Raw genomic sequence first — 114,380 nt, forward strand, 5'->3', positions numbered from 1 at the left:
AATTTGCATTCAATCCAGCATACTCTGTCTGTCTGGAGTGAATTTTTCATATTTCATCAGCCAGAAACTACAATGTCATGTCGTCTGATTAGAGTCACATAAGTTGGAGAATAATTGTGATGTGGAAGAAAACATGCAAAATACGGTTTGCATATTTTGCATGCAGCCTTTTTTACCTCTTCACTGTGATTAAGTGCAACCATTTATTCTCAGAACTCATTAAATATGGAAGTGGCCTTTGCTGTATGTTTTTATTTCTTGTGAACCACAAAAGCCATCGATTAGACTGACTTACTCTTGTAAATAATGTTATTAATACAGTAGTAGTGAAAATCCCTCAGCTGTTTCCAAACAATGCAGTGACGGCTGGCCACCTGATCACGTGACCTTCGCGTTCCATTCTTTCTACGGAAGCCTGTAGGAGCCGGATTGGCCCTGCAGACAAAGGACCGCAAACCGTTCTGTCTTGTCTTGAAATGTAACTAATTTATAAACGTGTGCTTCGCCTGCGCATGTCCACAAAATAAGGAAAATGGTAAGAATATTTATTTTTTCTCAGAAGATGAATGGAAACAGACTGGACCGGAAGTGACCTTCAGATGCGCCATGTTGATAATAAACGCCGTTATTCGGCACTGACGGGGCTTTCATTGGTTTTTGTTGCTTTTTGCATTATTGCGCATCTTATGTAAGTAGTAAATGGACCGTTTGTTTTTTCCCAGAGCCATTTAATGACGAACAGGATGCGATCAGCCAATTATCCCTCTGTGTTGTTGTGTTTTAAATAAATAAAAAAGTAGATTCGTGTCTCAAAAGGCTCTTTCTGTTGCGCAGATTGTAAGTGTTCAAAAGAATCATTAATAAGAAGATGCACTGAAATGTGTGGCTTGCTTTTCTGCTCCTTGCTTTCGTTTGTCTGCTTAAATTTGCATCTAGAATGCAAATGTCAGCAAGTACTATTTATTCAAATTTTGCAATTATTATGTTTCTTGGTGTAAAATGATTTAATGTTTATTTTGGGAATCCGTGAAGTTCCTTCTCTTTTTTAGCACAGAGCTTCTTTTTCAAAATATAAAACTATTCAGCAAATGTTTCACATCAGATTTTACTGGGTTGGGGTCGATTCCTACTTGCTATATGTCCTTTTCTATACTCCCTCAGTTGGCGATTTAATGGTTTAGTTTCCCACTTTGATCCGAAATGACATGTTTTTCTGGTATCCAGATTGATGGTGGCCGCTGGGAGCAGGATTGCCTGGAAGACAGCATCCAGTCGGACGGATCGACGCCTGGAGACAAAACCTCTGGAAGACGGAATAAGTCCTCCAACATCTTCTTCATGGAGACCGGTCCTGGAAATCACGTCCCTCAGGCCGGCTGCATGATCCTGGAGCCCACCATCATTGGTAAATCTCACCACCATAGGGAGTGATGCAGAAAGACATTGCTTGTCTTTCTGTTGGTACTGATTGTAACTAATCATGATCAATCACTATGCCTAACTTTGTGAACTTGAAATATAACTCAATGTCTACACACTTGCCTTGACTTGTGCATTTGATTTGATTCTCAATGTGCTTATCAGATGACAGTCCAGCCAGGAGCTGAAACTTTGAAAACTGTATCAACCACTGCAGAAAATTCATTACTCGATGGTCAGGGTTTTTTGCACCCATTTACGCAATTACAGGTTCTACTATAACTGTTCTGTATCAGTCCAAGTCATTCACCCAACTCATGACTCCATGTTGTTCCTTCTGATCACATTAAAGTACAAACTAGTTGCTAAATAAAGACTGTAAAGCAATGCTACATTGACATGCACACATGGGCTAGCGATGCAACACACATGAACTATGTAACCCTCCACAGGAGAGAGGCTTTTAGGGTAAAATAGGTAATTCAATTAATTTGCATTGCTGTGATAATGCATTAAAATGTTCTAACCACATACATTGACAATAACAGCCCTACTTTCTATGCACATTTAACATTTTCTTAAATATTTATTCTCTCTGTTAGATCAAGTTTTGTTGTTTTTTGTTGTCTCCTAACATCTGGTGTGAATTTAATGTCAAGACCCCTATAAGAAGTGTTGAAGCTGAGAAACAGCCTAGATACTTTTTTTAAATACATAATGTGTTTCTATGTTTCCAGCAGATGTAAAACAGATACCGGTGTTTAAAGAAGAAGCCCCAGAAGATGAAAAAGCTAATGCAGACCTGTGTGACCTTAAGCTCTACCACATAAAGGAGGAAGAGGAGAGAGTCTGTATCAGTCTGGGGGTAGAGCTGAGAAATGTAAAGGAGGAGAGAGAAAGTGCCATAAAAAGTGATGATGAACAGTCCCCTCTGTTCTCACAGCTTCATCAAGACCAAATTAAAGACAGAGAACCTCCAGAAGAAAACGATGGACGAGAATCCATCAAGACAGAAGATTATGGAGATGATTCCAACTTCTTAGCGTCTGAAGACATCAAGAAGGATGAAGAGGATGATGATGCAAAGCATCCCGTCTCTGAGATGAAACACTTGGACTATGGACTGAAAACTGAGGATATGGATAATAACTGGAAGGAAAGCAGAACCTCTGAGTCAGATGGAAACCAAGCAAACAAACCAGATTCAGAAGTAGAGTCTCCATGCTCGTTGGATATAAAGAAATGTGCTACAGAGCACAAAAATGTTGACTCACGAAGGAAGGTCCCAACTGGAGAGAAGTTTAACTGTGAAGACTGTGGAAAAACATTTATTAGAAAACAGAATTTAAGCAGGCACATGAGAAGCCACACAGGCCAGAAACCTTTCTGTTGTGATCTCTGTGGACACAGATTTAGCGAAAAATCATATTTAACCGCACACATGAGAATCCACACAGGTCAGAAACCTTTCTGTTGTGATATCTGTGGACACAGATTTAACCAAAGAGCACATTTAATTATGCACATGAGAATCCACACAGGACATAAACCTTTCTGTTGTGATATCTGTGGACATAGATTTAGCCAAAAAGCAAATTTAATTATGCACATGAGAATCCACACGGGAGAGAAACCTTTCTGTTGTGATATCTGTGGACATAGATTTAGCCAAAAATCATATTTAACCAGACACTTGATAATCCACACAGGACAGAAACCTTTTTGTTGTGATATTTGTGGACATAGATTTACCAAAAAAGCACAATTAATCTCACACATGGAGATCCACACACGACAGAAGCCTTTCTGTTGTGATGTATGTGGACACAGATTTAGCTATAAATCGTACTTAAAGACACACATGAGAATCCATACAGGACAAAAACCGTTCTGTTGTGATATTTGTGGACACAGATTCTTCCAAAAAGCCAATTTAAACAGACACACGGTGATCCACACGGGACAGAAACCTTTCTGTTGTGACCTCTGTGGACATAGATTTTTCCATAAATCACAGTTAAACACACACATGAGAATCCACACAGGACAGAAACCGTTCTGTTGTAATATCTGTGGACATAGATGTAACCGAAAAACACTTTTAAACAGACACATGAAAATCCACACAGGAGAGAAACCTTTCTGTTGTGAGATCTGTGAGCACAGATGTAGCCGAAAATCGCATTTAGTCATTCATATGAGAATCCACACAGGAGAGAAACCATTCTGTTGTGAGATCTGTGGATACAAATTTAGACATAAATCAACTTTAAGCACACACATGATAATCCACACAGGAGAGAAAATATCTCTATTATGACGACTCAAACTGCACAGCTGCTGTTGGCTGTGAAATATTTATGCGTCGTCATTCAAGGCTACATCATTCACTTTCTTTTGAAGATTCTATTTATTGAACATTTTCAAAGTTATAACAGTCCTGTACAGTGCACATGCAACTTATTTAAGACATGTAGTAAATCCTGAGTGCATCCACAGCGATGTCCTTATAAGTATGTCGTTTCAGACGGTGGTCCTGCGAGTTCTCAGGAACTCCCAACACCCCACCAAGTTTTACTGTAAAAATGGTTTCCTGATATTAAATCTTAGACTTTCCTGAGAAATATAGTGTGATATCTAGGATTTCCACAAATGTATTGGGCAATTTAGAGAGACTCCAGTTGTGTCTTTACTATACATGTACACAAATATAGAGACATGTTGTTAGATATTACACTAAATTTATCTGAATCCAAATACTTATGGATAATTTTGAAAGTAAAAGTAAAATTTGCTCCCATATTTCTGTGTTTATTGATATCTTTAGCTGAATCTCCCATCATTTTATTAGAATTGGTGGTTTGTATTCATCTGTTGTAGCTTGGAGAAAAAAAGGAAAGGATAGAAAGTGAACTTGTTTGAGACTGTCTAGAAGAGTTTTTTCTTATCAGTTCAATCCATAAATCACAGTTAAATCCAGAAACGTGTGTTTCTGGAATTCCTCTCAATTTCACCTGGGATATAGAGAGGAATCGTTGTAGTATGTAAATAGTGACTGATCTAAAAGTATTTATGACATTCCTTCATTTGTAGTTTGTGTGGTCTGTAGGGACTAGCATGTTTTGAATTTTTCTCTGTCCCACTTGTGCATTAATCAGGTAAATTGATAAGAAAATGCAGTTTGGGAAGGTTGCGTCAGTCTCCAACCATGGTGCTTTGGGTTCAGCAGTTTCCAAAATAAATTAAGTCTGGATTGTATTGAGATTTCATCTATTGTTCAGATTGAGCAGTTCTGGGTGCATTCCCACCAGCCCTGCTTAGTCTGCTATAATCAAACTGTAGTTTATTTGTCTATCAGGTCCAGTTTGTTTGGGGTGGTGTGGATGTGTAACTGAGAAAGCTCTAAACCTTAACCCTAAAAACCTGTCTTGGTTTGGCTCAAGTCGAGTCTGGCGCAGTTTGAACGCTTATGTGGATGAAAAGGAGAAGAGTATTCTGGGTAAATGGAGCAAAAATAAGTCTAGTACTACAGGGAGAAATGGTTTGTGGTCTTTAGCCAGAGACAAAAAAAAATTCTACAACCACTAAAATCAAACAGTCTTTCTTCTTTGTTTACATTTTGTGAAGAAGGAAGTTGTGCTGATCTTCTTCCGAGGTTTTCCTCAGGAGAAGACCAGCTGTCGTTGTTGGCGCTGCTCCCAAACCGACAAGGGGGAAACAGGTTTCTCAAAAGGTTTGGATCGTTTGACACACTGTGAAAGCGAACAGAATCAGGTGAAAATGTAACAAATATTGTTTGGTCTCCAGTCGAACCGGTTTATCAAGTGTAAAAACACCCAAAGTTCATGTGTGTCTACACAAGGCGGATTGTTTCTGTGATGCCACCAGATGTCGACGCTACCATTACCATCAAAACCATCCAGTTTGTGGAGCCACTGGTTTCAAGGTGGCATCAACAAGCAGCTTCCCACTGTGGCTGCTGGTGGGAACATGGCCAAGATCCAGAGGGATGTGTGAAGGCTGTTGCAAAGGCCAATGAACCAAGGAAGGGTTCCTTGGTTCATTGGAGTGATGCATGGAGGACGGAGAGTTCTCCGAGGCCAGGACGGACATGGCTGCCCTGAAGAAGGATTATGAGGAGGTTGGAATTGGTTTCATTGAGGAGGAGGAAGAAGGAGCAGAATATTAAAATGACCTCAAAGTTACCTGAAGAAAGTTCTGTGTAAAGTTATAACACAGAAGTTTCTTAACATGGCGTTTCAATTTAGAGGAATTTTTAAATGTTTGCATCACAACCAAATTTTGGATGAATGTTTATGGTTTGAAAATAATTATTTATGTTTGAACTTTACATTCCATTGTGTGGTAAGAAAACTATTTTGTCTTTGGTTATCCAATACATGTCTGTGAATCTATAGAAAATTACTTAAAATCTGTTCAGCTATGATGTGAATACTCTATTCCTGTTTGTGTGATTACATTGACTCTGGAAAAAATTGAAAATGTGATCTTGTGCCCGTTAACAGGCGTCTGTAATGTTCTGCAGTGCTTATGTGTTGATTAGGTAATGTTTATGCATTTTATTCCCCAATAAAAACTAAAGTATTGGAATTGGTTTCCCGCATTTGCCATTTCATGAGCAGATTCAATATAAATATGAAATATTCATGCAGAGAAAATGTTTTCCATTTACTTTAATGTTTTTCATGCAAAATGAACAGTGAAAAGAAAACGATGGGACCTGATTGATTTGTCAACTGTTTCTAATGTGAACAAAACAGACTCACTTGTTAAAGAATTTAATATTTTTTATGTTTTAGACTTTAAATTCAGGTCAAACTGTACATATGATTCTTTCCACAGAGTTGAGTCTAAATCCTGTGGATCCAGGAGGCCTGAGGGCTGCAGGCTGTTCTGCTTTACTTGGATGAGATGTTGGAGGTCTTTGCTTTCTTGATGAGAACTGGGTCGAGCCTTTAGATGTAAGAAAGAGGATGGTGACATAGAAAAGATTCACACATAATAAGTTACAAATTCATCAATCTCTTAACACACTTTTTAGCAACAAAATCATAGATTGGCCACAAAATATTAGTTTGTTGTTTCTTATATTATTGGTTTTTTTTTATAAATGTTTTTGTGAAAACATGAATGTCAGAAACAATATTTCGAATTACTTTTTCAAAATGAGATGATGAAAATCTACCCTTGTTAAAATCGATGACTGTTATATCAACGTGACTTTTATGTAACACCAGGAAATGCTATCATAGATTCACAACATCAAAAATAAATAACAAAATCATACAAAACTATTTTTAATGTATGTACATAAATACATAAATATTTATTTAGTAAATTATTTTAAAAGTTATGCATGGAAAAATGACTTTAGGTGAAACTATTGACAAATTACATCTGAATGCAGCTGGTTGCACAAGATTTTATACAAACGGAAAAGACACTAAATATTTTGAAATGTAATTTAATTATGTACTATAATTTGACAATTTGTAAAAAGGGTAAATTTGTTTTTGTTTCTGCATTTTTCAAGCAGCTTTGTGTAGAATAATTATAACTTTTCAGGATGATTTGTTGTTTTTTAAAATTTGACACTTTAGCCAAGCATGTCGACTTCATTGTTCCTTTCTGATTGTCGTACCTTTGCTCTTAAGGGTTCGATATTAAGCTCTGCAGACTTCAGTGCAGAAAGTCCAGCTCCTCCCCTGCAATGACACCAAATTCTGGTTTTGAAAGACTTAGCGCAGCGAAACGGGACTTGCTGTACTTTTCGGTTCTTCTCTTGTGAAACAGATTAACAAGTTCTCAGAGTGAATAAATTCACCGTTCAGTCACATGTCTCAGAGGGTTGATTATGAAAGAAGATATGTGACGTTTCATAGCAAACAGAGGGCCTCTTGTCTAAAAATGTCACTTTGCGTCTTAATAAGCTTGGACTGAATCACACTAATCTATAAAGACCTGCTCTGCCTGAAATACCTCACATCTGAAGGCAATGTGAGGTACTAGGGATCGTTTAGATTAGTTCTCCAGAGTTTCTAATAATTTATTTTTGTTCAACATAAGCTTTAAAAATGCCTTCCACCCTGAGGGCAGCGTTCCACATCTCAGCGTTCGTCTGGTACAGTTTCATTGTAAAATATCTGGCAGCAAAGGAGGGAGAGAAGCTGCCTCCAGGGATCTTCATCTATGGAGGACCATGGAAGTACCTCACCTTTCTCAACTTGGTGAGCGCGATAAGCAGTGATGCCTGTGGTGAATATGTTGTACAGATCAAACTGAATAATTTTGCTGGTGTTTTCTCAGATATTACAATTGACATTCTTTGGCCTGGCAGCATTGAACGATCTCCAACCAGGGAAGAAGGCAGAGAGCGCGCTGAACAGATGGAAAGACCTCCTCTTCTCTGTCTTTGCCTTCCCTGTAGGGACGGTGAGAAAATCCTGCCACTAAATTCAGCTTTTTTATTAATTCACAAAACTATTTTATCATCTAAAAAAGGCAGTTCTTTATTAATATTTGCATCTAAAGTCTAATCTCGTGTTTTGATCTCTGGAAAACAAAGGGATTGTATTTAAACTATAAAATAGTCCTGTTTTACTCATAAACAGAGTGAAAAAGTTACCATGTCCCATCCTCTAATGATAGCATTGTGTACAAACTTGCCAAGTTGAAAGTAAGAAAAAATCAATTTTTTTATTTAAAAAGTGAAAATTGTTCTGTATAATATTGTATGCATTGTGAAATTCCTTGAATGGTTGTTATTATGTTTTAGCTTCTAAATTTCAATATTTTTAGGGTTGATTGAAGTAAAAGTACTTCAATATTTGTGGTTCTATTTACTCAAAAATTAAAATTAATGGAAAAACTTTATTAATAAGGAAATAGTTTTGTGTCTATTTTTTTATTTTAAGATTTTGTTAATCTGTGATAAAGTTAAAAATAAAAAAAATGTCCATCTGCATCAGATTTGAGACCAGATTTGCTCCAAATTTGGAGCAAATCCTAACAGTATATTTCACGCAATAATTTAATGTTTTTGGGTCTAGTTGTGGTTCAGCTTTGTATATTTTCTAACAGATAATCTCAAATAGTGCTGAAACAGTCTGATACAGCTTCACTGTTGGTGTGAGAGGATTTTTCTGCACGTTTTCAGGTTCTGGTGTCCAATTGATTCAGTTTTAGATTTATCTAATCAAGGAACATTTCCTCCAGAAGTCTGGACATTTGTCTGTTTCTCTGACAGTATTGAGTCAGGCCTTTAAGTTTCCTCTTTCCACTACTCGTTAAAACATTGAAACTCCAATCAGCAGTATAAGTAGCCTGCTGCTGATGTTTTATGGTTTGGGGGAAATTTCCCGAGCATCTTGCAGTCTGTCTTCAGGATAAACTTTCGCAAGCCAACCAGATCTGTGCATGTTGTCCTTTATAGGTTCATTTTAAGCTCTTTAAATCCCAGCAGACTCTTAAACTGCTGCAATCTTCTTACTGAAGGTTTCATTCAGCTGCTTGGATCTCAGCACAAAGTTCTGTTTCATTTCAGAATCACAGAAAGCTAAACGGGTTTAAACAGAGAAACTCTTATTCCAAATGTTACCAAATGTGTTTTACGCCTCTTGTCATCTTGATTTGGATTAAATATAAGGGTGTCCTAATTTAATATTCACCTGAAATAGTTTTAAGAAGTATTTTGATTAGCAAATTGAATAAACTGATTAACCTGTCATGTTTTTGGACTGTGGGAGAAAATGCAAACTCCATAAGTTAAAATCATATCAAGAAAAAGTTTTTTAATGTTTTCTACTACTATAAAATAATAAAACGTGTTAAAAAGTGCACTAACTGTGACCTCTGAATTCTTGTAGTTTGTGGTTGTGCTCTTCTGGTTGGTCTTTGCCTATGACAGAGAGTTAATCTACCCGGCAACCTTGGATGACTTCTTCCCTCCCTGGTCAAACCACGCCATGGTATCTGCTCTGCTTTACTTCCCTTCGATCTGGTTTTCCTAACCTCGACTCACTGTGCCTCTGCTCCGGTGTTTTCACAGCACACGTTGGTCCTTCCTGTTTTGCTTGGAGAAGTGCTGGTGCAGCCTCACGCGTACCCACAGATGAGGCATGCACTGGCAGCGCTGTCCGTCGCGGCCGTGGCTTATTTAGCCTGGTGAGTGCTGAGTCAGCTGTTACTGTGAACATCCAGAGCGCCGGAGTGAAACCGGTTTGGCTGCGTGTGAAACTGGAGTCAAATCAATAAATGTTATTCATTAATATCTGAAAACTATAACTGAGCAAAATAGCTGGGACTGAAACGATTGATCAGACTAATCATAATGAATTAATTATTGAAATAATTGTCAGCTAAATTACTAATCTACTAAGGAGTATAAAGACTCATAAAAGGTCAATTTGCTGAAAGAAGAGCATCATAAAAGCTGCAATTAAAAGAAAACTATACAAAAATCCATACATTTTACAATAAGAAGTAAAAACCTTTCTGTCTGTAAAAATGTTCCTCAAGTGGACGTTTAGCTTCACCAAATTCTGGAGAAAAAAATCATTAAGCATCTTTTTCCTATTTAATCATTAATCATTTAATCCCAAAAAATAATCACCAGCTCAGCCGAACACTGTGCTGATGCCAAGTCCAGCAGAAAGAGCTGAGCGTTTCACATGTTGATGTTATAATCCTGTTACAAATAATAACGTTTTCACTGAAGGAATGCTGTCAGTGCATTTCAAAAAGAAATTGAATGATTTGCTTATTTGCATCTGTTGATGTTTTTCTAATATTGTACGGAAAAGGCTTAAATAGTTAAACAAAAAATCAGCATAATGTTACCATTTTTTATCTGATTAATTGAATAATTAAATACTAAAATAATTGTTGGTTAACTAATATAAAGGAAAACCAGAAACAGCAACAAATTTATATTTATAAACTGATCAATTTCAGTTTTTATCCGAACTGAAATTTGTGCATCAAAAGACAAAAGAAAAACAGTTTTAGCTGCAAATTCTGAAAGCAAACCGGGAGATAAAAGCAGATTCCAGAAGCACTCATTATCCATTAGCCTTCGGCACCAGAATCGCAGAAACGAAATGAAATAAAGTTCTTTTCTTGGGCTCTGTTCACACGGACAAAGGGAGAGTTTATTTCAAACCAGCGCGTTACAATCGGTGTGAGATCCAGGGAGAATCAGAAGGTCAAATTGCAAAAACAATCATCAGTAACTTATGAAACATCATTCTTTTTCTGGGCATACAGCTCATGCCATGTATTAGCACAGTCTGCTCTGTGGACACACATCTTGTGTGATTTGGCAGCCTCCAGTCTGTAGCTTGGTCTCTCTGGAGGCTCTGGTTGACATTCATCCTTTGCCTTTTTCTCTTGCACTCAGCTTAAGCCACAGATCCAACTTACCATAAAATGTCTCAGCTAAACCAGAATGCTAATAGGAAGGGAAATATGTTTGAAGTAAATTAATGAGTGACTCTGATCGCTATGCAAAAAAACTGGATTTTGGTGCCGTTTTGCAGCCTGATAATCTGCCGAGCCGAACCTGTTCCGGTTCTGAACCTGTTCCGGTTCTGAATCCGTTTTACTTTGATTCAACTCAATGATGACAAACAAAAGTCAAACCTGAACGATCAGAAAAATCAAAAGGAAAACTAACCTTCAGGTTGTTCAGTAAAATGCTGCACTATCTGTACTGTAACCTCCCAGAGGTTTTCACATTCAGTTGTATTATAATCACATTGCATGTTGCAGAGAAACACAAAGCACTTCATCGCTAAGATTTTTATTACAGATGGAAATCGTGTGGTGTGCATTTGCAAGTAAATTGAGTTTGCTTGTAATTTAATCTGGTGATTCACCACAACTTAACAGCTTCCCACACTGCAAATCTGAGCTTTCTAAGAAGCAAATACCTGCCAAGCAGGATGCTACTGATAAACTATATGGAGCAGCAAACACTTTCATTTCATTTGCATTTTCTGTTTCTGTCTTATTGTAGTTTGCTAAGTTCTACGTATCCTGTTTATGCAGCAGATTTAATACATGCAAAAAGGTGTTTATTTTCCTTTAATTAACCAGGAAAAATCCTCAATGAGATTAAAAATCTAATTTACAAGAGCATCCAGCTCTTGTTATGTTTGTTTTAAAAGTAACTAACAGACATAACAACGTTTACTTTCAAACTGACAGATTTCTGAAATTCATCCCTGAAAGTCAAGCCAAACATGTCTGAGTCCAACTCATCCAACATTTCATTAAAAACCTCCAGTGGGACATTTTGAATAAAAAAAACATTTTTAGAGTAGATGAAGAACAGCAACATGCCAGTGTTTGGTTTGACACTGGCAACTTATAAATCCAGTCATTTTGACCCCTCAAAGCGCTTTTTCACTAGAGTCACATTCACCCATTCACACTCACGATCAGTAGGCAATTTGGGGTTAAGTGCCTTGCCCAGAGGAATCGAACCTACAACCTTCTGAGTGCAGGACGACAACTCTCACCCAGCATCACTCAGGATAACTTAGGATCACTCAGGATCACCCAGGATCACCCAAGATCACTCAGGATCACCCAGGATCACCCAGGATCACTCAGGATCAACCAGGATCACTCAGGATTACCCAGGATCACTCAGGATCACCCAGGATCACTCAAGATCACTCAAGATCAGCCAGGATCACTCAGGATCACCCAGAATCGATCACTCAGGATCACCCAGGATCACCCAGGATCACTCAGGATCACCCAGGATCACTTAGGATCACCCAGGATCACTCAGGATCACCCAGGATCGATCAGCCAGGATCACCAAGGATCACTCAGGATCACCCAGGATCACTCAGGATCATCCAGGATCACTCAGGATCACCCATGATCATCCAGGATCACTCAGGATCAACCAGGATCACCCAGGATCACTCAAGATCACCCAGGATCACCCAGGATCACTCAGGATCACCCAGGATCATTCAGGATTATCCAGGATCACCCAGGATCACTCAGGATAACCCAGGATCACTCAGGATCAACCAGGATCACCCAGGGTCACTCAGGATCACTCAGGATCAACCAGGATCAACCAGGATCACTCAGGATCAACCAGGATCACCCAGGATTACTCAGGATCACCTGGGATCACTCAGGATCACCCAGGATCGATCACCCAGGATCACTCAGGATCACTCAGGATCACTCAGGAACACTAAGGATCACTCATGATCACCCAGGATCACTCAAGATCAACCAGGATCCCCCAGGATCACTCAGGATCCCTCAGGATCACCCAGGATCACTCAGGATCACTCAGGATCACCCAGGATGACCCAGGATCACTCAGGATCACCCAGGCCCAGGACAGACAGAAAGCACCAACCAACCGGTTTTTAGTTGGATAAAAAAGTCGTCTTTCGTGCTGATCTCCTGGGTGACAGGTGGGATGCACTCAATCACAAACAGCTAAAAATAAAATAGCAGTCGTGTTTTTTTTTTTTTTTTGGTTGTTGGAGGAGGAAAGAGGAGAACCAGGATAAAACCTGAGCTTGACCAGAAGAACATGAGAACGAGATGCAGAGAGCGAGAAAACATCGAATCCTCTCTTAAACTCTGAAATCTTTCAACTTGTGATCAGAAGACTCTGGTTTTAAGTCACAGAAATGATGCTGAACTGTTTTAAAAGCCATTTTGTTTTGGCTGCAACAAATAGTTATTTTAATAATCAGTTATTTTGATGATTAATTGATTAATTGGGGAAAAATTCAACACATTCTTCAGGTTTTTCATTTAAACGCTTCAGCCTTTTTCATACAATTTTAGAAGAACATTAGAAGATGCAAATATGCAAATAATTTAACAGCTTTTCTTTTTACTTTTTAAAGTAAGAAAATAAACATTTTACTGCCTAAAAGCTCCTTTTAGTGTTAATCCTTCTGATATCAACATGTGAACATCTCAGCCCTTCTACTTGGCGCAGCATCAGTACAGCATATGACTGATCTGGTGATTTTATTCTAGATTAACTGATTAATAATTGGAGAGCAAACGGTGTTTATGAGGAGCAGGAGAAGCTAAAACTGAACAGGATTTCTGAGTAGAAAAGGTTTACAGAAAAAGGTTTTTCTGTAAACCTTTTTTACAGGAAAAAAAGATTTCAGAAAACATATTTTTTTAAGAAAAAAAACTTTTTTTGATAGGTTGAAAAGACCTGTCAAAAGATCTTTTCAACCTTTTGCTAGGAAGCAACACGTCTTCCTCAGTGTTTCAGTGGACCACACAGCTTGATGCAAGTCATTTTTTTATTAAGCTGCAGTTTTTCTCTGAATATTTACATACAATTGTGCAAATACCATAAATGAACCTTAATAAAACCTTCCCCCCCCACCCTCTGCTTGCCGATTCTTCAGGGTCGTGTGGGTTTATCAGATGGTGGGATTCTGGGTGTATCCCTTCCTCGGACGCTTCAGCGCCGCTGGTCTGCTGGCCTTCTTCATCTTCAACATGGGGCTGGTGACCCTGCTCTACCTGCTTGGCGACCGGCTCAACAGTCTAATCTGGAGTAAGACGTGTTACTATTATTCATGATGTTTAGCCTCTTTGTGTCGGGTTCTCCTTTATATTGCTCCTCTTTTGTTTTCTTCATTCCAGGAAAGAACAAAGTGGGGTGATTAAGCACTTCTGCACTTCTGAGACAGCTGTATCCCCCGGGTCGAAACAAAAATACATAAATATTGCATGACAAGAAACCAAGCAGCATAATAAATCAGCTTCCACACGCTGCAGTCCGGCTGTTTGTTGTGTTTAATTTGATCCAGACTTTCTGTCCACCTCTAACCAGAGGGAGAACAGCGTCCGGATCCGGTTTAACCTGAATTAGATGCCTATTATTCTGCTGATTGTGGAGCGTCTTGTGAGAAAACAAGTCCAGTCTATAATGCTGAACAGCACTGCAGTGATCTTATCATAAATCTCCAGACGTTCCCAGAAACATGGTTGGTTTCCTCTTTCTTCACCCTCCTCTCAGATCTCTGAAGCCTTTGAGGTGCTGCAGGTAGTTTGGATCGGCGTCCACCAGTCCCATAGAAAGGATCTTTGCCAGTAAATGCACGTCGTCCTCTCGCAGGTCATTCTGTTAAAGAGACATGCATCAAATGTTTGATCGCTTGAGATTTAATGAAACGACTGCAGCTGGACAAACTACTCACCAGTGAGCTGTTGGAAGAGGATTCAGGAATCTGAGGTTTTTTTCCCTGTAAACAGCAATAACCATATCAGATAACAGGGTTTTATGTTCCTTTACAGGTAACTTGCTTTTGTTAAATTTTAAAAGATATCAAAGGTTACTCACATCTTTCAGGCCTTTGGAAAAGCAAATTACAACAAAGAGTAATCCGGCAACCACCTGAACGAAAGAAACACAGCCGTCAATACCAGAACTATCACTCCTCTCCGAAAACTGAAACATTTTGAACCTTTACTTACTCCAACCAGCTCCAACATGTTTGCTTCTCAAGCTTCTGTTCCGCTTCTATAGTCAGTCGTGTCTCGGTTTGATCTTTATAAACCTGGCTGCTGCCACCCATCAGGCCACTCTGCGTAACCAGCAGGTGAAAAACTCCCCGGCAGAACCTGCAGAACGGGACGAGCCGCATCGCCAGGAAGGCACCTGATGCTGAGTCTTAACAATAAACAGCTGAAATTGTTCGTTACGTAAAGTGTTTGCGTAGACAGGGCTGATGGAGTGGGAAGAAAGCTGTTATTGACTGCAGGTCAGTCACTGCAGCCTGTAATCACAGACGCACTTGGAAAACATTACAATCACCTCCACCCTTATCTGTGCATCACAAAATACTTGAAATATTTGTCAATATGACTTTCTGGAGTCTATAACCTTCATAATATTTTAAAAAGCTTCATTTATTGTTTGCACTGTGAAAGTATAAAGGTTTGCTCTACTTCTCTTTTTTCCTGGGACTCACCCAGCTGCAGCTATGAGGAAGCAACTCGTCGTGACAAGGAAACAATTTCATCCTTAAAATCAAATTGACACTTTTAAAATTAAAAACAAAAATTATTTCCTGGATCTTTTTTTACCTGCTGAGCAATTAAATGTGTAAATAGTAGTTGAATTAAATGACAGAGTCAGATTTTTGAAGAAAAGAGGACTTTTTTTGTAGAGCAAAGTGTTCAAGAAAAGTGTCTAATTTTTGGAATCACTCGTTTTCTGTTTTATTTTCTACAACAAGAATGATAAATAGGTTGGAATTTATCTAACCTATTTATGATAAAGGGTTAAAATTTACTTTTGATAGTTTCAGGATGTCTATGCACCCAATTTTAATGAAAATAAAAATTAACTAAAATGCAGCTACAAAAAAGACAAAAACTTACATTTTATTTCTATGGAAATATTGACCAAAAAATTACAAAAGTGTTCAAAACTTTAAATTCGGTTGGGTTTGTATAAATCCTGAAAGATGCACTCATGCACCTACAGGTGAAAACTAAAGCAACAGAAGAATCAGACAAACTGAACGCCGATGTTTCTTACTTTGTTCACAACCCAGAAATTCGTCCACATTTTTTCAGGTGACAATATGTGAATTGTATTACCCTTTTCTTTTCAAATTTTATATAACAGAACAGAGTGGAGCATAATGGTGAAGTGGAAGAATAATGATTGACATTTCAATCTTTCACCACAGCTTGATGTTTTCAGAGATTATGTCTCCTGCGAGATAATCTCTACCAGCTTTTAAAGGTTGAAGCTTTTGTTCATTTTTCATCTCAAACTATGCCTGATTCGATCCATTTTCCAATCTTTTATGATTGCATTCAAGTCTATACTTTGACTAGGCCACTCTAACACATGAATATTCTTTGTTGCCCTGCTGGAAGCTGAACTTCCAGCCCAGTTTGTTCTTGTAACCCAATGAAAACCTTGTGGAAATTTCCTCCATCATGTTTGATCTGATTTTTATTCATGATCTGAAGTAAATTCTCCACACTGGATCCTCAGGGTGAGACCTTTAATAACCCGGCTGCTTGTCAGTCTGTAAATTAAATTGTGTTCAATTAACTCACACAAAGACCCTTTTGACCCTAAACAAAGTCCAACAAGCCCGAGAGGAAAAGTGTTTTGTAACAAAGGAAACTTAGTGGAAAAATATTCACAAAACACTCCACAGAAATGCAGAGTCTGTGCTTTCATTCCGCTGCAGGCTGAATGTGGTCACACAGGGTTAGTCGGTCAGCAGGTCTTGGGTAACACAAAAGAAAGAAAAATGCAGTGCAACAAAAATCAGAATTTCCCAAACAAACTGCATTTACAAACATCAATCCAGCTCAAACCGCACACATAAAAACATGCAAAGACCCCAAAATGTTCAGGGAAACAAGAAAAGCCAAATTTAAGAAGAAACAGCTAGATGAAGATGAAGATGTAAAAACACAGTAAGTGCAGATCTGGTTGTTGTTTTTGTTCTTTTCTGGTGGACATTATTGAGCTGGTTTTGCTTTCCATTTTATTTAGCTTAATGTTTTTGTTCACTTTAATTTTGCCCTTCAGGGTCTTTTTGATGTTATTATTTGAGGTATTTAGTCTAATTAGAAGGTCTTGTTGCTTTCCTTATTGTCAGTTCTTTATAGTGTTTCAAGTTTGGATTTTTTGTTGGTTAATTTTCTCCATTAAAACATTCATTTATTTCTATGTTTACTGCCTGCTGAGTTTGGGACTCCCACCACACCTCATCATGACAGATTTAGCTTAAAATGTTTGTTTTTGATCAACTTCATGGTATTGTCATAATCTTTAACTATTTGGAGCTTTCAGTTTCATTAATGTTTCTGTTTTGATCATTTCTTTGTTTATTTGCTTAGATTTTGCCATTTTAGTTCATGTCTTCTTGTTTGGCATTTTTTCTTAAGTGTTGTTGTTGGACATATATTCTGTTTTTTTTTCCTCCTATTCATCTTTCTCCTTCCCCAGCTGCAGCTACTCCCTGGTGATTAGCTCTCCTGGTTCTCATATAATTCTCCACTCCATCATCAGTATACAAACTTCATTTCTGCATTGTTCTCATCTGGTTCCTTCATCTTATATTTTGCCACTGGAATATGATGTCTTTGTTTGTTTATTGTGCTACAAACATCAGATCCTGTAAGGCAGATACCAGCTTGCTTTGCTCCATGAGTGCTAATCGGCCTTTTGCTTCCTCGTTCCTGCATTTCCAAGAAACCAGATTTCAGTACAGAAAAAAGAAATGAATGCCAACAAGCACCATCCACCATCACATGCTGACTTCAGCCGCTGCGCTCACCTCCTCCTATGAAACTCCACCACCATATTCCATATTCATATCATAACTCCTTAAATAGCCACTCACTTTTCCCTGACTTCTGTCTATATCTCCAGTTTTAGTGAGTCTTTCCGCTGCTTTTGCTCTGATTCCTAGGCACCAACCAGGAGGCATGAAGCCTCTGACGGCGTTTAGGATCTCTGGGACACACAAACCCTTCCACCGTGATAAGGTGGCAGCCCACAGAGGGGGAAAAAACCCAGAAACAGTCGTTATGCTGCCATCACCTAACTCTTCTCACTCTGCTGCTGATAAAGTTTTACTTCCATGAACATGGAAAGTTCTCCTGTTGTTGTGTCTCTGCTCCGTCTTCTCTCTCCTCCAGTCGGTCATGGCACATGGCTGCTGGTACTGGGCCCGGTTCTGGTTCTGCTGCAGGTTTCTTCCTGTGAGAGGCATTTTCAAAGCTTAATACTAAACTGTTGCTCCAGTCCATTCTTTCAACAGGAGTGAAGAGGGCCAAATGACAACAAATGACTTATGAATTTTTTTTTAACATGTCAGTAATTTATTACAACTCTTCACTCTCCACAGATTCTGGATCTTTTTATACATTTTTAAATAGTATAAGTTTATTCCTAAATTGTTATTTTAAAATATACAATAAAGCTTCCAGAAATACAATTTTCTTTTTTTGTCAACAAAGATCATGTATTTTGTACGACTAGAACTTTCTAAGTATTTTATACTCATCGAAAGTCATTTTGTTTTCTTTTTACTTTTTTTTTTTACTGAAATACATTTCAAAACTTGTACTTTTTTACTTTTACTTTAGTAAAACAATACAGCAGGGAATGTGCTGAAATGTGTCATACAAATAACTTAATTAATTGATTACACAGTTCAACCTGGACTTTTACTTTTACTAGAATATTTTTTCATTCCCTGCCCTTCTACTGAAGGAGAAGATATGAATCCTGTGGAAACGTTCAAACTAGTATGAACGGTTTGTTCACTACCGCCAGAGGGCGCCACATGATCCACAGCAGTAAATGAGTCATTCGGTCTGAAAAACAGAAACAAGATCCAACAGATCATTTCCAGATTCTTCCATAAGACGCGCTGCACCATAACATCATTGGCTGAAAAAAACTACATATTTTATCTGTTTAAATAAACCCAGGAAAACATAGATTTTGAGTGTTTTATTTCTCATATTAACATATTTTTAATATATTACTTTTATATTGTACTATATATCACGACAATAACTTTCAAATATTCATATTAAATGCATGTTGTTTTTTGAAAACTGAACTTTACCTTATTATGTGAGCTCAATTGCGCACTAAAAATAAACAACATCGCTTTTGGTTTCAGATTGTTGCTTTTATTTAATTAATTATTTTATTGTCAGTATCAAACTTTAACAACTTAAACATATTTTTGCGACCTGGGCGACATAAAGTGAACCCCTCTGTTAGTGGTGTACTTGTAGAAACAATTCAAGAAATATGAGCGAGTTTTATTGATTTCAATGTAATGTATAAAAACGTTCTCAACCGCAGGGATCACGCATGCGCAAGATGCGCTCTAGAACATTTCTGATGCTTCCCGACATTTCTTTACTACTCGGGAGAAAATGTGGTACGTTTTCCGGTTTAATTGTCAAACTTTCCAAATTAAATCTCAACACGTGTTTACAAAACTATTATTTTTGGCACATAGTAATCCCATTTTGACACATATTTATATAGTAATAGTAATTATGTAAATCAAAGTGCTTTTTAACACCGATTTGAACGGTTGGTGCTGCTAACATTGCTAAAAAGACTTTTATTTTTTAAAGTTCTACCGGAAATGTTGGTTGTATTTCCGTGTGATTGACACACTGCATTAATAGCGCCGTACAGCGGTTGTTGACAGATCTTTTGTAGTTGAGTGAAAGATTCCGTCACATCCAGTTGATTGTTGGATTTCCACGTTAATCTCTGGAAAATGTCCGGTGTATAATCTGTGAAAGCAGACGCAGAGTGAAGCGCGAGGAGGCGGGAGGCTGTTTGTGGAGCCGCTTCAGGTGAGATTCACTGCTGGGCTTTAGCGGCTCGCTGAAACAGGCTCTCAAAGTTGTTTAAGGGGAGATTTTAGCGAATCAAAAACACAATAAAAATACATGGTGGGTGTTTATGTTAATGATGGCTTTGAGTCCCTGAATGAACTCCGTGCTGCATGATAACACTTTAGCTTGCTAGCTGCCTCTCTTATAGTGGAATATAACCTGTTAAAGTATCGATGACACCACGTGTTGAACGCGTTGACTGAATTTATATGTTATATGTTATCAGTAAAGAAAAGCGACCTGTCAACCGCTTCATAAACACCAAATTGTGCAGGTTGCACCATTCATTGCTTACCTGGCTAGCTTGTAATCTCTATGCTAACTATGGTAACAGGAAACATCATCCCAGATTATTAGAATGTTGTCAATACTGGCTGTTAATGTGAAGTGCGTTAATTATGATATTTTTATGTACATAATGTCAGAAATGTGTTCAGATTAAGAAGTCCAAAGCTTCAGGAGGAAAATTAATTATTAGCTTGGCTAATTGGTTTAAAGCCTGTATGTAGGTGCATGTCTATAGATTAGAATATCACCAAAAAGTTAATTTATTGACTAATTAATACCAGTAATTAATTCAGGAATGTTAGGCTTTACTCATCCATGAAACAGCGGCTTTGACAGATATACAGTAGACTGTCATTATCATCTCCCAGCTGCCTTCTCACATGTTGTATCAAAGCATATTGCAGGAAAGTTTGGTGGAAGAAAAATGTACACAAGCAGCATTGAGTTTGGAGATGTACACGGCGTACCAGAGCCTCCACATCAACCATACACACATGTTTACAGAACTAGTAGAGTGTTTCATTGAAAATGAAAATAAATTTATAATTTCATTCAGAAATCAAGACTATGAAGGCAGCGAATCCAAACTGCTTGAAGTCCAGGTCCAATTAGTTGAAAGTTTCCATCAAACTGTGTCCTCTGCTGGTGCTGGTCCACTGGATTTTATCACGTTTGACTATATAAGTTCATGCAAAAGTACTGTACTCACATACAGTGTAAAAGAAAGATGAAAGTATTCAGATTTTTTAAAAATTGGCAAATTCTGCTGATCTTTGATTTAATCACCTTTTTTATACATTAAAAATGAAAAGTGTATCAAAATACATTTTTTTATTATTTTTGAATTACAGTTCATTTTAATCCGCTACTACATCAAAATATGTAAATAAAATAGTTTATTTTCTTTTTAAATAAGAAAATATTGCCTAAAATTCTTCTAGTGGATGCCTGATTGTTTGTAGTAAATGATGCACCTGCAGCTAAACCATACGAAAGGATCAACTCTTTCTGCTCAGCTTAACACCAACATGGCGTGTGGCTAATCTGGTGATTATATTTTGGATCAACAGATTAATAATTGGATAGCAAAACATGTTTACTATTATTGAGGAGATTTTGGCAGAACATCTTCACAGACAAAGGTTTGTTATCTTTTTAATGGAAAATGTATATATTTTTGTACAGTTTTGGCTTAATTCGTGCTCTGAAGATGTTGTTCTTTAAGCAAATGATCTTTTGGTGACTTTGTGTATGCCAGTTAATGAATATTTACAAAATTACATGATGATTATTTCAATAATTGATTCATCATGATTAATTGTCTACTTCCATTGCATATAAATCATAATAACTGGCCAGTGATTCTTGCTTTTCTTTGTGGTTCCAGTGATCCTCCATGTCTGTGCTTTATGAAGCTATAATGGATGTTACGTTTGCAGGGTGAACTTTATCCTGCAGAGCCACCATGCTGTGTTGGGGAAACGCCTCCTACGGACAGCTGGGTCTGGGCGGGATCGACGAGGAGATTGTAGTTGAGCCGCGGAGGTGTGAGTTTTTTCACGGGAAGCGAGTGAGCGACGTTGGCTGCGGCCGCAGACACACGGCCTTCCTGCTGGACGATGGGACCGTCTACACCTGCGGCTGCAACGACCTGGGCCAGCTGGGTCACGACAAGACCAGGAAGAAACCAGGTTGGTGACGTTCATTGTTTCTGTCTGGTTTCGTCGGCCTCTGCTGATAAAAACCTGAACCGTGTCATCTATCAGAGCAGGTCGTGGCCTTGGACGCACAGATTATCGTGGCGTTGTCCTGCGGAGAGTCGCACACGCTGGCCTTAAACGACAAAGGCCAGGTTTTCTCCTGGGGGCTCGGCTCAGACGGACAACTGGGTCTAAATAACTTTGAAGAATGTATTCGAGTTCCGAGGTAGATCTAGTGACCTACTGTTAAAATGAGTTTTTTCACTGCAGTCCTCATTTCCAAGTCCAAGTTAGATAAATGATCAGCTGTTCCTGAAACGTTACAAAGCCGAATGTCTAGAATAAAACAATGATCCAATCTGATGGTTACATAATAAAAATTTTCTTCTTGAGCTTATATGTATTTATTCAATAATTTAGCAGAAAAAAGTTATTGAATTAAAAATATTGCTTACCTGTCAATTAGTTTTTGATTAAAAATGTGATAAATTTATTACATTCAAGTAACTTGAATAAGATTTTTGAGTCACACCACTTAGACAAATGTCGCACTTATCAAATTTCTCCATTTAGCCTTTTCATGTTGTTTGTTTCAAAAGGGAAAATGCATATTACAAAATATGGCAGTCCCTCACAGTACAGCCAGTATAAATACAAAACATTAGACCACTTAACCAGCGAAGAGAATAATAAATAAAAAGCACTTTTTTATCTAGTAAACTTTAAAAGATATATATAATATTTTATAATAATTTATTTGAGTTATACACTACCACTTTGTGTTGCCCCGTCACATCAATTTCCAATAAAGAACATAAAAATTTGTGGGAAAAAAAGATCAGAAGGGAACAAACACAATATTTGCTTCTGCTTTTATTATATCAAGTCTGATAAAATGTGTTTTCATTCTGCTTCTCATGTTCTTATTTTCTATGTTTTATCAGGAATATCAAGAGTTTATCAGATGTACAGGTCGCCCACGTTGCTTGTGGGTTCTGGCACTCCCTCGCTCTCTCCAGAGGTGAGGACGTTTTGTTTGGTTTATTTCTTCTTCCCCTCGTCTCTGTTCCGGTCCATCACAGCGCGTTTGTTTCCAGGCGGACAGATCTTCTCCTGGGGTCAGAACCGATACGGCCAGCTGGGGCTGGGCCTGACGGGTCAGGGCGTCTCCACGCCTCAGGCCGTCCAGTCGCTCCAGGCCATTCCCTTCGCTCAGCTGGCAGCAGGTGGCGCTCACAGCTTCGCCCTCACTCTCTCTGGTGCTGTGTTCGGCTGGGGCCGCAACAAGTTCGGCCAGCTGGGGGTCAACGACACCAACGGTGGGCGCTTTACAAAGCCTTACGATGCCTGGGAGAGTTTCAGTCTAATTCTCCTCTGGCCTTCAACAGATCGCTGCTTCCCAACTCTCCTCAAGTCTCTGAGATCCCAGAGAGTGATCTACGTCTGCTGTGGAGAAGATCACACGGCCGTGCTCACAAAGGTCGGCTCGATCCGTTCAGCTTTTCAGAACGTTTTCATTTGAATATGCAAACAGCCAGGCGTCTGACTGGTTCCTGCTTTATTTTAAGGGTTGTGAACACAAACTGAATGAATTCATGTCCGTACTTAAGAATGACAAAAAATCAACTTTTTTTTTTTTTTAAAGAAAAAGAGGTGTCAAATTTCTTTTATGCCATATTAGACATATGTAGTAACAACTGAAGATGACATAATTTCATATGCTGTAAAATGGCACTAAGTGCCTGTAAAATACATAACACTCCCCCTTGACAGAATTTGACCTAAATTCAGTTGAATGGTTTTTGTTCATTTATCAGTTTTTAATGAAGTGCAAATATTCATTGTGGCATCAAGTTTTAATGAGAATTTTAGAGTATAATTAGCTTATATATCACAGTTTAATTCTCTCCTTTTCTTTTTCTTTGGTCCCATAAAGTGTATTTTAATTTAGCTGATTTATCAATAAGTGGCTCTTTCACTGCTGTTCTTCTTCTCTGCCAGCAGCAGGTTCCTGCACAAGAGCAGCACAAACATGGAGAACAAAAAAACATGGCAAAATTTCTATGACTTGATGATTAAAGCAAGATGAGAGGCACCTGCAGTGCTGACACACACAGCAGTCACTTCGTTCTCACCTTTGAGGGGAAATGTTGCATTAAGATGGAAGTTTGTAGCTCAAGTTGTAAAAGAAAGTGAATCATTAAGCTGTGCTGAATCCTGCCAGGCTTGTTGTAAGAACATAGATTATTTCTAACTACAAATGATGGATGATGGTCTTGTTGAAGAGATTTGGGTCAAAGAAAACAAGTTTGATGACGTTAACGATTGCTCTGTTGTATTTGCATGTTTATTATTATTTTCAGCTTCATGCTTCTGTGTGTTTCCACAGGAAGGGGGTGTGTTTACGTTTGGCGCAGGAGGGTACGGACAGCTCGGCCATAACTCCACCAACCATGAAATCAACCCCAGGAAGGTGTTTGAGCTCATGGGAAATGTAGTCACTCAGATTTCATGTGGCAGGTAAACGATAAAACGATCAAATGAAATGTGGACGCTGCATCTGTTTAGACATTCATAACATTCTGAACATCAGGCAGCACACGCTGGCCTTCACACCCGCTTGTGGGAAGATCTACTCGTTTGGACTGGGAGGGAACGGCCAGCTGGGCACGCGCGCTACCTGCAACAGGAAGAGCCCCTCACCTGTCAAAGGACCCTGGGCCACTTCCGGTCCCTCGCAGGAGAACGGTGAGACTTCCTGACGAAAGCTGGAGAAAATCTAAAGATCCAGTTTTAAAATGTTGCTATTTAAAGCATATGAGATGAAAATCCAACGTTACATGAATAATATGTCTATTATTGTACTAATGTCCAGACTCGGAGCAGAGCTGCTTGATCAAAAGGATTTACGCTGGAGGAGATCAGAGCTTTGCTCATTATTGCAGCACTTATGTAAGTAAACTGTGCTCTTTAATTGTTTTAGTTTGTCTTTAAAAAATGATTTGGTCAGTAATATTGCCCCCTGTTGCTCTCTCTACATTAATAATTCAAATCTCTATATTTTGGAAGGAAAATAAAATCGTTTTTATGTTTTTTCCTCCTGGTACAAAAGTAAATGTAATCATATGCTCTGAAATTAAACCTGAGTTATTAAAGTTTCTGAATCCAAAATGCCAGTGGCATTCAGGGTCTGTGTACTGGAATATGATGCATTCAAGTACAATACGTCACACGCAGTAGCCTTTAGCTGCAGTTAGCACCTGATCACTTGCACTAAGTGGACCGTAACCATGAATCCACTGTTGAAGTCGTCAATATTTTACTAAAAACTTAAAGTGTCTTAAAAAAGTGTTGCCAGCCTTTGTTACTACATGCTTGTAGCTAAAGACGACGATTCAATGCAGTCAGCTTCCCACATTTTGTCGCCTTGCAGCTATAAACCTCAGTGTATTTGAAAGTGTGAATGAACAAAAGAGATTTTGTTCATTCAAAATCTCTTTTCTTATTGTTGTGGCGGATAATGTGTTGGGCAGAATAGATCTCCAGTAGCAGTCAGTCTTACAACACATCTAAAGAGGCCTCTGACTGAAGACTGTATGGCAGGCTCATAACATTCTAACAGCTTAATATCTGAGCATCAGATAAACATGCACAGTTTACAGCAGATTTATGAATCAGAAATGCAGAAAAATGTTCTACTCTTCAAACTTCAAATCTATCAAGCTCGTTTTTCAAACCTGATGGGTTACATCAACGTAAGCTGATGTCTCTTTATTGTAGGAACCTCAGGACATGTACAATTTGACAGTACAAAATCCTCAAAGAAGGATTTGCACCCTGAATGAGGAGATTATACAGAAATGGCTGAACAACTCACCAGGAAGACTCCCAGTCGACGTGTCCAAGTAAATCTGTCACTCAGGTTTCTCCTGCCCTGATATTCATATGAATGAAATCTTTTCAGCTCAGTTTGGAGGTCTTGTTGCACCGTGTTAATAATGATTCCTTCTGCTTCCTGCAGTGAGATCGACCTGCTGTTCTCCTCTGCCAGCTGCCTGAACGGCTCGTTTCTGTCCACCAGGTAATCAGCAGAACCAAACCTTCTCCACCTTTTAGTCTCATCCCTCGCTTTAAAGCTGGTTTTTCCTTCTGCTCAGTCATCCGGGTCACTTCAGTACCAGCAGTAAATATTCTGGCGTGGACATGAACATGGCTCGGCTGCTTCTCCACAGACTGATCCAGCAGGACCACCCAAAGATTTCTCAGCAGGTCAGTCAAGAATAGAACCGAACTTCAGGCAAATGCATCGACGTCACAGAACAGATAGGAAGTCAAATATTTCATTTGTGACCAAAGGATAAAGTAAAAAAAAAAAGCAATTAGTTATTTTGAAAGAATAATAAGTTATTTATTCTCAATTTAAAAAACAAACATGGATCCGGTCCATCCGCAGTAACGGGAACCGGCCCGTCGCTGGTGTTTTGTGCCTCAGGTTGCTGCCAGTCTGGAGAAGGAGCTGATTCCCAAACTGAGCAGCTCTCCTCCAGACATCGAGGCGTTGAGGCTCTACCTGTCGCTGCCTGAAAGCCCCCTGTTCAGCGACCGCAGCAACTACATCACCATCACCATCCCCTTTGCCAAATGCGTCGTCGGCCTGAAGGAGGCGCCGCTGAAGGTTTTAGGTTGGTTCCGTCAAACTCGCTGAAACTCATTCCTCACCCGGAAAGAAAGAGTCAAAACCCAACAGGAAGTCACAATTTGTAGTTAATTTGAAAATTTAAAGTCATAATGCCAAGTTTAACGTCATCATTTTGAGAAAAATAGTCCTAATAATGTTGTTTTCATTATGACTTTAAAATTCATAGTTATGACTTCCTGTTGGACTTTCTTCCAGTGGAAATGAGCTTCTATATGGAACAGCAAGTCATGGATTCATGATAAAAAATGTTCAGGCACTCTGATCAGCCTTCTAAAAGTAAAACATAAATTAAAAATGTTATTTACGTGATGCCATACCAGCACTGGAGCAACACTGATTCATTCAGGTTCATGAATGAATACATTTCTGTTTTGTACCTGAAAACATGCAGAACTTTTCTTCTTGCCGACTGAAGCTTATGTTGCTGAGTGGAGCCATCTTGGTCTCAGATTGTTGTTTGTTTTATGGCTTCAGGGAACTGGTGGTCCACATTCGAGCCGCTGTTCTTCCAGCGGCTGGTCGACCTCTACAAGGACGTCGTCGTGTTTCTGCTGCAGATGCATAAAATGGGCATTCCTCCGGCGGAGCAGCGGATCTTCACCTGCTTCATGGACACTTCGCTCCGGTTCCTGGAGATTCTGCACAAGGTGAGAGAAGGTTTGCTGACTGGTTCTGCTGCTGCTGCTGGGTGTTCTCTGCTTTCACTTTGCTGCTCTCTAAAGGTGAACGAGAAATCAGGAAGCATCATCCAGTACGACAAGTTCTACATCCACGAGCTGGACGACCTGATCGACATCAGGAACGACTACGTCACCTGGATTCAGCGGCAGATGTACCCCATGGTGAGTCAGAGTGAAGATATTCTCACCCTGGAGGTTTCCACACCTTGTGATTAAATCTATAATTTTTTTTCTCCTTTCTTTTCTAAAAAAGACATCTCTACTTCCTGTTAAACGCCTTCAGTGTTGATGTGTGTTTGCGTCCTCAGGGCCGCGACGGTGTGGTGACTCTCTGCAAGTATCCCTTCGTCTTCGACGCTCAGGCGAAGACGGCGTTACTTCAGACAGATGCCGTCATACAGATGCAGGTATCTACTGCAGTTCTGCTGGATCTCTGCACTGTCCCAACCCGACTGAGCCCGTTTTACCTCCACCTGTGTGTGAACACCAGATGGCGGTGGATCAGGCGCAGCTGCAGAACTTCAGCTCCATGTTCCTGCCCGCTGTGGAGTCGGTCAACCCCTGCCTCATCCTCATCGTTCGCAGGGAGAACATCGTGGGCGACACCATGGAGGTCCTCAGGAAGTCCAAGAACGTCGACTACAAGAAACCACTGAAGGTAAACATCACTCACATCAACGTTTATAGAAGAAACCCAGCAAAGGTTGATGACTTAAGAGCAAAATTTGTATGAATTTAATATTAATGCAGCTTTTTGTTCCTCGTGTCTTAAGAATCTGCACTGATTGGATTAGAATCAATAGAAAACAGAAAATTTTTGTGTAACTTTTCAGTCTTAAAAAATGAAAAATAGGAAAGTATGTTAAAATATCTGAATAAAACAATAGTAATTCCTGCATATAATCCAACAAAGTCCACCTAGTAGAAATAACTTTTTAACTTCATTAATTAATCCACTGTAAGTTCACACATAATGTGTTTTTCTTCCTGCCTCCATTGCAGGTGGTGTTTGTGGGAGAAGATGCGGTTGATGCTGGAGGTGTCAGGAAAGAGTTCTTCCTCCTGATCATGAAGGAGCTGCTGGATCCCAAATATGGGATGTTTCGCTACTACGAGGAATCCAGACTCATCTGGTTTTCACACAAGGTGTGAGCGCTCTGTGATGATGATGATGATGATAAACTTCAACACAAAGTAGCCATGTAAATTAGCCCTTTAAAATTTATCTGTAAACATTCATTCAGGGGAAGATAAGTGCACTAAATCTTTTCAAAGTTTACAAAACCATTAAAGCTCCAAGTTAAAAATTAGCATCGCTATTCGCAGCTGTGTGAACCATGTTGACTTTGTGGTGTCTGAAGAGCATCTGTGTTAAACCTTCTCCCATCTCTGCTTACCGCTGCAGACGTTCGAGGACTTTGACCTGTTTAACCTCATTGGGGTCATCTGTGGTCTGGCCATCTACAACTTCACCATCGTAGAGCTCAACTTCCCTCTGGGGCTTTACAAAAAGCTCCTGAAGAGGAAACCAACGTTGGAAGACCTGAAGGAGCTCATGCCAGACGTGGGAAGGTTTGTGTTCGTCTACCGTCCATCAAAATATTTCAGTAATTTAAATTCTGCCTGTTTTGACCGTTTTGTGATCCGATCTTAAACCAGGAGCCTGCAGGAACTACTGGACTACACTGAAGATGACATTGAAGACACTTTCTGCTTGAATTTCACTGTAAGTTGATATTTGTTGAAATGAATAAATAAATAATTCTGTCTTTGAAAGAAAACATTTTAAAACACCTGCTTGTTTTCCAGATCACAGAGGATAACTACGGAGCCACTGAAGTCCTGGAGTTGGTACCAAACGGTGGAAACATTAATGTCAATAAGTCAAACCGGTAAAAATGTCTTTGCTGTCTTATTATTCATTAGCTGATGTGGGAGTCCTCAGGGTTTCATTTTACCATGACGATGTTTGTTCCAGGCAGGAGTTTGTGGACGCCTACATTGATTACGTCTTTAACAAGTCGGTGGCTCCGCTGTTTGAGGGATTCTTCTCAGGTTTCCACAAAGTGTGCGGTGGGAGGGTTTTAGATCTGTTCCAGCCGAGCGAACTGCAAGCTATGATCATTGGCAACACCAGCTACGACTGGACAGAACTGGAGAAGGTGACGTTTCACAGCCTCCTACTGTTCTTTGTAAAAGTATTCATAGCTTTTCACATTCTGTCACACTGCAAACTTCAGAGTTTTATTTATGGGGATTTCTTTGTGATGGATTAACAAAACCTTTCAGTGGAGCCACATTCAGAAAAAATAATGAATTACACCTCTTCTGAGTTACAAAACACTAGAAATGGTAGAAACGGTAAATGGGCCTAGTCAAAGGATGTGATAAGTCTGAGCTTTAGCTGTGTAGCAAAGAGGAATGGGCACAGATTTTAGTGTTTAGCTCTTCATTAGTGTTCGAAACAGAACTAAAAAACCTTTCACTTCAGTTCTGACAGAAATGCTTCACATCTGTCTGGAGATTCAACTGAACACAAATGTTGGTCAATCAGGAAATCCCAATAGAATCATTTGCTGTGTTATTTTTTGTAATGTGACAAAATGTTTTCAAAGTGCTGTGTGTGCAACAGCATGAATAATTCTGGCTGTGGTTCTGCAGAGCACTGAATATAAAGGAGAATACTGGGCCGAACATCCAACCATAAAGCTCTTCTGGGAGGTCTTCCACGAACTTCCGTTGGAGAAGAAGAAACAGTTTCTATGTAAGTGAAGAATCGTCTGAGCTTTAATCCCAATAAAGACGGTTCCCCTCAGCCAGCTGAATTCACGCCGTCTGTCCTCGTTTCTGCAGTGTTCCTCACAGGAAGCGACCGCATCCCCATCCTGGGCATGAAAAGCCTGAAGCTGGTGATCCAGCCGACCAGCGGAGGCGAGCAATACCTGCCTGTTGCCCACACCTGCTTCAACCTGTTGGACCTTCCCAAGTACTCCAGTATAGAAACGCTGAGAGAGAAGCTTTTACATGCGATAGATCACAATCAAGGCTTCAACCTGGCCTGATGCAAGAAGAGGACTGGAGCTCCGACTGTTGATGGCGAACACATTCCCACATCGCTCACTGGCTGGAGAGAGAGTCCCATTTTCCAAACTTAGTTCTTGCCATCACAGTATTTCAATATTAGGATTAATATCAGCTGTGATATACGGCTATGTAGATATGCTTTTATTCATGTTTGGATGACGCAGGTATGATGAGGCAGACTACTGCCGTGTACCATAAAAAGCTCTGAAACAAAACTCCTGTAAGAAGCAGTGAAACAGCAGCAAAAAGCTTAAAACATTCGATCCGGTGTCTCTAACTGACGTCAAAACAGGAAGTGATCTCGCCCATAAATCCAAAGATAAACGAAGATGTGCTCTAATCCCAGACGTGGCACCGTGTTGGGAGTCAGTCGCTGTATTTTACAGGAGTTGTGTTCAGCAAATGTTTGAATCTGCACAAGCTGAGAGCTTTTGAACCCGGACTTCATTTTATTGGCTGTATGCCTTAAACAATCCACAGATTAAAAATAAAGTACAGCCACTAATAAAAATCCCTCTTGGAGGTTTGAGTGGTTAAACTTGGCGGTCAACAGGAGTTCTGTCATTGATTTCTTTCTTTAATACTATAAAATTGTAAGTTGAGTATTTTAATTGTTGCAAAGGAAAACAGTTCAGTATTTTCACAAACCAAATTTTTCTGGACTTTAAATAGTTTTGATAATTTTGCACTGTTTGATAAAAATCACACAAAATCAGTTTAATTTACAAAAAAAAGTTAGAAATTAGTATTTGTTCCAAAAATGTGTAGGCCTGTTCAGTTTATTAGTGAACTCCAAATTACTGGCAGAAATGGACATTTCTGGGGATGCATTGATATGAATATTTGAGTTGATTATATTAATGTTGCATCAACTAATTTGTCAGTTAATTAACCTTGGATTCTGTACAGGGTTACACTTTTTTCTTTTTAAAAACATCAATGGACATCTACGTTGATACCAATGAATCGTGTCATCGGTCATTTAGCAAACTTTTTTTTCCAAAAGTTTATCCAAGGCAAGAAATGCAACACAAATCTATTTTTCTTTTTTGCTCATATGCATCATTTTCTTATGCATAAGCATTAGAAAGACCAATTATGATCTTTTCCCTCAAAAACTTGATTTATTCCTCTTTCATGTGGTAATAATTCTGTCCTGTTTCATAGCATTAAATCCAACTTTTACATCATCATTACCACCAGATGCCGTCAATCCAAACATAAACAATGGTTGAAAATTACAATCATAAAATTTCTCAGAATAAACTTTTCAGAAGCAGCTGCAGTTGTACTTTTAATACGATTTTCCTTAATCTTATGATCTTATTAGAGTACGATCGGCTCTTGATCATTTAAATCGATCTATAGACTGCAGCATCCATTACACCAGTAAACAATGCGCTGCTGTGTGACGCCAACGCTTTTCTGCACATGCAGTATGAAAGCCAAGCTTTCTTGGATGCGATTCTGTTTCTTTGATCTGATTCAGTTTTTATATTTTTTCTCCTCAAACAAACAGGAACTCGATTCTTTTTCTTTTTAATGATAAACTGTACATGTTAATCAACTGAAGGACAACATGGCCGTCCGGTGTTGACGTTGCGGCACGCGGCCGTCCTAATGGGGCAGTTCATGATGGACCAGCTTGTAGTGAGACCCACATTCAGGACACCGCTGGGGTTCTCCCTCATGGAGCCAGAACCACACGATAGCAGTGTTGTCTTCCTCACCTGCAACAAGAAAAAACTGAAAAATCACTCAAATTTAGCGTAGTTATGCAACTTTGACTAACTTTTTATAGAAGTTTCTTACAGAGACAGCCGACCAGCCTCTTGTTTCCGATACTGGGGACGATGTGAGGGTCTGTCTTGGAGCCGGTGTACTGTTTGGGCTTCAGCATGCTGTAGGGATCCTGTGGAAATCAGACGATCAAGCCAAATACACCACAGTTTACCAAAACAGCTCAGAGAGGGAGCCTCAGAAAAGTGGAGGGAAGATGAGAAAAAAAAGCAAAAATAAGAAAATTTAACTTCACAACTTTTTAAATCTTGACTGTATATGTTATTCAATAATTATTTAGTAAAATATAAGATAAAAAATATTTTTAAATTATTTCTAATGCTATTTTTCTGATTGGCTGCTATTCAAATTCATCAAGCTGTTTTACTCAATCGAAAGCAAAAAATGTAAATTTTCTGATAAGAAAAAAAGGAACTGCAAAAGGCAAAAAAAGAACTGGGAATAAAATAAAGTGTCATGTGATTAATATAAAATATTACATATTTTGTTAGAAATAAGAGGATTGTGTTGAAAATTTGAATTATCTAGTAATAAAGTCATAAAATGTGATAAATGTTTCCTCTGCAGAACTCATGAATATCTAAAATCAGAAGGTATGAGACAATATAAATGCTGAGAAAATAATTAATGCATAGTAATGAATGAATTGTTATTAAAGTAATAGTTAATGAGTAGTGAATAAAAGCATTCTGAACATTGTTGTTGTGGTAAAGGGGCCCAGTTCAGAGGTTAATGGTGAGCCATGGCAAGATGTTGGGAACTCCTGCAGCAGAAAACATGGATCAGAAACAGAAACTCACTTTTCCCTGTTTGAGGGCCTGCAGGGTGCGTCGCTCCAGGCCAGTCGCCTGCTCCTCATCTGTTGGGATTCCTGGGAAAAAGCGGTGCGTCAATAAGCTGAAAAAGAGCATGTGGTTAAATAGTTTGGTGGCAATAAATGCGAACTTTGTCACTGGACACCTTCCCTCCAATCAGCAGGGAAGCTGGCTGCGGCCCAGGGAAAGTAGCCAATGAGGAGGCTCCATCAAAGGCCGCAATACAAAGTCCAAATGACCTTCATTACTGTCCCAACTGTTGCCACGTTCATTTAAACACATGAAATACAACATAATGACAACGAAGCGGTTTAGGGTCTTCCGCACAGCAGAGGAAATGCGCAGTTTATTATTAAAAAACTGAAAATGACGCAGTTTCTAGCATTCACCCAGACTGAGTCCGAGTCACAGCTGAGTTTTCCCCGCAGTGGAGCGGAGTGACTCCCCGGCTATAAATACATTTCTCACCCCCAGCAGAGGCCATGGTTCGCTGCAACGGCCTCGCCGCGGCGCCCCGCCTCAGCTGGAGGACTCTCAGCGGGCAGGTGCGGAGAAGAAGGCGGGCCGCCATGTTGGTTCTGCTTCTGGTTCTGCTGCTGGTTCGGTTCCACTCAGGTAAAGACAATGACCTGACTGTGACACGGCAGAGAGCTGGACTTAAATGACCCCGATGCGGCCGACCAATGGGAGCGAACGTTATGGCTGCGGCAGCCAATGGGATTTTAGGGAGGGCGGTCCCAGGTGCGAAAACTCAAACCTGACCACAAATAAACAAATATAGATAGAAAAAATAAAATGACGTTGAGAAATGTGTTGGAATATCCAAAGCATTTATTCCTTGTCATTAGTATCGAATGCACAGACATGAACATATTTCTTCAGAAGCCTTACATGTTTGTTTACAATATCCGTTTCAACAATTGATCTTGATATGAGTGATAAAAAGTATTTTTCACAGTAGTTATTTTTTAAGGCACCATTTTAAAATTTTCACTCTTCTTTAAGCAAAACGTGTGAACTTCACACTATTTTTTTATATTTGCTTTCCCAGATAACAGTGGAAGTGGAATAATTGAACCTTTTTTATTAGGTATTTTGTTTCTGTAGATATTCTTGTATTTTGCACAGATTAAGAATGTTCACTGTCTTTTCATGACCTTTGAGAGTAGAAAAAATATATGTTTAATCCCGGTTAAACTTTGACCCGCATAAAAAGGACATAAATCCTGAAGGAGAATCAGAAAGAGAAAAAGCAAAGCACTGAAAGTTGCTGTTTGCGTTGCTGTCCAGTTGGAGGCGCTGTGGAACCAAGACGCTGTCGTGGTTTTGGGTGGAAAACGTGTAGTTCTTGTTGCTCCTGGAGGCTTTACTGCTGAGGTTGGGTAGTAGATAGTGGGGCGGTGTAAAAAAGATGAGGCGTGGATGCATTAAAAAGACTGAGTCTCGCTGTATTACTCAGGCTGCGCTACAGCGTCTATTCACAGGCGCGATCCCACTACTGAGCGGCACGGGGGCTTTGACCTGCTCCGTTCCCGACCTGGGCCGATGCACCCCTCCTTAGACGACCTGGTGGTCCCGGGCTCCCCCAGGAGCACCATATCGATACCGAACTTAGTGCGGACACCCGATCGGCATAGTCCACTGCAGCTCAGAACTCCTGAGCTCAAACGATCCGCCAGCCTCAGCCTCCCGGTAGCTTGGATTACAGGCGCGCGCCACCGCACCCGGCGGGGATCTGCGCCGCTTTTACCGGATTTATTGTTCATCACCTGCTGAGGTCCAAACACCCAATGACGGTAAACCAAACTGAAAAAGGTCAACATTTTTGCTTTACATAACAGAAAGTGAAAATATTTATCACTGAAATATTCTAAGCCACATTCCCAGACATTTCCCTTATGGGAGATAAATACATTGCATTATCTTGTCTTGTTATTTGAATCGTCACGACTTACAGCTAATGAATAAACCCAGGAACCCAAATACAAATTACAGTAGGCTATATGAATAGATGTTCTTATACATCAGCATGTATGATGATGTATAATGGAGCATGGAAGGTCAATACATCCCCTGAACAATGGCGCAACCTTTATCACTGGATCCACGTTGGTTGGTCCCACAAAGGAGCAAATGAAGGTGTCATCAAAGCCAAGCCTTTGCTTTGGTTCATATAAATGTTGAATAATCAGAATGAAGAGGAATTTTATATCAGTTTAATAAAATAAAATGAAATCGATCAGTGTTTTTACTGCGGCTGCTGCTCCTGACTGACCCATAAACACTCTGCCTCATCACCGGAGCGGCTCCAAGAAACACATTCACTGCAAATCAACAACTGAACCGACAACACAGCGCCTCCACCTGGACAACAACACAAACAGCAACTTTCAGTGCTTTGCTTTTCTCTTCCTGATTCTCCTTCAGGATTTATGTCCTTTTTATGTGGGTAAAAGTTTAACTAGGATTAAAATACATTTTTCTTGTCAAAGCATATTTTATATTTATAGAATTAAAGAATATCTAAAGAAACAAAAGAACTACAATTATCAGAATTCAAGTCATTGGTCCAAGTCAAAGGTCATTTCAAATTCACTGAGTACCATCTCCAAACTTTTTCGTGAAAAGTTAAGTGGAAGGAAAAACTGTATTAGGGAAAAGATAGACACCCCAAAGGCTCCAGAGAATTGTGAAGAAAAGTTCCTCCAAGACTTTAAGGGAGTTTGACAAGGAGCAATATGTAATTAATATGTGGCTTTTGTACTTTTCATTACTGAAATAAATAAAATCCCAAATATGCCAATGGTTGGTTCTCTTTTTGGACCAGAAATTGAGCTTTTCTCCCAGTCTCCAAATTAAAACTGATGTTTCTTCGCCTGGATTCCTCTGAGTCTGTATCATAAAATATATATATATATATATATTTTAAAACACCGATACAAATATTTCACATTTCTGCCCGATTATCTGAATGATCAAAATAAATCACAGAGAAAAGAATTAGAGAGAAATGTTGGATTTTATTCTAACACTGTTCATCATGAAGACAGATGTTCATGCAAGCTTTAAAACTAAATGTTACATCAGGGGAAAAAAAGAAACAGAACCAGAATGTTCACTTTTTCTTTCATTCTGCCAAACAAACAAGAGTTCATCTTTGGTAAAAATTAGAGAAATACTTTAAAAAACAGTAGAATAAAAATATGCTCAAACAATGTAAAGAAACTGACATCATGATTTTGAAAAGTTTACTTCAATGCAAAGTAATAAAGGTGCTTTTCAATGTTTTCCTTTTTCATCCCGCTAAAGGCAGCCTTCTCTCTCAGACACTTCCTGCTCCCATCATATTCCATTTCTGGGATTTTCCCAGTCATTATGGATATTAAAAACACAGTGAGTACAAAAGGCAAATATCACCTGATTCAGAGCCAGACACCCAAGAAAGAAACTAAAAGACTAAATGAATCAAATCCTGCCTTCATTTTATTGGTTTTCAAAGTGAATGAGCCACATTTAATGTTTCTTTGAGGTGAAGAATCTTTTTCTTTCCTTTGTGTTTGAGCTAAGTGAATGTAGTTCACTGGGATTTTATTTCTCTAAACTATTGCTTGGAGATGCCTTTCCCACAGTCCAATAAAACTCCACAACAACCTTCATTTTTTCCACATCCTTCTGGGGTGGCCATTTTGTTCTAACTTCCTCATTTGCAACGTCAACTACTTTCTCCTTCCTTAATGTCCTTCATTTTATTTTTTTACAATTTTTTGCAAAATTTCAGACATTGAAATTAATTAAACTACGAGCTCAGTGGAAAACTAGAAGTTATGAGTCGTGACAAATGCCCTTTACAGAAACAGTTTCCCTTTGTATCTGAAGGAAACAGGACATCTTTGACCGACGCTAACTTCAGAAAAATCAGACTAAACATGCAAAATTACTCATTTTGAGCTGAAATTAAATTTAACAAAAAAATCCACAAACATCTGACTACCGATCACAGACATTTAGCTAAAATAAAGATGCTGACCTCAGCTAACCCAATTTCAGAGGGTCATTAAATGTTTTAAATAATAATTGACATTCTCCACTAACTACTCTATTTCACGTCCAAATGCTTAAAAACAAAACCAACACGTTGCTTTCATGATGATGCGACATCTAACTGGACCAGAAACATGAAAACACAAAACAAAAAAAACAGTTTCTGTCTGGAGCTGAATGCTACATGCTTTTCTACAAACATGCTCTCTTTAAAAACAAAACAAAAAAATCATGAAATATTTTTGTTTACAACACTTTCATACTAGACTCTTCTCCTTCATGTTGTGTTCCTCTCCTTTCATAATCCACTAAGAAGGCTGGAATACAAAAGGTCTTTCAGGGTTGCAGACATGGATCTTGATTCTGTTGAAATGGGCCGCCACCCAGGGCACCAATTTACTAGGGATGTCAAGAATGTTCATATGAAAAAAACAAAAAAAAACACAAAAAGGCAGTCATTCATAATTTTATGTCCAGATATCACCCCAGAGCATCACTCTAATATTGTAAACTCCCAGGATTTGAGGTCACAGCCTCATGAGTAGCTAAAATCTGCGTCTAAAAACACTCAGAGCTGCTCATTTTAATAGTTCAAACCCCAAATATATCTTGAAATACGTTCATTAGCACAGTGAAGCTGTGTTAGGACTGGCTAACACCTATAGTGTTCCTTATCTGGAGGCACAGCCAATCAGGGCTAAGAAAAGTAAATGGTGACCCTGGATTGGCTGCCTCAAGTAGAATTGCATCTAGACATTCCAACTTCCCAATCTGCAAGAATCTGGGTGAGCAACATGTTTCTCTATGGGAGCCAGTAGGTGTTGGTCTCAGAAATGGTATCTCAGGGAATTTTCAACATTATTTCTATATTAAAAACCATGATTGGCGTCACTCATGGGAGAACCACCAGAGTAATGAACTGAAAAATGAGAAAACATCATGTTTGTAGTCTGTTTTTCCTCCCAGCTGCTCCTCAACATAAACATGTAGTGTCTCATCACTCATGTTGTTCATAAATGCTACACTTCAAGAAGATCTTAAACCATAATTATGAGTAGAACCGGTCTTTTGCATGTTAAAAAGAGACAACTAGAATGACACATCACATAATCTGGTCATTGGTCTGGGCATTGGTCATGTGTAGCAACAGAGAAGGTGGCTTCTAGAACGAGTATGAGCCAATCAAAAAGCCACGTCTGTTTCAGGGAGAGTGGCTGCAAATGTAAGGCACGGTAAGACTCATCTGGAACATCTCAACTTCCTAACTTCCTTCCTATGTTCCTTCCTTCCTTTCTAACTTCCTACCTTCCTTCTTTCCTAACTTCTTTCCATCCATCCATCCATCCACTCAAAGAACAATGGAGGAAAAAAGGGTCAGAAACCCTCACAGTGTTCAGTGCGCTGCAAAAACAAAATCTTTCCAACTCGACCATTTTGGTGCAGGTATCATGAAATACTTTAAATAAGACAAAACTAACTTGAAAGTAACTTTTCAGCAAAATATAGGCGCTTCCTTCATATTGATGGAATCAATAGCTCCACTGGCAGATTATTTCTCCAGTTGCAAGAAATGTTTCTTGTGTTATTAGTGAAATAATATGCCAGAAGAAGTTTTTCGTCAATATTAAGGGTTTACTGACTCAAAACAAGCTCATAGATCTTGCTGAAAAGTTACTTCTAAGTTTTTGTCTTATATTTGTACTAAGACATTTGGACTAGAAACTAGACCACAAGTCCTTGGTAAGATTTTGTGTTTTTGCAGTGTGACCATCTGCCACCATCTTCTTCATCATTTAACCGACTATAGAAGCAAAGTGTCTCCACATGTGCTTCTCTTGCTGGGTGAGGTTTGGACGGAGGCCCCTAGAGGCGGGTGAAAGGGCCCACGTGCAGAGGACCCCTCAGCTTCGGAGAGGAGCAGGAGTTGGAGGTGAAGAGAGAAGACGGGGAGGAGGAGTAAGGCGACGACGAAGCGGACGATGAGTCGCTGTTGAGCGTGAAGACGCTGGAGATCGCCACGTCAATGATGCCTTGACATAATTCTGGGTAGAGTTTCCTGCACCAGGGAGGTGGACAACCATTAAAATATGATCTGAAACAAAGAAAAGTGATTTGTGAACAGCGTTACTGACTGAGCGCAGGCTGGAGCGCCGTTGATCTCGATGAGCCACACTTTGAAGTTTTCGTCGACCATGAAGTCAAAGCCAAAGAGCTGGAAGCTCTGGTAGGACAGGTGCTTGGTGCTGATGGCCGCCTCAATGCACGACAGGCAGCTCCTGAAACGACACCAAAGTCTTCTCAGCGTCCAATAATAACCGCGTTAAGACATGCCATCCATTTTCTGTTGGACAGACAAACTCTGGCGTTCTGAGTTCGCTACTTACCTCAAGCTAGAAGGATGTGTGAAGTTTAAAACTTTAAAACACAAGGTATGTGCTTCCAACGGCAGGTTTTATTCAGCAAGCATTAGTTATTGTTCAGTTGTTCAGATAAAGGACTTGATGTTGGTGCCTCGCTACGTTTTTTCAAACTAACTAGTACTAATAATCAATCATCTGTAAAACTTAAATTGTTAATAATTTATTGTAAATCTTCCAGTGAGATGCACTGAAATAGCATTTTAACCACCATGTGGTGGTTCAATGTAACGTCCACCAGAACAGGAAGGTCCTGGACAGAACCAGAACTTGCTGCAGGAACCAGGTCGTAGTTTTAGACAGAGAACACATTGGGATTAGCTGGATGATGTCAGAGTTTCCCTCCTGAACGGGAGTCAGAGAGAATCAGAGGGCATTCACACCAGCCCTGCTTAGTTTGCTTTAATCAGATTCCAGATGGTTTGCCTAGAACGGATCGGTTCATTTGGGAAGGTGTGAATGCGACTCTTGTTTGCCTGCGAACCTCGTTCTCAGTTCAGTTGAAGTGAACTCTGGCGGAGTTTGAATGCATACACGAACGTCAAGCAGATAGGAGACGGTTCCAAAAACAGGAAGTGGACTAAAGCACAGGGCACTTTGGGTAAATACAACCAGAACAAACATGCTGGTCCAGCACAAGTGGGAGAAATGACTCGGTATTTTACCAAAAACAAAATAGAAATCCAATAACTGGTAACATCTGACGCTACTCCATTTTTGTTTTCATTTTGTGAATAAGAAAGTTGCGCTCAGTGTCTTCTTCAGAGGTATTTGTGTTGTTTCCTTCACTGGTTCTTGGTGCAGCGCCACCATAGGCAGAGAGAGGAACAGATTTTTCAAAAGGTTTAGATTGTTTGACACAGTACAGTCAGAAAGAGAACCAGCTGAAAATGTAGCAAATGTTGCAACTTTGGTCCCAATCAGTCTGAAACTACTCTCAGGTTTCCTTAAGACCACCTAAACTAACTCCCCTCCACTCTACATCTGCTCCACAGTTTCCAGCAGACTGAACTGTTGTTGAAACAGGAATCAACTCACTTGATGACGTGTTTGATCTGAGGTAATATGGTCGTCTCCAGGGTGACGTTGTGAGTGTTGAGCAGGTACAGCCTGAACTCGTCGAAGAACATCTCGTTGCCCTCCTCATAGCGGCCGTAGTTCTGGGAGTGCTCCTTCTGAATGCAGTGATTGGTCAGGTGGCTGGTCATGTCCTGCAGGTCTGCACTGTTGTAGGGCTCCGACGAGGTCCGCAGCACGCCCTCCCGGTACAGGTAGATGTTATACTGATGGTCCACCAGAACCCAGCTCCTGTCAATGGCAGAGCAGGTGAGAGTCAGGCATCTGAGGCAGATTCTCCAGAGGCGCAGTGTGGCTGAAACACCTGCCTGATGTCAAACTTCCGATGACCCGGCTCCAGCAGTAGGGGTTTCTCTAGGTACTTCTGGATAACATGAACCTGTCCCTGATTGTCAATGTAGTCCAGCAGCTGATTGGCATCATGTGAGATCAGAATACCTGCACCTGGTGCAACAGGAAAGGTTAGCTTATTATGAGATCAATACATGCAGGCAAAGTTTAGGTTCTATCGGCTCAATGGTGGCTATAAATGCTGAAGATCCACTAAAACTGCACCATTGATGGATGGTGGATAGATGGATGGATGAAAAGATGAAAGATTGAATGAAAAGATAAATAGATGGACGGATAAAAACTCTAACACATAAACACATAAATCAACTCAAAAGCTGTGCATAAAGATAAACCAGCAGCTGAGTCAGAAACCAGTCTGTACCTTTAGCTCCAGCAGAAGACTTGGCGATCCACACCGTTCCCTCTCCGCTCTCCTTCTTAGCATGGTAGGAAGCCAGGAAGACTTCCCGCTCATCTGTCTTCGGGTTGCTCTTCAGGTGGCTGATGCCATTGGTAGCCGGTGCGACGGGGGTGTTGAGGTTGGTGGGGTAGATGATGTAGGACTCTGGGAACCAGTTGCTGGAGTCTGACAGCTCTGGGCTGGTCTTTATTAGCCTAATGGCCCAGAAGGAGAGCCGTCAGCTGATTTTATTCTCTCTGGCTGATCAGCTTTCAGGCGAGACAACAGAAACAAATGGGTCTGAGAAAAAGACAGAGACTCACTTGACCAGCGACGCCTTCCTGCACAGCTTGTCTGCTCCTCTGTAGTAATTCACCAGCTGCACCAGTCCTGGTTCATGGCCTGAAACATCAACATGACGACATTTCAACATGTTCCACTGACACTCGAGTCATTCTGAAGTTGAAGTCATAAACAGGAAAATGTTTCACAAAAACCTTAAAATTCAGCATGGCTGTCCTGTGTTTAAAATCAAATGTTAGCTGCAGAAATGAACAGCTTGTTTTCACGTCACAGCAGGCTGCATTTCCGGCACACTGTCATGTGAATTATAATCAAACTCTTGAAATGTTATACAAAAGTAAAATGCAAATTAGGTTTTTTATTATTATTTTTTAAACAGATTTTGATGTTAGATAATACTGTAATAAACAGGACCCATTTCAGAAGTTGGTGGTTTGGACTGAAATTTTTCTGAGTTTTGTGCCTCTGGTGGATGGAAATTTTAGCTACATCAGAACTTATTCAGCAAATATGTTACGATCTCTGCATTAGCACATTCACTCTTCTTCAGAAAAGTCAAAAACTACTGCAAGCAAGCAAAAGGTTTTTCTGAAACTGAGGAAATTATTTTGATTTGCAGTTTCCATCAACTATTTCTAATGTATATGGAAATACAGCCACTGCTTGATTCAGTTCTAAAAGTGAAACTCATAATATTTAGTTTATTACACACAGAAAGGTAAACTTTAAGCAATCTGATTCATGTTTTCCACTCATCCTCCAGTAATCTGGGAATTTTTATTTCCAAATTTCCAGTCAAATATAAAATTAAAACTTGCTTGTTTTCTGGTTCATAAGTGACAATCTGTGTGGGATTTCTCTTGAATCAAGCCACACTTTTTTTCCTTCCACTCAACTTTCCATTGACCCTTCTGGAACTGCCAAGTTATGACTCTTCCAAATTACTGTACTGGGAAATACATTTCTGAATTTTAAATAATACATTGGTAATCATTTGTGGAAAACTGACACAAACTTTAATTATCATAATTAACATTAATAAATGCTTGGAATCAATAATTATGTGTTTAATGAATATAATTGAGTTACATCATTTGAATTTGAGAACTTTTGAGTTAAATTACAGATCAGAACGGGTTTTTTTCTACACAATGAAGACATGGAGTCTCATAGCAGCCTTACTGGGTAGGTTGACACCAAATACACGTCACTCACCAAGGCGTCCAAATGGCAGCCGGTTCCGCTCACCGAGCATGAGGTTGAATCTGGGATTGTCTCTTTTCAGTCTCTTCCAGTGTCCGGTGGACAGCAGGATTTTAGACACTTCTGCATAAATAGTGCTGTTATCGTCGCGGCTAACAAAGGTGTACATGGGAGAGCTCATCATTCCACGCTGACCACAAACACGTCAAGTCGGCTACAAAGTCTGGGTTGGTGTGTGCGGGTCAGCCGTGGGTGGAGGCTGGATCTGCAGCAGACAGCCTGCTGGGGATTATCACCTCTGTCCGAGCCATGATGGTGCTGATGAGTCGGTCATATTAAGTCCACACTTTTAACTGGGCTCAAACTGGTTTCCAATTGGATGAATCCAGCAGCAAGAGGCTAACACATGTTGGCATGAGATATGAAGGGTAGTTTCTGCACGTTGCAGAGCTGATACGGTTCCGTTCCTCTTCCCAGACAAGGGTGTGTCAGTCTGACTGGCTCGGTGCTGCTCCGGTTCCTGGGGCTGGTCCCGTCCGGATTCATTCACATCCTGTCTCCACTTTAGCTAAGCGGCTAACGGGCTCCTACCGCTTCAGATGCTAACAGTAAACTCTTCCTCTGCGCGTCGCCAAAAGCTACAAAAGTAAATACGAGCCTCTCAAAACACAAACTGGATACTAACTTTTCGCTTCCATTTCAACAATACACCACATCCCCCTCTACAGCGTGCGCTTTTTTCTTCGGAATCTCAGGCATCAGCTATCAACAGTATAAACACAGCAGTCTAGCATTCTGGGTAATGTAGTTTCAGACATCAGCAACACCCAGCATCGTTTACAGGAAACGATTTTAATGTAGCACAAAAGAAACTGTGGGTGAATTTTAAAAATAGCTATGAAGAAATGAAACATTTTGTAAATCCAGTCAAAGCAAAGCTCGAGGGGTGTAGCCTTTTCACAAAATGTACTACATTTCCCAGAACACAACGCACTCAAGCGATAAACTAACGCAGGTGTTAGGTATGCCCTGTCGCTCTAAACTTTCACACATTGACGAGAAAATGGACTAACTTTTTATTTACTCCAAGTTGGCAGGGAGAAGCATTCTGTGGCAAAGTAAATTATTAGCCTGACAATATTTGCATGCATCTATTTTTCCCAAATATTATCCTATTCATATAAAACTGTTACCAGCAGTTAGGAGAAAAAGTTAAGAGATTTCTATATTTACTGAAAAATCCTTATTTAATATATAAAATATATTTTTATTCCATTTTAGGTCTTTTTTATATTTTATAGATATTTTTCTTCAGTAGCTTTCAGGTCATGTGACTCATTGACGCGTAATCTACGAGTCTGAACAGATGAGGCACACTCGTGTTTTTTCTTTTGTAACCATCTTTATCTATTTTTCTAGCAATTTTTTAGTAAAGATTTATTATTTTTATGTAATAGCTTTATTTTTATTTTATATCTTTTTCTGTAAATTCAATAAATAATGATAGAAAAATTATAATATTTAAAAGTTGTAACAATGTTCTTTGGAATTGATAAGAGAAATATAGAAAAGCAGTCTTAATCATTCATTCGTTTATTCTGTAATCCTCACTAAACTAAATGAAGTGCGCAGATTTCAATAAAATACAATGCAACAGTTTAAACAAAGTATGTGTAAAAATAACTAAAGATCTTACTTCAGGTATGTGCTAATCATTTTTCTTGGTTTTAATATTTTGTCTAGGTATTCATTTCGTATCTGATGCCTTTCAAAAGAGCGTTGTGCCACTAATGATTCACAATAAAGCAACAGCTTAATAAAACAGTACAATATTGCACAGCTTCTGTTGGGCTCCTCAACGTTGCCACTCACAACATGGCGGCGAGTCATCTGCGGTTATCGCGTTCAGGCCACATGATGGCGACGTAAACCTTTGTTCAAACTGAAAGATAGTCATTCACAACTTGAAAGGATATTACAAAGTCTTAAAATGAATAATATTCTTTATACTAAACAATAAACATAATTTAGAGAATATTTGTTGAATTATAACTTATATGAACGACTAAGTGTAACAAGTTTTGGGTCTCGTTCTATTCTTGTTGAGAAAACTTTTTAAATTGAGTTACCTTTACTTTTTATCCAAACAAAAAAAATGCTGTTTGAAAAAAAACGTATTATATTTAGCTCTGATTTTCCTAAATTCATTAAAATTCATTGTGGGTCTCAGAGAGAACTGGGACGGGAAGTGACGTCACGGAAAAGGAAGCCGAGTGGCGGGAATCCAGAGTACAATGATGGCGTTTTAAAGTGGAGCAGTGGTCGTAACAGTTAGCGTGGTAAAGTTGGCTGCTCCTTTAGCATCTTTCACCTGGTGAGAGCTAACAGGAAGGCTGTCCCGACTGTAAGTGATTCCGGTTTTTCTGAGCAGTGACGTGTTTTTAACTGTAAACAGGCCACGTCTGGAGGACATGAACTTATGGAAGTTAGTAAATATCTGTTTAGCATAAACTTCCCCATTTTGTCTCTTCACAACAGCAAACCGTGGTATATTATTGGGACTCCATGAAAGTCCACAAAGTTCTTCATGTAAGCTTGGAAACATGCCAAACAACATGTTTATGTTTGAATAAGATCATTAATATTCCCAGAATTGATTACTATGGGAAGTTTCCGACATGGAATATTTTCTTGAATCCCCAGGCTGAACTTCCCTTGAAAAGTTTTCAGAGGTTTTCCTGGAAATAAAATGTCTCCATTGTGTTGCTTTCTTTCAACATTGACTTTCTCCTTCCTAGTCCTATTGGTTGACCTTCTCTAACAAACATCTGGAGATTTCACAGAGCTGGATTTATATGGAGATTGATAACTTTACACATATCTGGACTCTACTAATGTATGAAGATTCCTGTTGCAACAGGTTTTATTTAAGGACGTCAGAGTATAGGAGGTTAAATACAAACATAAGTGACATCACATGTAATAACATGTGCTGCTTTGTGTCAGTTTGCTAGTTAAAATAGCAACAAAGTTTGTAAAGTGACAGAATGTGTCAAAGCTCAAGAGGTATGAATACTTTTGGGAGTTGCTGTAAATGTATGTGAAATTGTGATTTTGCTCTTGCTGATTATTGCTGTTCCAACTGCTTAGAATGAGAAATAACATTTTTTAAAATGTACAGTTATATGCAAATAATAGAATGAAGATACATTGAATAGTTTCAGCAGCTGAAATCAGATATTTACACTCTACAAACATTTCCTCCCTGTCTGATAAGTAAGATTTAAGTTTCCCTGTTTTAGATCACTTAGGTTGTTAAATACTAAAATTATTTGGAAATAATTTTACTGGCCCTAAAAGTGTCCTCACTAAGAAATGTGATTTACAGTGATTGCTATCGACACCCAGTAACTGGGACTATAAACATCAGGTAGCCCATTTAGCAGCAAGTGCATAAGTTTGATAGACAGTGCTAAGACCCTCCTCCTGTCTCTGATTGGTTGTTTTTGGTCAGATAATCTTTTCACTGATCATCTGTCTCATAACAAACCGTTTTAACTATTATGTTAAACATTTTTTATGAACGTTACATAATGCAGTCCAGTCTGTCTGTCAGTTGTATTTTTGCTCGTTTTGTTCTTCTATAGTTTGGAAGGGAAAAAATAAACAAATTCCTTGTGAGCATTTTCAAAGTAGCACCACAAAATCAGTGATTTTTCACAGTGTGAAATCCTGGAGAGACTAAAATGTCTATTTTCCTCTGAATCCTGTTTGTGTTTTTTTTCTTTTCATCACAAACTATGAAGAAGAGCATTTTTCTCCGTCTGCGTCAGATGTGGAGCGTTTGGCGTTGACAGAGGTCATGTATTTTTCATAACGTTTGTCCCCTCTCCTCCATCAGGCCGGAGCAGACCAGGCATGAGCGGCGCACACCTGGAGGAATGGCAGCACAGGTCCTTAGACATTTCATCTGGCAGCTGCACACCTGAACAGAAGGCCGACGCCTACCGGGCCCACATCCTCTCCATTCAGTATGCATGGGCAAGCTCCCAGCTTTCTCAGGCCGGCGCGGCCGGTCTGCTCAGGACCTACTCGGAGCGCTACGCCGCCGTGCTGGACTCGGATGACCCCCAAACGGGGCTCAACAACTATGCAGAAAGCGCGCTCCATCTGGCCCGCAGTCAGAGGAACCTCAGCGACAAATGGGTGTCGTCGCTAACGGCAGAGAGCATGCTGCAGATTCCCTCGGTGCAGAGGATGATTCAGGCGAGTTCAGGAAGATCAAGCTTCCTGGTGGCCCCAGCAGATGTTGACATACCTGTGGGATACGAGAGCAGAGGGGACCCCGCCGCAGCTCAGGTTCAGTTTTCTACAGCCAGTCGAGCACCGACCAGCTCGGAGGTTAACAACGTTACCAGGAATCTAACAGAGAGAACGAGAACTTCAGATGGAATCGTAGTTAATTCAAGCGTTGTCCCTCGACCCGCATTACGACCTCAGTCAGCGTTTGGTCATTCTTCTTCATCTGGTCCTTCAGGAGCTGCACAAACTCATCAGTCCACCTTCTTCCCCTCCTCAAACCCATCCAAACGGAAGAACTTTTACAGTTCGGACAGAAGTGAGGGCGTTAGCGGCCAACATGGAGGTCCAGGGGCAACCGAACCCCGCGCCTTGAGCAACTTCAAAACCGCCCGGGAGCAGTTCATCGTCGATCAGCAGAAGAAACACTCCTACCAGCCCCAGAGAGGCCACCCGCCTGGGATGGCGGCGGCCGTGAAAAAGTCTCTGGGGGCCAACAGATCTCGAGGGGCGTTCTCCAAGTTTGTGTCACCGATGCCCCGGCCGGACGAGGAAGACGGCAGTAAAAACTCCAACCCAGAACTTCAAATCCTGGACGAGCGACTGAAGAACTTTGAGCCAAAAATAGTGGAGCTGATCATGAGTGAGATCATGGATCATGGCCCGCCGGTGTCCTGGGACGACATCGCTGGCCTGGAGTTTGCTAAGACGACCATAAAGGAGATTGTGGTGTGGCCCATGCTGCGTCCCGACATCTTCACCGGGCTCCGCGGGCCACCTAGAGGCATCCTGCTGTTCGGGCCCCCGGGAACGGGGAAAACGCTCATTGGAAAATGCATCGCCTGCCAGTCCGGTGCCACCTTCTTCAGCATCAGCGCCTCGTCGCTAACATCCAAGTGGGTGGGCGAAGGAGAGAAAATGGTCCGGGCGCTGTTCGCCATCGCCCGCTGCCACCAACCTGCGGTGATTTTCATCGATGAGATCGACTCCCTGCTGTCCCAGCGGACAGACGGGGAGCACGACTCGTCCCGCAGGATAAAGACGGAGTTCCTGGTTCAGCTGGACGGCGCCGCCACTGCAGCCGATGATCGCATCCTGGTGGTCGGCGCCACCAACCGGCCCCAGGAGATTGACGAGGCCGCTCGGCGCCGCCTGGCGAAGCGGTTGTACGTCCCCTTGCCCGAAGCGGGCGCCCGGCGACAGATCGTGACCAACCTCATGGCGCAGGAGAGAAACCACCTGAGAGGACAGGAGCTGGAGAGTGTGGTGGCGGCCACAGAGGGTTTCTCCGGCGCCGACATGACCCAGCTGTGCCGGGAAGCCGCCTTGGGCCCCATACGCAGCATCCAGCTCAACGACATTGCCACCATCAGCGCAGATCAGGTGAGGCCGATTCTCTACGCCGACTTCCAGGAGGCCTTGAAGACGGTTCGACCCAGCGTGTCGGCGAAGGACCTGGAGCTGTACGAGGACTGGAACAAAACCTTCGGATGCGGACGGTGAACTCATCTGCTTCCGCTTGAGACCAGGAGATCAAATCTATGAGTGCTGGAAGGCATGACCTTTGAGTTCATGTTAATAACACAAAACAGAAAAGAAAATGTATTTATTTTGAATTTGATACACATTGCAAAAAAAAAAGATTAAAACTTGATATATTCAGTAATCAAAAAGAAATTCTTGCACAGAAAATTTCAAATTTATTCTTCCCACAGAAAGAACTTTCTCTCCTTCTGTCAACAAGTGGGGGAGGGGCTGAATGCTAAATGCAGTCAGGATATTTATTTTCCTGGAATCTCCTCATTTTATGTTCAGTTCAGCAGTTTTTATACCATAGTAATAATAAAAACTCTTCTTAGGCAGACCGTGGTACCAGTAACTGGACGGTTACCAGTTAGCGCCTTTATGGTGGGTTAATGACTCCAGTGTTTGTTTCCAGCAGGGCAGCGCTTGGAGGTATCTGAACTTGATCGGTGGTAAAAATCTTAAAGCTGTGGTTGAGAAATGCAACAAATCCACCTGAAAAGCTTTGGATATGAAACTTTAGCTAAAGGATTTATTCTAGAAATGGCTCCTCACATTGAATCCGGTTTGCTGCTCAGGTGTTTGTTTTTTCCTCATCTGTGTTTGGATGAACTTTCCTGAAGGTTTTTGGTCTTTCAACTCTTATTTCTGTTTTCTATTGCATCGTGATTTGAAGTTCATGTTCTTGGCTTCACCAAGCATGTTCCACCTTTTATTTTTGTACTTTTTGAAAAGCACAAATTCTGTTAGGAAGATTTTCTCAAAATGTCACAAAATTATAAATTTTATATCTGTAAAGTTTATAACCCTGAATAAAAACTGAAAACCTTTCTGTGCTCAGCGACTCGGTTCTCCTTGCTGGTCTGATCCACAGAGGGCAGTGTCATCCCTTCAAGTCTCCCTGTCCTGAAATCTTCCTGACTCTGGATGTATTAATAATATCTACGGAAGTTGAGCAACACTGAGAGAATCCTAAGTTTCATGAATAATAAAAAAAGTTTTCATGTGCTTTTCCTCCCTTCCTGTTAGAGTCAGCCGTGGAGTCAACAGAAAAAAACTGCTTCTGCAGCTCGACTGCTAATAAACATCCATGTTCCTGTTTCAGCTCAGATTCTCATCCAGATTCTTGATGATTAGTTAAAACATCTTAATTTGGAATAATTGCCAATTGTTTTGTGGTAGTTTTTCTCTACAGGATAATTTTTTAACTCACTGGACATTTTCACATTGTCACATCCACAAATTGCATCTGACAGACATCAACAGAAGTGTTGATTTTAAAGTCTTTCCACAATTTCTCATTTCGATTTAGTTCTGGACTTTGACTAGACCACTCTAACACATATTTAATTTGGTCTAAACCACTGCATATCTTTGGTTGTATGTTTAGGGTGGTTGTCCTGCTGGAAGCTGAAGCTCCACCCCAGTCTTCCTCATGCAGCCTGACTCAACTCTGACCAGCTTCCCCGTCTCTGATAAAGAAAGGTGATTCCACACAGTGAACGACCTGGTAGGTTTATAGTTGTACCAGGATGTTATTTTATACCCTAATCCTGTCCTAAACTTCTCCCTGAATGCTCTGATGTGTGCAATACTTAATGCAATTAATTACCTTTTAAAAGAAAAAACTACAAATGTTCTGGTTGCATTTCTGACGTAAATCTGATGCATAAGCTACAGCCACTAACAACAGATGGACAACAAAGCTACTTCTCTTGGTCCATTGGAGATTCATTTTTGATTACAAATGATCGAGTAGCGCGCTGAAAAAGACTTGTCATAAAAAGAATTACTGTTACTGAAGCTATGTAAGCCTAAAATAGCACAGACAGCGTCCACATTTTAATTTGTTTTGAAAACAAAACAAAAACAATGTTCAGCTCATATGTTTTATTTGTTTAATAATTTAGCAGCAAAAATATGTTTTGAATTGAAAATGTTGATTATTTTGTCTATGTACTTTTGGATAAAAAATGTGATTAAATAATTAGAGCCTGCAATTAACTCAATTAAAAAAATATTGAGCCTCTTTCCACGACTCAGAGTTTCTTAATTTAATTATTTGTGCTCTGGCAACATATATCAATTTTATTTACAAAGCTTAAAGCAAAAAGTATTAAATTATGAAGGGAACTGTTCATTTTCATAAGACCGTTAGTTGCACTGGATTGCTTTAGGGGTGTCAGAGTGAAGGGGCTGAATAGAAAGACAAATCAGTCCTATTAGAATTTTCACCTTTCGCTTTTTATGTTGCTGTTTTTTATTTCAGTGTGATAAAAGTGGAGAAGTTCTCAGGGTGTGGATACTTTGGTGCTCAGCTGTAAGCAGACTTTTACAGCCTGTGCACAAATTAAATGAAATTTTCATGCAGAATTAATGAGCAAATCTTTGAAAATCTGGAGGACCATGAAAAAGGACTTTCATTTATTTTTCATCTTTTTGTCAAGTCCCTGATAAATATTTCAGACTTGTGTGCTTGGCCACTCTATTGAAACTTTGTTGAATTAGCCAACAGTGAAATCAGTTGCTCGCACACACACACACACACACACACACACACACACACACACACACACACACACACACACACACACACACACACACACACACACACACACACCCTACACACACACACACACACACACACACCCCGGGGTCTTTCTCCGAACACGGGGACTCCTCACAGCTGGACCGGGACAGATGCACAGAATTCCTCTGGTGCTGACGGGATCCATCGGGTCCGGTGAGTATCAGCTGAAAAGTGTGCCATATGGTGAGAGCCTGTAGTGGTGCTCACATCTGGGCCGGGGCGTTCACGACTTACACAGCACCTCTCCAGAAAGAATCTTAAGTGTGTGTGTGTGTGTGTGTGTGTGTGTGTGTGTGTGTGTGTGTGTGTGTGTGTGTGTGTGTGTGTGTGTGTGTGTGTGTGTGTGTGTGGTGGGACTTCATTAATCATTTTTATCAAGTTAATTGCAGGGTCTGTAATTAATTAATTGCTTTATAATTAACATATATATCAATACAATCAGCAACATTTTCAATTTATGAACCCTTTTTACTGCGAGATTATGAAATAAATGACAAATTAGCACAATTACAAAGACATTTATTGTTTTTAATTTGTTATTTATGTTCTTCCGCCATCAGATTGGAGCAGGGTGTTATTTTACCCATTCAGCTTTCCAGTGTTTCCAGAACTGATGATCATTTATGGAGTTTCATTAAAAATGTGGACTTTGGACACTGACATTAGCGTTAGCTGCTACATTAGTATTTAGATGCTATTTCAGGCTTGAATAGCTTCTTTGTTAGGCTAGCTCCTTTCAGTGTCACTCGAACACCACAAGTCTTCAGATTCACCCCAGGGGGCCCAGAGGAGCAGCTTCGTCGTCCATCACGGCTGTTAGCGGAAACTTGTGTGTGTCAGATTTCTGGCTGCACCAGAAACTCGCAAATTCACAGCAAACATGACCTTAGTATACTTTCTGAATTAAAGAATATTTAATCTACCCAAATTATATTTATTTTGATTTTATTTACAATCATTTTCAACTGTTAGCAAATGGTAGCAATTGGGTAAGTCAAAAAATTATTTTTTCTCCGCCGGAGAATTCAGTTCAGAATATTTTTGAGCCACTTGCATTGGTTTCTTCCACCACCAACCACTGGTGTCACTGAACTGAAAGATAAGGCCTGAAATCTGCACTGGTTACATCCTCATCATAACTATTTTATCTCTGAAAAAAAAAACTGAAATGATTTAATTTTACACACGGAATAATATAAATCCAATATTCTAATGTAGCATCATAGGAATAAGTTATGTTAAGTATTGTTTGGTAGTGAAATTCTCTCATCTTGTTTGCTGACATCTGCTCCTGATCTGTGTTTTTCGTCTGTTGCTCCACAATATTACAAAGGCAAGATCTGACTGCAGAGAATATGTGGGTTTGTTTGTATTTATAGCTGAGCTGGATATGATTCATGTATACAAACAACAGTAACTGAGTCAAAACGAGAAATTTTCTGGAAAATAATAAGACTACAGTTTACTGAAATACATGCTCTGGTTTGACATTATGAAAAAAAGATGCAGTGGAAACAACCCTTTACTGCTGGGTTACAGGAGATCAATAAAAATTATTCCTAAATGTTTTATTTTTCTAAATTTTTAAAAGTATTTCAGTGTGAGATTATACTTCTGCAAAATATCTGAATTTATTTTGAGGATTTTCAAACATCTTAACTAAATAGATGTGGAGGTTCATGTGGTTGCATGTACTTATGTGGTATAATATAAATCAGAAGTGGCTAACAGCCGTCATGAAGCAAATTAAAAATATTCAGCTCATCAAAATGTCTTGTGAATAATTGGAGAAAAAAACAGTTTCTGTGTTTTGTAACTTTCAGATCTGATCATAATTTTCCAGGGTGTTTAGAAAATATTTTGGAGGGAAAAAAAATTTCTTACACTTCAAACGAAATATATCTGAAACGTTTTTACTGCTGACTCTATATTTCATATCAGTGAGAAGTCTGGTGGGTTTGCAGTTTAATCATATGCAGGGAAGTGTCCCGTAAACGCTGAAATGCTTCGTATATTCGGATCTTGACGAGCCCACAACTGGAATCGGTTGAGTCTGCTTCTTGAAGGGTATTTTAGTCAGCAAAGGGTCGAAAAGGGGAAGTGAGATTTGGGATTCGGGTCGGGCCAGATTTGGTTGGCCAGAATATCCCTCTCATGCAAATAGTACTCCCCCCTCCTGCAGAGTCCCAATCAAGCATGGGTGCAGAGAGGGGGTTCCACGTTGTCTGCAGCTGCTTCCCGTTCCTGTTCAATCAAACAGCCGCCATCTGGAGGTGGCCGTCTCCTCGCAGCTCCGCACAGTTCCTACGCTGGCCCTGACTGCGTCTCTCCAGACAGGCCTGGCCCTCACACCGCCCCCCTGCCCTTCTACAGGCCTGGCCTTGCTTTCTGTCTGTCCTCTTCACCGGGGCGTCTTCTCAGCGTGCGTCGTCATGTTTCCAGCAGTTATTTAAAACCGGTCCTCCTCTGCAGGAGGATTACCCAATATAGGTGCATCTCAACAAATCAGAATGCTATTAAAAACAAATTATTTCAGTGATTCAGTTTCCAAAAGTACCAATTGGGACTAAATAGAGATGATTAGCTGTAAGGGAAAAGCCGAAAGCAAAGAAGATTTTCCAATCGCTACCAAGGAATTAGTGCGCTTGATTGGCCTGCAAATTCCCCAAGTATTGAGTGCATATGTTTTATGGTTCTGTAACTGACTATAACAACATTAGCCATGTTTTCATCCAACACAGAGCAAATTTAAAATGTCACAGAAAAGGAAATGCAAGATGTTTCCATCTACTGGTTTGGAGCGACTGAACCAGGCTATGCAAAGGGTAATTTTGTCAGATGTTGGCGCTACACATGACTGTAATAAACAGGAAGTTGACGTTGCAAGTTAGCATGGAAGAAAGTCAGACAAATGGAGAAAGTCCTTTTCTCCAACAGAGGTTTGGACTTTTACAGTTTTCAAGGTCTGTGGGTCTGGTAACCCACAGACCCACAAAAAGATGGGGGTGTTTGATTTGTCAGAACTTAGTAGCAAATGTGTTTCCGTCTCAAAACTTTCTCAAGAGAAAATAAAGAGATTTTTGCAAAATTGAGGAAGTTATTCCAACTCTTCCTTTTTCCATCAGCCTTTTCTAATATGATATTTTAATAAACATTGATGGAAGTACGGCTACTGTCTTGGTCCATTAGCCACACTGAGGTCCAGTTAGAACTGGTCTGAGGCTAAAAGACCTGAAAAGGCTGCATATTATGCACCAATGTAAAGAAATCTTTGGATGCAAGACAAAAGAGGACATTGATATTTTTTAATCTTAATCTTCATTTAGTGGAGAACTTTTTTTTTCCAACCCACATTTTACACAAAGACAACAAGCGTCACTTGTTGAGATCAGAGTTCATGACATGATAAGAAAAAGGCTGAGCAAGAAGGAAAACAAGGAATAAATCAATTCAGAAAAGAACGCCGTAGTCAAACACGGTAGTGGCAGTATGACGGTCAGGACATTTAGTGTCTTGTCATTGTAGTTTATTCCTTGTGTTAAGTTCAGTTGTTCTCTTTGTGATTTTTTTTGATAGATTATTTCTGTTCATGGTTCAGGTTTTCTGTTTATATAGTTTCTTGCCTCAGACTGCCATTATTCTCCTGATCTTAGCTGCTCATCATTTCCCCACTTCACTCACCTGTTCCTTCCCCTGCTGCCTCCACTCACCTGTAATTAGCTCTGCTGGTCCTTTTGTCATTTCTATGTTTCCCTCAGCATTTTAAAGCTCATTGTACAAACTTAATAAATTAGAATATTATTGAAAAGTTGATTTATTTCAGCAGATTACATAGATTAACTAGACAAAGATTGATGTTTTAACATCTTTCCTAGGAGAAGTCCAGACCGGCTGTAGCATGACCCTAAGCAGGCTGTGGATGCTTGAAAATCCCCCAGAGAAGTTAAAATAAAACCAGTTATTAGGTTCAGGTTTTTAAATAGTCAAAATAATACTCATAATAAAATCATTGTATTAAAATCACTTCTTCTAGTTACTTTTACTATCTTTAATTGATCATTTGAAACACTGAAAAAATAATGCTGAGAAACTGTAAGGGGGAAAATACTTTTTCACTCTACTTTCAGGTACATTTATGTGTTGAAAATCTTAGTTTTAATGTAAAATTATTTTTTATAGGTTTTCATTGAGAAAATAATCAAAATGGCCAAAAATAAATGTTTGAAATATATCAAAGTAATGACCCAACATGTGATTTTTAGTGTTAAAAATCAAAAATATCTTAATAAATTAACTTTTTCCTTGTATTTTAAATGACTGAGATTTATCTGGATTTTGGTAGTTTATCAAATAAAAACATAGAAAATGATGGATGTTATAGGAAGTCTTGAAGGCTCTGTAAAAACACACTACTTTAATTATGAGGAGTTTTCATTTATTTCCATCTATCTAATAATTTTCCTTCAGCCCCTTGTGTTCATTTCTTGACTTGGACGTCAGTCATTCGGTCTAATTGAATTTTATTTGACAGCTCTGAACTGCGCGGCGTCTTGAATGACATCCACACTTAATTATTTCAGGAGAAGTTTGAGAGCCAAACTCCACCAATCATTTATGTTTGACTTTAAACGTTTTGACATTTACAAACAGAAAACTTAGCCACTCTGTGTGCATATATAAAATATCCTTTATTGACATCTTGAAAGCGTAACCCTCTCTCCAGACGATGGTAACTTAACTAAGTTTCCGATACAGCAGATCTCCATCCTTTACATGAACAGCCTCCAGCAGCAGACACAAATTCCTCTCACACACATTTTTAGTACAGCTGAACAGAAAAAAGATGCTACTCTATTACACAAAACATCAATCACTGTAATAAATATAAAAAAACAGACAAGCATGAAAATGTTTTATAAATAATCCCACAAAGACGAGCAAAAGGTGACGGCTTGAGACATTTTACAGGACTCTGGGTTCACCTTTTGCTGATTGTATTTACCTCCAGTTAGCTGTGTTTTGTTTGCACTGATTCTTTGTTCTTTTTTTATTTTGGTGCAAGTCTTGTTCATTTTAATAAAAAGAAAAAGGTCCCTTTATATTTTTGGCTGCATTTTCTACAACAGTTGTTCATGTTTTCGGAAACATTTTATTTAAAACAATAAAAAAAGAGAAGTTTTTCATATATTTATATATCAACAAACATGCAACATGGTTTAAAAACTCCCAGACATTAGGAGTGTATTTTACATCATGTATTTCAACACCTTTATTGCAGATGTTTGGTTTTTATGGTATTTGCTTTGTCTTTTTTGCACTGCAAAAACACTAAATTTTACAAAGTATTTTTCTCCAATTTCTTTGAAATAAAACAAAACTTCTGGCCAATCGCGATTTTAAAAAGCCTGACCTGCCGATCCCGATTCTGTCCGATACTGATATTCTTGTCTGAAATGGGAATTGCGGTATATCCACGAGAAGGTAGTAGACCAAATGTAATATGTTGTGTTTTTGCAGTGTGGACTGAAGGGGGCGCTCATCAGCGATGCTCTCCGCGGGTTATGTGAGACGAGAACTCGTAGCGGTCTTGACTCCGGTGGCCGCAGATGTTGCACTCGAAGGGGTCTCTGTGGTCGTGGCAGCCCATGTGAATGGTGTACATGACGTGGTCCAGAAAGAGTACGCGGCACGGCTCGCAGCGGTACGCTCTCACCTGCTCGCCGTCCGCCGTCACCACCTTGAAGCCGTCGGCGGCCACCTCCCTGATGGCGTCGTACCTCTGCTGCTCCTCCTTGACCAGCGGCAGCACGCCGTTCCTCATGCCCATGTGGTTGGTCAGGTAGATGAGGCCGGTGGCCGCGCCCGTCCGGTCCTCGTTGTTGCTCTCGGTGTCGGTGGAGTCCTGGCCGCTGTGGCTGGGCGAGCCGTCCTTGTCGCTGGGCGCCGACTTGGACAGCAGCAGCAGGTTCTCGGCCGCGCTGTCTTTGGCCGACAGGACGGCGCCCACGTGGCCCTCCGAGGCCGGCTTGTGCAGCGGGTAGATGGCGCCGAGGCCGACCTCGGAGGGCGCCGGGGAGGTCTGGACCAGCGGCCGCAGAGACTCCGCCCCCAGGTAGCTTATGGCGCTGTTGATGGCCTGGTCGATGACGTGCGGCTGGATGAGTTCTCCCGACCCGCCGTCGTACGACAGATCCGACAGACGTTTGTCTCCTGGTGGGTCAGAAACAGACGCAGATGCTTCATGCGGCTCCCAGCCATTCAGTCACATCTTGAGCCTAACGCTCTCAGAAAGTGACTTATAGTGCCGTGCAAAGGCAGCCACAACCTTTCAGCCTTTTTAACGCCACAAGCCTTTTGTTTTAGAGGGATTGCATCTGATCAGCCAATCGATATTTTTTCACACATTTTTAATAAACTAACATTCATTTGTACTGGAGTACACAATTTATTTGCAACATGTTTATGTTGCTCACTGCACAGTATTTAAACTCCTTATTCTGTTTTATATATTTTATATTCTATTTATATGAGTCTACTTGCTTCAATTTCCCCATTTGCAGGACAATAACGGATATTTCCTTCCTAAAATAATTCCTTTTATGAGTTCTAATCTAATAATTCTGGCTTTTCTTGCGGTCAGCACTATGAAGAACCACCTGCCAAATGTTTACAGTTGAAACTTATTTCCTGTTTCACTTTTGCAGCCTCTAATATCCCAAATCATCCCCACAGCATGATGCTGCCACTACCTCATGCCCAGCGTTACTTTTCCAACTCATATAATTTGTTTTGTACCAGTCAAAAACTTAATTTCTGCATCATAATTCCAGATTCTCTACTGGCTTTAGGTCCAAGCTAATGTGTTTTGCCGCCTCTAAAATGTTTTTTTTTTCCAGGCTGTCACTCTGTACTTCACTCTATGCATAATAAGATGAGCATTCCCACAGCATGATGAGCCCACTGCCATGTTTTAAGGTAGGGATAGTTGGTTTTGGGTGACTTTTCAGCTTTTTAGGGCGCAAATCACTGATCTTTACAAAAGCCTGAACTGCTGATACTGATTTTGGCCAATGCAGATTATTTTGTCTGAAAAGTCTCTAAATATAGCAACAAAATCATGAAATAATTTGGCTACAGTGCGGTGACTATTGCTAACTGCACATGTGCAGACATTACCTGGTGGACAGAGGCTGAGCTAAATGAGATCAGATCTCATGTAAATAATGTCCAAAATTAATTTACTAGGGCCGATTTATTGGTATGTCCTAGTTTTTAATTCATAAAAAGTTTATTTAGACTAAAAACATGACAGTATTTCTGATCTTACCCGACCAGAACATCTTCTTCATGTTTGCTGCGTCTCCTTTAACCTGGACTTCCAGTATCTTTCTTCATACATTAAATGTGATTGTAACGTGAAAAATGTGTGACTATTTTTGCTTGGCACTGTATGTTTTCATGTTGTCAGTAAAACCCTTGTCTCATACCTGTATTTCATGTTCCCTCTTGTTAATCTAAAAGTTGTTTTAGATAATCAAACAGGCTTTATGCATGCACTGTGCAGAGCCGAGGTGGCAGGGTGAACATAAAGGACATTTCAGCTGCAACTATTTAGCTAACAACAGTAAAAGCATTTTAAGTCACACAAAAGAAGCAGATTGCAGCCCTTACCCACAAACTTCTGGGGCATAGTGCTCTTACGCTTAGCTACATTATTAGCTAGTCTGTCTAGCACCAAGGCTCTGTCAGATCCCGTCTGGCTTAAGTCTTCCCTCTGCTCATTCTGGCTGCTTTCTTCCTTTACTACTGGAAAGCAAGACAGAGAAGTAGATTTCAACATCAGAGTAATTTTGAACTGGTCCTTTTTTTTCTTATCAGGTGATGAGGTGGAGCCTAGTGACACATGCCGGGTGGTATTCCTATGTATTTTCTGTGTGTGGGGCTCAGAGCGGATTGTTCTGACATGTGAAGCTCTTGGTATTTGCTCATGCATTCAGAGGATCAATCCTACGCAGATATGCCTCCAGTCATCATCATGTGGATCATAAAGGCCCTCAGACAGATCAGTGTTGTTGGTATGATGTTTCAGAGTTGGATGGACATTGGGGAGCGTTTCGGCGCCACCAACCTGTGTAGATGCTGTTCTGCAGGCCCATGCACTGCAGGTAGTTGTGGCAGCGCTCCTTGTGCTCCTCCAGGGAGCTGCGCTGCTTGTAGCTCCGGCCACAGTAGGCGCACTTGTGCGGTTTTCCAACTGAAATACATCAAAGAAACAGAAAACGGGCTATCAAGGTGCTCACGAAACCACATTTTGTCTGAAAGTATCTGAATTAAATGCCGATGAATGAGAACCTTAGTCAAATATTAAATTCCTAAAATGCAATTATATCATTATTTCATTTCTCCTCTAATACAAAAGACTTTTCTCAGTCTTGTTTCTTTATTTCTTAAATATGTTAATAGAAAAAAAGCAGTGTCCAAATATGTATAATACATGTCTTTTAAAACATAAATAATAATAGTCAAGTATCTATTTAAAATAAAGAATTATGATTACTTATTTAAATTTCACCAAAAAAAAATTTACAAAAAATGTAAAGTTTTCTTTTTAGCTTCTTTTAAAAAGCCAGTTTTAGATGAATATGATTTACTTATTTTGCGAATGAAAAAAATATTGAAATAAACTTAAAAAATAAATGTTTAAAGTAGATTTTTGTACAAAACCGAATATTTAAAAATTTAATTAATTTAAAATAAAATACTTCTGAAAATAGTTTATTAAAACAATTCACATTTTTAATTCAGTTTTTATTTAGTTAATTTATATTGTTTTTAGTGTCAAACTTAAAAATGATAGATATGCTTCATTTAAAAACTACATTGAGTTGTTTAGAAAAATGAAATACTTTAAACATATACAGTGAATAAATGCATTATTTAAGTTGACTTTATATCGAAAAGGGAAATAAAAAAGTAAAAAATTAATAAATATGCATTTTTGAAAAATTTAATAAAATATTTTATATAAAGTTAGACTTTATTTATTGATTTATCTTTTTCAAATCAACATTTTATTTAACTGACCAGGAGAATTTGTAGTTTGTCTGAAACACATAATGTAAGAGCTAAAATAAATTTGTATTGAATATATTTTGGTTGAGATAAAATCAGAGATGAAGTCTACCTTAGTTTGCATTTTCTTGGTAGTTTCACTGCAGTCATTTAATTTAAATTCATCGTTTCTATCCGTACCAGTCAGCCTGTGGTCGCCTGAAAATGTGCTGCAGAAAACAGATTCATTCCAGATAAGATCTGACATTTTACACTTCGCCTCTTCTGGTTCTCCTAATGCAGAGAAACGCTGAGCGTCTGCACATGCATGGCTGTTAGCCGTGCAGGTTATCCCTCCTCTCTTCCGTTAAACTGTTCAGAGCGAGCGCGATGTTTACACCCGATTTCATTAGCACATACTTCTGCAAAGCATTTGCAAAAAAAGAAAAAAAGTGACACCATATCGCCATGCTGTCAACTTCCTCTTATAAAGAACTGACGTCTCACTTTGTCCACAGCAGAAGTCCACAGCTCTGTCCTCAGTTTTCCTACAACCACCGTGTGTGTGTGTGCGTGCGTGCGTGCGTGCGTGTGTGTGTGTGTGTGCGTGTGTGTGTGTGTGTGGGTGTGTGTTGATGCTCACCTGAGTGGGTGCGCAGGTGTCCGGTGAGGGCGTCCCTCCTGCGGCAGGCGTAGCTGCACAGGTGACACTTGAAGGGTTTCTCCCCTGAGTGGAGCTTGATGTGACGCAGCAGGTTGCCCTTCTGAGTGAAGGAGGCGCCGCACTGGCTGCACTGGAACGGCCGCTCGCCTGAAGACAGAGAGCAGACACTTTGAATGCACCCAAACAGAAACCAAGCTGCTCAGCTTGTATGTTTTTATCTGTCTCAATGTCTTTCATGTGGATAAGCACAAAGACGTGCAGGGTCACTGCTCTACAAGCGCCCCGGGCGCCAGAACACGCTGGATGATGGAGCGTCGCCGAGGCCGACAGCGATCCAGCAGCCGGCGGGAGGGTCTCCATCTCCCCGCGTCCCCCTCATCCCCCCGGCGCTCTGATCGAACATGAGCCTCTCACACTCAGCCTGCCAGCTCCGTAATGCACCATTGCTTAGGTCAATTTGATCTGAAAATCTCATTTTTCCCCCCCTCTTCTTCGTCTCTAAAATAACCATGCAAATTCAGCCTCATTTGAATAAAGCGAAGGAAACACTTTGTGTTGAGAGCCAGTCTTCCTGATCAGCGCCTCTGGAATAAACCAATATCCAGCCTTTCCGCGTGTTGTGGCATTCTCTGAAGACGTTATAATATGGCCTTTTTTTTCTTTCAAAAGCCCGCCATAAAATAAGAGTCGCCAGTGAAGCAGCAAAAATATAAAGGGAAATTCATTAAAAATGCATTTCAGGAGCAAAAGACGTAGTGGAGAATATTTTCTTTTTTAAATAGGACCCGTTTCATTATATCTCTTAGCGTACTTTCTTCTGCATTTGCATTAGTTGACTGTTCCTTTCTTCCATTTTGAGTTTCATTAGTTTCAAAAGCTTGACAGTTAAGTGGCTTTTTCGCAGATGTTCCCCACCACTGGTTTGGCTCCGTTACAATAGCATATCATTTCTGAATTTCTGAAAAACTTTTTAACAGCCAGATAATTGTCGTTTTAAAGTCAGTTCCATTTAACTGCAGCAGATATCCTGCTTCTAAACGCAGGGTGGTGCATTTTTTTTATTTTTTTGGCTCAGAAACTAATGGATAATTAGTGTTTGTCAGGCAGTTATTAGGAGAAATTTAAGTGAAAAGTGATGAATGTTAAATGTGATGCTGAGAATCTTTCAGGCATGACAGGAGAGGAGATGCATCGATCAGTGTTGATTTCTTTTAGAACATAAGAGGAAAAAAAATGTCCTAAAAATAAGATTTTTAAACATTTGAGCTGCACATGAAGATGATTATTGCTGCTTCTTTCATCTGTTGATCCAGATTTTTCTGCAAAGGGAAAGAATTACAACTCCAATTTATCTGAATTGCATTATTTAGAAATGCTGTTTGATGAGGTGCAGATAGAAAATGATAGTTTTTATGCATTTAATAAAAAAATTGGGAAAAAAATTGAGTTGTAGAGAAAATCATCCATTTGTGATTGGCTGATTGGTGCAGCTCTCATTATGTTTTTGAGATTGAAAGTATGCTTTTATTATTTTCAGTTCAGGGCACTGTGCTACATTTTGTATTTACTTGAATAAAACAGATGTGGTGCAGAGCTTTTGAGTTTTTCTTGAACAACAGGAAGTGCCACAGCAGCACACAGTCTTCTCCCTTTCATACTGACAGTCAACATGGGTGCAGAGGAAGAGCAAGAAACATTGCAGGCGGCTTACCGGTGTGGCTTCGCTTGTGCACCATCAACACATTGGGGCCAATGCAAACTATCCCACAGATATCGCACTTGAGCTTCCCGTTGGGCAGCCGGATACCGCCAGCCGAGGAGAAGGCCTTGGCTTCGGGACTCGGCTGTGAGCCGTTCAGCTTGGCCCCGGAGGGGTCGACCACGCGCAAGTCTTCTGCGCACTCCTCCTCCTCCACGCCATTCATCATGTCACAGGCCAGCCCACTCTCCTCATCACTGCGAGCCTCAACTTTAATGTTACAGGCTGGAAGAGAGGGCAAGGGGGGGCCACGGTTTAGAATACGAGAAAACTTCTGTTATCATGTCAAACTCTAGAAGATGGGCATTCTGGTTTATTCAAGTAAATCTTTACATTGTCCTGACAGAATGAACCTTAAAGCTGCAGTTTGTAACTTTTATAAAAAACATGAATTTATTAATTTTTTTTTACATATTTGTTGAAGGTGTCACCATATCAACTCCTCTTCCTCCTCCCAGTGCTACCAGTACTGGCTAGACCAACCAATCACAGCCAGGAGGCGGGTCTTAGCGCGGTCAAGCAGATCCTGTTGTGAAAGCGAAGGCTAGTTAGCATAGCTCCCGCTGACGGCAGATAAATTGTTTTCCTGTTCTGAGAAGTTGCTTCTCCGCTATTAGCACATTTAGCAGCAAATACATGAGAATGATTGACAGCGCTAAGACCCGCCTCCTGGCTCTGGTTGGTTGTTTTTGAAACAGAGTGGTGCTTTTCTTCATAACGGTTTGTTATGACGGATCATAACAAACCGTCCCAACATGGCAACATTTTTAACAAATATGTAAAAAACGTGTTTTTATAAAAGTTAAATTCTGCAGCTTTAAAACTCAACAAATTCATGATATTTTGTGTATTTGGTGTCTATTTCAGGTGATTGGAAGCCCTTTTTCTGTTTGCTTTAAATACATCTTTTATAAAATAATACATTTCTGATTTTAGGAATTTTTAAAAATGTTTTTATTCATCATTTTTGCTCCAGTGTTTCCGTGTGGGTTTGCGATTACTTGTATTTCAAAAACATGAACTGTCACATTGAACAAACAGCCGGTCGTATTTCTGGAGCGCCTCCCTGCTCTGATGTACAGAAACTCGCCACAGTATTTACACCTCATGAAATTACAAACTTCTGTGTGTTTATCTGGGATTTTATCTGGCAAACCAACACAAAGTGTAACTTGCATTTGTTTTCAGACTCAAAGCTTTACAGAAACATAATTTTTTGGGGTCTTTCTCCACCAGTTTTATAACATTTCTAAGCTTTGTAACAGATCTAAACTTTGACTGATCAATTCAAAGAAAAAGTTTGATCTAATCGATTCCTTTGGCCGTCAACAACAAGCTGTCTTACTCTATGTTGTTTTGTATTTAGCTGTATCAATTTTTCCTTTAATGCTTTAAAAGGACAAACTTGCAGCACGATGCTGCTGCCACCATCTTTTAGAGTGAAATTCATCAGATTCCTTTTTGTCCTGGATGCTGTGCAGCTGCAAGGATCTTAATCTTACTGTTTTAGTTTCAGTTTAGTTATGCTTCTTAAGTTTGGAACAATATATCAATTTTACAACTTTTAGCAGCTGACTAACATCTTATAAGCTTCAATAGTGCCTGAACTTTGACCCCAAATCCATAGGAGTTGAAAAGGAGGAAGAGGAGGGACAGAAGGAGGAAGTTCATCCATCATGTTGGAAAATGATCATATCCTGGCTAAAACGTCTCTCTGCCCGACTTTCTATGGCCAAAAGGAGACTTACAGAAGAGTGGCCAAAGCAAATGAGGTGGATTAGCAGAGCTTGCTAACAACTGATGACGTCATCCAGAACATGTTACTGTGAAATATCATCTCTGCTGCCTTAATATTCAGGCAGCAGAGAGGCCTCTGCAGTCTTCAGCCAGAGGCCTCTTCAAATTCAATGCAGGACTGACTGCTACTGGAGATCCTTCCTGTCGGCAACATGATCTACGATTTTTTGAAGATACTTGGATGAATTAACTAAAGTATTTTAGTATTTTAAAATATTGTACAACTTTGTGTTGGTCTATCACATAAGATCCAAATAAGATACTTTGTTTATAATCTTGGAAAATCTTTAGGAGGTGTGAAAACTTTAATAAAACTCTCCATTGTTTCAGCACCATATGGAGATCCCTCTACCTTTAGTTGATCATCATTTCAGTTTCTCCAGCTGGAGACGAGTCTATATGCGACAACTCTACGCTACAAAAAACCCACAGCAGCTTTGTGATAATGTCAGGCTGCGGCGTTTCCATGCGCTGCATCAAATCTTCAAGAATTTCCCTCCTATTTCAGGCATTCTGTGAGGCGACTGCAGCCTACGCACCAACAGGCCGCTTGCTGAAGCACGGCCCGTGAGTCGGTCAGGACACAGTTTGGAAAGCATGCCTTCAGGATGTCAGAGATGAGATGCTGCAACATGCCGATCATCTAACACTATCACACTTTGGTAAAGCAAATGACAGATAAACAGGAAACAGAGACACAGGAAGCAGAGTCAAACTTTAGGGACTGAGGCAGAAACTATCAGCGCAACAGAGAGCTCTCAATCTCACCGACACTGCAGGCACAAACCTCGATTAACTGGCAAAAATCTCTAATTCTGCATGGTTCATTAATGCAAACCACTTCTGAGGACAAAATACAAATGAAAAAGCAATTTTTTAATGTTTATTTGATTTGTGGTTTTCCACTGGTCAGAAAAAAAGAGAAGCATTCTGCGCAATAAACTGCTTGCTCCCACTTTTTCCACCAGAGAGCGTTTAGAAATGTGTGAGAGAACCGGCGGATCATGCAAGTCCACAGCCGCCAGCTTGTGGTTTGCACATCTCAGCGGCAGCCTGATTTCCCCATGCCTCCGTCTTTGTTTGTACAACTGAAGAGGAACAAGTGGAAATCATGAAATATAGGAATCTATGGAAAAAGGGGAAGCTTCAGAAAGAGGCCTGTCTAACTGAAATACCAAGAATTATGGAGAAGTGACAGAAAGGGAAGCACGGGAAAGGAATTGTTAAACAACATGTAACTGAAACAGTTTTTTTTTATCGCAACAAGTCAGAGGGAACATAAAGGTCTGCTGACAGAAGGCAGGAGGTGAAGTGAAATATAAGGATCACCAAGTCACGTAATGCATTTATCTTTATTTATCTGCTTTGCACATCAAACTTCTTTCTGACTACTTTTTTTATTTTTGCAAACCACACTTCCTGTATTTGTTACGAGTGAAAAGGGATCCTGACACGAATCTCTCAAACTAAATGTTTCCATGATTCTGCTGATATAAAAATCAGGACAAATATAGTTTCTATAAGTTTTTATATCCTTTACACATTTCTTCTCTTCTTGCTCTTTTTGTCACAATTAATCTGCAAATTGAGCAAAATGCAATTTTGAAATGACAATTTGATAAAATAAAGGAGAAAAAAACAACATGTGACAAAGTATTTACCCATCTAATAATTTCTTCTGTACCTGTTGGAGGCAACAGCTATGAAGCATGAAAACTTTAATTCAGCCACATTTTAAAGCATGTTTAAATTCATGCCGAAACATCCAACCTTGATTTTTGCTGCTGGTTTTCTTTGGAAAGAATCCAACTGCTCAAAATCCAACTGCTGCTGAGCTGAAGGTCATAAACTGCAGGGTTTGTTGTTTGAAAGCAGAAGTTAAGATATAACCATGATTCAAATCCTGAATCGTCTTTATGATGGATGTTCAAGGTAAACTTGGCACTTTGTTTCCAATGTCCAACTTTTTAGTTCTTGCTCCAACTGTTAAAGTGGACAAGCTTAGATAAGTACCTATTTTTATGGTGGTCCTTCCTAAACTTATGCAGTTAAATGGAATGTTCTTTTTTCTTTCCCATTTTGAAGAGTGCACCAGTGTGGGCCTCCATGTGACTGAAATAGGAAGTCCAACATTGGTGAATAAAGTTTTCTGCTGCATATTTACTTTTCATTTTTTCAAACATATTTCTTAACTTTGTCTCACACTTTCTAGTGTGAAACAAGGGTAATGCAATAACAAAAAAAGTATTTGTATAAAGTTTTTTTTAAAACACATCTTTACTAGGGGGCAACACATGTTGACGGGGTTTCATTTATATTCTATATTTAATCAATTTTATGTAAACACTTGAAATTTTGTTGAATTCATGCATTTCACCAACTGTTAGCATGCTAATGTAGCCATTTTTTGTTGTTAGATCATTGTTAGCTAAGAAATTAGTCATATTTTGTCCTTTTGTACTTTGCTGTGTCCTTTACTTATAACATTAATTAGTTTTTCTGGTATAAACATTCCCAGGTTTTAGCTGCTAGCTTCCACAGCTAACTAGTGTTAGCTTAGCCTGATGGTTTCTGCTTAGACTGTTAACTTTTACTTTATGCATTGGATTCACTTTCAACAAATTATTTAACACAAAACTAATGTTTATATCAGCTAAGCAGTATTTGATTAAATAATATAATTTTGACTATTGTTCCTTTAATACAACATATAACTAAGAAGGTGGAAGAGGAGGTCGCTAATCGTTAGTGAGTTTCTGTTATGTTCTGTGAATTTGTGACATCTTAATGTGAATGTGAAAGAGAATCAGGCAAACATCTCTTCTGTAGACTGCGCTGCATGTGTTGCAAAACATGAAGCTCTCAGAAAACCCACAAGTTTTTGTTTTTTTCTCTCAGGCAGGCCAGAGCAGTTCAGTGATAATGTTAAGTCTTCCTGCTGATTTTAAAGTGATCAAGTTTGTCACACTGGAACGTCATGAACTTCAAAGCATATTTAACTGAAATATAAGTATAACTCAAACATTAAATGTGAGTGTATTACGAAACGTAAATAAAGGGGCGATTCGTGGTTCATATTATCAGATTCTTCTGTGGAAGATTTTCTGACTCCAGATAATTTGGGGGAAAATCCACCATTGGAATCTTTTAGATCTAAAATACTCGAAAAGTTGAAATATTTAGGCTCAATGCTATTAGACATGCTGTTGACTGGCTTTTGGAAAAGCAGCCAATCAAGGAGTGGCATTAATTTTTCTTGGTTGTGATTGGCTGAAGCGCCGGCAGCAGAAATAAGGAAGATTGTCGATGTTAGCTTCTGCGGTAGCAACTAGACGGTTTCCACTGTGCATATTAAGATATATTTGGTTTTTGAACCATTAAAATAGGAAGTTATTAGTGCTGCTGTTGCTTTCCCATAAATACCAGGGTCCAATTTAAAGGAACAATATCTATTTATTAAGACAAATATTATGAGAAGCAACTTTCAGCATCTATGTACCAAAACTTTGGAACAAACTTCCAGACAACTGTAAAACAGTGGAAACCCTGACTTCTTTTAAATTGCAATTAAAAACACACCTGTTTAGAATTGTTTTTGAAATGTAATATGTAACAATGTATTGTCTATTATATGTTGCATGATTTTGTGTTCTTGTGTTTATGATGTAAAGCACTTTGAAATGCCTTGCTGAAATGTGCTATACAAATAAAATTTGATTGATTGATTGATTGATTGATTGATTGATTGATTGATTCAATCAATGAAAGAGAATCAGGCAAACATCTCTTCTGTAGACTGCGCTGCATGTGTTGCAAAACATGAAGCTCTCAGAAAACCCACAAGTTTTTGTTTTTTTCTCTCAGGCAGGCCAGAGCAGCCTGAGATCAATCAATCAATCAATTGATTGATTGATTGATTGATTGATTGATTGATTGATTGATTGATTGATCATTGCAGTTTTGTCCTGCAATGTTGATCATCCATAGTGACGCTTTTTGTTTTGGTTTGTGGAGTAAAATCCACATGTAATGACAACCTGTGAACAATCTTATGGGATGGGAGCACTTTTGCAATTTAGATCCAGTTGGATATGATATAAATGGTTATTAAATGAACCTAAACTGAGGTGACCTGAATGGAAAAAAGCAGCTAAAATGTTGAAGCCATGATCGGTTGGACTGTAGAGAAGGGAACCTTTAGCGCTGGGTAGCCGCCCAAGTCTCATGGATATGAGGAAGTTGTGACTAAATATGGAATAGGAAGAAAGCTTTTATTTTATGTTTGTCATGATCACACATCCTGATTTTTCATTTTGGGAAGCAGGTGTCAGATCACAGTATAGACAAATACAAAAGATAACAATAAAAAGTCACAACCTGATATACGGGCGAGCTGATCCTCAAATTACTGACAGAGCAGATGATAAACTGTGATATGAGGAGCGGCTCGCTGCAGACAGAGATGTTAGCGGCGTAGCGTGGACGCAGGGCGCCTGCTGGAAGTTGCTGTGCTTCTCTCAGAGCCTGAAAATAACTTGGTGTGCAAGGTAGAGGAACCACAAGTGTCAAACCACGGCAGCGACACATTGAGCTCAATTTGCAGGAACGCTAAATACAGCCTACTTTTCCCCTCACACACGACAAAAAAACTTGCAGCCATGTTTTCGGGAACTAGTCTCCCTCTCAGTCTCATGCCTCTGAAATAGCAAAAGGCTTCATCTGAATCACAGAAAGTGAAAGAGAACAAAAAAAATCAGCAGGAAGATTGCAGACGAGTAACTTCAACTCAAGGTTTTTCCTGATTTTAAGCTAATAAGAAAAGGGCCTCACTTTGACCTTTAAACCTCCTTTCTGTTTGTGTGCGTTTGCAGTCGGTGACTATTCAGTCCGACAAACTCCATCCCGAACTGTGAATAGTTATTTGCAACAGGAAACAACCTGGGTTTTGAGGTTTCGAGCTTTCGATACTTTGAGGTTCCCTGTCCCACATTTAGTCTCCCCCGGTCCACTATTTGCCTGTTGTGTTTTTTTTTTTTTTTCACTAAAGAGAACTGAGCAGCACATGATCCTGGGCGATAATTTTAACTCATTCTGGCTTTTATCACAGAGGCAGCCATGCACAGATGTACCAGATACTTGCACTTCCCTTCTTTCTCTCTGTCCCTGTGCAGAGACACGCACACACACACACACACACACACGCACACACACACACGCACACACCCACACCCACACACACACACACACACACACACACACACGCACACACACCCACACACACACACACGCACACACGCACACACACGCACACACACACATGCACGCATACACACACACTCCAATGTACATGGATTAAAAATATATATGCGTTATGCATCTATGTATTCCACAAACTGACGTTTTTCTTCTACATTTGGAGCTAAACATTTTGACATTTTTCAGCAGAAATTGCAGATCTTGTAAAGAACGAAGTGTAAGGAGATTTCCTGCCTGAGTCAAGTTCCCTTCCTGACATCTCACCGGTAAAGTCAAAGAGAAAGCCTTTGTTAGTAAGCATGCATTTAGATATGCGTGTGTGTGTGCGTGTGTGTGTGTGTGTGTGCGTGTGTGCGCAGGTGTGTGACCTCTGTGGTGCAGTGATGTGCTGATCTCTTTCTGCTTTGGCCCTGCTCCTAAACTCTTTATCTCCAGGAGTGTTGAAACTGTCTGATGGCAAGTTCTTCTTAGGAAACTCTTACACATCCTATTTCAGTTTCCTCTCGCATCTTATTTTTGACTGCGCGCTGCTAATCTTTGCCGTTATCTGGATATGTGGAACGCTGCAGATAGCACATGACGAGCCTTTTTTTTCTGTCACGATGAACACAGCCATTTTCTTCTCCATCCTAAGCAGAAACATTTCCACTTAAACGCCCACAGAGTTTAAACCTTCACCTTCTTTCCAGGTGTTTTTTTCCTTAGACACCCATGAATGATGAATATTTCTTGCTCTTTCACAAACCACCCATGTTAGGAGACTTCAGTTTGCTACATCCCCATTTTCACCATCAAATTCCCCTGCTTGATGTTCACAAACTCAAATCAAGGCCACATTAAGTATTCCTTAAGATTGGGGTTATTAATGACATGCCATGGATCAAAGGCGTCTCTATTTCCTCCACCTTTCCTGCCAGTGACCTAAATGTGTCTCTTTGCATCTCTAAATGAGTTTTTCCTGGGGTTTCGGGTGTACTCCCGATGGAGCTACATGGGATTAACTTAGTTAAACATTTTTATTTATGTTTTGCTTTTGATCCTGACATTTTCACATGTCTGTGTGGTTTCATTTGGATGCACTGGGAATGCTGCTGCAATGTTGTTGTTTTTCACGTTTTTGGCTCCTGTTTGTTTGCTGCTTCATTGGACATTTTCATCACACACATACAGCGGCTCTCAAAAGTCTACACACCCCTGTTGAAATGCCAGTTTCTACTGCAGTAGAAAATAAGAATTTGATAGTTCATATGAAAATATTTTTCACCTTAGATGTGACATAAAATCTGTTTCATGTACCTGAAAAATTAAATTTTTTAGCAGAAAAAAAAGAAAATTTCCTCTAATCTTTTTGCAGACATGTACACTGATACATTATTGAAGCATCTTTACATGCCTTCAACAGCCATCACAGTGAATCTATATCCATTAGTTAAAGCCATAAAGGATCAAAACAATTAATCAAAGTATCAGTCAGGAGAGGGCTGTGAAATACATCTGAACAAGTTCCAACAAGTACTGGTTGTTAGAACAGTTTCCTGCATCATCCATGTTTCTAGACAAAGATGTAAGTTTCAAATCTTCCATAACAGTGATCGAGATGAGCAGTGAAAGATGGAAGTGGCAGCATCATGCTGTGGGCTGTTTTTTCTGTCAGTCTTGACTCAAAGCATTCGGCTTCTGTTAAAGATCTGTAGATAAAGATGGCTTTTATTTGTCAGTATCACTGTGAGTGCAAACACACATTCAGGTCAACAAAGTCTGACTTCAGAAGAGGAAGACTGAAGTTGTGGAACGGCTTAGTCAAAGTCCAGAGGTTAATTTGGACTGAAAATATGTGGGGCCACCTGAAGAGATACCTTATTAATGTGATGGACCTCAAATAGTTTAACTGAACCAAAAGGTGCTTCAGCAAAGTATCAGTTTGTAGATCAGAGGTGTCCAAAGTGTGGCCTGGGGACCATTTGTGGCCCTTGAAAGAATCTCGATTGGCCCCAGACCACAAGTCAAGAACGGTAAAAAAATGTGGCCAACAAAATGAAGAACTTTCAAAATTGATGACCCAACAGATGAGGAAATTGCCCATTTTTCTTCCAATAAGACAACAGTCTAAATGCATTTTATGTTTTTGATCTTTAACTATATGCGGATTTTGTGAATTGTGATTGTCAAACAGGTAAATATAAAAAAAGACAATTAATTTTTCTATTTTTACTATTTTGTGGCCCAACAATAGTTAAGATTTTCAGTTTTTGTCCCTGGCTCAGAAAGCTTGGACATAGTTAACAGATTTTTGAGTTTTTCAGCTGAATTGCAGGCGATAGATGCCATGTTGAAGCTTAACCTTGGAGTTTAAGTGATTTCCAATCAACTCAGGGGTATGTAAACTTTTTAGACTCCCTGCAGGTCAGGTCATTCTTTATTTCTTAGTTGGGCTGTGGGTGCAGTCATACCTTTGTCCCCCCGGTTGTTCTGCTGGTGGGTGGAACCGGCTGACAGGTCTTCGGGGACGGCCATGGGCTCCTCTGCCTCCTCAGACGCTTCATTGGCTGGGGGGCTCTCCCTGCCTGGGATTGGGGAAGGGGGGAGACACACACCAGCAAACACCCATCACTCACCATGCAACCCCTCGACACGACTCTCAGGAGGAGATAAATTACCTCCTGCTGATGCAAAGGGGCTGTTTGTGGGCCTATTGTCCCGACTGTGTGCGCTACATTTCAATCATGGGGTGGGCGAGCTTTTACCTGGCATCTGCGCCATTTCCTGGGCCTCTTCGGTCTCCATGCGGTGCAAGTATTCTGCAGAGGAGATGTATATGCGTATAAGTTTAATCAAGTTCAACGTTAGAAGCAGCTTGAGTGGAGTTAAGGGTGTGACTCCATCAGCACAGCAGGATAACTCTTGTCACAGCCAGCGTCCCCCGCGTTACATTACAAAGAATTACAGACGTTTTCATTATAAGCCCTGACAGAGAGGCTGAGCTGCATCGTGGCCCCGGCTCCAGCTCGCAGGGGCCCGCCGGTGGCAATGGGCTTTCACACCACATTTGTTATTTATTGTTAATTTCCTGCCACGTAATCATCCAAAGATGCAAACTGACTGCCGCAAAATTAAGCAGAAAATTAACTGGCCTCGGGGTCACGGGGGATGCGGGCAACCGGCGTGCCCGGCTGATCGACGCTCGTGTTCTCTCTAATTTACTGAGCATGCATCGCTGAGTCCGCGGCCCGAGCGCAGACACCATCAGAATCACAGAGAGGGAGGAAGGAAAGGCGGCTGAGAGATAGACGGCCGCGAGAAGGCCAGGAGTCAAAGGAGAACGGGCAAAAAACTTCTGCACATTTTAGAAGGATTTCCTGTGAGAAACCAACATCAAGAAGAGTAGAAATGTGAGTTGGAGGGAAAATAATGTATGAATGTTCAACCCCACTTTACTCTGACACTCCTAAATAAAATCCAGGAGGATTGTGGCGACTCTGGAGGAGCTGCAGACACAACAGTTAGCCATGCACTCTACTAACCTGCACTCTGGGAGAGAAACAGGAAGTTTACATGTAGGAAACACAACAAACATGAAACATGGTGGTGGCAGTATCATGCTGTGGTTTTAGCTTGGAAAACCAGACAGAGTTGACAAGACACCATGGAAGAATTTTCTCTTGTCAAACGAGAGAAACTTTGAACTGTATCAAGGAATACAATAACTGAAAATACACGTCTCCTCGTATGAGAAACTGGTGCTGCTGCTTTTTTTTGTGAGTTGATATGAATGTTGATGGAGTTAATGAGAGAGGAATCCTGGAAAAAACCTGTTAGAGTCTGAAAAATATAAAGACCGGTGGAAAAGTTTTAGCTTTTAGGGGAATAAAAACCCTGGAAGAACTGAAATGGATTACATCAAAGCACATTCATGCTTTAGAAAAGCTGAAAGATACATGATTGTAAAAAATGCTGTTCAGAGTTGCTTTCCATCCAGTCTGACTCAGATTAAGCTACCAAGGCATGTTGAACGCCTCAGTTTTTTATTTTAAAAAAGTATTTTCACTTCAGTATTATGCACTCCTTTACATTTCACCTCAAATGGCTTTGCAACACTTTGAAGTTTAATGTGGCCAAATGTGAAGAAAAAAGTTCAGAGGGAGTGAATACTTTTACAGCCAGGGACAGAAGTTCTCTTTATTTATTAATTTTTTTGCGCGAGCCGAGGCGATCCAGAAGCGATCCTCTGGCCAGGGCTGAGTATCTGAGGAGTCACCAACGCCCGTGGCCCTATTAATAATGGATGGCTCTCAAGCCTGCAGCAGATGGGCCCCGACAGCCTCGGCCCCAGTGCCGCCACTTCAAGAAGCCCGCGCTGGGGCGGCTGCCCGGTCCAAGCAGCCACACAGGGAGAAGTGAAGCTCCCGAAAATAGCGAAACAAGCCCAAGGGAGAAGGGGAACCTAGGCCTTCCTGTTTTACTGACAGATGGCTCCACACATTTGGAACGAACAGTGGGAAGCGAACCGGGTCCGCTCTGTCGCAACGCTCAGCGTCAGGTCGGGAGCTCGACGCCTACAGATGTCAACCAGGATGCAAGTGTGAGAACAGGAGGAAGAGGAGGAGAGGAGCGGGGGCAAAGGTCAATGGTGCAGATGATTTGTGTGTTCAGCATCAGGAGTTTGCAGACAGGACTCGGTTCTCGTCAGGGTACATGGATGATTCTTGGGGTGGGTTCATGGGAAGATCTTGACTCAAATAAAAACCTTAAGATGGAGTTCCTACATTCTGCGTTTGGAAAGGAAGTTACCGGGTAGAACAATCAGGAAGTAACTCTGCAGCTGAACCAGTGACTCTATTTTCAAGCTGTTTTCACTCTTTACATGTGATAGACAGTTTTAACTTGTTCTAATTTTATTAGCGTCTCATTTGTACTTCAGCTTTTCTTAATTTAAAAAAAAATGGCAGGGGAAAGTTCAAATTCCACTTTCCCCTCCTTGAAAAACCCAAAATGTTTTAATTCAAGTTCAGTGTTGCCAGTCTGAAACAAAGCGAACTCATGCGTGTTGGTGGATGAGTGTTGAAGAAAAGTGGGGGCAAGTGGAAGATTTGTGCTGGTGGGGTGGAAGTCATCGAGAAGACTTCTGACACAAAGCGCAACGGGACTGGAACAGTTTCTGGTCGTAGTTTTGTCAAGTGGGGAGATGCAGGAAGAGGCTTGTGGGTTGACAGAATTCTCGGTCTTCCTCCTGCATGTTTGTGTGTGTGTGTGTGTGTGTGTGTGTGTGTGTGTGTGTGTGTGTGTGTGTGTGTGTGTGTGTGTGTGTGTGTGTGTGTGTGTGCTGGATGGTGGTGAAGCACTGGGGGTAGAGTTTGGGGGGGTTGGTTTGATGCGTCTGCTCATTGCGAGGTGCAAAAGCTACACCAGGGAGCAGGGTGGAGATGAGAAAACAACAAAACCGTTAACAGATACTGAGGACCACGCCAGCGCAGTGTGGATACTCAGGAGAAAGCGGCAAAAACTGCCTCCACTCAACTTAAAACCTACAGAGTTTTACACTTACAATTATCTGAAAAGCTTAGCAGTAAAACAAGAAGGAGAAAAAATGTACTTTTCCTGTTTTGCATTCAGGAAACAGAATAAAATCCTAATTGCTGCAGCACAGAAACACTTTATTATCTTCAATTAAATTTGAAATTTCTCCCCAAACTGATTAAATGTTTCTCCCCTTTATTTTGCTTTTTTTGCCCTTTCTAGGCAAGCTGAATTATTTAATTTTTCTCTCCCGTGCGTGCCTTTTATTACCACCAGTTATTAAGATATAACAGTCACCTTTGTTCTCCATATATACACACATGGAGATTCTCATCAGTAATTCATGAAATGTATGGGTGGAAGTGGGTAGAGGGTGTTAGCAGATGTGTTCTGGGAGCCCATGGAGGGTGGAGGGGAAAGCAAAGGTGCGCTGAGGAGAAGTTTCCTTCATTTGCATCTGACACACTTCACTACTCTGCTATTCAGACAGTACAATCATTTTAATAACTGTCTGTCTTCCTCCACCCAACACACACACACACACACACACCAACACACACACACACACACACACACACACACACACACACACACACATGCACACACTTCTGGTTCTTCTTGACAAGAAAGATGATGTATCTGCAGAGAGGTTTTGCAGCACTTCACTTTCCATGTGAGCTTTGAAAAAGCCCCATTTGAGCAGGTACTGCCTTCACTTCACACCTATTTTATTCTCTTTTTTTTAAATTGGCATCATTATATCATCGACAATTACAGTAAGATTTAATTAAAGGTACTATCAAATCTGAGCAGATTTTTAGATTTAAAATTAATTTTTCAACTTTTTCTGCTAATTATTTTGTAATCAATTAGAATTTATTACTTTTTTTTCCTGCATCAAACCTGAAGGGTAAAGATAATAATTTCAGGCTTACTGTATTTAAAGTCTGAAAGCATAGTGTTTCCTATTTTTTTCTAAGTGTTTGGCAGATAAAAACAACTTTATTTCCTCCATTTCCTTTATATCTGCTGGGCGTCGATGAACAACTTTTCACCTCAGAGTGTAAAAAGTTCCGCCTGTTTCTTCTCCTTCCCTCCAACGCGAAACGAACTGAAAATGTGGTTCAATTGAGAATAGAGACACATACAAAGTTTTGAGGTTTGGGGAAAATGATTTGATTCATTGATTATTTAATAAGGCGCAGCGCGGCTCGATGCGGCGCAGCGCGGCTCGATGCGGACTGATTTCCTGTTTCAGGAGAGAAAAGTTAACTTTTATTTTTAAACCCATAATTTAGTTAGAATGTCATTTTTTAAATTTTGATAAAAATCTAAAAGTTGTTTTGGTTATTCTGTGAAACTTCAGAGATGTTCTGTTGGACTATCTGGAGTTTACGCATCTGTATCAACAGGTGCCGCTACATGAGCAGTTAAACGCGTTAAAATGATAAGGAAACGCGCAAGAACCCAAACCAAACCACACACACGACTTTAGTATTTTGATGAAAATCTAGTTAATTTATATGTTTAATTATTTAATTTATCCTCATTCCCAAAAGAAAAAAGGCCCATAGGAAAAAAGGGGAACATTTCCACTACTTCCTATAAATTAGTGGCGAACAACGCGGAAAATAAAAGTAAAAACAAAATCGTCACATTGAGTTTTAAAATATGATTCTGTTTAGTAACTAGTTTTATAACAAGATGAACTTTTATAAAAAAACTAGCGGCGGCAGCCGGGATCTGATGCTGAGGCGCACCTGCACCCAAACTGACAGGAGAAGCTGCTTTTTCCAGACTCAAATGTTTCCATCGTTCCTTTCAGAACCGAGGCGCCTCTGCTGGCTCCACCAACAGCCTGAGAGTTCAGCGGGAAGCCCGACACACAAAAAAAAACACAAAAAGGCGCGGTGGAGGTCACTTTACCTGCTATTCCTTGAGTTTGCAGAATGAAGTTCTTCCAACTCTCCCCGGCTCCATGTGCAGAAGGTCGCAGCGCCGCGGCGGCCCCATGGAGCTGCGCCCTGAGTCCCTCCCCTCTCCACTGCACTTCCTCGTTCCAGCCCAACATGTCTATGCCTCTGAGCTCTGCTGAGGCATTTTGCTCTGCTTTTATCCACACTCTGCGGCGGGGAGTCGAGCCCACCGAACCCTTGGCACTTGCTTTGTGCCGTGCCAATAAAAGCTGACACCCAGCAGACCATCACTGGCAGCCATGCATGAGATGGGATGCTGCGAGCGAGGAGAGTGGACCATTCATTGTTTATTTATTTCATTCACACGCAGGGAGTTGATGGGGGCCAGTCCGCCTGCATATTGGACAGCTCCCCTTCTGTCACCTGTTCTGGCTCTGAACTAGTCCATGAAATTAACTCAAGTGTTTTTCTTTACCTTGTAATGAGTTTTTCCTCTCTCTCTATTCAATATTTCATCCATTACTGTCCCTCCATGACCTCTTTAGAGTTCAGGCCCCGTTTTACATTCTAGGAGCTTCCCAGTAAATCAGAATATAGTTGATCTGGATCAGATTTCAGTATTTTAGCTGTTCTGTCAGATAACAGTTGGTAATTGTGGCTTAAAGCTGATGGAAATCTTAAATTGAGGTTCCTGGAAAGGTTTTCGCAGCCGTGTGGAACGGGCCAGGATTCAGCTTTTGGTACCTCTGGTATCGTGGGTCGGTACCAGATCCTGCTGGAAAATGAAATCTGGATCTCTGTAATGTTTTCCAGCTGAAGGAAGCAGGAAGTGCGCTAAAATGTTCTGGTAAATGGCCGTGTTGGACCAGAACCACCAGTGGACATGCCACTCCGGATGCGGAAGCAGATCTGGAATTTGGTTTCTGAGCCTCTGACCGAAAAAAACGAGAATGAAGCTTCAACTGTGAAAGAAAAATTAGTTCATTATACATGTAATTAATTTAAGTTTCTCAGATTTACTTTATTTACATTTGTTTTCCATAATAACTTAAGTTTGATATATTTGCCTGGATTCACTTAATTTGATTTATTTTAACAAATTAACTCAGTCTTTTAAAATTGGATCACCTGTGTTTTTTTATAGTGTAGCTTGATATCTTAATGCAATAAAATGTACATTTCAGTCTCATCTGAAAAAAGGGTTTTGAACCATCACCTCTTTTCCGTTGTCTCTGGTTCAGAACTGGATATCTCTGTGTGTTCGTCCATCTTGGAGCTCAGATTTTTGTGTTTTGCTTCCTGAACTCTTCAACAAATTTTACTTCATAATCCTCTCCAGGCTGCAGTCATTCACCTTTTCTACCGCACTTTTTCCTTCCACTAAACTTTTCCTTGACATACAGACGTTTATTTGTAAAAGTGAAAGACATTATACAGATTAGTTAGACAGAGACAAATGTATTAACACAGTTATTTTTCTTCATCAGGATTTATTTCTGCTAATAGCTAATAAAAAATGCATTTAAAATTAGAATATCAGACCAATTAAAAAACTATTATTGGGCTTAATGAAAAATTTAATCTGACAAACGAGTGTCGACAGAACCTTTTTTCTAACTTATTGAATGTGAGCCTGAAAATGTTCTTTATTGGTTTTATGTGATTGTTCTACTCTGATAAATTGTATTTTTGGGTTTTCATGAGCCTTCAGCCATAAAATCAAAACAAATATTTCCTTAAAATTCATCAATTTGTGTAAAAAATTGATCTATATAATGCACTAATTTCTCTGAAAGATATTTTTTTTTCACCTTCATAGCAGAGTCAAATGTAAACCACGTTTCCCAAAAAGTCCAGTGTGTCCAGAATGATCAGTTTTCCTGTAATTTGTTGCGTCCGCAGCAGTTCGGCCCTTCAGCTCCATCCTGCAGTTGATCTACCGGCTGATATGCATTCATTTTCTGACTTGTGGTTTTCCCTCTGGTTTTCTGCAGAGGCTACTTGAAACCAGCAGCGTCTCACTGACATCTATAGCTCAACGTTACTGCAGGCATTCCACCTTTTGCATCAGGGTTGAGTATTTATAACAACCTTCATGCACAGAGCTTCATGCACAGAGCTTCCTGCCTGCGAACGCGACCACCTCCACCTGCCATGCAGCTCTGAAAGCTGAGAATGAGACTTTGGAGCAAAGGATATTTTCCTCATCCATTGATTTGTGTTTTAGCATTTACCCACCAAAACATCATTTCTAAATATTTCCCTTCATTTTCCATGATGGACTTTTTCCCTACTGTGGTTTGTAAATGTTCACATTCCTGATGGAGCAACACAAACACTGTCTAACTGTGAAGTTAAAATTTTAAAAAACAACACATTTTTATGGGTTTTTTTTCTCGCAAATAATCTGAAAAGTGCGGCAGGCATTTATTTGTACCTAGAATCTTTGAGTCAATTCTTTGCAGCAGCTATAACTAACGGTCATTTGACATTGGATGAAGAGTGTCTGTGTCTCATTGTGTCTCATTACAGCTGTAATGAGGTCAAGGTCGTTCCAACACATGGATATGCTGGGATGTTGTTGCTCCAGCTTGATGTCAAAGGTCATTATCCTCCTCCAGCCTTTATTTACCCCCATCCGTCTTCATGAGTCATTGTTCAAATCCCCATAGCATAATGCTGCCACCACCGTGTGCCACTTTTGTGCTTGTAGGTCAGAAAGTTGAATCTCAGCCACATTTTCTGTGACTCCAAGATGACAATGTCCCTTTATCTGCTATTTTAAAATGATTTACCTGCTGGGTCTGTAATTAATTAATTTGAAGTAATCACATTTTAATTGAAAACCATATATTCAGAAAATGAACAACATTTTTAATTCAAAAACTTTTTTTGCTGCAAAATTACTGATTAAACAGACATATGAGCTCAAAAACAAAGATATTTGTTGTTTTTAATATGTTATTTAGGTTATTAAACCGTCAGATTGGTGCAAAATGTTATTTATTCATTCAGCTTTTCAGTTCCTCAGGAGCTCCTGATCATTCATGGAAGTTTTTAGAAGTGTGGATTGCGGACATTGAGGATGTCGGTGCTGCTGCTACGTGTTTAGCATTGAGATGCTACGTGTTTAGCATTGAGATGCTACGTGTTTAGCATTGAGATGCTACTAAAAGGCTAACTCCTTTCAGCGCAACTTGAACACATTAATAGTCTTTACATGTCTCCAGTTCATCACTGGACTGATGTTGCTTGTGCGTCAGATTTACAGATGTACCAGAAACATGTGAAGATAGAATTTCTGGTTTGGGATTTTGAAAAGGAAAACAAATACATTTTTATGCAATATATTAATCAAAATTAGCACATTAAAGCCCCAGTCATAAATTACACACATGGATACTTTATTTACCAATTAGATGATATTTCAAGGTGGTTGGTTGTGTTGGATTTCAGTTGCTGTTATGCAGTATATGGATGCTACTTGACAAAAGTTGGAAACTTTAAGGGATGTTAATACTTTTGCAAAGCGCCGTAACGTCTCAAAATGACTAAATTAGCGCCTGAAGCTTCCAGTTACATCCTCAGCTTGTTGCAAAACAAGCAGCAGTTTCACACTTTTCTCCAGTTGTGACTGTTTCTTTCCCATAATCCCGCTGTCCTCTGGCCCCCGGCTGCGCTCTTATCTCAGGAGAAGCTGTGTGAGCTCGGCTGCTGAGTCACCTTTCATGGGAGGCTGCCCTTATCTCCGGAGAAGCACAACATTCAAGCGGTTGGTTACAAAAGGAGGAACTTGGGCAGGAGCACCCTGTGGTCCGCCATGTCTTCACGGCCAGAACAGGAATTGCAGCAACACTTCCTCAAAGCTTCACCTTTTTTCTCACTTCAACATGAAGAGGTGCGAAAAATACAGCAGAAGAGAAGCGTGACTCAGCAAATATTAGGAAAAGTCTCCATTATTGGCGTTTTTTGCTCTTCGGGCGCCGAGGATCTGATCTCCGAACGTTTTTCAGGTCACGTTTTTACATCAGATGCAATCAAAGTGCGCTAAACTCCGTGTTTCCTCAGGTTGAACTCATGGAAAGCATGTTGCTGTAATTAATACCAGCAGCTTGCAGGCCTCAAAACATCATCAGGTAGCAGTGACGGTCGACTAGCGAACAAAAGGCTCAGGATGGTTCTTATTTCATGGATCTTTAAGCAGTATTCACCGTCTCACATTTGGAAGCACCAGCAGCATGTAACCCTTAATTGGTTTCAACACCTTAATAAGTCAGAGACGTTCAACACTGATAATCACATTAAATAGTCCAATTTATCTAAAAAGTCAATTGCAAAGTGAAAAAGTCTCTTTCTTTAGGAATGCATTATGCTGTGAGGATGTCGGAGTAAATTAAATTCCCCTCTGCACACTAAAGCATCAATTTCCTTATGGTAATTATGTGCTGGAATAGACGTGTCACTAGGAGGCAGGCATGCTTGACATTTAGCCTTTTTATGGGTAAAAATTAAGACGAGGAAAAGGAAATTAATCTCCAGCCCAGGCAGGCATTGAGAGATCCTGGAGGATAGCAGCTGAATCAATCATGATGTTTGTGAGGCTGTTTTGAAAAGGAGCCACTGATGTGATTCAGACCACAGGCTGGAAAATCTGAGGAGGAAGATGAGGAGGAGGAAGATGAGGCGTCTTCTTCACAAATAGAGTTATGATATCCATGAGAAGGTTACAGACTTCAGCTCAGATGGTCAATTGGAAGCTGCGATGGATTCAAGACTAACACAACGACCACATATGATTTTTTTTCTTCTTCTTTTATTAAGATTCAATGTAGTTTATTGGGAATTTCTGTGTCAGTCCAACTCAAAGTGGGACGTGAATCTGGAGGAGCTGCACAGATCAGCAGCTCAGGTGGGAGAATCATCATTTATGGAGTTATTGTAGGAAAAAAGTCACTTTTAAATGAGCCACGAAGGGGGAAAATCTGTGTTGAGCCTCCAGATTAAAGCATGGCAGTGGCAGCATCATTCTCTGGGGAGTGCTTTCCTTCAGCAGGAACAGGAAGGATAAGCAGAACTGATGGGAAATATGAATGAAGCTAAAAACCTGATTGAATTCGCACTGAATCAACAAGTCGTTTTAAAACCTAAAATTAAGAATAAAATGATAGTTCTTTAAAAGCAAAAACACATTTTCTATAATAGATATTGATTAAAAGTTCTAAGCAGTCATTTTTTCAAAAGTAACATTTAAAGCCTTGAACGGCGTTTATTTGGCTAAACGAGAGTAAAAATGACTGGATGTCTGTGGAAATGTTTGTGTTTTTCTGTTGATCTTGTTTGCTGGTCTTGACTCAATCTCTGCTGCTCTTGTCTGCAGTCGTTGCCTCACATCTGACTCCAGAAGGTCCAGCATTCAGTGGAGCTGCTAATGAGCCCAGATCATCACCCCTCCACCGCCGTGCTTCTGATACAACGTGTGAAATCAGTTTTCTCACACTTGAGATTTAATTTAAATAATTATACATCCCAGGATAGTTTTGATCACGTTCTGCTATGTAAAACCTTAAAGAGGTGGTACTTTCTTTTTGGATTTTTAAACCATCATTTTAAGTTGAAATGTTTTGGCATGAAGGCTGTCAGCATCACAGCTCCTGAAACAAGTGATGCTCTTTGACTTGGATCAGTGTGATTTTGTAAGAAGGTCTTTACTGAGTCAAATGGTTTTATGACCTAGAAAGTTGATTTTATCTTGAAAAGCGCTGATTCGGCAGTCTGTTTGACGACACATTTGATCAGAGTTGAGATTAATTTCTTCTTAAAGCAGCATGTCAGTCAGACAGTATAAGGATTATTAGCCTTATGGCTTTCATAGAGAACCAACAGAAGGGTATATGTATGTGTATATATATATATCATATATGTATATATATATATATCATATATGTATATATATATATATATATAATATATATATATATATATATATATATATATATATATATATATATATATATATATATATACATATATGATATATTGTATATATATATATATATATATATATATATATATATATATATATATATATATATATATATATATATATATATATATATATACACAATATATCATATATATACAATATATCATATATATATATATATGTATATATATATATATATATATATATATATATATATATATGAAACCCATATATATATATATATATGAAATATATATATATATATGAAACAAAGGACTGCACATTTCTGGACTGAGATGTCTGATGTTGTTCCTGGGATCTGTTGTAGCCACTGCTCCAGTTTGGGGGTTACTGCCCCGAGGGCCCCGATGACCACAGGCACCACTATGGTCTTCACCTTCCAGGCCCTCTCCAGTTCTTCCCTGAGGCCCTGGTATTTCTCCAGTTTCTCGTGCTCCTCTTTCCTGATGTTGCAATCACTTGGTATTGCTACATCTACCACAACGGCTTTCCTCTAATGTTTATCCACTACGACAATGTCTGGTTGGTTCGCCATTACCATTTTGTCTGTCTGGATCTGGAAGTCCCACAGGATCTTAGCTCTGGCGTTCTCCACCACCTTTGGGGGTGTTTCCCACTTTGATCTCGGGGTTTCCAGTCCATATTCTGCACAGATGTTTCTGTACACTATGCCTGCCACTTGGTTATGTCGTTCCATGTACGCTTTCCCTGCCAGTATCTTGCACCCTGCTGTGATGTGCTGGACTGTCTCAGGGGCCTCCTTGCACAACCTACACCTTGGGTCTTGTCTGGTGTGGTAGATCTGGGCCTCTATTGCTCTGGTGTTTAGGGCCTGTTCCTGGGCGGCCAGGATGAGGGCCTCTGTGCTGTCCTTGAGTCCAGCTTTTTCCAGCCATTGGTAGGATTTACTGATAGCCACTTCGGTTATTTGCTGGTGGTACATCCCATGTAGGGGCTTGTCCTCCCATGATGGTATCTCTGGCACCTCAACCTCCGTTCCCTGTTGTCTGAGACATTCACTGAGCACATTGTCTGTTGAGGCTTTGTCCCTGATGTATTTATGGATCTTAGTTGTTTCGTCCTGGACAGTGGTTCTCACACTCACTAGTCCTCTGCCTCCGTCCTTGCGGCTCGTGTACAGTCTCAGGGTGCTGGATTTGGGATGGAACCCTCCATGCATGGTTAGTAGCTTTCTAGTCTTAATATCTGTGGCTTTTATCTCCTCCTTTGGCCAGCTAATTATTCCAGCAGGGTATCTGATTACTGGCAGGGCATAGCTGTTTATCGCACGGATTTGTTCTTGCCATTGAGCTGGCTTCTCAGGACTTGCCTTATTCGTTGGAGGTATTTAGCTGTGGCTCCTTTCCTGGTGCCTCATCGAGGTTGCCATTTGCTTGTGGTATACCTAGGTACTTGTAACTGTCCTCTATGTCTGCTATTGTTCCTTGTGGGAGTGAGACTCCTTCTGTGCGGATCACCTTCCCCTCTTTGTGATCAGCCGACCACACTTCTCTAGTCCGAATGACATCCCAATGTCCGTGCTGTAGATTCTGGTGGTGTGGATCAGTGAGTCGATGTCTCGCTCACTCTTGGCGTACAGCATGATGTCATCCATGTAGAGGAGGTGACTGATGTTGGCCCCATTTTTGAGTCGGTATCCATAGCCAGTCTTGTTGATAATTTGGCTGAGGGGGTTCAGGCCTATGCAGAACAGTAGCGGGGACAGAGCATCTCCTTGGTATATGCCACATTTGATGGACACTTGTGCAAGTGGTTTGCAGTTGGCTTCAAGGGTGGTTTTCCACAGCTTCATCGAGTTTGCAATGAAGGCTCTCAGAATCCTGTTGATGTTATACATCTCTAGGCATTCAATGATCCAAGTATGCAGCATTGAGTCATAGGTTTCTTGTAATCGATCCAAGCCATGCACAGGTTGGTGTGTCGGGTTTTGCAGTCTCGGGCAACTGTGCGGTCTACGAGGAGTTGGTGTTTGGCTCCTCTGGTGTTTACACCGATACCCTTCTGTGCCATGCTCATGTGTTTATCCATGTGTTTGCTTATCTTGGCCGCTATGATGCCTGACATGAGCTTCCAGGTTGTGGAGAGGCAGGTTTTTGGTCGGTAGTTGGGTGGGACTGGACCCTTTGATGGATCCTTCTGGATTAGGATTGTCCGCCCTTCAGTTAACCATTCAGGGTGAGTCCCACTTTGTAGCAGCTGGTTCATTTGGGCTGCCAGTCGCTCATGGAGAGCAGTGAGTTTCTTTAGCCAGTAGGCATGGATCATGTCAGGCCCTGGTGCTGTCCAATTTTTCATGCCTGAAAGTCTTTCTTGAACATCTGTCACAGTGATGGTTACCTGTATATATAGTTTTCAAAATTTTTTCCAATTAGTATTGGTTCAGACTTCTAAAAGTCAGTTTTTGTTCCATGTTGTTTACATTTTCTTTTTCCAAATCTGCCTTTAATGAATAAATGTGGTTGTCTTATCTCATGTTTCGAGTTAGAAATAAAAATGTTGAAATAGATGAATTTGAGCAGTGATGTTGAATGTGGGGGAAGCCGGAGCGCCCGGATTGAACCCACACCTACACGGGGAGACATTTCCCCCCGTGCAGTCCTGGCTTTTTAATATTAAAATGTCCAATTAACATCATCTGAACCTCTTTATCCAATTACTCCCAATCAGCCAGCTTTGAAATGTCATGTGCTGGAGACATAATTTCATGTCTACAGTGGATGGACTTTATTTCTGTTTGTGAATTTCCGCAGAAGTGACGGAGATAAAGCCTTCCTAAATCGTTTCCACAGAGATAATTTTTTCATGGGTCTTTCTTGATCACAGTTTTCCTTCTCCTCACCTATCTCATCTGCTGCACGAGTGTCTGAGTCCTGAGTTGATGTTTGTATTGTATCTTCATTTAATGTGACCTTTGTCTGTGGAGGTGATGGTCTCTGGTCTCTCTGCCCTTCTGTCTCCATTTGCATTGAAGTTGTCTGGGGGATCTCTGGTACGATGTCTAAACCAGTTCTTGGTATTTTAGTGTCTTGAATCAACTTGTTATTCGTCTCCACTGGGATGACAACAGCTTCCATTTCAGCTCTCATTGTCATCTGCTTGTTTTTCTGACATTTAGATTCAGTCAATTCTTCTGAAATGATCTGCTGAATGATCACTTCTTCTATAGTTAGAATCTGGTTTATAACAGAGGCTGTCTGAACCCATTCTGCTTCTGGTTCTGAAACTCCCTGTTTACTGCTTACTCCAGAAACCGTGTCATTATTTAAGGTTTCCGATTCAGAGCCAGGTTTCTTTGTCCATTCTATTCTGTTTTGACTTGAAGATGTCTTGTACAGCTTTTTCTGCCCATCCTGGTACCCATTCAGATCAGCCCACTGAGTTCCAGAGGGCTGATCGCTTAGAAATGAAAATATCTCAGTTTGCCTAAAAATTGTTTGTCGAACTGGTTTAAGGCGACATCTAATGTCCAACACATGTATCTCAGTTTGCCTAAAAATTGTTTGTCGGACTTGTTTCAGATGGTATCTGGTGTCAAACACATGTATCTCAGTTTGCCTAAAAATTGTTTGTCGGACTGGTTTCAGACGGCATGTAGTGTCCAACACATGTATCTTAGGTTGCAGAGAAAGTGTTTGTCGGACTGGTTTCAGACGGCATGTAGTGTCCAACACATGTATCTCAGGTTGCAGAGAAAGTGTTTGTCGGACTGGCTTCAGACGGCATGTAGTGTCCAACACATGTATCTCAGGTTGCAGAGAAAGTGTTTGTCGGACTGGTTTCAGACGGCATGTAGTGTCCAACACATGTATCTCAGGTTGCAGAGAAAGTGTTTGTCGGACTGGCTTCAGACGGCATGTAGTGTCCAACACATGTATCTCAGGTTGCAGAGAAAGTGTTTGTCGGACTGGCTTCAGACGGCATGTAGTGTCCAACACATGTATCTTGGGTTGCGTACAAAGTGTTTGTCGGACTGGTTTCAGACGGCATGTAGTGTCCAACACATGTATCTCAGCTTGCGTACAAAGTGTTTGTCTGACTGGTTTCAGATGGCATGTAGTGTCCAACACATGTATCTCAGCTTGCGTACAAAGTGTTCGAGGGACTGGCTTTAACTGATAGCTGGTTTCCTGTGCGTCTTGCTCTGTTTCCATTGCAGCAGACTGGTAATCAACTATTTGTGGGCGATTTTCTGACTCTGTCTGAGTTTCAACAGAAACCATTGGACTCTTTCTTAGTCTTCTCACGGATAGTATTTTTCTCATCAAATCTTTCTGTTGTTTAATTTCACCATTTAGTTTCTTATTTATTGCAGACATCTCATCAAGTTGTTTCATGAGGTACTTCTGTACTGCAATATGGACCAGTTCAAATTCCATCAATTTGGCTAAACACTCACACTTCGGATGACTTGTTGCCTTTTCAGAGGGGTAGGGTGAAACCATAGAAAAATTGTGGGGTCCAATGATATCAGGGAAAAAGCTGACATCTACATGAGGCTCTGAGTCGGGGACCGTTTTCCAAAATGTCTTTGGTCCGCTGCTGGGCAAAGCTCCCTGATGACTTTGTTGTTCTGCCAGAGGACCATTACTGATCTCATCATTTTCAGCAAAAAACGAAAGATCAATGCAAGCACCTTCCTCGGGGAAGGATTTCCACAACAGTGGGGTCCTCTTGTTGCGCTTACTCTTAGAAAGCTGTTTGTCCCTTTTTTGATTGACTTTCTTCACTGACCTGGAGATGTTTTGCTCTTCAGCGTCCGGCTGTGTGGTAGAAATTGCCGTGCTGCCAGGAAAAGTTTCCTCCTTCAAGGAAACGCTTTCGTCACGTTCTTGTGAAACCATTGAAACATTTTTTGTTCCAATGATATCAGGGAAAAAGCTGACATCCACATGAGGCTCTGAGTGGGGGAGCGTTTTCCAAAGGGTCTTCGGTCCGCTGCTGGGCAAAGCTGCCTGATGACTTTGTTGTTCTGCCAGAGGACCAATACTGATCTCATCATTCTCAGCAAAAAACGAAAGATCAATGCAAGCACCTTCCTCGGGGAAGGATTTCCACAACAGTGGGGTCCTCTTGTTGCGCTTACTCTTCGAATGCTGTTTGTCCCCTTCTTGATTGACTTTCTTTAGTGAGCTGAAGATGTTTTGCTCTTCGGCGTCCGGCTGTGTGGTAGAAATTGCCGTGCTGCAAGGAAAACTTTCCTCTTTCAAGGAAACGCCTTCGTCACGTTCTTGTGAAACCATTGAAACATTTTTTGTTCCAATGATATCAGCAAAAAAGCTGACATCCACATGAGGCTCTGAGTCGGGGAGCGTTTTCCAAAGGGTCTTCGGTCCGCTGCTGGGCAAAGCTGCCTGATGACTTTGTTGTTCTGCCAGAGGACCATTACCTATCTCATCATTTTCAGCAAAAAACGTAAGATCAATGCAAGTACCTTCCTCGGGGAAGGATTTCCACAACAGTGGGGTCCTCTTGTTGCGCTTACTCTTAGAAAGCTGTTTGTCCCTTTTTTGATTGACTTTCTTTACTGAGCTGGAGATGTTTTGCTCTTCGGCGTCCGGCTGTGTGCTAGAAATCGCTGTGTTTTCAGGAAAACTTTCCTCTTTCAAGGAAACGTCTTCGTCACGTTCTTGTGAAGCCATTGGAACATTTTTTGTTCCAATGATCTCAGCGAAAAAGCTGACATCCACATGAGGCTCTGAGTCGGGGAGCGTTTTCCAAAATGTCTTTGGTCCGCTGCTGGGCAAAGCTGCCTGATGATTTTGTTGTTCTGCCAGAGGACCATTACTGATCTCATCATTTTCAGCAAAAAACGTAAGATCAATGCAAGCACCTTCCTCGGGGAAGGATTTCCACAACAGTGGGGTCTTCTTGTTGCGCTTACTCTTAGAAAGCTGTTTGTCTCCTTTTTCATCCACTGTCTCCAATGCATTGGTAATTGATTCACTTTCTACCATCATTGAGGAGTCCTGCAGTTTGATATTCTCAGCAGACTTCTTCAGCTCCTCAGCTGCGTGCAGCTCCCACCACACTGCAAATGACATCTTCTTCTTTTTGCGCTTGGGTGGTTTGGGTGGCTGTAACTCCCTGTCCACAATGTTGTCGGTTGCGACTTCTTCGACTGTCGGTTGGTTGGACGGCATTGTATCCTTTCGTTGATTTGGGTTGTTAATTAAAATCACTTTTCTAGAATCTCTGTAAAATTTCAAGTTAAGTTTGATGTCAATCTCCTAAAGAAATGAGCACCAAACAAAGTTGAAGATCTTACTGTGAACTGCTAAACGAACTCTCAAGACAAACGTATCACCAACGGCTGCGAACAGGTTGTGACATCAGTAGATCGATGTGAGGAACTTTAATAATCGCTGGTGATGTCAGAATTCTGCCTTTGGAGTCACATTGTGATGTCATAGTTTCAGAGAGTGTCAGTGGGCTTTTAAACTGTCACTGGTTGCCATAGTTATCAGTGACTATGGTAACTGAGGCAGGTGAGGCAGACCCTCACCTGTCATAATGGAAAAATATAAAATAATTTATATTGCTGCCAACTTAATAACAGTATAATTTTTAAAAAGCTTTCTGAATATATATATATATATATATATATATATATATATATATATATATATATATATATATATATATATATATACTTCACTCAGCCAATTACAACGGCTGAGTGAAGTACCATCTGAAAGCCCCATTGACAATGTGAATGCAGCATTGAGAACGATCCCTACCAACACCATAACAGAAACCAATGAGCTGATCTACAACTCAGCATCAGTGATCCTTGAGATACTTGGCTATAAGAGCAACCATGAGACCCAATACCCACCATGGAAAAGACGGTTAGAGGCTAAAATAAAGTAAAAAGGAGAGAAGTGAGCCAACTATCAGAGCTCCACAAGGGTGCAATGAAAAGACCAATACCTAGAAAGTACAGCCAGATGCTCATACCTGAAGCACTCGAAACTGCTACACAAGGCATGGAGCCTCGGCCAGCTGCCTAAAGAGATTCACAAGGGAGAATGAATCCAGAAGGATTAACCGGCTCTTCTCCACTCAACCAGCTAAGGTGTACTCTCAATGGCAGGGTAATAACAACAGAGCAGACCCACCAAGGCTGGAGACGGAACAATACTGGAAAGGCATATGGGAAAGGGAGGCGTCCCACAACAGCAATGCACAGTGGAACAATAGCAGACATAGAGGACAGTTACAAGTACCTAGGTATACCACAAGCAAATGGCAACTGGACTCAAGGACAGCACAGAGGCCCTCATCCTGGCCGCCCAGGAACAGGCCCTAAACACCAGAGCAATAGAGGCCCAGATCTACCACACCAGACAAGACCCAAGGTGTAGGTTGTGCAAGGAGGCCCCTGAGACAGTCCAGCACATCACAGCAGGGTGCAAGATACTGGCAGGGAAAGCGTACATGGAGCGACATAACCAAGTGGCAGGCATAGTGTACAGAAACATCTGTGCAGAATATGGACTGGAAACCCCGAGATCAAAGTGGGAAACACCCCCAAAGGTGGTGGAGAACGCCAGAGCTAAGATCCTGTGGGACTTCCAGATCCAGACAGACAAAATGGTAATGGCGAACCAACCAGACATTGTCGTAGTGGATAAACATCAGAGGAAAGCCGTTGTGGTAGCAATACCAAGTGATTGCAACATCAGGAAAAAGGAGCACGAGAAACTGGAGAAATACCAGGGCCTCAGGGAAGAACTGGAGAGGGCCTGGAAGGTGAAGACCACAGTGGTGCCTGTGGTCATCGGGGCCCTCGGGGCAGTAACCCCCAAACTGGAGCAGTGGCTCCAACAGATCCCAGGAACAACATCAGACATCTCAGTCCAGAAATGTGCAGTCCTTGGCACAGCCAAGATACTGCGCAGAACCCTCAAGCTCCCAGGCCTCTGGTAGAGGACCTGAGCTCAGAGGATAACAACCACCCGCGGTGGGTGAGAAGGGAATTTTTTTTATATGTATATATATCTATGTAGTATCCTCTAACAGAGCCCTGGGAGCTTCAGGGTTCTGCGCTGTATCTTAACTGTGCCTATATCTGCACATTTCTGGACTGAGATGTCTGATGTTGTTCCTGGGATTTGTTTTAGCCATTGCTCCAGTTTATTTAACGTTTGAACTGTTAAGATAGCTATGAGTCTGAAGTATTTATGACTTTTAGATATTCATGGATGATGGTCGTCCCAATCCACCTGCAGAGATCCTTAAAATGGACGCCATGTCAGTGACAGGAATCCATATGGAAAACATTGTTTATGAAACACAGCGGAGGAAGCATCATGCTGTGTGGCTGCTTTTCTTCCGCAGATGGAAATTCAGATGGATTTATTCACAGGACTGTCCTGGAAGAAGGTTAATTTTTCAGAAGGGCATAGTCAAAGTCCGAAACTTTTTCTCATATACTCTCCATCCAATCTGTAGCTTCATGGAAATCAAACTCTTTCATTATGTTGTAGTTTTCTTCCACCCTGTCCTGGTTGGTGGCATAAAATCCGGTTGTGGTTATAAAGTCACAGGAAGTGGAAGTGTCTCCTGGGAATGAAAATGAATGGCTGGATGTTGACGGAGCGCTGCAGCTCGACGTGCGGATCAGGCTCAGCTGCAGGTTGGTGACACTAGTGAGGTTTAATGAACGATGCCAGCAGGCTCTATTGTGGCTAAAGTGTGAACCACTCCAAATTCTCAACCATAATCGAGAATCAAGAAGAAACTGAAAGTTATTAACCCCTCAGTAAGAAATGGACCGTTTTTATTCCCATTGCCCAAAACAAATAGTGCAGTAAATGTTAAGTGAGTCTCCAAGCCGTCACCAAATCAGCAGCTTGTTGGTGTAGAAATCCCTCCAAGAGCAAATCTAAACAAACTATAGATGAAGAGAAACAGGAAAACCAGCTCATTCCTATTTCCTGTGAAAGCGCGAAGCTGCTCAAACCACAGACATAAAGATATAGCTGGCAGGAACTTCATAATAATCTCTACACCATATGTTTGCCTCAGAATGATGTGACTGCTGACGGCTGCAGCAGCAGCAGCAGAAAAAGAAGAAAATCGCACCACAAACTGCAGCAACAGCACCAAACCTGCTGCTGCTTCAAACACAAAGATGGTGGATTGGAAAAAATTTTTTTGCCATCAATTTATCCCCCCCTCTCATGAACCACACACACACACCCACACACACCTACACACACACACACACACGCACACTCACACACTCTTAACGACTGAGTGCGTCTGTAAGAGAGCAAATGTATACGAGGACAATGCAAACGCTCGGCACCCAGAGTTAGAAAACCACTCATCTAAATCAGGGAAATTATGATAATGGAGAAACTCATTATTCTCCCACTGACTCCGGATCAGTTTCTGACGTTCTATTCACACAAACTGATTGGACAACATAAAGAGGAAGATGATGCTTCAGAACTTTCTCTTCTTCACGGGGCCGAGGCCTCTCCAGGCAGGAAGCCGGGCGCTCAGGTAGGGGTTGCAGGGGGTCACAAAGGTCACCATCCTGGACAGCGGCGCCGCACGCTCACGTCCTCGGGTCACTCTGTGCAAACATAGGAAGCATGAGGTGTCCAAAGTGTGGCTTGGGGGCCATTAATGGCCTTGAAATGATTTTGTTTGACTCCTGACCACAAATCAAGATAAATTCAGTTTGGTAAAAATTCAGCCTAGAATAGAAAATAATGGCAAAAATCTGTTTTCCTTTCAGTAAGGCAACAATGCAAAGTCCTCTTTATGTTCTGGCTCTGTAAAACATTTCTACAAATGTTTTTTATTGTTAAGCAGGAAATAATAAAAGATCACAATAAACACATTATTTAAGTTTTAATTTAATACATTTTGTGGCCCGCCATTAGTTAAAAAGGTTTGAACGTGACGTAGCGCATATGTGTCAAACTGAGGGTTCGTGGGCCAAATCCAGCCTCCAGAAGTTTGTATGTGGCCCTGTAAACTCAAGACTACAGTCATTTTTAAATATTATATTTTATATATTTAACTTTATTTAAGTTCAATAGGAACTCATCGAATGGAGGAATAGCTGTTTATTTGCATTTTAGCCATTTGTTAATAGTTGTAGATCTTGATGAGTTTCAGACGATGTAGGAAATTCAGACAAAAGTAAAAACTTCTGCATAGTGGCAGCATTATGTTGCAAATTTCTCCCAAATTCAAAATAAAGGAATACTATCAATTTTTCAAAACAGGAAATGATAACCAAAAAAAGTAGAAAAGCAGCAAAAATAGAGTTCATAACAATATTTAAAAACTAATTATTTTGGTTTCAATCGAACGAGAGACAGAAATCCCAGGGAGCGTCCGACCGTTGCTGCAGACCGTTAATCAATCCAAGAGCCTGCGTTTCTCTCTGCTGGGGAAAACGCTGGGAGGCCAGTCTAATCAGCAGAGGAAACAGATCTGAGAGGGTGTCAGGCACCAGGAAAATGGATCTGGGTTGTGAAAAACCACCGTTACCACGAGCTGCTCTGGATTCAGCCATCTGGAGATGCCTGCTCCAAAAGCCAGTAAAGTTTGTTAAACTGGGGCCCAGCTAGGAAACAGGTTTCCACCTCCTCAACAGACAGCCAGCTCTCCCAGAGGGGAACGGCACTTTCCTCTCACTTTTTTCCGCTCTGCAGATGTTTGATGTCTGTCATCATGTAAAAAAACGTTTTCCTGACATAAAACATCCTATTTTACTTACATATATATATATTTTACTGATTTTAGGAGAAGTTTTAATTTTTTTAACTCTGAGTATCCAACCTGTTTTTCTTCTTCCTTTGTTTTCTTCTTAGCATTTTAAAATAATTTTGATGTAAATAAGAAATTCTTCTCAATAAGTCACCTGGTTTGATAAAGGTAAAATTAATGAATAAAATTCAGGAAGATTCAGATGCAGATCCTTATATAGCTGTAAATAAAGCCACATTATTAAACATGCACCAAAACAGAAAGATAGAAATACTAAATAATATGTCAATAATGCAAAATAAGGCAAATATTTTATGGTTCTTAAGTAATAATCACCTTTCACCTTGTTTTTTATTATTTTTTAATTTTAGATAAATAGTCACTACAATAACTATTTTATGTTTTGTTTATAATAATAATAATAATAATAATAATAATAATAATTATTATTATTATTATTATTATTATTATTATTATTATTATTATAAACAAAACATAAAATAATAATAATTATTATATAATAATAATAATTATTATTATTATTATTATTATTACGTTCATTAATTTCTGAAAATGTTTGACGTGAGTTTAGTTTTCTTTTTATTATCAAAGTGAGAGCTGTTGAAGCTGTATGACCTTTTGTCGCCCTCTAGTGGAGGTTTGTGATCGTCTTCAGTAAAATGTGGATTTTTTGTTGGTTTTTCAGTTCAGCCATTTGAAGCAAACACACATAAAATATGTTAGTTTTTGTTGTTGTTTATTTTCACGTTAGTTGTTTATTTTCAGTTCGTTAGTATCTTTTAAAAAAGATACTAACGAACTGGAGTATTTTTAAAATGGAAACTATAAGGTGTAACAAAGTATTTATCATTAATCGTGTTTTGTATTATGTTGGACTACAAACATCCAGTGATTTTTACTGAAGAGCAGATTTTTATTTTAACTTCGTGGAATAAAACGAGTGATTCATATCTGAGCTTAACAAAATGTAAATCAATCCAAAAAAACAATACTGTTTGCTCTTTTTTTTTCTAATCAGGCAAACCTGCATGTGAAGCACAAAACATAAAATAGTTTTTGCAATTTTAATAAAAGAAAAACATACATTTTGTTGCTGCTGAGAACTTTCTACAGGACAGTTTTGACTTTTAGTGGAGAAAGTTTTAACACCACTAAATTCAGTTAACCTTCATGTTTTTGGACATGAAGCCAAAGTACCAGGTCAGGATTTGAACCCAGGATTGTTTTGCTGCCTGTGATTTGCAGTAATAGTAAAGAGTACAGCTCACCCAGAGACAGAGGCCTCCTCAGCAGCAGGGGGAGCATGGACACCTCTGCCTGTGAAGCCTGGCATTGTGGTCCCACTGGCACACAAACAGAAATGAGGTTTCTGGATATTTCTGTACGACCAACAAGCTAAATGAATAACAGCATAAGAACAGGTTTTCGGACGCAGCTTGTGTCTCACTGCGCTGTCAGTGTGTACGCCGGTGTGACGCTCCTCTTCACAGTGAGAGGCTGGAAATCTGCCTCCATGTTGTCAATGTCGTCCATCTTCTCTGAGCCAAACGCTCCGCTGTAAAGACATGAGACATCTCTTGCATTCATTCATTCATCTCCCTCAAGAGTCATCCTCCGCCAGCATTTTTAGTCTCTAAGATTTATGTTGTACTGTCTGACCTCACAGGATATTTTTGTTAACTTGCCAAAGATTTTAAGCAAAAGTTGAAAACATTGAGTCTGAACAAACAAGGGAGTGAATGGATTCCAGCACAAGAGGAGATAATCAGAACTAAAAGCAGAAAAGGACATAAAGTGGAAAGCATGCATGTGATAATAACTATGTGAGGTAGATATATTGGGAAATGCTATATGGTATTGAGATGTTTCCAAGAATCCTTTTAGAGACGTTATCCAGAGATCAACAGGGGATTTTCTATGATTGGGCCAATATTGTCTCAGGATTTGGTTTTCCTGACTTGAGCTGCAATTTGACATCATTTCTTCAGCTGAAGTTCTGCCTGCAGAGTTTTAACTCCTAAAGCATCAACACACCAGCATCTCGAAGACGAACACTGGAAAATACGCCAGAAAAACTTGGTGCTATGATCAGGATGCAAACCTGCTGGATTTCAAATCCAATGGGATTACCTCCAGTGGATTTGAAAGTGGCCAGACACTGCAGTGTCTTCACAGCTCTTTTAAGCTTTTCAGCCAGATTGAGATCTAGACTTTGACTGGTCCACAGCTACACCTGATTCTTCTCTTGTTCAGACCTTCTCTTATAGGTCTGCTGCTTTATTTGTGTTCTTTTTATAACACATTTTAGACCAGATTTGACTCTACAATAGTTTGGTGTAAAGAGCAGTTCATTCTTGACTTAAGCTAAGGACGTCAGTAACAGCAAAGCATCTCCACCACCATGTTGGATTTAATTCTTTGAACAAAACTGTGCATTATAACCAAGCATGTCATTTAAAATATGTTTACAGAAATTGTTTTGTTCATCAAGATGTAACTTTGCCAACGTAAGTCCATTGCTATTTTCTTCTAAAGATTCATTCCAGAAATTTTCCCTTCAGTTGTTCCAAACAAATCTTACTTATTTAGATTTTTTCTCATTTTCCTGCCATTAACTGAAGCACAAAGAATCCAACATGGGCTTTTGGAAAGAGCAGCGTCTTGTAAATATTCTGTGAAAAGTTGGATTTCAAGCTGCCTGGAAGTGGGTAGTAACAGATCTTCGCTTCACTGAGATCTTTAGCATTGATTAGCAGCACCTGGCTGCTACTTTTCCTCTTAATGTCGGTGAAAGCAGCAGGAATGTACCTTATTTTCCCCTAGTAGTAATCCCCAAAACTCACTTAAATGAAGGGATTTGCCCTGATCTTGCATATCTGCTGCAGCTGCAGGAAAAACAAAACAAACAAAAACACTTCAGTTGGATTTCTGATTGAAACGTAGACTCAGAAACGCAGACTCCGCCGAGAGCTGAAAGCGTACAATGAAATGGGTTTCCTGGCGTCGTTCCTGCGTCGAAGCTGTCGCCTGTTCCACTCAGCGCCTGCAGGCTGGAGCCGCACAGCAACAATCAATCTGAAAGCAGCATCTGACTGCAGAAACATCTTACTCTGACAAACAAACCACTGATTTAGAAGAAAATAAACAGGTTCTGATTTGCTGAAAATGTTTTTAAAGTGCTGTTTTGAAAAATTGGGGCCAGATTAGGTAAACTTTTAATTTCTACATCATGATTCAGTAGTTTAAAACAGTTTAGAAAAATATTTTTTTTGTCTTTTTGTATAAAGTAAATACAAAATAAGAAAAAAAAATTTCTCCCTCATTGTAATTATACTGCGAATTATACTGTAAGTATTTTTACTTTAGTTTCTTGTGCAAAGTTCAAACTGACTTATCAGTAACTTTTCAGGACAATAGTGTGAAGTTTTAAGCAAACAATTCCTTCAATATTGATTGAAAAAAAGTAACAGCAAACTCAAAAGAAGACTTATTTTTAAAGACAAGTAAAATAATCTGCTAGTGAAATTACTACTTTTTAAATCAATATTAAAGGAATTAAAAGAACTCCCACATCTTGCTAAAATATTTATAAGTTCATTTTGTTTTAATTCAAGTGTACAAAGATATTTTCACTTGAAACTCGACCAAAGACTCTTGGTAGATTGTGTGTTTTTGCCGTGTAAACTGGATTATTTCTATTAAATAGCATCAGGCTAATTACAGAACACCAGACATGTTCTGGCCCTTTAAGAGAAAGAAAGGAAGTAAAACTGGAGAAATGGTCTAGAAGTGAGTCAGTCAGGACAGAGCTCACCTGCCACAGCGGAGGCCTGATGATGTGACGCCGTGGTGAGGTCTGCTTGCTCACAGGGTCGGCCCGGTGCTCCAGTGTCGCTCCAGCTGCATTTAGAGGTCTGGGGAACTTCAGACCCCCATTCACCCCCTCATAGCTCCTGTAAGGACAGTTCTGGGTATCAGTTTGGGTTTATTTCCCCTCCATTGGTCCTCTTTCATTGTATAATCTCAGTATGGCAGCCTGAGTGATGATCTGATTCTGCTCCAGGCGTGGAGAAAGGGAACATTTCATCTGCACGGTTTCTCTGCACAGCTCTTAACGTGAGCTGAGGCCACAAGGTTTGCTGATGACATCATCAGAGCGCAGGATTTAACCTATTCACTCTGGATTACTCCAAAGGCAGAATGACACTCTGCAGGCTTTACATAATGACGCGTGTGGGAGGGGAGCTTTGTTTGGCTTTATTATTAGATGTCTCTGTTTCCTGACCTCTGAGTGGAAGAAGTGTAAATGTGGCATTGGAGCGCCGCTGAGTCATCGTTCCACGAGCTGCGAGCCGACGAAGAGGAGGGCTGATGGAGAAGAAAGTTTAGTGGAGGAAGATCACCAGAGGTTCAGTCTGATCACAAAACAGTAGAGAGAAACGACGAGGATGAAGGTCATCCATCCATCCATCCATCCATCCATCCATCCATTTATCCATCCATCCATCCATCCATCCATCCATCCATCCATCCATCCATCCATTTATCCATCCATCCATTTATCCATCCATCCATCCATCCATCCATCCATCCATCCATCCATTTATCCATCCATCCATCCATCATCCATCCATCCATCCATCCATCCGTCCATTCATCCATCCATCCACCATTTATCCATCCATCCATCCATCATCCATCCATCCATCCATCCATCCATCCATCCATCCATCCATTTATCCATCCATCCATTTATCCATCCATCCATCCATCCATCCATCCATCCATCCATTTATCCATCCATCCATCCATCATCCATCCATCCATCCATCCATCCATCCATCCGTCCATTCATCCATCCATCCATCCATTTATCCATCCATCCATCCATCATCCATCCATCCATCCATCCATCCATCCATACATTTATCCATCCATCCATCCATCATCCATCCATCCATCCATCCATCCATCCGTCCATTCATCCATCCATCCATCCATTTATCCATCCATCCATCCATCATCCATCCGTCCATCCATCCATCCATCCATCCATCCATCCATTATCCATCCATCCATCCATCCATCCATCCATCATCCATCCATCCATCCATCCGTCCATTCATCCATCCATCCGTCCATCCATCCATCCATCCATCCATCCATCCATCCATCCATCCATTTATCCATCCATCCATCCATCCATCCATCCATCCATCCATCCATTTATCCATCCATCCATCCATCCATCCATCCATTTATCCATCCATCCATCCATCCATCCATCCATCCATCCGTCTGTTACCTTTCTAGTCAGTGATCTACAGATTTTTCTCCTTTTAACTTCAGTCATAATATTCAACATAAAATCATAAAACAGGATAATGTTATCAAAGCGAACAGCTGGCTGACGATGTTTGATGGATAATACTTCACTTCTGCTATAAAACACAAGTGATTAGAAATTGCAGTAAAAAACACAAACTAAGTTGTAAGGCGTGAGAAAGAGGCTGAATGTCAGGAGTTAATGAACATTTTAACTGTGGATTATTCCGTTTCTCCATCTGACAACAAAGAGCCGGTTTGGTCATTACTCACCAGATGTTTTTCAGGGAGGCTGCGGCGCGTTGCTGCTGTCCTCTGTGACTGAGTGGGAACGGCTGAACCTTGGACTGACACCACAGATTCAACTTTCAGCAACAAAATGTGAATTATGATCATAAACTGAGCTCAGATTGCCTGAGAAGAGATGCTTCAAATCCACGTCTCAACAAATTATAGCAGGGTTTAAAATGCAACCTTTAGTGTTCTTATTGTAAGATTTAATAAATAAAAACTAAAATCGCCCTGAAGTCTTGTTTCTGCTGTTTGCTGCTGTTTTAAATTCTGACAGTGAAGCAGCCATTAGCTCTAATGGCTGTGATTACAGGTGAACACTAACGCAGAGTCAGTGGATTGTTGCTTTTTCAGCCCAATTATGCGTCTCTATAGCATTTCATTTGCATTCCTGCTCTGCAGTTCTACTTTGCATTAATAATCTCTTGTTAATGTGAATTTTAGGCTTTAAAAAGTTCTTACAAAAGAAAGAAAATTTGTATTTCTTATTTTCTACAACTTTTAGAAGGTTTTAAGCAAAACTACCAACTATGACAATCAATCCTTCCTTACTTTACAGCAAATATTTAAAACCTTTACTCCTTCAGTTAAATTATTTCACCACCCACTCTTGCTTTTGTTGCTGCATCAGTGACCCTAATGAAGTTGGATAAAATACTCAAACTTAAGCAGAAGTACAATTAAATAAAAATCACAACTCTAACATGTTTACTTAATTATAACTACATGCTTTGAAATTACTTAAAGCATTAAAAGTAAATGTATTTCATGAATATATTTCGTACTTCAGTTATTTGGAATATCATTAACTGTTTGTATATTTTCTTGAGTATATAATTAGTCTTGTGGCATTTTAACGGTCCATCTTCTTACACATGAATTTGTGACCTGCAAAGTTTAATACCATTAACTCAAATAAAACAGACGGATGATTTTACCTTTAAAGTTTTTATTCGAAACAAATCAAAATGTGTTATTTTGTCAGCTTAATGACTTTGTGTTTGTTATGATGTAAAGCACTGTGAAATGCTTTGCTTCTGAAATGTGCTAAACAAATAACATCTGATTTGATTTGATTTTGATTTTAACTGCAGAAAACAGATTGCAGTGAAAGTTATGTGCAGAGAAATGGACTTTAGACACACCTAACACAGAATCATTTCCACTGACATTTCAACCCGTTTGTCACAGTTAAAAAATACTTTCAGCTTTTTAATGGATTATTAGTGAACAATGTTTCAGTTTCCTCACACCTTTTTCAAAACTTGAACCCAAAAGTTATCTTTTGATGTAGCGTTGTTGTCTGTGTTAAAAGCTGAAAATGTCTGTGCGTCTGCACCAAGTGTGTTCTCTGTCAAAATGACCATTTAAAAAACACATTAAATGTGTTCAATTAATGAGATATGATGTGAATATACATGCAAACACAGCTTCATAGAAATGCAGTGGAGTAGAAAGTATCCAGAATTGAATCTGGGTTTGTAAAGCAGATGCACCAAAGTAAATAACTAAGTGTTGGACTCCACTGGTTGGGTCAGCACTAACCTGACAGGCTGGGAGTTGTTTGAGGCCTTTTTCTGAGCCCCTGTGAAAACGGATCTATGAACTCTGTCCGGCTTTGCATCCCAAGCTGCACTCTGGCTGCTGCGCTCAGAAGGCCGCTGCAGGGGTCCAGCAGGGGGACATCGTCTCTGAACGGAGCCAGGGCAACGGGCCTCTGACAGGTCACACGTCCAGTTCCCGGCTCATCCCTCCTTCCTGCTCTGCACAGACCAGAACTCAGCCTGTTGATCAGTTTTATTTCTGTGGGAAGAGACATGAAGGGGTCTGAAGCTGCAGCCATGCTCAGGATGTTTTGTTTCAGTCGTTGCCTGGAAACCGTTGTTGTTTTCTGCTCTGATCAAATGACATGCGGAGAGGCCGTGAAGATGCTGCTGCACATGCGATGCATACAAACACCTCAGATCGAACCGCTTGGGAGTCTTTTGTTACCTAGAAAATACTTTAAATGGACTCACATTTAGTCAACACTGAACCCTTCTTCCATACTAAATACCATCTTTTGTCTGCAATATGCAGAACATTCAGTATGTTTATCTGATCTTTCTACTCTCTGATGATCAAAATGTTATTATTTTATCTTGCTAAGGACAATGGAGTAAAAATAATCTATTTCATTTCTCTTAAAGGTAACAGAAAATGTGTGACATCTGACCCGGAAGAAAGAAACAAAAAACACCCAATAAATGTTCAGCTGATCAATCTGCTTCATTTTGGTGGAGTGATAATCTTTGCTTGCATGGCACACTTTGTTATCCTTGTTTTGATTAGTGAGATTAGAATTAATATAATTATTGATTTTTGTGTAATCAACCAAAACCAAAGCACAGCCTAACATGCTATGATCCATCCCCATCAGATGTATCTTTGGTCAGACTGATAAAGTTTTGTATATTATCATAGTTTAATGTGTTTGTTCTGCTGCAGCTGTTATGTTTTCACAACCTGCAGCGACTGATATATCATGGTGAGGAAAATGTGTTGTGAGAGTGAGGAGCAATTATCATCCACAGAAAGCTGCGACACAAAAATGTGTTTTGGTGGCAAATGATAAACAGAAGGGTTGACCCCGCCTCGGGGTTGTTTTTTTTTTTAAAGATGTCTGCAGTTTCTCCACGTGACCACCAGATGGCGTGCATGAGCCTGTGTGGTTAAATCTGCGCTCGCTGCTCTGCTGTTCTGTCATTACAATGCAGTGCACAGGTATCAATTTTATTCAAATAAAAATGATTAAGCGGCTCCAGTATCTATCAGGTTCCTCCCCTAACAAATATGAAAGTGAGTTTTCAAATGAGCTGCTGCTGAAGGAACAACTTCATGTGAGCTGTTTGTAAAGTCCTCCATGTACTAAATGGAAAATATGTAAATTGCATGAAGGCAAAAAGAGTTTTTAAACAAAGGGAGTAATCTGGTGAAGGAGTGAGCTTGAAAGAGCCGCCTTCCAGTCAACCAAGCAAGGAAACAAAAATATTATATGCCTCACTGTCTACTAATTAGTCTGCTTTTGTTGTGTGAAATTAGTGGAAACCGAGTAAATATGCAGTTTAAGTGTATAGGTGCAGTCAAAGGCGTGAGCCCCCGCCGCGTGTGGCTGGTGAAAGCCGGCTGATTGGTGGCGCTCTTCTCAGGAGGTGTTTGTTATAAAGTTAATGTGTCAGAGGCGATGATGGTGATGCATGTTGATAGACAATTTTTTCACCCTTTTTTTAACTCAAGCCTTCATTAGCAAATGTAAACACCCAAGAGCTGTTGAAAAGAGGGAGTAAAAATAGCCTAATTAGAGTTATTCTGATTACTGAGTTGTGAATATGCCCACAACTCCCACACAATGCCCAAACACACACACACACACACCCACGCACACACACACACACACACACACACACACACACACACACACACACGCACGCACACACACACACACACATGCACACACCCACGCACACACACACCACACACACACGCACACACACACACACACACACACACGCACACACACACTCACACACACACACACACACACACACCCACGCACACACACACACACATACATCCACGCACACACACACACACACACAAAACACACACACACACACCCACACACACCCACACACACCACACACACACACACACACACACACACACACACACACACACACACACACATGCACACACACACACACACTTTACACAAGAGAGCAGAGCAGCAACGATCAAATGCAGCCCGTTTTAATTCATTTTTCAAATAAAAACTAAACACTTACTTGCTTCAGTGATGGAGTTTATAAGAAGTCTAAGGCAAATTCTTCTAATGAAAATGACTCCAGAAGTCCAAAGACTTTAAAGTCCATTATTCCAAATTCTGCATTCATTTTATTATATTCCTGTTCTGATTTAAATCTTATTTGGTTGTTTTCTTTTCCTTTTGCAGAGGATCAGACATTCCTGGAGTCATTACAGACCTTGTTACTCTCCCCTGTGTTATTAGTCAGCTTGTCTGCCATTCTCCAGACTTCTCCACTGTCTCAGAAATTATTTAAATCTCAAATCTTGCCCACGGTGCAAAGCAGCAGCAGCCACTAATTTGCACAGGCTGAATTCATCTGAGAGAAACTGTTGCTCCAGATTGAGAGGCGTTGTTGTTGCAGCTGCTGCAGAGAACCAACAAAGCCCAGATGAAGCTGTGAATCTGTAGTTCTGCTGGTCTGAATCTGAGCGGTTCTGGGTTTGGTATCCATACCGAGGTCTGTTCCTCTGCTGGAAGGTGTCTCTGCGCAGAGAGTCGGATCGGTTTGAAAGACTGAGCTGCAGGAAAAGTGATGTAGTGGCTATTTAAGAGACTGAAATGGAGAATTAAAAAAGCAGCATATTCTGTAAGTTTCCTGCTCTAATTTGGTAATGCAGAAATCCATAACTCAGAGGGGAGAAGTTGTTGGCTGAATCACGGACATTATGAAAGAGAGTCAAGAAGAAAGTGATTCTTTAAGACGGTTTTTAGGAGAGCAGCACTCCAGGCAGATTAGACCAAAATTAAGCTTCAACACTGTGAAATATGGCAGTGGCTGCATGATGCTGTGGGGATTCTGTTTTTCACTGGAGACAGGGAAGTGATCAGACTCAATGGGGAAATGGATGGAGCTAGATCGAGGACAATACTGACAGAAACCCTGAGACTGGGGTGGTTTAAACTAAAACGTGTTAGAATGGCCTAGTCAAAGTCCAGAGTTAAAACCAATTGAGAATCTGTGGTAACACAAGATTTTTACTTCCCTCTCCTTTCATACATACAAAACTACATAACACCTTTCTGAAAAAAAAAGAACGTATTAAAAATGTGTTTTAAGTAAAAATGTAAACGTTTGATAAATACAACTTGAGGTAAAAGTTTAAAAAGTTTCATTTATTAGTGATAATAAATATGAAACAGTTTTCCTTCAGTAGCCCAAACTTTCCAAAAACAAATTACTCAACACAAGAACAAAGAAAAAAAAAAAATCATCTTGAGACTTTTGGTCATTGTGGCTCAAACCATATTCATCCACTATAATGGCCTAGTCAAAGTCCAAACTTAAATCCAATTCAGAATTTGTGGAAATCTGGCAAATTGATCACAGATGCGCTCTGTTAAACCTAACTTTGGTTTTGCAAAGATTAAAAGCAAACCATCTGTAACAATATCGTAACAATTTTATGACTGGAGTGGAAATTCAAGGACATGCCACACTTTTCAGAATTGTATTTATAAGAATAAATTTCACAATGACCTACATCATAAATCTGATTAAAACACATTGAAGTTTATGATGATAATGTGACTAAAAAATCAAAAGTCCAGATATGAGACACTATAAGGACCAATCAGAACCAAGTATTTCGTCATAACTGAAGTTTTAACAAGGAGCCTCATCAACGCTTCGTGTCATTACGTAAAGCGCGCGCTGCCAGATCTGCGTCAAACGATGATAACTCAACAGTTTATTAATAGCATGAAGGCCCCGCGGTGCGGATCAGGGGTCACGCCCAACGCGCTGTAAAAGACGGACAATTGATTCCTGTCCAATGAGCGCGCATGCGTAAGACTGGCCGGCACGCGCTCGGTCTCATGCCACGCGTGGCGCCTTCAGCCATTTGGAAAAATCCAAGCAGAGCGTAGAAGAAGCTGGAGTGGCCCCGGGCCTCGGTGCAGCGCTGCCTCGCTGCCCTCGGTGGCTCCAGCTCCCCGCTTGTCACTCTCACTTAGCTCAGCCGAGTAATGAATCCGCCGCTGTGCATTTTTCATGAGGGAGGCGGGGGAGAAAAATCTGCTCCTTATGATGCCTTTAATATGGAAGTCTTCACACGCCGCGCCCCGCAGCGCCCCCTGCGGGCTTCCAGGAGGCTGCAGGATGTTAACATTCCCCCAGGGGGGAGTCAGCAGGGCGCAATGTCACTGTCAGTGATGAATATGTTGACTGCAGCGCGCAACCAACTGGAGATCAGGGCTGGGCTTGGACTGAACACCTGCTTCAATCTGGAGGGAGAAACTGGAAATAAATGGCAGAATCAGCCAGTTAAACACTGTGACCTTCCAGAAACCGTGAATTATTCAGAATGAAAGGGAGAGGAGACCATTTCAATTGGGTTTGCGGATTGGACTGGATTTCTAGAACCTGGAAAAAATGGCGGCTCTGCACTGGAAGCCATTACTGGGAAGAAAGGCCCACTGGAGGAGGAAGGACAGAGAGAAAGGAAGAGGGAGAGAGAGGAGATTTAAAAAAGAAAGAGAGAAACAAGACAGAACATCACAACAGAAAACATCAACACAGCAGTTACACAACAGGAAGGAAGAGTTGAGACTGAAGGAAGAACCTAAGGAAGGAAGGTAGGGGAAAAGGAGTGAAGGAAGGAACTAAGATAGAAGGGAAGGAGAAGGAAACAAGACAGGAAAGAAAGAACTGACAAATGAAGGGAGTAATCATTCTGGAAGGAAGGAGGTGCAAGAAAAGAAGGAAGGACAGAAGAAAGGGAAGGAGGTAAGGAAGAAGGAAGGATAGAAGGGTAATATAAATAAAGCATCAAGCACAAAGCATCCTGTTGTGTTGAATAAAAAAAATAAATTACATTATAAGAAAAAGTACAAAAATCCCAACAGGACGTCCTGCTCAAACAAGAACAAAAACTGGGACCAAAACCTGATATAAATATTGCTGTTTTGGCCGATTACCAATATTTCATATGATTTTGATACCTTAAAAAACAAATATACTTCTCTGCTTCAGTTAAATCCCCCACAAGCCTGTGAAACAAACGGCAAAAAGATGGAAATAAATATCAGGCGTTAATACGAGTTTTATCCATGAATCGATATGTTAAAAATACTGATGCCCTAAAGAAAGATTTTCTAAAGGTTTCATGAATAATAAAAGCAACTCCAAGTATATTTTTTGATGAGAGATTAAGATTATAACATGAGCTCAAAATAGTCAACTTTACCTGATATCGCCTCTTTAATGTTTCTGTTCCTCTGGAGAAATCAGTTTTGCTTTCATCAATAACTTAAATCTGAAGACTAAAGGCCTGACGCTGCATTTAGATCCTTAGTCCTGGAGACAAAGGGATGGAAACACTTTCAATCAAATGTAACAGAGCGTGTTTGCTAGTGTTTTAATCCAGGTCATCTAATCTGATTCTAATCCAAAACCAAGCAACCGTTTATAAGATCATTTAAATAAAATCCTAACCTGCAGCAGACTGACTGGTTCAGACCTCCGAGGAATCCGGGCCGATAAATCCAACAACCTGAAACAGACAAACTGTGAAGAGCATGCAGCTAATCGCTAACTCATTTAGCATGAGCTGCAGGCAGAGCGAGTGAAGCAACAGGTGGAGTTGGATTTAACTCAGTTAGTGTTATTTGATTCTGTATGTTGCGCTGAGGAAAACGTCTTTATTTCAGCTCTGGAGATCGTTCTTCCCTCCTGTTTTCTTCTCTCTCATCTTTTCATCCTCTGCATGTTGGGACAGCAATTGCATTTTTGAGTGAATGCAACCAAAAGTTTTCATTTCAGCCGCTTTTCTTTTCTTTTTCTAATTTAGATGTGTGCGTTTTGTGGAGATGCATCTCACACTCACTGGTCAGTACGGCAGAGGATCCGTCAGCCTGGGGGTCGGTTTTTCCTCCACAAACTTCGGGAACTTTGTTAAGAGTCCAAAACATTGTACACTTGCTGAAATCCAAAATACTTCTGATAAAAATTGACATCTAGTAGTAGGAGGATGATGATCCAAAAGATTTGGTCAAATAAACACAGAAATGAGTCAAGACACACCAAATTTCATGCATGGCCATCTTTGTTCCCAAAAACTCCAGAGAGAAGAACAGAGGAGAGAAACAGGATCTAGAAAGTTGGTGTCAGGAAGAACGGTCAAAGATCTCTCTGTGAATCGTTGCAGCAGAAGCCTGAGTGCCGTCCAGCTGGCAGGGCGGACGTGTTGTGCAAATTACTCACAGCAGGGATGCCAGTACAAGCGGTGCCAGTAATTTCTGAACAACAACATCTATTTCTAATAACTCATCAATGTGTTTTTTCTCCTAAAATGTGAGTTTGAGGTGAGCTGGAGGAGGAGAAGGCACGCCATGCAGAGAGGGATCATCCGTGCTCTTTGCAGCCATCTGGGGTTCAATTCCCAGGAACTTAAGGCAACATGTGAACAGCTGGTCACATTCAGTCATGTGAATTAAAGGGACATTATGCAGAATTTAAAAAAAAGACTAAATGCTGGAAATTCCTGCACATGAACAGCAATATTTCTGTTATTTAGCCTGAGAAAAGAGCATGATGATTTATTTATTAGTTATATTTTCACATGTTTGTCATTCATTTATACATTTCAAGGATGCAAACTAAATATTAAACTAGAGTTAAATATTTAGTTCGCTAATAAAATATGTATTTGTAAATGTGAGTACAAACTACACAATTAAGTGGCAAACAAAATATTTAGCTTGCTCACTAAATGTTTAGCTGGAAAGCTAAATATTTAGCTTGTTAATTAAGCATTTAGTTAGAGCTGACATTTAGTCAGCTCCAAACAATTTTAAGATAGCTATTATATCTTAGACTAGCTAAGAAATAACTAAAATATGAAAACTTGAATGAAAGGCTAAATAACCAAAATTATTGCTGATAGGTTTTGACAGTGTGAATTTATAAACCAGCAAACCTCCTGCAGATTCATCATTACTCACAACTTCCCTTTTCATCTGTTCAGGCTCTTCCAGCTGAAAAACATGCTCAGATCCATTCACATCTGTAAGGCCACTCACAGTAACCTTGGGCTTTATACGAGGCGCCAGGCGGCTGCAGAATGTGCTAAAAAAATAAATAAAGTAAATGACCTTCCACACATACTGCTGTTTTTGAAATGGTTGTAAAAAGTCAAAAATTGAAGCAAACAAATGCATCCATTCAAGTCTGAGAAGCAGCATGCAGGCAGTCATGCAGAGAATGTATGGAAGCCATCTGAAAATAACATTGGTTATGCTTGCATTGGTAAGAAGTGCCAGACCTTGTAGCCGGGAGCTGCAGGAACGAGGAGCTTGAAATGAAACGGACTCATGGAGAGGCTGTGGATTAGAAGCTCTGATGTGATCCTGTATAAAGGGCTGGTTAACAATACATCATTTCTACTTTTAGGAAACATTTTCACTGCTCTAAAAGAGACATAAGAGCCTCCACTCCACATTCCTACTATTGATCCGTGCATAACGACAACTCAGATTTTCAATTACATTCAGGACGCTGCATTAGCCAAAGACATGCTGAAGGTAATGGACTTTTTTGGTCACAGAGACAGATAGACCTGTTCTTTTGAAACCTCAGTTTTCATTATTAATCCCCTCCTCCCCCACCAAGGCTGTTTCCTTCTACTCTGATCAAGGTGAATCACCTGCTTTACGACAAAAACCAACAGAGTGGAACTCCACTTTCTACAGTGTGTGACGCGTTGGAAACCGTAGAATATCAGAAACATTTACGGTTTAGAGGAACTAGTTTTTATTTTAGTTTGTATTTATTCACTCAATTTTAATGTAAATAGTTTGTGTAACAACTGAAATCATGAATGAAAAGGAGCAGAAAAATTTATAAACTTATAACATCTGCACCAAATTAACATAAAAAGAAAATTAGCTCTTCATATTCGTATTTCTTCTTTATTTCTCGTGTAATGAAATATTTTCATTTTCAACTGGACACAAATGCTTGGTTAGATGTTGTGTTTTTGCAGCATAGGGGGTTTTTACCTTTTCTTTCTGCACAACTGAAGCTTTTTATGGTTCCAATCTCCTGATTTGGTGAGGGAATGAAAAACTGGAGCTTGGTTGCTCCGGCCAACCAGCCGAGATAAGAGATTTCTGAATGGTCAAGGAGTTTTTATTCCTCAGATATTTAACATTATATTGTGTAGATTGGAGTCACCTGCTTGTCTCTGAATGCAGCAGAGTGGGGCTGCACTCCAGGTTGCTAAGGCTTTAATTTAGATCGTATGTTTTTGAAATGCTTTAATGCTTTGGGATGCTAATTTGTCTTTTTTTTGCTGCAGTCCTGTCTTCTGGGAAAATGGAGTGAGTACCAAACATTTTTTGCACATTTAGTCATTATCTACCATTTGCATTCATTACTAGAATTACAGTTTGAGCATTCCAGCTTATAGTGAAATGTTTTGCTGATTTCCAGCATTTTAATGCATCTGTTCTAGTTTGGGGTTACCTGTTTTTGTGAGTGCATGATTTAAAAAAAACAAAACAAAAACAACTATTACCAGGTTTATTGGGTGTTGTTTGTTTTGTAACTCAATTTTAATCCCATCAGGCCAATTTACTCAGATGTTGTCTTTTCTTAAATAACGTGCAGCAGCACAAGTTAAAATGGTGAAACTTTTCATTCTCCAGCAGTGACTGTGGGAGAGTTTTTCAGTCCTCACTGTGGGGGAAAGTAGAAACATGGATTCTCATCAAGCAGAGCAGAAATAGGCCTCATGTTTTATTTCCACCCAGTGAAACGGAGTCACTGATTACTGGTAAAAATATGGATGTAAAAAAAAGTAAAGTACAAATGAATAAATGCTTAAGCTGCTGCTGGCCACAATCCCAACTCAATGTTTACACTCAGAGGTGAAAATGGCTGCACAACCAAACACCCGAAAAGCATCAGTAGAGCCTCCTGCACGACTGCCAAGAATGCAGCAAGTGGTTTCTAGATGGCTGGTCAACAAGAAAACACTTGTCTTTTCCAGTAGCCATTATACAGCTTGCAAACCAAATGTGCTGGGGTTGCCAGGTAACAGGCAGTGCCTGTTGATTTGTAAAAGGCTCATTTTCAAGTCACCAAAAATATGAACTTGTCAGAAAACAGCTGTGTTTAAGCTTTTGGTCTGTTTTTAGAAGCAGTAGAAACTGAATTTGCAGTATAAAAATGGGAATTTTGGAAAGTACACCTGCTGTAAATTTTCTGACATATCTTAACCAACAAAATGATCCGCTTCTATAACTTCATTTTTTCTCACAAGCAGCCGCACATGTGAAGGTTTGTTCTTTTTCTTAATCTGACTCCTCTAATGGTTTTCATAAACCCAAAATAACTCCAGGCGATGTGCTGCAGCACGTGAGCCACTGGCTACGGCACTAACGCCAGGCTCTCTGTTACACGGCCTGTATGATAAATTACAGTTTCAGGGCTAAGAAATGAAAAAACCCAACAAGATGAATGTTGTGTTGCAAATACAAACACTTAGTATTCCACAGAGCCGCCTCTTTATGATAGCCGAACCATCACCCTTGCTATCTGTGGTCTAACAGCAGCTTATGCAGATGTACCCGGCTCTTCAGCTTCTACAAAGCGTCTTCTGCAAGCAGGTCACATTGGCAGCGTCTGTGTGCCGTGGATGAAATTGTAACGTGTCCTGTGAGACGCTCTAAAGCCTTATCACTGAGCTACCTGGCCTTTAACAGCCGCTGATGGAAAGGGACAGATTGAACCTGCAGTCCCTGACAGAAAATGGGAGATATTTGCTTGCTCCATGGTTTGGATTACCTCTTAACTCCAAAACAAAGCCACATGAGTTGTTTGATTTCCATCTAATGCTCCGATGTGCCGAAGCACATCTGTCACAGTGTGAGGCGTGACTGGAGAAGCAACTTCACTCGGATCCAGGAGCCGCAATTGTTGCCGTCATCTGGCGGCCAGCAGAGCCAGAGAGGTAAAATTGGAAAAGTGAATATGTTGCTAATGGCAGAGGAGAAGAGCTGGGGCTATAATACCTAATCCATAGAAGACAATTTCAGGCCCCAGACCCAGGAGAGCCGAGCGCTCGATCCAGAAGCGATTCGCTCGGATTGATCAAGGAGCGTCGTAATCACATGGGAATGAAACACGAGGGCTGCGAGGAGTGTCAGTAGATTCAAAGGTGGGTTTAATGGATTTGAAGAGATGTGCTTTGAAATGATTTCAGAGGGCACAAATAGAATCCTCAAAGCATCTTAGCAGCATTTAACAGCTGTCCGCTGAAATTAACGTTCAGCTACAGTCGGCGGGATCTGGAGGAACAGAGGCCTGGAGTTTCCTCAGCAGGAACTCAAAGACCTTCACTTCCTGAAAGAACAATCGGAAATCTGCTAATGAACCACCAGCTGCAGATAACAGAGGCTTATTAGGCGGAAAGCCTAAATGCACTTACAGATAAAACCGCCCTTTCTTTCATTCAAACGGCTAAAAGCTCGATGCTCCCTCTGAAACTGAAATTGAAACGCTGCAAACGTGGAATGAAATATTCATAAATTCAGCTGTCGTCGAGCTCTTCCTGTTTCAAGATAAAACGCACAACAACAGAAGAAGAAAAAAACACAATCCGACATAATTATTCACCTCTAATGAGTGAGGAGAGCTGGCGGCAGAGCGCGGGATTTCCTGTTCTGCTGCTCACAGCAGCTGCTTCCTGCAGATACCAATAATCTAAAGTTACCAACTCCGCCGGCTGGAGATGCAGGCAGGTAGCTTTTTTTTTCTGTCTCATGAGCTCATGGAACATTTTCACCTCTGTTCAATCTCCTCTGAGCTCTTCATGCATTTGATAAGACGGCAAACAGCAGTGCCACTGACACACTCATATTTATGGAGGACAAATTGTGACTGATGCCTTCAAAACTTTGATTGAATTTTGCACAGAAGTGGTTTGATTTAAAGCTTCAATCAAGTTGCGTCTTCACTCTGAGATTTTACAGCTGAGCGAGAGTCAAATGCACGTTAAGACGTTCCTCCTGATTTTTTACATCTGGCAATTTGAAAACATGAAACTAATTTATTGAGCTGATAAAAGGAGATGCATTGAAAATAGTAGGAGGCTTTACAAACAAGTCAACCTTGGATATATTCGTCTGAGTGTCTCCTTTAAATGTGCGTCGTAAACGACTCAGCTTTTTCAATGCCTGACAAATAAAATCCAAGGATAATAAAAATGAGATTAAAAGATGCTTTTTTTTAATCGTCCCATTCAGATATTCAATCATTCACATGTTGGCGTTAATAATAAAGCATCAAAGTTTTTTTAAGTGACAAACTGTGAAAAAGTTCAAAGGGTGTGAATACTTTATGGATGACTGGAGGTAAAAGTTTAAAAAGTTCTGTTGCAATATTGATAAATGAACAGTTTCCTTCAGTAATGTAAACTTTGGTAAAATGAATTATTCATGACAACAAAACAGGATGTGATGACTTCTCTGTTTACATGATGCTGATGAATCTCCGAGGCGACCTTTCATCCCGTCCTGTTTACTAGAGATCTGATGGCGAAGCGAAAAGCAGATCAAATCAGATGGAGTCAAGTAAACTAAAGCCTGGAAGAGGCTGCAATCAATAGCTCAGAAAATTAAAGTAATTATATCATCCTGTGATGCCTTTTGATTCATAAAACCAGTGACAAAAACATTTTTACAGAGAACAAGAAAAGTTAGAATTTACACCAGCCAGTTTAAAGGAGAAGACAATAATAGTGAATAAATCCTTCCTCCCCTGTTAAACTTTAGGTTGTGAATTTTTTAAAGAGAATTTTTGATTATTTCTTTTCTTGAATGTTTTCACTTTGGTTTGATTGAATCAAAGTTGCAAATTTTTTGACATTTTTAGTTGCACTGCATTGCCAAACCAACTGAACTCTTCGAGCAACCTGTTCCCCTCCTCGCCTGTGGGGGCGCTGCACCAAGACACATTGAAGAAAACAATACAGAAATCTCAGAAGACACAAAATGCAAACAAAAATGGAGTGGCATAAGATTTTAGCGGTTGTAGGATTTCTCTTTTGCCTTTGGTAAAAGACTAAGAGCCGTTTCTCTAGAGTTTGATTAAAGTCTTCAGCTTAATGAGGAAATACAGGAGCTGATGAAGAATGGGTTGTTTATAAAGGCTGCAGAAAAAGCCTTCATCTCTTCAGAGAGAGTATCTAAGTTGAACTTACAGAAGAATTAACCACAAAACACAAATCTACTCCAGAACGAATAAAAGGTATTTCAGTGGACTAGTCAAAGTCCAGACCTTAACTTCTTCAACGTTCTCCAGCTGTGCAAAATAGAAGAGAAAGAATTGAGGACAAAGTCTTGATAAACTCAACCAGGAAGGGTTACTGGTGGGGTGTACTTACTTTCCCGTCAATGAAAGAACCTTTTTTTTCTGCACCTCTCCTCTTTAACTTCAAAAGATAAGAAAGGAAACAACCGGCGCTGAGGACGGTTCCCTCTGTGGCCTGGAAGCCCCTCCGGCGTTGTGTTTCACAACAGGCAGAGAAGAGAACAAGTGAAGGATTTTGATGCATGAGGGCAAACGGAAAAAAAAGGAACCTTTCTCACATCCAGCCCACCAGTTTCTAGTTTCCAGTGTCCTGCTGTTCAGTTTACTGGAGTCTTGGAGCTGTTTAAGGAGCCATGCTGTGCAGGAGAACAGAAAGCGGCTCGACTTTATCCTGTCGAAATGGTCAAGAAACGTCTGCAGCAGCAAGTCTGGATGACAGCGTATGCTAATCACAGTTTTCAGCATCACAGATGTGTGTTGCTCTGTGCTTGATTGCAGCCTCATACATGTGATCCCAGATGCCGGATTTCTGAACACTTAGACAGATGGTTCATCTTTTTCATCTTTCCTCAACCTTCTGTTGATTTTATAACCTTCCCATAATCAAAATTCATGAATTTTTCAATCTTTTGTTGCCCTTGGCTCAACCTCTGACATGTTCTGCAACAACATCAAAATGGATGTTTTTGTTACTTTACAGACATCTATTTTATTTAAAACTTTTAAGAATTGGTTGTACTCAGAAA

The 114,380-nt window shown here is 40.3% G+C and overlaps 7 protein-coding genes and 1 long non-coding RNA gene across 21 annotated transcripts in view; 4 read left to right on the plus strand and 4 right to left on the minus strand.

Annotated features, from left to right (window-relative positions):
• Positions 1-326: 326 nt before the first annotated feature.
• On the plus strand, positions 327-14,234 carry LOC129352657 (androgen-dependent TFPI-regulating protein). Of its 7 annotated transcripts, XM_055021770.1 has the most exons (8): positions 3,777-5,983; positions 6,283-6,401; positions 7,507-7,667; positions 7,747-7,872; positions 9,306-9,407; positions 9,488-9,603; positions 13,860-14,011; positions 14,101-14,234. In XM_055021770.1, exons 3-8 carry the CDS (start codon positions 7,515-7,517, stop codon positions 14,118-14,120), a joined length of 669 nt encoding a protein of 222 aa, XP_054877745.1. In that variant the 5' UTR covers positions 3,777-5,983; positions 6,283-6,401; positions 7,507-7,514; the 3' UTR covers positions 14,121-14,234. The 7 variants fall into 7 exon arrangements, 3 of the variants coding, with proteins under 3 accessions (XP_054877743.1, XP_054877745.1, XP_054877744.1); XM_055021768.1 differs by lacking the exon at positions 14,101-14,234 and having other exon boundaries at positions 3,775-5,983; positions 13,860-14,037; XM_055021769.1 differs by lacking the exons at positions 3,777-5,983; positions 6,283-6,401; positions 14,101-14,234 and having other exon boundaries at positions 7,370-7,667; positions 13,860-14,037.
• A 5,099-nt stretch (positions 14,235-19,333) lies between these two features.
• On the plus strand, positions 19,334-30,870 carry herc4 (HECT and RLD domain containing E3 ubiquitin protein ligase 4). Of its 2 annotated transcripts, XM_055021704.1 has the most exons (25): positions 19,334-19,397; positions 19,777-19,827; positions 21,597-21,848; positions 21,924-22,083; positions 22,802-22,878; positions 22,955-23,176; positions 23,246-23,337; positions 24,247-24,377; positions 24,451-24,605; positions 24,733-24,809; positions 25,638-25,762; positions 25,879-25,938; positions 26,015-26,126; positions 26,350-26,539; positions 27,031-27,203; positions 27,279-27,398; positions 27,545-27,643; positions 27,727-27,894; positions 28,239-28,382; positions 28,642-28,808; positions 28,896-28,962; positions 29,046-29,128; positions 29,215-29,398; positions 29,898-30,000; positions 30,090-30,870. In XM_055021704.1, exons 3-25 carry the CDS (start codon positions 21,623-21,625, stop codon positions 30,296-30,298), a joined length of 3,144 nt encoding a protein of 1,047 aa, XP_054877679.1. In that variant the 5' UTR covers positions 19,334-19,397; positions 19,777-19,827; positions 21,597-21,622; the 3' UTR covers positions 30,299-30,870. The 2 variants fall into 2 exon arrangements, with proteins under 2 accessions (XP_054877679.1, XP_054877680.1); XM_055021705.1 differs by lacking the exon at positions 19,777-19,827 and having other exon boundaries at positions 19,355-19,397.
• A 973-nt stretch (positions 30,871-31,843) lies between these two features.
• Positions 31,844-33,609, minus strand: LOC129352626 (cytochrome c oxidase subunit 5B, mitochondrial-like). The gene is made up of 4 exons (XM_055021706.1): positions 33,404-33,609; positions 32,921-32,991; positions 32,133-32,232; positions 31,844-32,050 (listed from the first exon to the last, which is right to left on the minus strand). Exons 1-4 carry the CDS (start codon positions 33,504-33,506, stop codon positions 31,938-31,940), a joined length of 387 nt encoding a protein of 128 aa, XP_054877681.1. The 5' UTR covers positions 33,507-33,609; the 3' UTR covers positions 31,844-31,937.
• A 2,326-nt stretch (positions 33,610-35,935) lies between these two features.
• ttl (tubulin tyrosine ligase) lies at positions 35,936-43,469 on the minus strand. The gene is made up of 7 exons (XM_055021773.1): positions 42,722-43,469; positions 41,527-41,605; positions 41,186-41,418; positions 40,779-40,914; positions 40,432-40,701; positions 39,109-39,252; positions 35,936-39,032 (listed from the first exon to the last, which is right to left on the minus strand). Exons 1-7 carry the CDS (start codon positions 42,891-42,893, stop codon positions 38,840-38,842), a joined length of 1,227 nt encoding a protein of 408 aa, XP_054877748.1. The 5' UTR covers positions 42,894-43,469; the 3' UTR covers positions 35,936-38,839.
• Positions 43,470-44,992: 1,523 nt separating this feature from the next.
• On the plus strand, positions 44,993-49,659 carry fignl1 (fidgetin-like 1). The gene is made up of 2 exons (XM_055021637.1): positions 44,993-45,113; positions 46,611-49,659. Exon 2 carries the CDS (start codon positions 46,628-46,630, stop codon positions 48,509-48,511), a length of 1,884 nt encoding a protein of 627 aa, XP_054877612.1. The 5' UTR covers positions 44,993-45,113; positions 46,611-46,627; the 3' UTR covers positions 48,512-49,659.
• Positions 49,660-55,791: 6,132 nt separating this feature from the next.
• On the minus strand, positions 55,792-77,738 carry ikzf1 (IKAROS family zinc finger 1 (Ikaros)). 7 transcript variants are annotated; one of them, XM_055021677.1, is made up of 8 exons: positions 77,090-77,738; positions 72,394-72,447; positions 72,100-72,213; positions 62,549-62,821; positions 60,817-60,984; positions 59,251-59,376; positions 58,794-58,928; positions 55,792-57,332 (listed from the first exon to the last, which is right to left on the minus strand). In XM_055021677.1, the coding sequence occupies exons 1-8, from the start codon at positions 77,232-77,234 to the stop codon at positions 56,662-56,664; spliced, it is 1,686 nt and encodes a 561-aa protein (XP_054877652.1). In that variant the 5' UTR covers positions 77,235-77,738; the 3' UTR covers positions 55,792-56,661. The 7 variants fall into 7 exon arrangements, with proteins under 7 accessions (XP_054877652.1, XP_054877650.1, XP_054877654.1 ...); XM_055021675.1 differs by having other exon boundaries at positions 58,794-58,925; positions 77,090-77,218; XM_055021679.1 differs by lacking the exon at positions 62,549-62,821 and having other exon boundaries at positions 58,794-58,925; positions 77,090-77,218.
• Positions 77,739-91,737: 13,999 nt separating this feature from the next.
• Positions 91,738-101,318, minus strand: LOC129352609 (spermatogenesis-associated protein 48). Its single transcript, XM_055021682.1, has 9 exons — positions 101,021-101,318; positions 99,458-99,531; positions 98,145-98,227; positions 97,674-97,812; positions 96,842-96,909; positions 96,703-96,744; positions 95,307-95,414; positions 95,128-95,202; positions 91,738-92,690 (listed from the first exon to the last, which is right to left on the minus strand). Exons 1-9 carry the CDS (start codon positions 101,316-101,318, stop codon positions 92,558-92,560), a joined length of 1,020 nt encoding a protein of 339 aa, XP_054877657.1. The 3' UTR covers positions 91,738-92,557.
• Positions 101,319-109,578: 8,260 nt separating this feature from the next.
• LOC129352612 (uncharacterized) overlaps positions 109,579-114,380 on the plus strand; it is a 14,989-nt gene continuing 10,187 nt past the window's right edge. The window contains exon 1 of the long non-coding RNA XR_008604894.1: positions 109,579-109,640. This is a non-coding gene — a long non-coding RNA (uncharacterized LOC129352612). The remainder of the gene's footprint in view (positions 109,641-114,380) is intronic.

This window comes from Poeciliopsis prolifica, unplaced genomic scaffold (assembly GCF_027474105.1).
Source record: "Poeciliopsis prolifica strain line A6 unplaced genomic scaffold, Auburn_PproV2 SCAFFOLD078, whole genome shotgun sequence".
Lineage (NCBI taxonomy): Eukaryota > Metazoa > Chordata > Actinopteri > Cyprinodontiformes > Poeciliidae > Poeciliopsis > Poeciliopsis prolifica.

Excerpts from the sequence above, each read along its gene's own strand:
- LOC129352657 (XM_055021768.1), top strand. The coding sequence starts at position 7,515 with ATGCCTTCCACCCTGAGGGCAGCGTTCCACATCTCAGCGTTCGTCTGG. Across the intron at positions 7,873-9,305 it reads TTGCCTTCCCTGTAGGGACG|TTTGTGGTTGTGCTCTTCTG; the intron begins GTGAGAAAATCC and ends GAATTCTTGTAG. Across the intron at positions 9,604-13,859 it reads GCCGTGGCTTATTTAGCCTG|GGTCGTGTGGGTTTATCAGA; the intron begins GTGAGTGCTGAG and ends CCGATTCTTCAG.
- herc4 (XM_055021704.1), top strand. The coding sequence starts at position 21,623 with ATGCTGTGTTGGGGAAACGCCTCCTACGGACAGCTGGGTCTGGGCGGG. Across the intron at positions 23,338-24,246 it reads ACACGGCCGTGCTCACAAAG|GAAGGGGGTGTGTTTACGTT; the intron begins GTCGGCTCGATC and ends GTGTTTCCACAG. Across the intron at positions 29,129-29,214 it reads AATGTCAATAAGTCAAACCG|GCAGGAGTTTGTGGACGCCT; the intron begins GTAAAAATGTCT and ends TGTTTGTTCCAG.
- LOC129352626 (XM_055021706.1), bottom strand. The coding sequence starts at position 33,506 with ATGGCGGCCCGCCTTCTTCTCCGCACCTGCCCGCTGAGAGTCCTCCAG. Across the intron at positions 32,992-33,403 it reads AACCATGGCCTCTGCTGGGG|GAATCCCAACAGATGAGGAG; the intron begins GTGAGAAATGTA and ends GCTTTTTCCCAG. Across the intron at positions 32,051-32,132 it reads GAGGCTGGTCGGCTGTCTCT|GTGAGGAAGACAACACTGCT; the intron begins GTAAGAAACTTC and ends TTCTTGTTGCAG.
- ttl (XM_055021773.1), bottom strand. The coding sequence starts at position 42,893 with ATGATGAGCTCTCCCATGTACACCTTTGTTAGCCGCGACGATAACAGC. Across the intron at positions 41,419-41,526 it reads AGGAAGGCGTCGCTGGTCAA|GCTAATAAAGACCAGCCCAG; the intron begins GTGAGTCTCTGT and ends CTGGGCCATTAG. Across the intron at positions 40,915-41,185 it reads GTCTTCTGCTGGAGCTAAAG|GTGCAGGTATTCTGATCTCA; the intron begins GTACAGACTGGT and ends CTGTTGCACCAG.
- fignl1 (XM_055021637.1), top strand. The coding sequence starts at position 46,628 with ATGAGCGGCGCACACCTGGAGGAATGGCAGCACAGGTCCTTAGACATT.
- ikzf1 (XM_055021677.1), bottom strand. The coding sequence starts at position 77,234 with ATGTTGGGCTGGAACGAGGAAGTGCAGTGGAGAGGGGAGGGACTCAGG. Across the intron at positions 58,929-59,250 it reads GCAGAACAGCATCTACACAG|TAGTAAAGGAAGAAAGCAGC; the intron begins GTTGGTGGCGCC and ends CTTGCTTTCCAG. Across the intron at positions 57,333-58,793 it reads TATGCCCCAGAAGTTTGTGG|GAGACAAACGTCTGTCGGAT; the intron begins GTAAGGGCTGCA and ends CTGACCCACCAG.
- LOC129352609 (XM_055021682.1), bottom strand. The coding sequence starts at position 101,318 with ATGGCTGCAGCTTCAGACCCCTTCATGTCTCTTCCCACAGAAATAAAA. Across the intron at positions 96,745-96,841 it reads GCCAGGAAACCCATTTCATT|CTGCAGCAGATATGCAAGAT; the intron begins GTACGCTTTCAG and ends TTTTTCCTGCAG. Across the intron at positions 92,691-95,127 it reads GAGGAGGCCTCTGTCTCTGG|AGTGACCCGAGGACGTGAGC; the intron begins GTGAGCTGTACT and ends ATGTTTGCACAG.